The sequence below is a fragment of the Glycine max genome, chromosome 16 (genome assembly GCF_000004515.6).
Source record: "Glycine max cultivar Williams 82 chromosome 16, Glycine_max_v4.0, whole genome shotgun sequence".
Taxonomy (NCBI): domain Eukaryota; kingdom Viridiplantae; phylum Streptophyta; class Magnoliopsida; order Fabales; family Fabaceae; genus Glycine; species Glycine max.
This window is the reverse complement of record NC_038252.2, coordinates 6,963,164-7,079,760: the sequence shown is the minus strand read 5'-3', so window position 1 is coordinate 7,079,760 and position 116,597 is coordinate 6,963,164. Positions and strand designations below refer to the sequence as shown.

The 116,597-nt window shown below is 33.2% G+C and overlaps 7 protein-coding genes across 16 annotated transcripts in view; 6 read left to right on the top strand and 1 right to left on the bottom strand.

The window, feature by feature from the left end:
• The first annotated feature begins 2,542 nt into the window (after window positions 1–2,542).
• LOC100798058 (uncharacterized) lies at window positions 2,543–9,210 on the top strand. Of its 2 annotated transcripts, XM_003548516.4 has the most exons (12): window positions 2,544–2,779; window positions 3,524–3,617; window positions 4,018–4,487; window positions 4,697–4,793; window positions 4,995–5,108; window positions 5,183–5,467; window positions 6,336–6,454; window positions 6,542–7,066; window positions 7,344–7,452; window positions 7,550–8,133; window positions 8,484–8,651; window positions 8,739–9,210. In XM_003548516.4, exons 3-12 carry the CDS (start codon window positions 4,027–4,029, stop codon window positions 8,932–8,934), a joined length of 2,658 nt encoding a protein of 885 aa, XP_003548564.1. In that variant the 5' UTR covers window positions 2,544–2,779; window positions 3,524–3,617; window positions 4,018–4,026; the 3' UTR covers window positions 8,935–9,210. The 2 variants fall into 2 exon arrangements, with proteins under 2 accessions (XP_014624683.1, XP_003548564.1); XM_014769197.2 differs by lacking the exon at window positions 3,524–3,617 and having other exon boundaries at window positions 2,543–2,779.
• Window positions 9,211–15,497: 6,287 nt separating this feature from the next.
• Window positions 15,498–40,965, top strand: LOC100797529 (ABC transporter B family member 26, chloroplastic). Of its 5 annotated transcripts, none has more exons than XM_003548515.5 (18): window positions 15,502–16,002; window positions 17,143–17,270; window positions 17,666–17,708; window positions 19,448–19,492; window positions 19,629–19,751; window positions 19,846–19,949; window positions 21,591–21,645; window positions 21,729–21,799; window positions 22,830–22,932; window positions 23,986–24,196; window positions 24,281–24,354; window positions 38,142–38,198; window positions 38,276–38,350; window positions 39,356–39,430; window positions 39,505–39,786; window positions 39,916–39,977; window positions 40,058–40,118; window positions 40,610–40,965. In XM_003548515.5, exons 1-18 carry the CDS (start codon window positions 15,628–15,630, stop codon window positions 40,688–40,690), a joined length of 2,025 nt encoding a protein of 674 aa, XP_003548563.1. In that variant the 5' UTR covers window positions 15,502–15,627; the 3' UTR covers window positions 40,691–40,965. The 5 variants fall into 5 exon arrangements, with proteins under 5 accessions (XP_006599092.1, XP_003548563.1, XP_040866190.1 ...); XM_041010256.1 differs by having other exon boundaries at window positions 15,883–16,048; XM_014768942.3 differs by lacking the exons at window positions 15,502–16,002; window positions 19,448–19,492 and adding an exon at window positions 19,401–19,447 and having other exon boundaries at window positions 17,141–17,270.
• Window positions 40,966–55,244: 14,279 nt separating this feature from the next.
• Window positions 55,245–59,435, top strand: LOC100813165 (glycine-rich RNA-binding protein 3, mitochondrial). Of its 2 annotated transcripts, none has more exons than XM_003547668.4 (6): window positions 55,245–55,492; window positions 55,613–55,653; window positions 55,760–55,923; window positions 56,041–56,146; window positions 56,840–57,009; window positions 58,608–59,435. In XM_003547668.4, the coding sequence occupies exons 1-6, from the start codon at window positions 55,368–55,370 to the stop codon at window positions 59,118–59,120; spliced, it is 1,119 nt and encodes a 372-aa protein (XP_003547716.1). In that variant the 5' UTR covers window positions 55,245–55,367; the 3' UTR covers window positions 59,121–59,435. The 2 variants fall into 2 exon arrangements, with proteins under 2 accessions (XP_003547716.1, XP_014624578.1); XM_014769092.2 differs by having other exon boundaries at window positions 55,351–55,492; window positions 55,574–55,653.
• Window positions 59,436–71,394: 11,959 nt separating this feature from the next.
• On the top strand, window positions 71,395–76,611 carry LOC100812628 (uncharacterized). Of its 2 annotated transcripts, none has more exons than XM_003547667.4 (3): window positions 71,395–71,557; window positions 71,634–71,762; window positions 76,375–76,611. In XM_003547667.4, the coding sequence occupies exons 1-3, from the start codon at window positions 71,519–71,521 to the stop codon at window positions 76,552–76,554; spliced, it is 348 nt and encodes a 115-aa protein (XP_003547715.1). In that variant the 5' UTR covers window positions 71,395–71,518; the 3' UTR covers window positions 76,555–76,611. The 2 variants fall into 2 exon arrangements, with proteins under 2 accessions (XP_003547715.1, XP_006599090.1); XM_006599027.3 differs by having other exon boundaries at window positions 71,397–71,557; window positions 71,631–71,762.
• An 18,484-nt stretch (window positions 76,612–95,095) lies between these two features.
• Window positions 95,096–99,302, top strand: LOC100812077 (protein kinase PVPK-1). Of its 3 annotated transcripts, XM_006599026.4 has the most exons (4): window positions 95,114–95,606; window positions 95,727–95,942; window positions 96,310–97,385; window positions 98,274–99,302. In XM_006599026.4, exons 3-4 carry the CDS (start codon window positions 96,328–96,330, stop codon window positions 99,109–99,111), a joined length of 1,896 nt encoding a protein of 631 aa, XP_006599089.1. In that variant the 5' UTR covers window positions 95,114–95,606; window positions 95,727–95,942; window positions 96,310–96,327; the 3' UTR covers window positions 99,112–99,302. The 3 variants fall into 3 exon arrangements, with proteins under 3 accessions (XP_003547714.1, XP_006599089.1, XP_040866189.1); XM_003547666.5 differs by lacking the exon at window positions 95,727–95,942 and having other exon boundaries at window positions 95,096–95,606; XM_041010255.1 differs by having other exon boundaries at window positions 95,727–97,385.
• A 6,061-nt stretch (window positions 99,303–105,363) lies between these two features.
• Window positions 105,364–111,606, top strand: LOC100811548 (altered inheritance of mitochondria protein 32). Its single transcript, XM_014768955.2, has 5 exons — window positions 105,364–105,757; window positions 105,885–105,970; window positions 107,408–107,713; window positions 107,802–107,885; window positions 111,011–111,606. The coding sequence occupies exons 1-5, from the start codon at window positions 105,524–105,526 to the stop codon at window positions 111,363–111,365; spliced, it is 1,065 nt and encodes a 354-aa protein (XP_014624441.1). The 5' UTR covers window positions 105,364–105,523; the 3' UTR covers window positions 111,366–111,606.
• A 3,138-nt stretch (window positions 111,607–114,744) lies between these two features.
• Window positions 114,745–116,597, bottom strand: part of LOC100811007 (U-box domain-containing protein 39) — a 2,167-nt gene continuing 314 nt past the window's right edge. Inside the window, exon 2 of the mRNA XM_003547664.5 lies at window positions 114,745–115,847. Coding sequence (XP_003547712.1) covers window positions 115,064–115,847 — 784 coding nt within the window. The 3' untranslated portion in view covers window positions 114,745–115,063. The remainder of the gene's footprint in view (window positions 115,848–116,597) is intronic.

The window sequence follows — 116,597 nt, the reverse complement described above, 5'->3', positions numbered from 1 at the left end:
TTTTTAATGATTAATAATTTTTATTTAATTTATAATAATTTAATATCTTTAATAATCATAATTTTTTAATTAATAATCTATCAGGAGATTAAAGTTATAAATTTATAAAATTAGAAGGACTAAATGTTATAATTAAAAATTAAGAACAAAATTATGGATTTAGAAAATTAAAAGGAATAAAATTATAATTTATCCGAAGTGTTAAATATTTAAAAATTATAAAAATATATGCATATAATAGGGGAAAACATGTGTTGTCTTTGGGAAAGTAGTAACAGCGTCGCATAAGAGCCGCTACGGCAGGTATACCTTCCGTCTCAAGAAAATTGACATGTGACGTTAGTGTTGTTTTCGGACTCTTCTCAGTCATGTTCAGTTTGTCTGCTTCGTCTTTCACTTCTATTTTTAGTTAAACCAGTTATTCCTGCACGTCATTTAAAAAAACTAATCGGGTAATCCGTATGATGGACGAACCATTCTTAAATTATTGACTATTTTAATTAAATTTTTGAATTATTTTTAGCTTATCCTAACTACAATATTCATTATGAGAATATTTTGCTTCTTAAAAAAATAATTAATGAAAATTCCAATAATCAAAATTAACAAAATGTTATAATATAAATATGTAGTGAGGTTTTATATCGAAAAGAAAAAGTTGAGTAACATGAGTATAAGATTTATAAATATGACTTTTAAGGTTTTGAGTTAAAACGTGATATTATATTTATTTATGTAATTGTTTATGATTTATTGATGTAAATCTGTATCGTGTTTAACCCCTTAAATTTCACGATATAAACATATAAATGAATGATTTTTAATTTATTAATAGTTATTTTAATTAATAGAAAAAATGTGTATTCATCTTATAGTAGTAGTTACAAATGAAAAAGATACATGTTATTGCTAAACATTTTGTGGTTGATGTCAACTAATTAGATTTATATATTTTATAGATATATTTATCAATAAGTTGGATCTTTGAAGAATGAAAATGTTAATAACTTGTTAAATATAAAAAAACATTTGTCATTAATTTTAATTCTTATGTTCATGCAAACATCAATTTTGTGACATTTTCATCTATGTATATCATATAAATGAGTTTTCTAACATTAATAGATAAAAAATAATGATAATATAAATTTATCTCATTTTTTATATTTTTTGAGATTAAATTTTATTTTTTCATGAGACAGATTTATCAATAGACAAGAATAAAAATAATTATTTATTTATTTTTAATTTAGGATAAGAAAGTGGAGAAAAAAGGATTATTGATACTAATCACTTTTTGGTATGAAAATGCAATCCTTGAAAGCACCGCCACAACAGTGGATTCCAAGAGCATCAATCAATAATAATATTTAAAATCCTATTTTTATCATTGTTTAATAGTGTAAAATAGTTTTATAATATTATTTAATTATAAATTATTGTTTAAATTATTTTAAAATAACTATATTAAAAATTAATATATTTATCATACTTAATATATAAATCATAATTGAACGTGTAAATTTTTTTACATTATTAATATATAATTTTTTTCTCATTCTATATTGTGGGTTACAAGAATGATAATATGCTTTTTGTTCATGCATTTGGCTTGTGTTTCAGCTACCGAATATGGAAACATTAGATAAATATTTTATTGCTTTTCGAATAGTCATTACTCTCTTCGATGCTTTTTAATTGTTGGATTATTTTTATAAAAAAATTATTCTTATTTATTTGTTGTTTATAAAGTTCAATATAACATTAATTACTTTTTCATCAATTATACTCTTATTTTTTATCTTTAATTAATCTATACATACATTTATTTGGAATGAAAATAGAAAGAATATGACTAACTAATATGTTTAGGACATTGATTAAAGTAAGAAACTTAAAGAAAAAATATTTAAAGTGGAGGACATATCAGAGCATAACAACAATAATGAGCAATACAATTTTATGCATTCAAATAAAAATCTTTTTCATTTTAGTTTCGTAATTAATTTCTCACTGATTATCATTTGTCAAAGAGAAAAATGATGAAATAAGAAATTCAACGATTATTTTATTAGAATAATTTTTTTTAATTATTCTACCATTTAAAAGAACTACAAAGATAAACATAAATTGAGATATTTCATTCGTTGGTAATAATAGGTGAAGAGGGGTACATTTAAATAGTCCTACGAATGTCAATCAACTGATAATGACTAGTGTCAATATCATATTATTCTAAAACAAGTAAAATAAAACTATAATTATAAATACATATTTAACTCCAACCAATAAAATTCTTAAACTATTTTATTTTCTTTCTTTTGGGTCTTATTTGGTCCATCCTATCACTCTTGTAGTTATGTTCTTTGTGATTGCTTTTTGGCACTTGATTTGAATGTAATAGAACCATGTTTAGGTAAAATTTTAATACCTTCAATTGAAAAAAAAGAAGGAAAAAATGATGAGAAAGGTTTAGAGAGCAATGGGATAGAATACAGAGAATAGGGTTTATATACACACTCCCCTTTTATAATATATAAGAATATTTTGGTCACAGGGAATATTTATGGTAGTACAAGAAAACGGGAGTGTAATTAGAAAGAAGGGGAGTGGAAATAGCATTTTCCATAATGCGATTTAATTTAATCTCTCCCGCTTAGTGAGTGCTATCTATCATCTGCCTAAACCCCGCCGCCGCCTCTTTCTGGTCTCCTCAGTGAAAGCGTAATAGATTGCGACGGATTCCAATCCAAAGCTTTGCTCTGCAACAAATTTCAGTGTAAAACTTTCTCTCACATCTCGGCAATAACATCACTTACTCAATCTCCGTCTATTTATAATTATTATTATTGGGAAAAATGTGTTTGTATCCTCCATACTTTCCCTTTCGGCGAGTGAATGTACTCTCTAACTATAACTTCCACCAAACCTTCCTTCTCTCCCTCTATTCAATTCCCTCTTTGCTTTCAAATTTTAAATCTACACGATTTTAGGGGAACTCAACTCTCGCTTCGTTGTTCCAGAATCTCTTCTTCTGCTTTTGATTTGAACTTGTGGTGGTAGTTAGCTATGAAGCACACACCGGACACAACACCGACACAGACCCTTTGACACGACTAATGTCTAGACAGGGGGACACCGCATGCACACCGAAAGAGAGATTCTAATTAAATGAAATATGGATAATATAATAAAATATCTAAATCAATCATATATTTATTTTTTTAAAATCGGCCTTCTATGTTTTTTCATGTGTATTAGATGTGTGTGAAGGTGACAGCTTAAGTTTTCTAGCCAACCAAAAGTAATTTTTGAATCGGATAACTAATAAGAAGTGTCGAACAAGTGTTTAAGTGGGTCAGTGTTGGAAACGACAACACTTCGAAAGAGAGGTGTTTGTGCTTCAAGTTATTTTTAGAGGTTATTGGGATTTGGGATTTTAGTAACTTGATCTTTTTTAATCCCAATAGTTGTAGTTGAATACATTGGTTAAACTATTGTATTCCATGATATGTCTTTGCAGTTCCCACTTTTGCATCTAGGTGATAAAGAATTTGTTCATTTGAGTTGTACAGCTCTACCAGTACCAACACCATTAGGCTCTACTAACCTGGCAGGTATGCTTTTGTTCTTTTCATTATTGTTGTTGGAGACAAGTGACTTGGTTATCTCTATTCTCTGGTTAGTTAGGCAATGTGGGAATCTGTGAGTTAGGGATTGAGAAATTTTCTATGATAAATACACATGTCAAATTCACTAGTTTTGGTTTGCCTGGTATGTTTCCTAAAGACAAATGATACTATTAAACCAAACAGATAGGAGCCTTGCTTAAGTATATTTCGCTTACAACATCTCTATATGCCCTGCTTAGTTCCTTTTGGACTATGGTGGTGTAAATTCAATTCTGATTGGACCGTCCAATTAGGCCAAGGGTTTTATTTATGCTTTACAGCATAATTTGTATCTGTACAATGTGAAGTTGTAAACTAATGGTTTTGTTTTTTTTTTTTTGCTTAGTTTTTTACCATGGTTACTGAGGGAACCAAAAAACCTCAAGTTTCAGTACCACCACCACCACCACCTCGAAAAATCAATGTGCAGAAATATGCTGAATCACGTGCTCTCGAGCTCCAGAGTCTTCAACATATCATAGAAAATAGAGTAAACAGTGATTATAGGTCTCAAAGGAACAAGAGAAGAAGGACAACTGCGTTTAATAACCAAATTGCAAGAAAGGGGTGCAGAAGAAAGAGGCAGAAACTGGGAATAATTGATAAAGCCCTTGCTGAATCAGGTTTGGAGGAGGATCAACTAAAGAAGCTTTCTCGGCGTGTTCGTCGGAGATATGAACTAAAGAAAAACCCAGAGAATGGTTTTTGCACTTCTGGGGATGGAACCAAGAGGCTGAGAACTCATGTTTGGCATGCAAAGCGGTTTGCTATGACCAAGCTTTGGGGTTACCACCTTCCTTTGTGTCTTCAAGGAAGGTAGGTCTTTTTGAGTTAAATTAAAGCTTGTGAAAGAGTCTATGGGGGAACTTGAGACTAAATTAATTTCATGGTGTAGGGTTGTTTGATACTTTGATTTTGTTGGAATGTGTTTGAATTGGATTATGGAAACTTGATGCAACAAGCTTGTGAGTGTTTTAACATTCCCTTGGAAACACTAACAAGAGATTGTGCATGTGCTTATGCAGGGGTAAAGGTTCGAGGGCGCTCCTGAAAAGGCTCAAACAAGGGGTGCTTGTACATGATGCAAGCTATTATACTGCTGTCCAATTGGAGGGTCCAGAGGTAGTTTATTTTAGTTTTAATTTTAGCTTTAGCTTTTATGTTGGAATTTTCTTCTTTTTCATTGTTATACATCTGAGTCTAAAAGACACACTAAACTGTTGTTCTGATTCAAACATATCAAATAACTATTGTGGGCTCTCAGCCCGAAAAAGTAATGGTTTAATTTTCTTGGTTTTATTTAAGGCTGATTCTTGTATACAGGATTCATTAATGTCAGTATTAAGAATGGTGCTGGAACCCTATCTGGCAACAGCAACACATCCTGGAAATCATGATGACTCTGTTCTTTCCAGTGTAACCTATGGAAGTGCAATGGTAGGTGACCTGTTGCTGACTCCAGTAACTGCCTGGTTGGTTTGGTTAAACTAAATTAATTTTTTTCTTGACAGCTGCATCAATATGGAACACCAGATTCTCAGCCAATTGCTCCTGTAACCTACATGTGGCAACCAAGTTCCCAACAAAATATGAGTACTGAGCTAGATGGAAGAAATGATTATACTTCTTTTCGACAGTATGATATTGGTAATGATTTAAACAAACATGGTGTGGAATTATGTGAAAAATCAGGCAAAACGAAGCACGGTTCTTCATTAAGACGCCTATGGGTGTGGATACATGCTTCTGCCTTTGAAGAAGGATATGATAATCTAAAAATTGCCTGCCAGAAAGAGGTTCACTTTCTTTAGCTTCTTCTATGGACCTTCCAATTGTATTTTTTTTCATTGTCTGGGTTATAAAGCCAAAATCAGAGTCTGAAATTTTAGATAGAAAGGACTGAGAAATCATTTGTGTCAATAACGGAAGTACAAACAAGAGGATTCTCCTTCCAAATGAAGCTAATTTTCTTTTCCTAAATGCTAAGTGACAATGCAGAACGAGTGATCTTATACTTCCTTTCTACTATTTAAGCTAGACACCAAACTAATTCAGTAACTAATTACTGTTAAACCAACCCTAACTAATTCTATATCTACTCTAACTACTTTGGCTTATTTTCCTTTATTTTTTTGCTGTGGCCTTCATGATTCTATCAATATGTGTACTTGATAAACATAAAAACAGGGAGAAATTTGTGAACCCAATTCTCCTATAGGTTTATGTTACAAATAATCTCATACTGTGGCATTCTCTTCCATTGTCCATTTGAAAGGATTTCATGTCAGTGGCACATTTCATTACAACAATGAGCATGGGTGGGTGGTGGGACCTAATATGGATTTATATCTAAGCTGACAGTGTAAAGATTCAGATGATCATAGGTCCTTCTGTCTCACTAGCTTGTCCTTTTTTCTTTAACGATGTAACTTAATATGAAAAGTTTTTTGTCTGAAATCTCAATTAGTATTAATCCTGCTAGAAAACTGCTTAAATGTTAAAGTTGAGAAAATGTTATTATTCAGATAAAAATTCTTGTCAGTGAATCATCACTAATTTGGTTGGTGTTGCTTGGCCAAGGTTTTAATTTCCCTGCCAAAGTTGAAGAATAGAACTGTAAACTATATATAAACTCACTCACAATATATGCTTTGTTTTATTCAGATGGAGAAGGGGGGCATCTCAATTAATTGCTTTTCCCTTGAGGGTCAACTTGCAAAATTAGAATTAATTGGATTAGGGACATTTCAACTTCTTCAAAAAGTATTGCATGCTGTTGGAAGGTTTGTTATTTAAATTAGACAAAACATTTCCCCCTTTTTTTTGAATTAATGATCTGAAATGGCTTATTTTTCTTCTTGGCATTATAGTATTTCAGAGAATTATTGGCAATTAAAGAAACATGTCCCTATTGAAGAAGAGTCTGTTTCTCAGAACCAAAATTCATCCATACTGAAAAGTGAGGATTATTTTTCTTCTTGTGCTATGTTATCTCTTAATGTCAAGGATCCTCGAGAATTGCCATGGAAGAAGACTGTTGTTCCACTGGAGTCCCTTTCAACTAAGACTCCAAGTGATGCACAAGAAACTAAATACAAAGAGCTTGCTGAATTGGGAGGAATATTGGAAGAGAATAAAGATTTATCTTCATTATCAAGGTCAAAACTTGAAGACAGCCAGTTTGATATTGACGATCTATGGTATGCTACCACCAGAGGGTTGAGGCCCCCAGTGGAAGACAATGTCCTTTCCAAGGAGAAATACCATGAACGTATGGTTAATTTCTTCCTTGATGATATAGATTCTGGAGAGATCAACTCTTCAACTAAGGTGCAGTGCTCGAGATCTTGCCCTATTCTTCTTTTAAAAAATGATATGAAGGAATTGATTATAGGGTAACTTCTTTAATCTATTTTTCCTTTTAATTTGTTTGAAATGACTGAGGTTGTTTATGAACTCTATCTAGTACTATTGCTTAGCTTGTATTCTTGAAAACAAATGATAGGTATTTGTGATCACCTGCTTAAGATATACAAGAACAATAATAATCATAATTTTTGTTTTAATTCCCTGCTGAGATTGAGCATGATTCCTTGCAATACATGAAGTATTTATGTCAAAATCCTCCTTATTATGTACTATGTGATAAATTCTTCTGAGATTGTCTTCTAGATGGTCTGTTATACTTCCCTTAAGTTGGGTCAAAGCCTTCTGGATTCCGCTCATCTCTAATGGGGCACATGCAATAGGTTTGCAAGAGAAGAACTGGATTTCATGTGAAGTAAGTATTTGCATCCTATACTGCATGAAAATGCATTTTTTTTGCTACTTATGTAACTAATGAATCTTGCACAAAAACCTTTTTTCTGTTTATCCAGATGGGGCTACCATTTTTCCCTTCAGATTTCCCAGATTGTAAGGCATACTCTTGCTTAATGGAAGCCAAAGCTGCTGCATTTAATAAAAAAGCAGAACTCTGTCCTCTTGTGACAAGGCATTTAAGAGTTCCCATACTGCCTCCATGGGGTATTGTTCGCATTACTTTTGACAAAGTGATTAATGCAATGGAGACTCCTGATCTTTCAACTAGGGAAGATTTGATCAATGCTAATTCATTACCAAACCCTTGCCATGGAAACTTTGAAATTTCAAAATCTGACTCTGGGAGTAATTCGTTTGATGGAACTGTAGTGAGGACAGGTTGTATGCTGACTACTTTCCTCAACGAAACCAAAACTTGTCAATTGTTATTGTTTCCTTATGCAGCAGATGGAAAGGCTAGAATATCTAAGTTTATTAATGGTGAACTAAAGCTTGATCCAAGACATAGAAGCTCTGACATTTATGACCATAAGCAATGTTTTGTAAGAGTTCATCTGAATCCATTCAAGGAAGGATGTTTTGAAGAGGGTGCAGTTATTTGTGCACCATATCCTTCTGATATATCTTTATGGACTTCAAGGTAATTAACATTGAAATTACAAATTCCTTTTCTTATTACTAATAATTTCCTCTCTTGGTTGGATATGGTCCATTATTCTCATAAATTTTGTTTTTGATTTGGATTTTGGCTAACACCTATGTTTTGTCGGGGTACATGGTAATAGAATATGATGTGTAACTATTTTTTGTGTAAAAGTTATTCTTTTATGAATTTCTTAATTAAATGTAGGCTAGAATGTGGGGAAGGATAGCAGCTAGCAAAGCAGCATAGATTCTTCTACTGTTGCTTGGAGTAGATACTAAATTTAAAAGCTATAATGCAGAATAATATCAATATCTTAGATATAATTATATATGTTGTCATTGCAGTTGTGAGAAAAGAGAAGAGGGACTTCAAATGTCTCAATCTGCTATGCGGTTATACTTCAAAGAACATTCCTCTGGTAAATGGGGAATGCAGATACCAGATGATTCAATTGCTAGAATGTCTCACCGGTGGCCTATTGGCTTTGTCACAACAGCTTCTGTTCAAGGAAGGTTGTGAAATCTTATCCATTTTTTACTTTAATATATAATATAAATGTCTCATTGTGGAGAATCTTACTCAGTGCAATGACATTGCAGCAAAAGTCTAGTAGCAGAGGGCTTTTGCGAGGCTGTTTTACTATCTAATTTGAGAGAAGAACAGTGGAAGGAGATGCCTATGAAGAAGAGGAGGGAAATATACGTACTTGTCAGGAATTTAAGATCTACAGCATATAGACTTGCTCTTGCCTCTATTGTTCTTGAATATCAGGAAAATGACATTGAGTTCTTGTAAAGTGGTTTTATGCTGGACCAAACTATGCAAGTTGCTACAGAGTCATATAGGCAAAATTTCCTACAAGAAAAAAAAGGAAAGCAACAGGAAAGAAGAAAATACCTTACTCATTTATGTATAACAACTCAACATTTAGCCCTTTAACTTATTCGTTAATTTTAGTAAATGCTACTGATGTTATGTCGTTATGTTTGTTTTGTTGCTCTAATGCTTGATGACATGTAAATTTTGAGAGGCTCATGGCTGTTGTTTAATTTGAATGGGTTCTTTTGGGAAGCGTCTGTAAATTTGTCTGTTGGTAAAAAATAATGCTAAACTAAACACTAAGGTATGAATGCTGATGTTAGCACCATTGAGGCTTGCATAAAACCAACAAGGTTGAATTATTATGAATGTTTTCTTGCCCACCAAATGCTTGCAGATTGCTCACATGTTGATTGCATCTGTAATTGCTCTTAATCTAGTTGAGTTGACTCTTTTACTTGTGATAAATTCGATGTTGATTAATAATTACATTATTTTTCATGGAATTATTATGTTTCCTACATTGAAGCAAAAGAATTTACAAACTCAATGTTGGTCAGATATCACCTTAAAATGTGGGAGATCCTCTTCAAAGGGTGCTTTTACTAAAATTAAGTAAATCGCTTGGTCAAAATAGATGCGCCTTTCGAAGTATTTTAGGGATGCGAAATAACGTTCTGGGATATAAGCCATTCACTTTTTAAAACAAAAGGTAGAGTCACAAAAATAGCATAAGCTTTAGATTATTGATTACACAAAAGAGGGCATAATATATAAAGAGTATTGAGTTTGAAAAGGACAGATACATTCGAGTGAAAATACAACTCAAAGTACACGCAATGAAAATTGACGACTGAATATATAAGCAAAATGTCTGAAACCTAAGCCTACCCATACATATACATAAAACAGAAATACCTAATCTCAGAGCAGTCACCACTAACCCAAACCTATGACAAGGAACTACATAAAAATTATAGTCATAAAGTCACTCATAGGGAAGTCCCATCAGTAGGATCCCTATGAGGAATTATCAGATCCCTCTACCAACTCCATGTCCCCCTCCATGTCCTCCTCCGACTCAGAATCCTCCTCTAACCCCGCTAGTGATAATGCCTCCACTCTAGTCTTGGCCCCAGTCAAAGACAATGCTCGAGGTCAGGGCTAGAAGGATGAGTTCGTACTGCTAACACCATAGCTAACAGAGAGTCAAAGACTAACACAATACACTCATAGTCATCAAAACACTTTGTTGGTCCATCGGAAGAAAATGATTATGACAAGGACAAAGACGATGAAGATGAATGAGGACCACTCCTCCCACACCTGGTGGAGCGAAACCCGTCAATCAACCACCATCTTGCAAGCTCTAACAAATTCTAGCATGACATCCCGACACAACTTTTTCAAATTACATCTCAACATCCCACCGCGTATTTGGGTTTGCTTGCTCGTCTCTTAAGCACCCTATTTTTACTAGAATAAAATCCTAGTCACACAGGTACTCGTGTTCGAATCCTTGTGAACTAACACACAAACGATGCATGTCTTTTGAGATGTATCATGCCTACTAGAACAAAGTTCTAGCTAGTAGGGGTGTTCAAATTCAAACAATCCAAAATAAAATCTAATAACCGCTATAAAAAAAAATCAAAAAACCGATCGATTCTTTTTGGATTTGTTTGGATGATTTTTTTCTCAAACCAATAAGTTTGGTTCAGTTTGTGGTTTATATTTTTAAAACTGAATCAAACCACAACACTTATACTAACATTTATATTACTTAAGTGTTATTCGTTTTATATGTATATCACTTGAGTTTCACAATGTTTTGTAATGTTATGTACATGAATTTATACAAATATTTTCTTTTTCAGACAACTTTTTAAAGATTTGTTGATTTAAAATTGATGAAAATTTGACATATTTTTATTGTAGAATTAATAAGTTTAGTAGATTGTTATTAATAACTTTTTTTGTAATGTAATTTAATTTAAAAGTTGAAAATAAAGTATATAAATTTTAATGAATTAATATTTTAATAAAAATCACAAAAATCGGACCGAATCAAACCACAAAATATTGGTTTGGTTCAAATTTTATTTTACATGAACATCAAACCCCATATGTTAAAAAGTTAGGATCTAGTGATTTTTTGATGAAAAATCGAACTAAACTAAGCCGCAAACACTTCTAAACACCAGGACTCGTGTCTAAGTCTTTGTAACTATCACACAACAAAGTCTAACACACAAAATAATCACAGTCCCCAATTGTAAATCAACCAAGTTACACACAAAAATCACTAGCAATTCAGTACTTGAGATCACACCTCTCGGTCTCCAAGTAAAACAACACATACCATAGTTATAACTGTCCGAGATTCAGATTCTCCAGGTCTTTCATACTGATCAAAACATACACAACAAACATATCAACAAGCAAATCAAACATGCCAACACTTAGTAAAAAAAATAGGCAATTTAACATATCAATATAACAAGCATAAAAAACCTAACCCTAGAAAACATGGTAGATTCAAGGCTCAGTGAATTTTAGCAAATGATTTTATCCAGAGAATTTTTTTTTTACAGAGACTTGAAGATAATTCTCTAAGCTTTCTAACAAAGTAAACCAATTGAATAGCAAAAATCTACACAAAAATCCTAGAAATTTCACAAGGCAGCAAGACAAAGTGCATTCCAATTTTGACATAGTTCAAAGATTTGTAAATTTCTTCCTCTTCTGAAAACCAATTTGAGTTCTACTTTTTACAGTTTAAATCTAACAAAAACCTCTTTTCCACAAGGTAAAAATTGTACAAAAATTCATTCTATGTCATTCCCAATAAATTTTTCATCCAAACATTTTTCCAGACTTCACAAAGTCCTCCTAGCAACCACTTTGTATTGCCTTAGCCTTTAAAATTTGAAGTTGACATATATAAATTTTCTAACACACATGGTTGAAAAGAATTTTCTCTTTAGTTTAATAAACTACAAACATAATTTCAAATTGATAACCGTTGAGACTAAAAATTAAAAAAATCACACACTGTCATACCTAACTTACAAAATAAGGCAATCACCTTACATGTAAAAAATGAGTCTCAATTCGACCTCATCTCTCAATGGATCCAACATAAAAGTTGTTGAAAATTCTGCCTAGTTTAGAACAAGACCCATTTCATGAAAAACCAATAGGTAGATTTTAATATACGATTGGATTATTGAGACCGGTCCAAAAAACTAAATCTTTTGGGTAACCTCACCTTTCTCATGGAAAAAAAATCACACCCTGTCATACCTAACTTACAAAATAAGGCAATCACCTTACATGTAAAAAATGAGTCTCAATTCGACCTCATCTCTCAATGGATCCAACATAAAAGTTGTTGAAAATTCTGCCTAGTTTAGAACAAGACCCATTTCATGAAAAACCAATTGGTAGATTTTAATATAGGATTGGATTATTGAGACTGGTCCAAAAAATTAAATCTTTTGGGTAACCTCACCTTTCTCATGGCCCAAATTTTTGGAATAACTTAGAATTGAAGTAATTTAATCAACTGTCAAACAAAACAGTTAAATCACACTTGAAAACAAATTATGTAAGAATAACTCTACAAGATACTCACAAACAATTATTCTAATAGAATTAAATATCTACGCACACAATAAATAAATTATCATTGTGATTTTTAATCAAATCACACTCTACAAACAATTCAATCACAAACAAATTTAATCACAACTCATTTCTAAAGAAATTAATCTGGGGAAATATAACTCTGATATTGTAAACTCTTCAACTTAACCATTATTAAAATGAGAGTTATCATCAATGTTAATGGGATAAATATAACAGTGACTTATCATCAATGTTAATGTAAAATATTTTTGTTGTAGATGCATCACACGCTTTCATATATTGTTGATCTAATTAATCATGGTGGTCTAGTGGTAAGTTGATCCACTAAATAATTTTCAATTCTTATGTGTGCCATTTTTGTAATTGTAACACCCTAAGGGTATTATCGTAACTAAGCTTAAGATTTTTTAAGACGTAAAAATGAAAAGCATTCATATGATGTCATCATGCAAAAGCTAACGAGTAAACTTATAAAATTACAACTTGATTCCATCTATTATACAAAATACAACTCATCTCATATGCATGATACAACATAAAAGGAAATACATAGAGATATAAAACAACATCTTCCAAGACAAGATTCCATGCTCCAATGACACATATTGTCACTTGTTTTCTTGAAAAAGAAGGGAACTTAAAAGGGGTGAGACATAATGTTTCAGTGAGTGCTCTAGGAACTCTAAGTTTGGGTTAGACTTCTCTACTAGAACAACCCAATCATTTGTTTCTCATGGTTTTATCCCCTCTAGGTCTCTATCAAACTCTATCATTTATATAGTAGGGTTTACATCCATTGATCATAAACACTTTCCTATGACTTAACCCTTGTAATCGCTTACTACACTAGTTTATCTTCTCTAATATCTTAAGATTCATTCTTTAAACAATAAGTTACTTAATTTTATAACTCTCTCTTGTGGTAACTCTACTTTTCTTACACAAGTTTTACTCCCAAACAATCACCATACATCAATCTATGGTTAAAGGAAATATTCATTCTAGCATATAGTCACATAGTGTCATTCTAGATACATCTCACCATGCCCTTAAAGAGCCACATCCCATCCCATTAGAAGTCACCACAACAGTTTAACATATAGATACATATATATTATTACAACTATGAATAGAATCATTCACATATAACATAAGTACAAACACATGACATCCATTTCATAAACTCACAAGTTAAACAATTCACAAAAATGCACATATGCAATGTGATGTTGCCTTCTCTTTTCTCATATGCATGTGGTACCAGAAAGAGATTTGCGAAAGAAACTTAGGAGGACATGTAGTAACGAACCCACATAATTTCATTACTACACTCTCACTTAGACAGGACTATCAACAACACATCAGTTTTACCGAGTCTTGCCAGGATACTCCAACACATGGTATCAACATGAGCCATACGAAGATTCCAAACTGGATACCCCCTAAGGACAAAGTCATACTTTAACTTATTCATCCCCTCCCCGGTAAGCTCAGCCACATCATCCGTCTTAAAAACTTATGCACTTTTATGATGCATGTCCCAAATATTCATACATAAGTGGTTCCATTCAACCTCACATCAAATATAGTAGCCCATTTTTGCCCCACATAGGTTTGGTAACTCACGGTCAAAATACCATTAAGGTTCATTCTCGCCTCACATAGGCTATGCCACCCATCTCAATGACATCTAACCATAATTGATCATAACATGGTGGTCCCTACTCCACATGAACTCGGGCCGCATATAAATCTTTTCAAAACATTATCATGACATCACTTGATTCACCGTTTACAAATGAATATCATACATTACAATTCACACTTTAGTGATAAAGCAAAACATTCAATGATTTCAAAACACTTATAAATCACCATTCAAGTTATAGTATCAACACATGTGTTCAATATCATAATTCAATCAAGTCATGTACATCTTAACTCAATGCCACACATCAATTATATAATCTACCTAGCTTGTGTTATGATTGGTACAACATCCTTTAAGTTTTGAGTATTACTTCTATCATTTTTTGTTGTCAGTTTATGACCTCTCTGAGGTGTAACCACTATATTTATATTTTCACTAATCCCATCAAGTTTCACTTTATCTTTTTTTAAAGCTAAGATAATTATCTATAATTTCCATGTTTATCTCAAAAGCTAGTTCAAACCTCTACTATGCCTAAAATTAGGAAGAACATGAACTGATTGCACAATCCTGACAGTTAAGCCTAATTCGGTCATATTCATAGCTTGTTTTTCACATTAAGTACACGTTTCTGGTTACTCTATTCACATCTTTTGATTTTCATTTCATTCTCCTAAATTAAGATTATCTAGTTCATAAGATAAGATAAGTTACTTACAGGGGGAAACGCTCACTAGAAAAGCATAAAGACGAACTTCGACTAACCTGCATGAACTTGGTGGCGTTGTCCACCACAATTTGCACAACTCTTACTAGGGCTAAAACATAGGTGTGATATAAAACACGAACCCAAGCTGCCTATATTTTCTAAGTTAGGATTTTCATCATAGAACTAACACTAGACTAACAGTTCTTCAAGCATTCTAACTATAAGAACATAATCTAACATTCCTCTAAAACCAAATATAATAACTACAATACTAACATGATTGTATAACACACTAAACATAGATAATAATAATAATATAACACTTACACCAATAATGCCATCACAAATAACAATAATAACGACAAGGACAATAATAAAAATACACATGACATACTCATAGAAACATATAAAAAATCATTTTTTTTAATTTAGGATAATTTTAATTATTAAGATGAAAATGAAATAGTTTTAAAAAGAGATGTCTCTGTATTAAAGAGACATTTAGCTCATTTGGATCTAAAAAATAAAGAGTAATTAAATCAAGCTTAAAAATGGTAGAAGTAATGAGATCATGGCTTATATAACCAAAAAAAAAAAAAAAAAGACGATGGCTTACACTTCATAGAATTGATAGCTTGTGAAGACAACACAAGCAACAATGATGTCCCCTGATCCAAATTTCCTTCATTCCACCCTTGGCTTATCCCAGATTCCCAGATGGAACATCTTCTTCCCCTGCAACTCCACCAAATCCCAAACCCACCATTTTTCCTCCCTCACCCATTCGGGTCGCTCCGAAATCTTCCGGGTTTCCGGCCCGGAAACCCGGTCCCAAGTCGGGTTTCCGTTCGCAAAACGGGTTGGGTCTTCGACATCCATTCTCCCCAGCGGAAGCTGGTGGGCCTTGCCGGAGCTCCGGGAAGACGGCGCGGAGCCGACGGCGGCGATGCTCGCTCTCCGGCGAATGTGGGAGTTGGTCGCCGATGAGAGACTGGTCGCGTTTGTGGCGGCTGGGTCCCTTGTAATCGCTGCTGTGAGTGTGAATTGCAACAGTTACTAATTACCATTCTCAAACAAAGGAAGGTTCTTTTTTTTTTTTGTTAATGCATGCTTAGGGTAACACATTCAACACAAGAGGCGTTTATTGAGCACAATTTAGTCACGAAAGAAGTTGCTTAGAGCATCTCTAATGCAGGTGCTTCATGAGTGGCTTAACGAAAATTTACCATTGGAGTAAATGACTTGACAGTGAATTCCTTATATAAGCAACCTGCAACCGTTGCTTAATTCATTCTTACCAATTAAAGAATCATTTTCAATCACAGAATTTAATGTGGCTCAAGTTAAGCATTCACTCTAGTAACTTTAACATTGAAGTAAATTTTTTAGTAAAGTTTCTAAATCTATGTGGCATTTTAGGGCTCACAAATTTTAGATAACAACTCATTTAAGCAATCATACATTGTAGATGCTCTTATGTTGCTTTGGTTCTAACAAGTTGATAACTTTGGTGGCATGCTGAACTTCTTAACCAGTTAATTAATTTTATGGAACTAAAGCAATACGAGCAATATCTTTCAGATGCCGGATTATGTATTTATTTGGGGTTTGTTTCTTCTCGTGAAGTCTGGTTGGTGAAATTTGGAACACACTAGTTACTCTGGACACCAAGTTTGTGAAATGTTATATATTCATTTCTTGAGTTTAATCTTTCATGCGCTGTCAACTAATTAAAAATCATCCTGGACATGCCTTTTAAAATAATTATTATGTAACTTTTTAATTGTTATGTAACTTTTTTATTGCAAAGAAAATCTAAGACTTAATTTCAAGGAAGATCCTAGAAACAGCCTCCCGGACCTAAGATCTTAGTGCACTCTGTTGCCTCTTCTTTTAAGATCTAAGATCTCCTGTGAAGGGTGAGGATAGGCTATAGTTCATGCAAAGTGGCCTCGATTATATGTGATATCTGGATCAAGCAAGCTGTCCGCTTTCCCCAGAAAGACTTATGGTTCTTGTACTAAGTTTTATTTTATTAAGTGATGGTAAAGGCACTACGGTCCTAAAATAACTAGTGCCACTTGATATTTGTGCAGCACTGTAGCTTTATAATTTAATTATAATGTTTTTCCCCTATCTATGTTAATTCTAAATATTTATTCTGCTGCTGCAGCTTTCAGAAATCACCATGCCGAGTATATTGGCTGCATCAATATTTTCGGCACAGAGTGGTGAGACTGTGGCATTCTCTAGGAATGCACTGTTTTTGCTTGTTCTGTGTTTAACTTCAGGGATATGCAGGTGATTCTTACAGAGCTTTATTTCTGTGTAACCAATTTTTTTAGTCACTCTTCCCTATATCTCTACAATGATTAGTAAAATGGTTACCCAAGTTACTGCTGGTCCAACTTAATGCACCCTAAAATAATCAGGGAGCTTGTCCTCAATAACCAGGACCACTTCATATTGTAAAAATAGGAGGCTACTGATCCCTGAACTCTGAAAACACATGACCTAATTGTTAAAACCTTTTGTGAAGTGCTCAATGCATTATTGTATGTGTTAATTCTGCTACTATTCAAACAAGGAACACTTTGACTCACTTTATTGCCTTGTCTTGATATGAGCTATTTGTCATATGTCTTAATATATAAGATTGAGTAGGTCATGATTTTGTTCTCCCATTTGAGTTTCAGTGGTCTGCGAAGCGGCTGCTTTGGAATTTTGAATGTAACCTTGGTAAGTGTTTATTGATCTCAGTCCTTTCTCAATTAGCTTTTTGGATGGATCAAATTTCATATGTAGAACTTTTTTCTTCATTTGTCCATCCTGCTCCTGACTGTACTATTGCTATGAATCATTGTGAATTTTGTGCCTGATGATACAGTCAGTGGAGCTCATCTAGGGAAATTCTTAGGCCAATGTTTGACAGTAGATAAGAGTTTGTTTAATAAAGAAGTATTGGAAAAGATACATGCAACTTCAGGCATTCTTGTTCTTGCTATTTGTGGGTTTACATGATATTAATGCTTGTTGGCCAAGTATATAAATGGAAATTCTTTTGAGCTTTTAGTGTTGGTCTAGTAATAGGCATCTAGTTTCCTTATCTTTTGAGCTTTTAGTGTTCTATCTTGGCTAATGGCTACTTAGAAAAATAAACATAAAAGAAGCTCTTATCTCCTAAATATTCCTTATAACCAGTGATATTCTGGAAATTCTGGGAAAGTTAAAACAGCCAGAAAGAAGAAAAAGGAAGGCCTTAGGAATAGGAACAGCCAACCCTAGCCTCAGGAACGGCCAACCCAATGAAATCACTTTGTATAGTATTTTTCCCCCTCCTCTTCACCACTACTCTGTGATCCTTTTATGCTCCACACCCATTCGGTTAGGATTCCCTATTTCCACTTTCTTCCAGCTCAGCATTCTCATCATTCTCCTCACCATTCCCTGTCTGGACCATGACTAAACTAACTCCTCTTTTGGTCCATTATCCATCACCTGAGCCTCTTGTTGCAATGTTGCCTCCTTCTAGAATAAACATAAGATATGGGCCTTATACATTCATTCATTACATTTTTTGCATGGTTATACTTTTGGGTAAGGATGTTGTTGCATTGGTCTTTTCACCAATGTCCTAGGTATGAAAATGGTGTAAAAGGAACTTCAAAGTTTAGCTAGCAAAGGAAATTATGGAAGACCTAAAGGAAATAAAAGGCTTAATTGATAAAATTAACTTTTAAGTTGGGTTCAGTCTTGAAGGTTAAGGGAGAGTTATTTTGAACTTATTTTTAGTTTAGAATCTTCCCTTTTGTGCAGAAGTTATGGAGGTTTACAGTAAGGGCGTTTTTGTTTTTTTTTGTGGTGGCTTGCTTTTAATGTTAACTTTATGGATTGGGACTCTTTTAGGTTTCTTGTGTGGGTTTTCCCAGTTTATTCTCTCTCAGCTTTGTGGGTTCCGTTGAAGCACTTCTTATCCTTTCTTGTACTTTTTCCCTTCAATTGTAATAAATTTATTTTTATCCGTAAAAAATGATGCTACAATAATTTTTTGGTTTTGTCTTAAGGAAAATTTTCAAGCTAGGAAATGCCATGATGAATGTTGGACCCAGACAAAATACTTAATAATGAATGGTTAAACTGCTTGTTAACACAATTAACAACTTTTTTATTATTCATTCCTCTCTTGTTCCAACATTTCCACCAAGACATCCAACTTGGGAATTTTCCTTTGCCATTTTAATAAAGAAATTCAATTTCAGTAGTCATTATTTCTTTACTACAATTTCAATTTTCTACATTGACTGAATCATTTATTCCATGCATATAACTGCTTGGGATTGCCTTCTTCTCTTTGTTCTTATGGCTATTGTAGAACATTTCCCCCCTCTCCAATGTTATGCTTTTTTCTTTAATGTACTGTTGATGTCCAAGATTCGGAGCACACATCAGCATCCAATGTTCCATGCATCATTTTTCAGGTAAAGCGTCTACGAGAAAACTTATATACAGCAATTCTTTTTCAGGTATGCATTTTACAAAGTGGAAATATACAGTGCTAATGGGTGTTCTTTAGATTTTTTTTCTTTTTGATTTTTCGTTTCTTTCTTTTCTTCTGGTTGACCAATGGCTTATGCTTGTATTATCTGTAATGTGATGTAGGACATCTCCTATTTTGATAAAGAAAGAGTTGGTGACTTGACAAGCAGACTTGCAGCAGATTGTCAACGACTATCCCATGTTATAGGAAATGATCTTCAGCTGATATTACGCAACTCTTGTCAGGTCTTAGTTCATACATTACATATTAATCTGTTATTTTAATTTGATGACTTTATCTTTCCCTCTGGTTTTATCTATTCTTTTATTTTATATCTAGGGAACTGGAGCAATAATTAATTTGATGGCTTTATCTTGGCCTCTGGCATTATCTGCCTTGGTGATTTGTTCTATTTTATCTGCAATTTTCCTGGTTTATGGCCAGTAAGCATCGGTTACATCTTCCCCTTTATGTTAAACATGTAGCTTTACTTCATTATTATTGTCTTTGGGTTCTCTTTGGTTTTGTATTTTTTTATAAGGTCTCTTTTGATTATATTTATTTTTACAGAGATACATATACATCATGTAGAGTAATTATACTATTTAAATATATTCTGATCCATGCTTGATTTGATTATGGTTTCCTTCCCTATGATTGGCATCCTAGTTTTTATTTTTTATTTTAAAGGGTTACATTGTATATCCTTTCTTATTATTTTCTGAATTTATATAAATTTAGAAGTACAATTTTATTGCATAATCTTCTAGTATAGTGAAGTTATGCCAGTAAATTGCTGCTGACATACACATTATCATGTTTCTCTCAGTTGTTTTTACTCTTCTAGTTCTATTTTGTCTTAATTTTGTATAGGATAGTTTGGCTAACGAACATTATGTAATTTTAGGGCCCATTTGGGGTTGTTTTTAATTTTAAGTTTCAAAATTATTAAAAATAACAACCAGTTTTTAGTTTTAGTTTTAGTTTTATTTTTTTAAACTAGTTTTAAAAATATGATTAGTTTCAAATAAACTCCTTTTGAAAGTTTCATATTATATTCAAATTATTTTAAGAGTGCTTTTGTGTGTGGTGACGATAATGATGATGGTGGTGATGTCAACAATTGCAGCGGTGGTCATGGTGGCGGTGGTGGTGGTATTGGTGGAGGTGACATTGGTGGTAGTGGCAATACATATAGTGGTGGCAGTGATAATGTGGTGGTGGCAGTCAATAGTGACGATGTTGGTGATTGTGGTGGTGACGTTGGTGGTAGCAATGTCGGTGGTGTTGGTGGCGATGGTGGTGGCAGTGACAGTGGTGGTAGAGGTGTTGGTGATGGCAGCAAGTGGTGACAATGTGGTGGTGGTGACAGAGGTGGTTTGTTGGTAGTGATAGTGGTGACAATGATGGTGGTAGTGAGATTGATGGTGGTGGTTGTGGTAGCAATTCCGGTGGTGATGGTGATGTCAGTGGCAGATGGTGGCAGTGATGGTGGTGGCACCAGGCAGTGGAGGTGGTGGTGATGTCGGTGGCGGTGGTGATAGCGGTGCTGGTGGTGACAGCAAGCTATGCCGGTGACAATGATGGTGATGGTGGAAATGACGGAGGTGGTATTGGTGACGGCGGCAGTGGTGATGGTGGTGGTGGCGGTAGTGGCGACGACAGCAAAAAAATGTCATTGTCAAATTTTGGAAATATGTAAATTTTTTTAAAACTAAAAATCAAATTCACAAAATATTTTTTCTTATTTTTGAAAACAAGTGTAAAAATGTTTCGAAAATGATTTAAAAACCATTTCAGCTCCATTTTTTGCCAAACATGTTTTGTTTTAAAAATTGCATTTAAAACCCAAAAACCAAAAACTTACAACCACAGCAAACGGGCCCTTAAGTTTTTCTATAAATCATCTTATATAAGATGAAGGGTTCTTTGGGGTATTTAAAGAGGAAATATATGTTCTAAGGTGATAATGCATGTGCTTAAATGTTTACAGGTTTAAATTAACCATACATATTAGGCCTCTGATTTTATTTACACCTTTGCAGTGCTGATGGTCTGAAGCATGTATTTTGTTGTTTTAATAGGTATCAAAGAAAGGCAGCAAAGTTAATCCAAGATTTCACAGCTTGTGCCAATGACGTATACACATTATACTGGTAGATATTGTTTCTGAAATAGTGAGCAGAATCTTATTTTAATTATTAATACTTTTTCTATTGCAGGTTGCTCAGGAGACACTTTCTTCAATAAGAATTGTCCGAGCTTATGGAACAGGGAAAAAAGAATTTGGAAGGTGCTTTATTTTGTTTTTGCTGGTACTGAATTTTCTTGCTGAAAATTTTTATTTTCACTTGATTGTTACTGTTTGAATATCTCATAATATCAATATTATAAATTTTAGAATATTTGAGTATCTAGAAATTATCTCTCAAGATTAGTTTCCCTAATTCCTTCATTTTTATGTTTTCTAATAATTTATGATTTGTTTTTGTATTTAGTTTCTATTGTTGTTAATATAAACAGGGAGTGCTTTAGATTTCATCATATTACATATATAACATAATGTAATACATCGCACTACACAAGTGAATACTTCAGAGTCTCCTTATTCTATTCTTTCCCTCTATGCCGAAAACTTCCTAATTATAACAGTTACTCAAGTAGCATGATAAAATGCCCTCTTAATATCAATTCATCATTCATCACCATCCTGAAGCTTTTAATTGGTATTAGATAGGAACCTAACCATTTATGCCAAGTTCAAGGCTCGTACAGTCTTACCCTCTTCATTTAATGTTCTCTTGAACCACAATTAAACAAACTAGACCAGTGTGCCTGCTCTGCACGGGCAGCAGAAACAAAACAGTGGCCCGTGTTTTAAAACTGCAAAAGAAAAAAGGTTAGATTGCACGTGTAGCTTTGTTTGGCGGCTGGACAGTTTTATAAATACTATTGATTACAGGTCAGAACTGCACGAAAGCCATACTGATTCAATTGCAATTGCTATAAAGGATTTGCCTTAATAAGAATTGATACGAGAATTCTTTCCATGTTCTTAGGCTATTCATTCTCATATCAAGAATGATGAACTCTTTTAGGTAGCACAATATAATAGTGTTAAATTACTAACCATGAGATATCTTGAAAGCTTGATAGGAAATGGAATCATGTATGCATCCTGTGTGTTATTGTTAGAGTATATATTTGCTCTAATAGTTATACTATTCTAGATTGTCTACACAAGTATATCAAACATTTTTGTAAATGGTTGTACGTGTTCCAATAATACTGATATCCATAATAACCATTATATATTTATTCAGGTACAAGCAATTGCTACAGAGCTTAGCATTTATAAACGTTCGAGAGAGTGTGGCTTCTGGGTTCTGGAACCTGATCTTTAACACCTTATACCGTTCAACTCAGGTTTTGTTTATTTAACCTTGTAAAAAGATACAAAACCAATAATTGCATGCTGCAATTCCTTCATGCTACATATTTAAAAAGAAATAAGGAAATATGGGTATACCATATTTGACATATGAATGCAACTATTAAATAACCAGTTGACCAACCCCACCACTATCCCCTTGTATTAAATACATCCCTGAAATCAATGCAATAAGCAACCTACAGAATTACCAAACAAAACCATTAACACCTATGCACAATATTTTCGATCAAAGATCCACCTTGGAACCCTCCAGAAGCCTGCAAAACGCAGCGGTAGACTCTCCCACAAATCACCCTCGAAATCAAGCCACTCGAGATACTGTCCACCCCTGATGCCTGCAGAAAAGTTAGAGACCCACTGCACAAAAGACACCAAAATCCTTCTCAAATTCTTTAATCCAGGACCAAGAGTGTAACGTCCTCATTAATATCTCCATCATTTTGTAATTCATTCCAAATATTTAAACTTAGAAACTTGTGGTATGAAATCATATCCCATTTTGTAATTCATTCCAAATATTTAAACTTAGAAACTTGTGGTATGATCTCTTATTCCTTTTGTCTCTTGTTAAAATTGCAATGCATATATTCTGTCTTACTTTTATTTAAGTGAAATCCTTTTGCTTCCAAAGTTCTAGATTAATGTTAATTGCTTCCATATTGATTCTTCAATCAGATCTATATCTGCAAAAAACATGAAATTAGGGATAATCTTTTGTATGTCCTTGGTAAGCACGTCCAAGACTTAGATTATATTAGTAAGGACTTAAGGTTGAGTCTTGATGTAATCCTATCGCTGTAGGAAAGTCCTTAGTCTTGTCTCATGGAGTTCTCACACTAGTAATTATCCTTCCATACATGTCTTGTATAGACCAAATATAAGCCACGGACACCTTTTTTCTCGAAAGTCTTCCATATTATTACTCGAACACTTTTTTAAATATTTTTATACTTTTCCCATTTTTCAAGGGATATTATATAATAGAAAAATGTCAAATTAATTATTTTTTAAATTACTACTTGCAGATATTTGCAGTGGTGTTAGTAGGTATGTCTGTTCTCAGATGTCACGTAACTGTGGAACAACTTACCAAGTATGTACTATACTGCGAGTGGTTGATTTATGCTACTTGGAGGGTGACAAACAGCTTAACATCATTACTGCAGTCCATTGGAGCATCTGAACAAATTTTCCAACTGATGAATCTTTTGCCCAGTGACCAATTCTTAGCCAAAGGCAAGTAACTGTTTATCTACTGCTCCCCTTACTCCTCAAGTATGGAGTTATCTACTTTTTGATTGGATTTCTCACCAAATACAGGAGTGAAGTTGGAGAGGTTAGTGGGGCATATTCAGTTTGCAAATGTATCATTTCATTATCCTGCAAGGAGTATGGTATGTATTTGTTTATGTTATATTGAGTGTCTGTTGCTCTATTTGTTATAAGAAACATGTTTAGGTTACTCATTTCAGCTTGAAAATCAAAATGCATATTATTTGCAGTTTCTAGGGCATCTGAACTTTAATTGCAAGCTAGTTTTATGTGGATTTAATTACTTTCTGAAGCAATGAATAAAAAAAATAATCACTGCCATTTGACTATTTAAATGCTACATATGGTGATTATTGTCAGCTTATTGTGATGCTTTGCCTTTTGTATGCCATTCATTTAGTTGCCTTGAGCTTGAGCACCATCCAAATGATTCCATTACGAGTTCACTACTAATGACTGGCATGCTTTCTACCGTAAGCACCTGTCAATGGGACTCACATCCAGTGCCAATCGTCCACTCCAAATTCCTGCAAGAAAACAGTCCTTATTTCATTTGTTGATATTTCATGTAGTGCATGACACCTGCCAATAGTATGGCCTACTTTGAGACAATGGCTGCTCCTAGAATTTGGGCTTAGGGTCTAACTCAACCTCACAAAACTGGTATGTAAGGTGAGAACTGCCAAAGCTTTATAAGATCTATTTTAGCCATTTCTCTAGTCGATGTGGAACTAAATCACCACCCTGGTACATGGTTTGCCTGGTTTGAGGGACTCGCCATGGTCATCTCTTTGAGAGACCAACGTGGAGGAATCAACTGGGGAAAGACCCATGTGACCAGGCAAAGTTAATAGTGGGTACTGTGCTAGAGCCCAAAATCTGATCCCGAACTATGTAATACTCAACAGGTAACCCATACAACATAAAGAATTTCTGTCACCATTCCAATTCCTCGACAGGGATGTTGGCAAGGGGCAAGAGTTCATTGAAGTCATGAAGAACACCACTCACTTTTCCCAAACCATCATGGAGAACATCCAGCCTGCATGGTGTAATGACATTCATGTGGCTTTGCAGACTTGCACATCTCATGAGAACAAAAAGTCTGCATTATAGAGGGATGAATAGTGGATAGGATTGACACTACAAGGCTGCGTTTGAATCTTACTCTGCTCAGAACAGTCATCTTCCATATATTCCTCCTTCATGCTAAGATGGTCAACATGATCTTTTGGCCCTTAAGCAATAGTTTGTTGTTGGAGGCCCAAGAATCATAATTCTCCCTTCCAACTTGTCAATAGAGAGCATCACAGTGACGACATGGAAATGGGAGGGATAGAACTTGCCATGGGTCAGCACAGAAGAGAGAAAATCTATAAATGGTACCAAAAATGCCAAACAGTGAGGTACAGAACTGCAAATGGACAAAGTGAGCATAGATTGGGCATGAAAATACTGGGACAAGTTGAGTGGCGGTGACAGTGGCCAGAACTGGCTGCTCATGTGCCACACCATATGCAAAGGAGTGGTACAAGGAGAGAAAAATGCAAGACACGTGTGCAAAGGAGTGGTACAAGGAGAGAAAAATGTGACACTGTTTTCTGCGCGACCCATCCTCCAACAACCTCCCCATCATGCTTTTTCTTCTTCGGCGAACCTGTTTTGGTTTCGTTTGTTTCGGTACGCATTTGTTTGGCACTGTTTGGTTGCTTTGGCTATTGTATCTACACACCCAGTATCCAAACAGCTGTGGACACCTTTTCCGGTGTGACCCACCGTCCGGCTACTGTGCCATCCTCCTCCTCTTCCTTCAGCGACCCTATTTTGCTGTTGTTTGGTTCTGTTTTGCTGCTGTTTGGCTGACCCCCAGTCCAGCGACCGCACCATCGTGCTTCATCTCTTTCCAGCGACCTTTTTAAGCTTTTTCGGGATGCCCATTCTGCAGAGCTGAGGAGGAGAGCGCAGGTCATCTATTCTTTCAGTGCAGCAAGATAATTCCAGTATGGTGGGAGTCCTTGTCTTGGGTGAACTTGTCGGGTGTCTTTCCAAATCATCCAAGGCAACACTTTCTCCAACACATATATGGAGTGACAGAGGGAATGAGGTCTAGTAGATGGAAATGGTGGTGGTTGGCACTGACATGGACCATTTGGAAGCACAGAAATGATATTATCTTCTCAAATGGTACATTCAATGCCAACAGAATCCTAGATGATGCAGTTTTCTTATTATGGACGTGGCTCACAAATTTGGAGAAGGATTTCAACACTCACTACAATTACTGGTCTTCTAACATTAGAGCAGGGTTTCTCAATAGAGCAGGATAGAACATTAGAGCAAATGTCTGTAATAACCTAAATTATACCTCAGATTCTGGTTCAATGAAAACCATATGTCTTGGGACCAAATCTGGATTGTAATATGTATTTCCAGTACCTCTGGTACTCAATTAATATATGATATTATGTTTGCTGATAAAAAAAAAATGCCATCTTTGGCTCCTGGAATCATAGGATGAACATTTTCTGGTCTAACAAGAAGATGCTGTGGTGAATTCTGTGATTCAGTTGCAGGTGATTAAGGGTGATCATCAGACTGAACAGTACCAGAATTTGCAGTAGCAGTAGAAGCTACTGTATCAGTAATAGGAGACTGCAAGATCAGGAGTAGACACTATGTTATGAGCAGAGGGCTGTGGGACAGAAATACCTGAACTATGAGACTCAATAGAGGATGGTGAAACATGACTTTGAGGCTGAGCAGAATTAAAAGGTGTAGATTCAGGGCCTATTTGGGTAAGCTTCTCTAGAAGTATTTCTAGGAGAAGAAAATAAGAAGAAAAAAAAGGAAATGAGATTCTCCATAAGCTAAAATGAACTCTCCATTAGCAAACTATTAGCTAATTTTTAGATGTCCTCTCATCTTTTAGAGAATTTATATGACAAAGCTTCTACAAATTAGCTAATGAGGAGCTAATGGAAAACTCATTTTAGCTTATGGAGAAGCTCATTTTCGTTCTCTTTTTTTTTTCTCTTAGAAGTGCTTTTAGAAAGAGGGCGAGCCCTGGTGCAGCGGTAAAGTTGTGCCTTGGTGACTTGTTGGTCATGGGTTCGAATCCGGAAACAGCCTCTTTGCATATGCAAGGGTAAGGCTGCGTACAATATCCCTCCCCCATACCTTCACATAACGAAGAGCCTCTGGGCAATGGGGTACGAAGTTTTTTTAGAAGTGCTTTTAGAAAAATGTATCCAAACAGGCCTTTAATAACATGTAAGTTATTGGAAAAAGATGCAGTAGAAATAGGATTAGAGGTAGAACAAAGTTTAGGATAAGGAAAATGAGTTCCTTAAAAATGACATCTTTTGAATAAAAATTCTACCAGAAGAAGACATGCACTTATAGCCTTTGTGACTGGGTGAGTATCCCAAAAACACACATTCAGTGGATCTGAATTCAAGTTTGTGAGAGTGATAAGCATGCAAAAAGTGACAACAAGAACATCCAAACACTTTTAAGAACTGATAATGAGGATCAGTTTGAAAAAGAACATGGTAAGGGGTATCAAACTTTAGAGGAGCTGAGGGCAATCTGTTTATAAGATACACTCCTGTTAGGAAGGCATGATCCCAAAAAGATAGAGGAAGGGAAGCATGACTAAGAAGGGACAGACCTAACTCAACTATGTGACGATGTTTTCTTTCCACAACACCATTTTGATGGTGTGTGTGGACAAGACAGTCTGTGAATGATACCCAACTAAGACAAAAATGAAGAAAAAGTGAGAAATTCACCTCCCCAATCTGTTTGGACAGCTTTAATCCGTTTGTCAAATTGCAATTCAACAAGTGACTTCAATTGTTTAAAAACAGTCAAAAAATCAGATTTGTTCTTTAGAAAATATATCCAAGTAAATCTTGAATAGGCATCAACAAAAGACATATAATAACGAAAGAGACAATGAGAAAACCAAACAGGCCCATAAGTAAGAGAGAGTGATGAGAGAGAGTGAGAGAGAGCCTGAGAGAGCGATAGCTCCAGCGAGGGATGAGGACCAAGAGTGGACTACGGTGAGGCGAGGGAGAGGTAAACAGAGGGTGGGAGTGAGATCGAGAGAGGATCCCGAAACGCACTACACTAGCGAAAGGCATGGACAAACTCGAAGGTACCAAAAGGCAAATTGGAGGGAAAAAGCAAACGTTACTACTTTCTACTTCACAAGGTTCCTTGACTACATAACAGAGAAGGATTTATGGGTTCAGTTCAAGAGATGGGGGGATGTAAGGGAGGTCTTTATACCCAATCACCGGAATAAGGATGGCAGAAGATACGGCTTCGTTAGATTCACAGGCGTAGCTGATGAACGAAAACTTGAGAGACAGCTTGATAACATTGTGCTGGGGGGACTTAAGTTGTACGTCAACATTCCTAGGTACGGGAGACGAAACAAGAGGATCGAAGAGCAGATAGACAAAAACGGTATCACGCAGGAAGGGCATAGCATAACAGAGAACAAAGGGCGCCTTGCAGGAACTCGATACAGGAACCCCTCTATGACCTACGCCAAGGTGCTGTCTGCCAACAATTGCGATGCAGAACTACGCAGGAAATACCAACACCCACACCCTAGAGCCATGGAGTCCCACTCATCTATCCATCTCGATGTATCACAAGGGGAAAAGGAAAAATACACTGATACATGGGTAGGCCGTTTAAAAAACTTGGGAAGCTTCGAGACAATTGAAGATGATCTCCCATGGGAGTTAGGCATGAACGTCGTGCTGAAATACATAGGCGACGACATGGTACTCCTTCTCGGACTTTCGGACTCAGAGGTAGAGGAGATTTCAGCAACTGAACTCCAACACGGCACAACTCCCTTCTCCGTGCTTCAAAAATGGAACCCGACGATGAGGCCGGGGCACAGAATCGTATGGGTCCAATGTTGGGGTGTTCCCCTTGAAGTTTGGGACATTGGGCATCTTCGAAAACTGGTGGCGGCTGTCGGAGACCTAATTGAGGTTGATGATGATGTAGAAGAGCTAAGAAGAATGGATAGGGCGCGTATTCTGATCAAAACTCCACGGAAACCTTTTCTCCAGCATTCTGTGGTAGCCCACATCGGAGGCGAAACTCACCTGGTGCATATTGTAGAAGAAGGATGGAGTGGTAAAGGGACACGCTCCCCCAGCCGCAGATGTGCCATTGACTCGTCGGAAGAGATAGACTCTGACGACGAGGTCAGCGAAGCTTGGCGCGAGGCGGTGGACCTATCTGCATGTCCCCAACTCACGCTGAATGACTTCGACGGAGGACGGCCCGTCGACAACGAAGACGACCAGCCCTACCTGCTTCCCGACGGTCCACGCCATGCGGTTTACCCAGTGGGTATTACCCATGACAGTCGGGTTCTCCTACCCAACCTCGATACCCGCACGATGCCGCAAAAGGAAACTGAAAAGCAGCAGCACCCCGTGGTCCAGTCTGAAATTAACCCAAAGGTGAATATTGGGGAAGTCAACACATGCAAGTCATCAAAATGGAAAGAAATGGGCAGCAGTGCATGCTTGGCAGGTTCAGCAAGCATAGAGAAGGAAGGTGCCGTTGCTCAAAAGGGAGAAACTCCCGATATCCTCAACGGGGTAGTTATACCCCCAATTGGGCCTAACATGCTTGAACATGGCCCAACGACGGACCTGGGCTCACCTAATCACACCCCACCCTTTCCCCTTCACACCTCAACCTTTCCTATTCACACCCTGCACACCCCACCCTTCCCGCCCCACACCCAACACACCTCTCCCATCCCTATACACACCCCTATCTCAACACCTACGTCTCCACACACACCCAACTTCAGCCCACCTTCCCATGTAACCCCCATAATGCCCTCAGTGTCCCACAAAAGACCTAATGACTGCCATGCCCCTGGGCCTGAACAACATAACCAATCTGGCCCTTCTAACCATATCCTACCTAATAGCTCTATACAATACCCTGGTAGCCCACCCCATCTTTTAGCAGAAAAAGAAAAGGGATGGAAAGTATATGTCAGGTCTAGGGGGTGCAACAAGAAGAGGGCCTGCAGTGTTAAAAAGCATATCACACAGGACGTTGAGAATCCCTGCAACTTATCGGGGGAAATGCAGGCAGCAAAGGATCTGGGACACCCACACATGGTTATAAACAACACTAACCAGGGTATGGAGAAGATTTCTGGGTTACCTACACCAGGGGAAGAAAAACATGCAGACCACACCCATGAGGCTTCATCCCAATGGGAGCTTGCAAAAATCCTGGGAGTGCACTGCGACTCAGATCAGGACACAATTATCAACAAAATTTCAGTCATGGAGGCTAGAGATAGGAAACAGGCTGAGAGAATGGGAGAACTAAACCGTCAACCATGAATGTTCTATCCTACAATGTTAGAGGGCTCGGGAGAGGGGTTAAATGGGCGGCGATTAGAAGGCTGGTCAACAAATTCCATGTAGATGTATTATGCATTCAAGAAACAAAGAAGGATCAAATCGATGATCGCTTGTGTAAGGCACTGTGGGGAGCCTCGGATGTTAGTTGGGATTTTCAGCCAGCAGTAAACACAGCTGGTGGGTTATTATGTTTGTGGAATGATCATTCTTTCAGAGTTGATAGCAGGGCAAGAGGTAGAGGCTACATCATGCTGAAGGGAGAGTGGATCCTGGAAAATCAGAAAATAACGATTGTAAATGTTTATTCCCCCTGTGACATCACTAATAAAAGGGAGCTATGGGAAACTTTGAGGCAGCTGAGGCAACATGATCCTGAGGGCCTTTGGTGTTTCCTAGGAGATTTTAACAACATCAGACATCGGTCCGAGAGAGAGGGGGTGGCCCACAGGGGCATGGAAGCACTCACTATCAGTGAATTCAATCAGTGGCTAGCTGACATGGAAGTGGAGGAAATTCCTAGTGTGGGAAAAAGATTCACATGGTTCAAACCCAATGGGACCGCAATGAGTAAGCTAGATAGATTTTTTGTTTCTCATGAATGGCTGAACAAGTGGCCAAGCTGCACCCAATTCACCTTGGATAGGAACTTCTCGGACCATTGTCCCATCCTGATGAGGGTTAAAAACACAGATTGGGGGCCAAAACCATTTAGAGTATTTGATTGTTGGCTTAAAGATAGATCCTTCGACCGGACTGTTTCAGAGTGCTGGACAAACACTCAACCAACAGGCTGGGGTGGGTATGCACTTAAGGTAAAAATTAAAAAGCTAAAAGAGGTTTTGAAGGTGTGGAATAGAGAGCAGTTTGGCGATACTCTTAAAAAGCTTCAGAGGTTAGAGGCTGATCTAAATACCCTGGAGGATGTAAGCACAATTAGACAGCTTACCCCTTCTGAACTGGTGGCCCGAAGAAAACTGCAAGAGGACCTTTGGCTGGCAGCTCAATCTCATGAATCTCTGATGAGACAAAAGGCAAGAGTAAAATGGGTCAAAGAGGGTGACTGCAATTCGCGATTTTTCCATCTGCTGATGAATTCTAAACGTAGACATAATGACATCAAAGGAGTCTACATTGGTGACTCATGGGTTGAGGACCCAACAAGGGTGAAACAGGAGGTATGCAGATTTTTTGCCCACAGATTTAAAGAAGTTGACCAGTGCAAACCAGTTTTGAGGGGAGTCCGTTTTGGTAGCCTAGAGATGCATCAAAACGATATGTTGGTGGGCCAATTTCTAGAGGAGGAAATAAGGACAGCAGTGTGGGATTGTGGCAGTGATAAAAGCCCAGGCCCGGATGGGCTGAACTTTAAATTCATCAAGCATTTTTGGGAGCTTATCAAGCCTGACATCAACAGATTCATAGCAGAATTTCACGCAAACGGGATATTCCCAAGGGGAGGAAATGCATCCTTTATTGCTTTGATCCCAAAGAAGAACAATCCACAAAACCTTAATGAGTACATGCCAATATCACTGATTGGATGTATTTATAAAATAGTGGCTAAGCTATTGGCTAATAGGTTAAAGAAGGTGCTGCCACATATCATTGATGAACGACAATCAGCATTTATAAGCGGAAGGCAACTGCTCCATAGCGTGTTGATAGCCAATGAGGCAGTGGATGAAGCAAAGAGATGTAAAAAACCTTGTTTGGTGTTCAAAGTGGATTATGAAAGAGCCTATGACTCCATTTCATGGGAGTTCTTGTCATACATGATGAAGAGGCTTGGTTTTTGCCACAAGTGGATCTCTTGGATTGAGGGCTGCCTCAAATCTGCTTCAATTTCTGTCTTAGTAAATGGCAGCCCCACTAATGAGTTCAGCCCTCAAAGAGGCCTTAGACAAGGTGATCCTTTAGCCCCCCTTCTCTTCAATATCGCTGCAGAAGGTTTAACAGGCCTTATGAGGGAAGCCTTGAATAAGAACCTCTTCAATAGCTTTCTAGTGGGAAAAATCAAAGAACCTGTTAACATTCTGCAGTACGCCGACGATACCATCTTCTTTGGTGAAGCTACTATGAAGAACGTGAAGACAATCAAGGCCATAATGAGAAGTTTCGAACTTGCATCTGGCCTAAAGATAAACTTTGCTAAAAGTAGCTTCGGGTCAATTGGGAAATCTACTCAATGGGTGAAGGAGGCAGCTGATTTCCTACACTGCAGTACCTTGTCTATGCCTTTCCTATATTTGGGAATCCCCATTGGGGCTAACATGAGAAGTAGTGTTTTTTGGGATCCTATAATTGGAAAATGTGAGAGAAGGCTAGCCACTTGGAAACATAAACACGTATCCTTCAGGGGGAGAGTGACCCTTATTAATGCTGTCCTTACATCTATTCCTATCTACTTTTTTTCCTTTTTCAGGGTTCCATCAAAAATTATAGCCAAATTGAAAAGCATTCAGCGAAGATTTCTATGGGGAGGGGGAACGGAGCATAGGAAGATCGCTTGGGTAAACTGGAAAACAGTTTGCATGCCTAAACTCAAAGGTGGACTTGGCGTTAAAGACCTTAGAACCTTTAATTCAGCACTGATGGGTAAGTGGAGATGGGACATGCTCCACAGACAAATGGAACCTTGGGCCAGAATATTGAATTCTAAGTATGGTGGCTGGAGGGTGCTGGAGGAAAGGATCAAAGGCTGCAACGATTCGACTTGGTGGAAGGACCTTGTGACAGTTCAGCATTTACAGCAGCATGCTCCTCTCAAAAGACAAACTGAATGGAGAGTGGGTAGGGGCGACAAATTCAGATTTTGGGAGGATTGCTGGATCAACAACGGATTATCTCTAAGAGACAAATTTCCGAGGCTGTACCAGATTTCCTGCCATCAAAAGCAAACTATACAGCAGTTGCGAACATACACAAACAATGGGTGGGAATGGCAGCTCAACTGGAGGAGAAACCTTTTTGATTCTGAAATGACAATGGCGGACACCTTTCTCGGGGACATATCACAGCAGCAACTCCATCCAGAACGGGAGGATACTTGGGTCTGGAAATTGGAACCTGCAGGCCACTACTCAACAAAAAGTGGATATGAATTGCTATGGGGGGAATTGATGGAAGAAAGACAGGAACATGATTTTGGGGAAATATGGAAACTCAAAATACCCTTAAAGACAGCAGTTTTCACTTGGAGGCTAATTCGGGATAGATTACCAACCAAGACAAACCTTCGAAGGAGACAAATAGAAGTAGATGACATGCTGTGCCCTTTTTGCAGAATTAAGGAAGAGGGGGCGGATCACTTGTTTTTCAATTGTATCAAAACCCTCCCCTTATGGTGGGAATCGATGTCATGGGTCAATCTCACCAGTGCATTACCACAAAATCCTAGGGACCATTTCTTACAACATGGAACTGAGCTAGCAGAGGGAGTTAAGTCTAAAAGATGGAAATGCTGGTGGATTGCCTTAACCTGGACAATATGGCAGCATAGAAATAAGGTGGTGTTCCAAAATGCAACATTTCACGGTTCTAAGCTACTGGACGATGCTCTACTCCTACTATGGTCATGGATCAGAGCAATGGACAAGGATTTCACTCTTCACTTTAACCAATGGTCCTCTAATTTGAAGGAAGGGTTATGTAATTAGGGGGGCAGGTGTGGGTGAATTCTTGTAACACTTCATTGTGTCTCCAGCTCTTTCCCAATATTCTGGAAAAGCAGGATTCACATTTATTCCTATGTACTTTCAGTACCACTGGTACTAGCCTATAAATATATTAAATATTTTTTGCTGAGCAAAAAAAAAAAAAAAAGAGACAATGAGAATTCATAGGAGCAGGACCCCACAAATCACTGTATATTAATTCCAAAGGAGAACTATACACAGTTTGAGAAAGCTTAGAAGGAAAACGATGAATCTTGCCCATACAACAAGTAGAAAAGATTTCAGATCTATGCAAAAGCAAAATAAAAGAGATAGGGAAGAAGAGTGCATCGATATTTTTATATTAGTTCACCCCAACCTTGGGTTACATTCAGTCATGTCCCTTCAACATGAGATTTTCACTAACACAACTAGTTCACAATTGGACCAGCAACCACTAGATTTCATAACCTTGCCAGTTCCCCCATTGAACTTCAAACCTAGTCTCTGCTAGACCAGCTAAACCACAAGATTTCACTCTTGTCAAACATTTTTGGACTTTATAGAAATTGGGTCTGTGATTCTACTGCACATAGAACGGATCTTCTCCTCACAAGAGGGATTCCACTCAGGAATATAATCTCACAGTTCTAACTAGGATTATTACAAGTTATTGAACACAATACAAAAGTGGGTCACTCTCACAGAGAGGGTTGAAGCTAGAACACAAATTTCTCACAAAGAATTTGTTCAAGATGTTGCAGATTTGGAATGCTTCAACTTAGTTTTTCATTGCCTTCAAAAATGTCTCATAAAGCAACCAAACAGACCGTTGGAGTGGGCTCCACACAGCTGATGCACTTTTGGAGCAAGCAGGTTCACTTTCCAGCTGTCATGATGTGATAGCTAACCAAACCATTCTGAGGAACCTTTTTGAGGTTCCCATTCTGAGGAACCTTTCTGAGGGACATTCAGAAGAACCATCAGAATAGCCATTCTTATGTTTGCTGAAACTAAATCCATTCTTTATTGAATTCCTTTGATGAAGTTCAGATTGATATTTCATTCTGATGTAGTGCAGCTTCATCATTTCTTAACACTTCTTCTCAGCTTCATGCATTCTGAATTCTAACTACTTCAGAAAGACTTTAGCAGAAGTTTGTTGCTGGTGTGTTCCTGTTCTGTCCATGGTTAGACTGAATTGCTTTCTTCAGTCCTTCAATCTAATGCTTATCATCAGTGCTTCTCATGGACAACTTCATCTTTCAATTTGATGCAGTCAGTTCTTCCTTTCTGTAGTGCCCATAGTGATTGTGGCAAAGTGAAGAATTGTTCAGACTTTAGTCTATTCTAATGTTCAAAAACTCAGAGTCTTGGTCTTCATCATTCTGATGTAGACTTTGCATAGCTTCATTCTGAACCATGATGTTCTTCATATAGCCTTTGATGAATCTTCAATGTAAAGCCTTGTTGTTCAATATTTCGCCAAGAACTCTCAAAGGGTAGCAAACTTCATCTTTCTAATGAGCTTCAAGAATTCTTCTGAGTTCTCAACTCTGACAGCAGTTCTCTGAACCTTTCTGAGTACCTTAGAATGAAAGAACACTTCTGCTTCTTAAAGGAATAAGCACTGAAACACTTAAGGAGAAAGTTAACCATCACTTATTTCCATCATCCTTTAATTTGCACTGCTAATGATTTGCCATAGTTAAAATTAGGGATGTGGATTCAACACAATCATCAAAGGAAACCGTGTTTATACAATAAGGACCAGTAGTTGGACAAGAAATAGCTGAGCATAATTGAAGATTAGGGAACTGATATAAGCCAGCAGATCAAACATCTCCTTGGAGAAGGATTTTATGGGAATCCTAAGATTTAACAAAGCAATGATTAGCATGGAATTCAAAGAAAACATGGTTATCTTTGGCAAATTTGCTCACATTAATTAGGTTCTTAGTGATTTGTAGAACAAGAAGCATGATTTTAAGAACAAGTTTTATATCAGGACTAAAAGGAGAAATAAAATTGGAATAACCAGAGGCTGAAATATTCAAACCTTGTCCATTACCAATGAAGATCTGGTCTGGACCTCAAAAGGTGAGTTTTGCTGAATATTCTGAGAATTATTGGTCACATGGAATGATGCTCCAGAGTCTGGAAACCAAGTAAATGATGCAGTGGAGTCAGAATTTGCCACTATGACTTGTGGAGGCCTAGAACCAGAGTTCTGAGATTGCCACTGAGGAGGTGCAGAGTTTTGGTTCTGATTCTGATTTTACTGTGAGTTCTAATTGGAAGCAGAGGAATTGAATCTATTGGAAGCTTGATACTGAGGATTGAATTTATTGTAGCAAGTAAGAGCCGTGTGGTTTCACTTAACACTGACCTGAGCTTCGACCACCATGGCCACCACCACAGTTGAAAACCTCTTTCTCCGTGGCCATTACGGCCACCAGTGCCTCTAGAATCTGAGGAATACTGATTTGTATACACAACATTAGTGTCTGAGTATGAATTCAAGCTATCATTTTCAGTAGAATGCGAAGAACTTGCTTGAGTAAGATTCACAGTAGGCGCGAAAGAATTACTCGAAGAATCAAGCTTGTTGTATTTTCTAAGTCTTAGTTCTTGTGGAAGGATAAAACCTTCAGCTTCTTCAGTTGTGATGTGCGGAAGATGGCTCTCAATGAAAGCAATTATAGAATCGAAATCCCTAGGAAGACCTTCAAGAATCGAATCCATGTGTTCGCGATGGTAGCTGCATTGCCAATTAAAGCAAGTGCATTGATAAGCACTTTGATGCAAGAAAGAAAATCCGTAACCGGATGATTGTCAAGTGTAGTGTGACGGAGCTCCGATCGAAGCTGTCACGCTTTCGTGCGAGTTTGGTGATGAAAATAAGCGTGAATCTTATCCCATACCTGATACGAATGAGTCGATCCAAGAACTCGAGCAAGCATCGAGCTCGAAAGCATGGATTGAAGCCAAACAAGCATAGATCTTGCTTTTGCCACATCAAAAACAGAGGATTAACGCGATCAAGATCGTGATCTTCATCAGAGAGATATCACGGAGGGATTTGAGTATTTGCAAAGAAACGATTGAGTCCAAGCGCAGTGATGTCTGGCTCGATTTGCTGTCACCACAGCAAAAAGTTCTTATCATCTTTTCTGTTGAAAAATGTGTCATAGGGAACGACAAAGTATGAATGTCTTGATTCATCGGAACAGAATTGACCGGAATCGCACCGGAGTTGGTTGGAATTGCACCACTGAAGTTGTTTGGAATCACACCACCGGAGTTTGTTGGAGTCGTGCCGCAAAAATTAGTTGGAACCGCACCGGTGTTAACCAGAATTGCACCGGAGTTTGTGGAAGCCATGAAAGGGATCAGAGAGCTCTGAATATCATGTAGAAAAGATAAAAGAGAGAAAAAGGTTCTATGTATTGATTTAGAAAGATATTGCAAAACCACTGTAATCTCTTACAAGAGCAGTACTTATACCGCAGAGATTCAGTTGTAACTGAAAGTGCAGCTATCATCTAACCAATGACAACTGTCAACTAAGTACAGTTTATAAAGCTAACCCGAGTTATTTACTCATACACTTACAATACTCAGTTCATTTGATTTTGGCTAGCAGTCTCTGCATCATATGCACTGGACTTGTCACAACAGTTTTTTTTAATCCAGTTACTGAATTTGTAATTTGTAATATTCAATAAATTTCTTACCTTGCATCCCTTCTACTACTCAATCCTGAGACATGGGTGTATTTGTAGCTGATTAATTGTTAAATTTCATTTGTTTCGTACATTTGATCAGATGCCAGTTCTAGAATGCTTGAAATTCTCCATAGAAGCAAATCAAGTCATTGCCATTGTAAGATTTCTCTTCATTCCTACTGATTTAATGTTGGTGATGCTCAAAGATTAACTGGACATCTCTACCTTGCCAAGGTTGGTCTGAGTGGTAGTGGAAAGAGCACATTACTTAACCTTCTACTTCGTCTCTATGAGCCTAGTAGTGGTCAGGTAAACAATTTATATCTTTTAAACCTGGTAAATAGGAGATTTAATTCATATAAAGAAAGAGTTGCATGCTCATCATCCACTACTCGATTAGTTGTTTGTTTTAATCATGTTTACGATGCTTCCACACCTATAAATGTTTATGCACATTTATGTTGTAACAAAGAGCAAAATATGCTACAACTACACAAACTCTTTCCTAACTTCTTGGCACAAGTTATCAGCTTCTTGTATTCTGATTACTAAAAGCAAGTCCAGTGAAGTCATGATCTCGTTAAATGATTGCTCCTGAATTGAAAACCTTTGTTTTTAATATTCTGCACCATTGAGATAGTGACTCCTACGGACTAAAATGGCACATTTCCAAACGTATGAGCTCATTTAGCTATATAATTAATTACCGGAAGTTATGATAATAGATTCAAAAAAGATGTGCATTCTATGTTATGTTTACCGTGTCTAAAGCTCACAATTTTGACAAATAGACTGACTCAGATGGTTGAACTTGAATGTGACATATTTCACTTGTTATTTATTGTTGATATTTCATTTTTTCTTGCCATATTCCATCTCTCTACATATGTGAGTGAGAAACATGAGACATTATTTTTCTTTAAATTCTTAGAAAGGAGGAGTGAAAATACAAGTTGAAGTCCATAGTAGATCCTCCTAAAGAGGGAAATAATAATAATGAAACAGAAACAAATAGGCTATGTAATACTGCTATGTAACCAATTTTGTTGTGGCATAAACTAGAATTTCTCTTGAAACAACTGCAAGTAAACAGGCAAAGAGATTATCTCAGAACAAGTATAACTTTTAAAAATACAAGTTTTCCTCTCCCACTAAATAAATCAGAAAAGTGCATGATTTTTACATTGCCATAAGACCTTCGCCTCTTGATCTTGACCTATTACTGATTTCAAATGTGATGTCACTATCAATAATGTTTATATACATAAACACTTAATCATTTCTTATGTAATCTACATCTACATTTTTATACAGATATATATCGATGGGTTTCCTCTTAACGAATTGGATATCAGGTGGCTGCGGGAGCACATTGGATATGTTGCACAGGTTAGACAACTAAACTGTAGCTCGTACGTAATTAAGACTTGGAAATTCATTTTCTAAAATTATGTTTCAAACAGGAACCCCATCTCTTTCACATGGACATCAAGTCAAACATAAAGTATGGTTGCCCCACGAACATAAAACAAGCAGATATTGAACGAGCAGCGAAAAAGGCCAATGCCCATGACTTTATTTCTTCACTTCCTAATGGATATGAAACCCTTGTTGATGACAATGCACTTAGTGGTGGACAAAAGCAGCGAATTGCTATCGCCAGAGCCATTCTTAGGGACCCTGTTATTATGATACTTGATGAAGCAACCAGTGCTCTAGATTCCGAGAGTGAGCATTATATCAAGGTATATTTCTCAAATTCTAGTTTTTGAAAGTTATATCTAATTTCCATTTTTTGGTCAATCTAACTTCCATATTTATCTAAGAAAATACGTGCCTGCAGCTGTTTACGTGTTATGTAATTCTTATTTCAGGAGGTGCTGTATGCATTAAAAGATGAATCTAAAACGAGAACCATCATTATCATAGCACATAGGTGCATAAGCATCTTTTTTTTTTTTTTTTTTCTCTTTTATATATAAGATTAGTTGCACTATAATCACTGAATTTTCACAGGCTTTCTACTATAAAAGCTGCCGATAAGATCTTTGTTATGGATGATGGTCGCATCATTGAGGTGATTTCTAATTGAACTTAGTTATTATACCTTATAATTTAGTCCAAAAATTGTCATTTTATCGTCAATACATGGAAAACAGTAATTGAATTATATGGGTGGGGAAGCTCCATGTCCAAAAGTAAATGACATGGTTAATGCCAATTTGGCACCGTTCATTCAGTTCTTGGAGTGAGCAATTGCAAAATTGATTTTGAATGAAATTTGATTGTGTAAAATTAATTTTGAATAAAATTGGTTTTGGAGTGAAGTGATATGTTTGGATGTTTTTATTTGAAAAGCAAGTTAGTAGTAAAATTTTGTATAACTTTTTTTTTTCTAACACAAGCTAGCTTCAACTCAATAAATTTTGGACTCAATCAAATATCTTAATGAGATCAAACATGTCAATATCTTAATGAGACCAAACATGTGAACATTTCAATATGCAAATAAATGGCTTAACGCCAATGCACAACCAATTTATTTTTATTTATTTTCTTTTTTTGCAGATGGGAGATCATGAAGAGCTTATGCGCAACGATGGACTTTATGCAAAATTAACTAAAATTCAAGCAGATATTTTGACTTGATAAAGAGGACTTTGCAATTTAAAGTTAACGAGTGGAAGACTGGAAGCCAAATGTTGAAGCAGAAGTGCTAGGAATACTCTATTTCTCTTATTGTTGAAATTTATTTAATGACTATCTTTTTTTATTTTGTAGTTTTTAATTAATTTTAACCAATAAAAGAGTGTGTGTTTAAAGGATTGTGATTGAGTCTATTTCTAGCACTCTTTGTGTCGAAGAAAACACAAACACTTAACTTCTACAAGTAGACGTGGTAATGAGATTCGCACTTGTGGACACCTGCCTGAATTCACCCCGACTTTAACAGGAAAAAATTGAGTTGATTGGGTTTGGGTTTTTTCCAGTTCTTAAATTCGTGGGCGGGGATGGTTTTAGTAATGCTGATATCTGCCCCACTCTTGTCCCTATTAAATCACAAAACTATCCTTTATATATATATATATATATATATATATATATTGTAAGTGTATATATGTTATTGTTGTCCAAAATTGTATTTATGTTATAATTGTTGTTTATATATGAATTTTTACAGGATATTTTATGTGTATTTTAGGGGTGGGAAAAATCGACCCCCGTCGGGTACAGGGTCAGGGGGCAAATTTCTAGTCCCGTCAGTTTTCAGGGGTGGGAGCGAGGGTGGTTATGAGATTCGGGGGCGGGGTAAGCAAAAATTGTCCCCGACCATCCTCGTTGCCATGCCTATCTACAAAAAAAATGGAAAACCTTTGATTTTTTGGAAGTAGATGTGAAAGTGGAAGCGGTATGTTATGATATGCTCTTGAGCTAATAGTCACTAGATTTGGTCTAGTGGAGGTCCAGGAGGAAGAGGAAAGAGAAAGTTATAAGTTTTAGGTTTAAACATTATTGATGTTTATTGTAAAATCAAAATTAGTTACTTTCCATCTATCTCAAGTTCACAAAAACCACCGCACATGGCCTTAATCAAAGTGTGTGTTATTAATGCTAGGGTACAATGTTTGAAGAGAGTACAAATTTCAAGGGAACCTAATAAAATCATTCCTAACTTGCAAAAAGGTGAGGGATGGGAGAGAAATAAGTTTTAATTATTTTTTTTTAAAAATAAAATGTGAAATTACCTTCTCATTCCCCAACACAGGTACACATGTATATATATGAAATATCTTATACGAAAATGAGAATTAAATTTGGACTACATAATCATATATATATATATATATGAAAAATGATCAAATTATATCGGTATAATTTAAACAATTATTATACTGGTATAACTTAAGCAATTATTATACCATTTTATAATTTGATATAAAATGTGATTTTTATCGATTCAATCATTGAATTATATCTACATATTACCAAGATTATTTGTGTGAAATTTGGTCAAAATTGAACAAAAATAGACCAAATTTCACACAAATAAGATGATAATCAAACGATCCATATTTTAATATATTTTAAAAAGTTTATATTCCATCAATTTTAATTTGTATGCATGAGATAGTAAATAATTTTAGATTAATATAAAATTTTGTATATATGATCTAAGTGAAAGGAACTTTTAATTCAATGGTGGATTTATGAAAACTATCTAATTGAAAGTTATTGAATGATATAATAGTTGATCAAAGTTATATCAGTGTAATTTGATTCTTCCTCATAAACTTTTGTTTGACTGGTTAATGTCCCTCAACTTTTTTCCATTAAGGTCTTTAGTCTATAAACTTTTGAAAAATAATCAAATTTTAGTCCTTGAAATCATATTAAATAAATAAAAATTGAAATTTCTAAAAGTTTAGGCACCTTGACCAGTCAAAGAAAAGTTTAGAGATTAAAAACTTTAATGAAAAAATGTTAAGGAACCTTAACCAGACAAACAGAAGTTTAGGAACTAAAAATTTAATTAACCCTAGTTTTAATTTGTAACTAATCTTAACTATTAAATTTTAAGGAAATAAGTGGTGAGGATGAAGAAAAACTTGACTCCTCCTCAAATTGAATTTCAAAAAAATTCTTAAAAAAAATATCAATAGTTTATAATATTCTTATCTCACAATAAATAGAGTAGTGAAGATGAGACTTGAGTTTTACATGAAAAAATATTATCATTAATTTTACATAGTAGTTTATGTGATTTTAATAAAAATACAAATGATTAGTTTTTTATGAATTATATATATGGTTAGCTATTAAGTAAAATTAATATTGCTTCCAAACTTCAATTTAAAGTAAAATGAAAAAAATCAAGTATAGTTCAGTTAATTGAACAAGATGTGTAAATAATATAAACTCTCTGGTGTCATATTCAATTCCTACAAATCTAAAAAATATCTTGTTTTTGGTTAAAATATTAAATTTACATAATTTTTTTAATAATATAAACACATTCAAATATAAATTGTTGAAAAAGTATCTTGTTTTTGGTTAAAATATTAAATTTACATCAAACTTTTTTTTAGAATATAAACACTCAAATAGAAATTATTTTCCTTAAGAACCAACTTTAACCAAAATCAACTTTTATTCAAAATCAATTTCATACTCACCCCCCAAATACCTTAAATTGTGTCTCTTTCCTTTAAAAACTATTTTCACTAACATGTTGACAATTTTTTTTTCTTGTTCCGGAAAACATTTTTTAGAAATAGAAATTATATTATAAAATAGTTTTGGGAAACAACAAAAAACACAATGGCTAAGCAACTCTGTCCACCTTGACCTAGAGGCAAGGGAACTGTAGTTATTCTCTCTTACACTGAACATTATTTGAGGGCATATCAATCAAAGCAGCAGCTTAGCACTCCTAACATTTTGCCACATAATACAACAGGGGCAACTTAGAATCTCATAATTATGCATTGGGAGTCTCATGAAAAGTATACATTTGACAATTACATGTTATACCGCTCAAGTCATATATGATGTTTCCAAATAGAATAAAAAAAACACCTTCCAGGTGTGGTGAGAACAAAATATGCAACTGGCTTTGATCTAAAGAACTCAACATCATCACACCTGTATACATGTTTGACTCAAAAAATTTACACTTCCAACTGGCTTTGATCTGGAACCTTGATTTCCCGGACCTATAAATTGAATGACAAGCATCAATTTCACATACGATAATTGAATCAACAGCCTAAAGAGCATAATCAGAATGAGCATAAGTACATAGGAGATAATCTAAATGCCTTGGACAGCAAATTAAACAACATACTCTCAGCAAATGCAAATATCACAATATAATCCATTCTCAAAGGGACTGAAGTTATATACTATTAAACCTGCTTCCTCCAATTTTTTTATCACATCTTGCATAGCATATATTGTCATCTTCTTCACCTGTTTCAAAAGCAGCAATCAAGGTGAACAGTTACATAAAATCACAGCACAAAACTGTTGACAAGACAATAAATACTATAATACAACTGTGTGCAGATTGCAAGTTCGCCTCTTACTGCATTTCAATAAAGCAGAAACCACACCCCATCATAGGATGAGGAAAATAGATCACAATTTGGACTCTTCTAACCACATGCCTTAAGCTAAGGTGTAAATACCCATCTCCGCTCCCCAAAATAGTCCTTCAAGACCAATATGAAAGACCAACTAGGCACCAAAAGTAGACTGTACCAAAAAGAAAATACTTATATTTTTTAAGGATCAAAATGGGTTCTATAAAACCAGTTATTAGAGCTTTGCAGGGAAATTAGTTAGCCAGTGGTAAAAAAGTTTTAAGTGGGCAGAAGAAAGTTTATACATTTGCATTGACCATGCATTTGAGTTCTTCTGACTTTAACCACCTGCCCATTAATGAAATGTCTTTCCCCAGTAGAATCCGTGTCAAATTCAGTGCTTTGAAAGAAAACTATAAACTAGGCAGGGAGGACAGAACCGTTCAAAATGGGAAAAGGTTATAAATCAAGGCTTCAAAAATCTAAACCAGGACTTAACCTGGATAAAAATAAATTCAGTTAATATTAAAGCCTTTTGAATTACATAAATACTAATTATACTAGCAAAATGAAAATTGAAGTTCCAAAGCCATTCTTAAAGTTTTCAGAGTTTTTATTTTTTTGAATAAACAACCAGATAAAAGAATATAATGTTAAGAAGCTATGAATTATATTAAAAAATATTTATAGTCATTTGTATGCCTTTTCTCTTAATTATAGTCCTTTATCTCCCACCTATTCTCTTTTGTCTCTTCTTTGGTTTCTGTGTCTATCTTAAGTCTAATGGTGAAGCCATGACTGATCCACGCTAGCAACAGACAATGATGGAGGAAATGGATGCTTTAGACGCCAGCGCCAACGATTCTTGGGAACTTGTCCCTTTATCTACTAGCTAGACCACTGTGGGCTTTCATTGGATCTATACAGTGAAGATCAGACCAGATGACAGTATTGATCGCTATAAGGTTTGCTAGGTGGCCAAAGGATATACTCAGAATTTTGGTCTTGACAACGGGGACACCTTTTCCCAAATGGCCAAAATTTCATTTGTGCATCTCTTTCTTGTTATAGCGGCCATTCAACATTGGCCTCACCAGCTCAACATAAAAATGCCTTCTTGCATGGTGAGTTGCAAGAAGTTTATATGAATTAGCCTTTCGGCCTTACAGTTTCAGGTGACTCTTGGTTGGTCTGTGGACTCCGTCATTCTCTTTATGGTTTGAAGTAGTCTCCTCGTGCATGGTTTGGTAGTTTTAGCTCTGCCCTACTCCAGTTTGGAATGAACTATTGCGAGGTTGATCACTCAGTGTTTTTTCATCCATTCTTCATCTAGTCGTTGCATCTAACTTGTTGTCTAATAGTTAGTCTGTTAGTTAGGACGACTGTGTTACAGCTATCACTAACTAACTCAGGTTAGTTGACAATTACAGTTGTGTAACTGCTACATGTATTAAACTGTAATCAATTTTCAGTTGGACTAAATTTCCTCAATATAAAATCTCTTACAATTTCTTTCTTCTCTATAGATCTTTCAAAACCAAATTATTAGTTAACCAATGAGTTAGAGTATAGATCTTTCTCCTACAAAATAAGTCCAGGTCCATGCTATACTCTCGCCACCCCTTGGTAGAATACTAGAATCATTGCAGATAAAACCAGAAGGTACCAAACAATACGACATGGTGGTGGGAGATTAACACGGTGGAAAATCAAGGGGTGTGCAAACTGCAAACAATTTGTGCTATAACTACCCAATCTTCAGGTAATTCAGGACTTTCATATGTTTGAATTGAGTTGAGTTAATGTTATACTTAGATGAGGGGTTAAAGAGTCTCCAGGACGTGCAGGCTGTAAGGTGGAAATTCCAAGGAAAGAAGGTAGTAAGTGCTAAATGGGTGTTCAGAAACAAGCTGGATGAGACAGTTAAGGTTGTGAGAAACATGACAAAGTTAGTTGTTAAAGGTTACTCATAATAGGAAGATATAGATTATACAAAAACTTATGCTCCTTTTCCTCATATGGAGGCAATTTGTATTTTAGTGTCATTGGTTGCTCACACTAAAAGGAGACTATATCAAATAGACGTAAAAAATGCATTCTTTAATAAACTAATACAAAAGGAAGTCTATGTAGAACAACCTCCTGGGTTTGAGAGTAACACTTTTCCATACCATGTAATTAAACTCAATAAAGCTCTGTATGTGCTAAAGCAAGCTCCTTAAGCTTGGTAGAAACGTCTTAGTTCATTTCTTTTGAAAAATGATTTTGAAAGAGGAAAAGTGAATACAACTCTGTTTCACAAAAACTACGGCTCCTAATTTATATTATTAGAAATCTATGTGGGCGACTTCATATTTGGTGCTACTAATGAACCTTTATGTGAGGATTTCTCTAAGTTAATGCAGGCTAAATTTGAAATGAGCATGATGGGAGAACTAAAGTTCTTCTTAGGACTACAGATCAAACAAACCAGCAATTCATCAAACGAAATATGTCAAAGAACTTCTTAAGAAGTTCAAATTGGAAGATGCAAAAGAGATGAAAAATCCCACGCATCCAACAACATCACTTGGACTGGATGAGGAATCCAACAAAGTGGAGAACTCCCAATAAAGAGCAATCATTGGCTCACTACTATATCTAATTTCATCTAGGCCTGATATATTGTTTAGTGTTAGATTATTGTTGACTCGTTGGCAAGTGTACCAAATTGTCACAAGTAGTAAAGTGCTCGGAAGTTCGAGTGTCGAATCCACAGGGACTTTGTTTGTACTTAGACTAATACAAACTCAATTTACAAGCAAGAGATAATAAATTTAAAATAAAAAATAAAAAAAGATAGAAGATAAGAAAAAATAAAATTAGAAGATAAAAGAAAAGATAAAAGAATTAAAGATAAAATTAAAAGATAAAGAAAAAGGTAGAAGATTAGAAAAGTGAAAGATAAGAAAGATAAAAGATTTAGATAAAAAAAAAAGAAGATAAATTCAAGATAAGATAATGTTGGGAACTGATTTGCCTAGCCTGCCTAGGATGTATGAGTTTATGCTTTTTTCTTTACCAATTCAGGTGATTTTATCCCACCCACATATATTCATTTACTTGCCCCTGATGCCTCACGATGACAAGCCTATTTTACCTATCTATCTCCCAAATGCTTTTGCAAAGACTCAATAGATAAAATGCATGAAGTTCTAATTCTAGATGTTTGCTTTGACGCATGGGCATAATGCAATTGCTCTATGCCTAGCAACGATTTTATTATGATATCTTTTCTTCTTGTTCTATTAGAAATTATCCTCTCCCGAGCGTCTAACCCCTAAAACTAATGCATACATATCTTCTTTAAATCTTATTTAGAAAGTTACCCTCTCCCGAGCATCTAACCCCTAACAGAATATAAAGATGAGTATGCAAGATAAAAACAGAAAAGGAAATAGAAAAGAAAAACCTGGTATTGCATTGATAAATAGTGAAGAGTACATAATATTGGCTTCTAGGCCTCTCAGACCCTAGCTAAGGGTTTAACCACTCATGACCATTGAGGGCTTTACAATGAGAGGGGAGTGAAAGAAAGGAAGGGAGTGAATGAAACCCCTAGGAGAGGGGTTCTGTCGTGGTGTCCCCTTATAGTTGTTGAAGTGGGCTTTGGGCCTTCGTAGGCGCGCTCAGCGCGTGTAGATTGCGCGCTTAGCGCGCATGTTGCAGGCTTAGCGCGCTTTTGTTGGATTGCAGGCTTAGCACGCGCTTCTGTTGGATCACGGGCTTAGCGCGTGACGCGTGCGTATTGGGCTGGACCTGCTTCAGATTTTCTTCTTTTCTTCAATTTTTCTGGCCTTTTTGCTTGTTACACCTCCAGGTTTTATATTTGCAGCCAAAATTCAACAAAACATCAATTCTTTAATATTTAAGCGCAAATAACTGCTAAATAATTATTTTTAAAGACAATTTTGTCTTATTTTCTATTATCAAAATACAATTATTTAGCAGTTATCAATTAAGTGCCAGATTCCAACAAGATCCAAGGGAAGGGAAGTTCACTTAACTACTGTTAAAAAACCTTTAGATGTCTAATTGAAACCCCTAATCTTGGTCTTTACTTTAAGCACATAAAAGAATTTAGGTTGATTAGTTAATGTGATGCTAACTATGCTGGTGACAAAATTGAAAGAAGAAACACTAGTGGAAGTTGCTATCTCATTAGTGGTAATCTAGTCACATGGATTAGCAAGAAGCAAGGATCAGTAGCATCATCCATTACAGAAGCAAAATATATATCAACAATGAGTTGTTGTACTCAACTGATCTGGATCAAGAATCAACCAACTAGAAGACTACAATATTATTGAAGGCAACATTCCAATCTTTTGTGACAACAAGGATGCAATAAGTATCTCTAAAAATCCTACCTTACACTTTCGAGCTAAGCACATAGAAGTTAAATATCACTTTCTTAGAGATCATGTTCAGAAAGGATAATGGAACTATAGTTTGTACCTACTGGTGATCAGCTTGTTGACATTTTTACAAATCTCTTTACTGAAGAAAGACCAATTCTGTTAAAGAATCAATCAACTCAGAATGGACTATGTAAAGGAATGATTAATATCTAAATGCTTGTACATTAATATTTTGCATCCAATGGACACATCGTTCAATGGTCATACATCATTACATGCATGGCTGGGATGCCCACTAATGGACGAGGCATAAAAGCAAACACAACACTTAGTAAACGTTGCGTTTTAACTTGTGACTAAGTTGTCATTAAGTAGCGGGCCTATTAATTACCTTTCAAAAGCCTAGACAAACCACCCACATTCCATCTATAACACCTACAATCTTTCATCAAGAAACAACCATCATCATTGTCATACCCTAATTTCTTATAGGGACTACCGTTCGTTAATCTTTTGATCCTTGCTAGTCGACTTATGGCGTTGAACACCATTTACAGTGTGAAACATATGATCATTCAGTATTTTGATCAAGAATGCGAAAAATACCAAAAAAAAGGGACAAAAGGGTCTTTTCCTTGGTTTTCCTGGACCCTAGCTCGCCCAAGCTAGCCTCTGGTTCGCCTGGGCCACCAAATAGCTTCATGGTGAAGAAACCAACTCACCTAGGTGAGCTCCAGCTTTCTTGGGCGAGCTCATTGCTTCAACACTAAGTTTCCAAGGGTCAGAAGTGGCCATTTGCCTATAAATAGGTGTCCTAGGGGTGCTTTAAAGGGTTCCTAGGGTCAGAAGTGGAGAGAATTGAGAAAGAAGAGGAAGTGAAGCCGAGGCGCGATCGAATTATGACAGCTTATTTCCTACGCCGTTTTCTTGTTCGGTGTTCTTCATGCGATCATCGGTTAGTATGGTTCTTAAGATTTGAATGTGATCTATGTACCCTTAGAGGTTTCCCTTGTTATTATGTGCACATCCATCTTCTCCATCTATCATCGGTGATCTCATTTTTCTTTGTAAAGTTCAATCTTAACCGATCACTAGTGTTATAAAGTTGTCTTTAAAGAGATTGAAAGTTAATAAACAAAACCAAGGTAAAATCAATTCATAACTAACTTCTTTTTATCAAATATCACTTGAGATCGTTTCAAGGTCCAACGCCTTAAACGACTTTTTGTTCGCAATTAATATGAATCTTTCAATAACATAAAAAATCAATTTAACACACAAACATTCAGACTTAAAGAACTACGTATGTCTGAATTTCTTATTGCACCTGAGGCTACGTAGGTGTAAGGGCAACACCCTTGTCAACCCAAAAAAATAAAGAAACATAAAAAGGGAAAATAAATAATATTGAAGTCACGTTTTGCACACTCGATTAAAGGTTGTCATCCCTTGTGACGGGTGCGTGGGATGCTAGTACCTTCCTCTTTTTGATTTTTTCTAACGTTTTTGTTAACTCGTTGGCAAGTGTACCAAATCGTTACAAGTAGTAAAGTTCTCGGAAGTTCGAGTGTCGAATCCACAGGGACTTTGTTTGTACTTAGATTAATGCAAACCCAATTTAAAAGCAAAAGATAAGAATTTAAAATAAAAGATAAAGAAAGATAAGAGATAAGGTAAAAAAGAGATAAGATATTTAAAGATAAAATTATAAGATAAAAGAAAAGATAAGATATTAAAAGATAAAATTTGAAGATAAAAGAAAAAGATAAAAGATTGAAAGATCAAAATAGAAGATGCAATATTTAAATTGAGATATGATAAAGATAAGAATAATTACTTCTAAGAAACCCAACAGTAAAATAAGGAATAACCACTTCTAAGAAAAGAAATTTCAAACAATAAAATAAGGAATAGAATCTATATAGTAAAATTGCTAAAGCCTAACAAGTCTAATCAGCTTAGATATATGGATTCAGGATTTGGCTGTTATCAATACCAGCGAACTAATTCTGCCTCACATCTATCCATCTACTTGCCCCTGATGCCTCACGATGACAAGCCTACCTTAATTACCTATCTTCCAAATTCCCTTTACGAAGACTCAATAACTAAGATGCCTTAAGATTACATTCTAGATGTTTGCTAAAGCATGAGCATTGAGGCATTAAGTCATGCTAACCCAATGATTTCTTTCTTTAATTGTTCTATTAAGCGTTACCCTCTCCCGAGTGGCCTAAAGACTAACAGAAAACAAAGTTCGAGATGTAGAATAAGCAAGAAAGAAGAGTAGATAAAAGAAACGGGAAGAAAAACCCTCTAAAAGATAACCCGATAATTTCCTCCTTTTAGTGTTCTCTTAAGTGTTACCCTCTCCCGAGTGGTCTAACCCTTAAAACAGATTCAAGTATTCATTCCTTACCCCTAATTAGGCTTTACTCTCTTCCGAGTGGACTAAACCCTAACAGAAAGCAAGCTCAGAGATACAGGATGTAAAAAGAAAGAACGGTAAATAAATAAAAAATCTGGAGGGAATTCCTCTTGTTATTGATAACTCTTGAAATGCTCCATACATCATTGGCTTTTTAGGCCTGCCAGGCCCTAGCTAGGGGGATTAGCCACTCATGGTCATGAGGGCTTTACAATGAGAGAAGGGGTGAAAGAAAGAAAGGGAGTAAATGAAACCCCTAGGAGAGGGGGGTCTGTGGTGGTCTACTCTGTCCCTTGGACTGGCTCTCTATTTATAGCTGCTGAAGTGGGCTTTGGGCCTTCGTAGGCGCGCTTAGCACGACACCCCGCGCTTAGCGCGTGTACTTCCTAGCCCGCTTAGCCCGTGACGCGCGCTGAGCGCGCATATTGGGTTGGGCCTTCTTCAAATTTTCTTCTTTTCTTCAATTTTTCTGCCATTTTTGCTTGTTACACCTCCAATTTTTATATATGCACCCAACAATTCAATTTAATTAATTTTCTAACTTTTAATCACAAATAACTGCTAAATAATTAATTTCTGGCCAATATTTGACTAATTTTCTACTATCAAAATACAATTATTTAGCAGTTATCAGTTTTTCTTAAATAAACGTTGGTGGTGACTCCCACCCATTTTCTTTTTAGAAGACGCACCTTTACATTTTGCCTCGCCCTCCCGTTGAAGGGTAGGTTGCGACAATCATCAATCTTTCAAATCCTTTTTATCTTTTTCAAGAAACAACATCCAGAAAACCTAAAATACCATGTCAAGCCTCAATGACAACAATGCTCCAGTAATGACCATCATCACAACTGATGCCACCACTTTCCACACAGAAGGAGAACCCATCATTCACATAAAGCACTTCTTTGACATTGAAGTATTAAAAGGGTTAGGACTCGACACACAAGAGACCCTGCTCTACTGTGGTATCCATGGCTACTTCAACGTTCCACAACTAATATACTCAGAACTTGTCAGAATGTCCTGGAGGAGCGCTCGATTCAAGGATTGAAAGACCATTGTTTCCAGTGTTCTTGGAAAAAGGTAGTACTTTCCATGGACTCTATCGCACAAGTCACATGGTGCATTAGAGAAGGAAGCACATACTGAAAAGATTGACAGAAGACATATGAGAGTCATGTCCCAAAAGTTCTATACGGGAACCACCTCAAGGAAATTGATGGAAAGAAGAAAGTACAATACAACCTTATGTGCGACATGGCTAAGGTCTGGTCCACATCATCTAGAAAAGCTTCATGCACAAGGTTGGGTGAAAGGACTCAGTTTCTTACCTTCACAAATTCGTGTTCTTCCATCTAATGAACGAGATCCCTTTCACATTAAATTCAAAATTATTAGGATTATGCCTTTTAATTCATTATTGAAATAATAGTTTTAATATAATTGTGTTTTGATTAAATTACAATGACTCCCTTTGAGATTTGTCTAAATTACACCTCCCACTTCTTCATTTTGGATCCTTATAATAAACTCCTCAAGTTTTGCTTGTTTGTTGCATTGACCACCCTTAGACATTTTGGATGTCAGGAACTTTACCATAGAAAGGTCAATACTTGGCACATGAGTTTTAACAAAATTTTTTTACCGAAATGCCCTCATCTCCTTCTTTTAACAATGCACTGATTCCATGGGAAAAGGAAAAACCTTGGCACAAAATGAGGATTATTTCCAGTAAATTTCAAGAACACCAAAAATCCTATCAATCTCAAATTTGTCTACTAGTGTTTTTGCTTTTAGACTTGCATATACTACCATTATATTATAATGCATCATTTTTGGTTAATTCATTCATACCAGCCATCCAATGCATCATTTTGGTTAATTCAATCATCATAAAAAATAGTACTTGATTTATTTCTTAGCTTAATTCCTCGAATGAACATTTTAACATTGTCACATTTTTTTTTTGCCTTCGATCAAGAATTATCATCTCATGATGACAATACAAATTTTCTAGAATTAAAACTCTTAAGCACAAATTAACATAGAATCACATGGATCAAACTAAGAATTTCCAAAATTATATATGAACAATTGATAACAACTATGAACAAATGAATGCAACTTTATCAAAACAACATAGAAAGAAAACCCAGAAACATGAGGGTACAAAAAAAACCCATTTACAACACATGTGCCCTTAAACACCAACCTAGAGTACAACAAAACAACAATATGTAACACCCATTTTCCTATCACATAATAATCCATCAAGAAAGCAAACCCACCAAACAAAAAAACAAAACAAAACTTTCACAAAGCAATTATTTTCCCACGTGTTCACCAACAACGATCAAAATATAGGGCTCTGAAGGTGTTCACGATTAAGACCTAGAAGGCACAACCTCAACCATTGACGAGTACATGAGTGAAGGTATATTAGTCTGGCACGAACAACGACATTAGCGGTGTAGGTCTTGGAACCTGAAGCAACGTCGCACAATGACAAAATCCATGGCAGCAATGTTGTTAGTGATGTTGTCAATGGAGTTGAAGCGATAAGTGTGGTGGCATGAGTTGAAACTAGATCTGAGTGATGACGTGTTTTAGATATGAGCTTTTGATATCTAGTTTCAAATTTGAGTGTAGCGGCGTTGAATCCAGAAGAAGGTTAAATTGTTGAAGGAAATGTTGGATTTTGGTGGTTGGTTGTTCACTTCTCTGACTGTCGATGGGGAGAAAATGACAGAGGTTGGGCAGTGAGGGTAACCCAGGAGGCCAGGAGGTGGATGCAGTTTGTAGAGTGTAAGGGTTGGGGTTATAGAATGAAGAAAAGGAAAGTGAAATGAGGGAGGGTATTGAGGGAAGTTTCTCTGACAGGGAATAAAGAAAAAGGGTAAAAAGGGGAACTTGATTTAGTTTATTCTTGTTTATGTTTTTATAAACGAAAACTTAACATCATATCTAACAAGGAGCTAAAAGTAATGCTGAAAAAAAAATAGGGGTACTAGGTGTGAAATAAAGGAAAACCTTAGGGGGTGTCTATATATTTTACTTATGTATTTTTTATATGAATTTGCAAATGAATAAAGATAATATTCAAAACCACTTTTTTACACATCATTATTCATTTTTAAATTTATTATCTTATTATTTATGTAAATTATTGAAGGTTTTCTTTTATATGAGCAAATTTAATTTTTCTTCTATACATTGATACACACACCCACACCTACACCCACACACAAGAACAAATGATGAATTTTGACCACAATGTAATGTTCTAGCTTAATCTTAGGTCTTAGGTTCGAGTCCACACACACACAAAATATTAAATTAGCAGCATCAAATGTATATTACTAATATTCTTTTCAAAAAATTTAATTAATTACATAAATGATGAATTTTGACAACAATGAAATGTTCTAGCTTAATCAAGTCTTAGGTTCGAGTCCAAGGTATGCAAGCTATGTTACTTGGAAGGAGAATTTTCTTGTTTATAGTGATCCTATCCAACTCGAACATGAGGATACATGTGATTTAGATAAAAAATGATGATTTTTTTTATTATATAAACTATATATATATACTAGTTTAAATTGATGTATAATATACTGATAAAAAAATTAATGTATATAATGACTAAATGCACTCAAAAGATCAAATAGTGACAATATTTAATTAATAGAATTAATGATTTCAATGAGAATATGATATCTCTTAGGTATAAATAAATTATTGTATTGGCATGAGAAAATATGAACAAAATCAACATAGGAATAAAAACAACTTATAAAAGAAAAAAATCATGAGTAGTTTAATTTAATAATTCAATAAATGATGTGAGCAAAAAATTAATGTGTTTTGTATTTAATAATTAATTTATATATAATAATAAATTTAATTATATGATTTGGATTGAGTCGGATTGAAAAAAAATCATTATCTAATTGTATATGATTCGAATTTTAATTGAATTGAATTCAATCCAAACATTTTAAAAATCAAATTTAATATAATTGGGTCAAATTGAATCAATAATTGACTCAAACTTGTAAACATTCTTAGAGATGCAAATCTTCTTAAGAAAAAACGGCAACTCATAATGTTTTTACTTATCATGAGATACATGAACTCTAGAAAAAAGAATGATGAATTTTGATTATATAAATTGAATAAATTAAATATATGCTAGTTTAAATTGATGAATAATATATTGATAAAAAAATTGATGCATATATAACAACTTTTTATTTTAACATGTAAGAACCTAAAACCCAAAGTAAAATAAAAATCTAGGGTTACATACATTACATTCATTACTAACCTGTCCGCGTTCTCTCTCTCTCTCTCTCTCTGTTGCAAAATCCGTTCCCCTATCTTTCTGCGTTTCGAGTTGTTGCTAAAGAGTGATGGACTCACCGCCCAGTAATCACCACGCCGTCGACGGAGACGCCAACGACCTCGTTAGACCCTTTTCCCACCGCGACGACGACGGCAAACCCCAACCCCTCACCGGCGACGGCGCCAGTCCCGGGTCGGTAACTAACTTCGTATAAAACATTCAACTTTATCTTCTTTTTTTCTTTTTCTTAATTGTATTCTCGAAATTTCTTAGATTTGGTTCTGTCTAATTACACGGACCCGTTGACTGCAGAAAGATATTCATAGGGGGTTTAGCGAGAGAAACGACGATTGGTGAGTGTTTTCTATTTGTTTTGCGTTGGTTTCTTTTCTTTCAGGGTTTACCAATGAGCAAGCATTCGTGTAATTAACTGTTTTTTTTAAAAAAAAAATTGTGCAGCGCAATTCATCAAGCACTTTGGTAAATACGGTGAGATAACGGATTCCGTTATCATGAAGGACCGGAAGACCGGGCAGCCTCGCGGTTTCGGCTTCATAACTTACGCCGATCCCTCTGTGGTTGATACAGTGATTGAGGACACTCACATTATCAATGGCAAGCAGGTAATAATTGACACTTGCTTTTGAATTTTGAACCTTTTTGAGTATTGTTGATTGTTAAAGGAAGGAATAGAACAAAGAAGAAATGGAAGCTGATGCAGTGAATGGTTTTGTTTGTAGGTGGAGATTAAGCGGACGATACCAAGGGGGGCTGTTGGCTCGAACTCAAAGGACTTCCGAACGAAGAAGATTTTTGTGGGTGGAATTCCTTCTACTGTGACCGAAGGTAGTGTTTCAATTGAGCTAATTTTTCACCTGTTGAAAATAGTGAGGTGTTGATGTTGTAGACGCCTTAGTGTTACAAATTTGAATATTTGAGGATTTAACATGAACAATAGGCATATATAATAATGTGTTCATGCTGAGGAGTTGTGCTATTGTATAATTCTTTATGCATCACTAAACGAATGCCTAGAAACCATGTCTACTCTAGTGCGTTGAAATTCTTCCAGAATGTAATCAATGTATCTAAGTTTCAAATTCTGAAGTTTTTTTTATTGTATGTGTATTGCTTTTAGAGTTGAGAGCTGTTGGAGGTTTTGTTCTTACATTGTACACAAAAGGAAATCCTTTGAGGTTTCAGTGCATTTTTGCTGGAGACTACAATTAGTATAAATATCTCTTATGTTCAAGCTTTCTTTGGTGATGCACATTCCACATCATTCAATATTAGGGTGGAAAATTTTGTGTTGAAATTTCTCCAAATTCCAAAGACACACATTTGCACGAATTTTTATGTTATGTCATGTGTGAACAGGTTGTGTTAAGTTAATTAACCTTGCTGGAATGATGGACTTACATGGCTGATTTCTAGAAAAGCAACTATTGACTTGGAAAGTAACTAGCTAACCATAAAAGAGATGCAGAAACTAGATCCTTTGCGGATTTTATTATTTTAATTAGAGATTCGCTTGTGCAGATGAATTTAGGGACTTCTTTACACGCTATGGAGAAGTCAAAGATCACCAAATAATGCGGGACCACTCTACTAATCGTTCACGTGGATTTGGCTTTATCACATATGACTCCGAAGAAGCTGTTGATGATCTCTTATCTGTGGGGAACAAAATTGAGTTTGCTGGAGCTCAGGTGAGTCATTTATTTATCCTAAAATAAATTACATCTCTAGCAGATAAAGGATTAGGGTAGAGGAGAACAAATAGGATTTGATGTTATAACTAATTTCCTAATCTTGGGGGTTTAAGTTCAGGTTAAAAGGGAAAGATAACAGTTGGAGTGATTTATTGTTTTATGGACACCCTGAATTTCCTTAAAATTTGTGCTTGCTTTAGCTTATGAATCATCATTAACTTAAGCTATGTAACTGTTACAAGTCAAATTGTTGTGATATCTGATTTTTCTATTGAAATCAATCCGCTGGCTGTAATGTTTTGGCGGTGACTATTGCCTTAGTATAGCGATTAGCGTGGGCTGGGCAATAACTTTAATGGACAAGTCCATGGATGATGACTTATTTGCCTTGTTCTTATTTATATAAAACTAAAACACTATAACTTCAATTATCAACTACCATTACAGTTGTAGATTTCTTTTTTAGAAATCAAAATCTCAAACATAACACCCCAAAAAAACCCTAATGTCTCCATCTCCAATCTCTATTCAGGATTTCACTACTACGGCACTATACTAAATTGCGCTGCTATGGAAGCCAGGGAGTAAGAGGGCGAGCCCTGGTGCAGCGGTAAAGTTGTGCCTTGGTGACTTGTTGGTCATGGGTTCGAATCCGGAAACAGCCTCTTTGCATATGCAAGGGTAAGGATGCGTACAACATCCCTCCCCCATACCTTCGCATAGCGAAGAGCCTCTGGGCAATGGGGTACGAAGTTTTTATGGAAGCCAGGGAGTGGGCAGGGGAATTTAGTGTAGTGCCGTAGTAGTGAAATCCTGAATAGAGATTGGAGATGGAGACATTAGGGTTTTTTTGGGGTGTTATGTTTAAGATTTTGATTTCTAAAAAAGAAATCTACAACTGTAATGGTAGTTGATAATTGATAATTCCTATCTAGGAAACTTGTATTTGACTTTTGTTAGTTCTTACTTGTATGTTTTGTTCAAGACACTTGTTACTTTTTATTGTTAATTTATGAATGTGATTAATTGAGTAACTTTTATCATTTTTTAGAATGTATATAAACTAGATAAAATTTCAAAATAGCTGCTATCCTTTTATAGTGTTTTGGGGGCTGGCTGCAATACGCCGATATTCGAAATTTGAAACATTGCGTAGGAGTTAGGTGTTTACTGTAATTTGTTTCTTACAAGTTATGTAGTAAACTACTTTAGAAAGAAGGGTATGAGGGCATTGTGTGTTTGTGTTGATTTTTCCAGACATGACACCCTTTTTGCTTCAGTTAATTCAATTACTCCTGTAGCTTGATCTTAGAACATCTAGGAGGTTCTTGACACTCATATCTTCATCATACAAGTTACAACATCAAGGAGGCATTTTTTAGGTCTTACTATTTGATCTACCATTGTGGATGATATAAAGTATATGCTCGTTATGAATCATAAATTCACAATCATTTTTACATTAAACATAAATATATTTCCAATCTTCTATCATGTGGAAGATCAAGACAATTGAATTGTTTCACTTTTATTTATTTATTTATTTTCATTAAATGACTTATCATTTAAAGAGCATGGTTATCTTTCCTTTGTAGGTGGAAATCAAGAAGGCAGAACCCAAGAAGCCAAATCCACCAGCTCCGTCATCCAAGCGCTATAATGACTCCCGGTCTTCATATGGTGGTGGATATGGAGATGCTTATGACGGATTTGGTGGTAATTTTGGTATGGGTGGCTATAGGTCAGGTGGTGCCTATGGTGGTAGGGGAAGTGCTTATGGTGGCTTTGGAAGTGAATTTGGTGGTTATGGAGGATATGCTGGTGCCATGGGGCCATATAGAGGTGATCCTTCACTTGGGTATGCTGGTCGATATGGTGGAGGCTATGGCAGAGGCTATGATCTTGGTGGGTATGGTGGACCTAGTGAGGGTTATGGGGCATATGGTGGTGGTGGGGGTGGTGGTTCTTCTGGTAGCGCCTACGGAAGCAGCAGCTATGATGCCAGCTTAGGGGGCGGATATGGGGCCGCTGCTGGAGGCTCCTTTTATGGGACTAGAGGGGGATACGGTGGTGCAGGAACTGGTCGATATCATCCTTATGGAAGATAGAAGTGCGTCATCGAAGACCGTTTGTAGTTTGTTGTGTTTGGTTATTCAGTTCTTCAGGCTACATATTTCATTTTCTAAAAAAAATTGTCAATGATATTGTTAAGTCCCATTAGAGTTATTAGCAGCACCCTCTCGCCAGCTATAGAAGACCGAACAATTTTTTAGCTCGGCCCACTGTTGAAGTCTGATTATGGGATTGAAGTATGAGCTGCAAATTGTGCAGATGGTTGTATTCTTAGTTTTGTTAATGGCTACATTTGTCACTACTGCTCTTTATGTTTATTTAATTTTGATACACTTCAGACTTTTTAGATAGAAATTGGTTTATGCGTCTTTTTGGCTTCACTTCCTCTGTTTTTGTAGAACGTGTATTTTTACACCTTGCCTAGTTGATTCTTCCTTAAAACACCTCTTTAGTATGGACTGAATGAATTCAATTTCCTCTTCCATAGCAACCTCTATCCAGGTTTACTAAACGGCAGAAAAATAGAAATGAATTCAATTCATAACTAGTCACGAAAAATATCAAGTAACACAAGACAAGCTACTTTTTTTTTTTTATCTAACTCTATCTAATACTAAAACTAAAAGGGTATAAGTTATTAATTAAACAATTCACGACCTTTTAAATTTATGTTTTTGAGATAATTAGTTTATAAGAGCATGTGACTTTATTATTAAGAGTTAAAAAGAAAAATGAATAAAAAATTCTTGTAATATGAAATAAATAAATTTCAAAACAAATCAAGAGAGATTTAAATATTATTTATGTTTCAAGGCCTAAAGATCCTGTGCCAAAATATGTTCTAAAAAAAATGCCAAAATATGTTTTAAAAAAATGGCTATATACGGTACAAAATTTTACATCATGATCCAATCACAATTCATTATGTATGATAAGTTTATTGACTTTTATGATAATTACTTTTAAAGTGTAATATAATTGAACTCTGAAAAAACAAAAAACACTTCTGATATAATTGATGGCTCCCTACGTTTCCATTGCTATCCTTAGCAATTGCCAGAAAGAACCATATGCATCATTATACTTCTTGAAACAGATTGGAACACTCTACAATATGACGAGCAAGATTGAGAGATGAAGGTAAATTTGGAGCCTCTCCCACAGTCATGTTAAAATAGAAAGCAACCAATTTATCAACACACTAACCAGAAATTAAAAAGAGTTGGACAAAGGTAGAGTACTAGTTAAAAGAAATCAAATACAAAATATTTGCACCAAAAGAATCACCTAACGAAATGCTACGGGTTAAGAGAACCACTGAATTTGTTGGTTTCAGTATATTAATCTAACATGATTTTGAGCAAGCAAGCTGGCCTGTTTCAGTATTTGCAGATATTGGCCATCATGTTTCTGAATTTTAAGCACTGCAGAAACTTTGAAAAACCACTTAGGGAAAACAATAATCACATTCAAGGTTTGTGAAGATCATTAATCCTTCATTTTCATTAGGATCAAAGGAAAATCATCAAGGTTGAAAGCAGTAGACATTTCTGCTGCATACACTTCCTTGTCTTTGATTTTCGTATTCAGACTAATTGATTTTCCCTTGAACTTTGATCTTTCAGTATTGTGCAGTATTAGTGGACTGAAAATAGGTAATTTCACCGGTGCAAAGTGAGTCTATATCCAATTTACAATCAACATATTTAAGCTCAAGACATTTTGGTTAGGATAGATAAAAGATTCACTTTGGATTGTAAGAAACGGTCAATGGTTCTTTGGACTGAGTAATATAGAATTTAATTTGTTTCCCATTTTTAGTTAATTTAGCTGTCTCCACTCTCCAATAATTACTAAGTTCCCAGAATTAAAGTATGTGAAAAGGGCATTCAATTGAAATAATACAAAAATGACCCAAAAAGGTTTTGTAATTTTGAGCATCTTCCAATAACATGTCTTCAAAATGAAACTTCAAGAAAATGCTTAACTTTAAAAATAAAATACTTCGTGTTCGATCTTCTATGATTGTCTCATTCTACCAATTTAGTCATCCCCTCATCCACTTGTCATCATTATCTACCGGTATAATTTAAACAATTATTACATCATTAAATAACTTTTAATTAAATAATATTTTATTAAAATTATTGATTGGATTGAAAGTTATTTTCACATAGATTATATATACAAAATTTCATGTTGATTCAAAATTATTTGTTACCTTATTTATATAAATTAAAATCGACGTAATATAAATATTTTAAAATATACTAAAATATGGATAGCTCAATTTTGATAAAATTTAACATAAACAATCTTAATAATATATAGATATAATATAACAGTTGGATCGATAAAAATAATATTTTATATCAAGTTATTAAATAGGTGTAATAGTTGTTTAAATTTTACCGGTCCCTCCGTATATTATTTACTTTGTTGTTAATACATCATTTATCAAATATATTGAATATAACAGCATTCACTAGACACAATAGCATTTCAACCACACATGAGCAATTACAACCAAAGTCTTAATTATTTCTCAACCAAAAGGAGATCTGAAACTCTGATAATGCCAATAATAGTAGAAGAAATCAGGAAACAACTCATAGCATCCATTACAATTTTTTTTAGTCTGTAACAATATTTCTATCTCTCTACATAGAAAACAAAAGTTCCTATTGCTATCATAGAGAAGAGAAGAGACATAGAGGAGAAGAAGAAAGAGGACTAGGGTTCCATAAAGTCTTATTTCTTGCTCTTCCAAGAGATAAGAGACTCTCCTAGGAAAATGCAAAAACTTGTGATAGACTTACAATTAGTGGCGTCACCATCCCAATCTACATCAAAATAAGCACACAACTCCAAGGAAGATGAGGGAAAGAGAAGACTCTGGAATTGAGTGCCTCGAAGATATCTAAGAATGCGAAGAACAACTTCCTAATGCACTGTAGTAGGAGAAACAACAAACTAACTTGCAACATGCACGACATAAGTAATATCAAGTCTAGTAATAGTGAGATACACCAAATTGCCAACCATAGTACGATACAAAGTGGGATCAGATAAAGGGACACCATCAGAGGAGACATATTTTACATTGAGCTTAAGAGGGGTGTTTGTTGTTCGAGTATCAGAAAGACAGACCTGTTCAAGAATGTTGGCAATATACTTAGATTGAGAGAAAAGATAACCTCTAGGAGAATAGACAACTTCAATCCCCCTGAAATAATTAAGGGAACCTAAATGCTTCATCTCAAACTGTCTTGCTAAGTGCAATTTTAAGTATGCAATCCCATCCACATCATCCCTTGTGATAATCATGTCGTCAACATAAAGGAGAGTATAGTACGACCATGAGGAATGGCCTTTAGAAACAAGGCAGAATTATAATCACTAGAACAAAAGCTAAGAGATGCAATGACAATGGACAACATTTCAAACCAAGCCGTGAGTGGTGAGTTTTTGAAATTGGGTCCACGATGATAATGAGTTTGACAATGCTAGGGTGGGGGGTTGATGATTTTGATTTGTTGTGTACCAATTTTATTTTTTTTTTGTTTCTATAGATTATTACCTTCCTCCGTGAGTTTTCAGTTGTTTTTGACTTCTTGTGCTAGAAAACAAATCACACAGGAAGGGGATAAGGATATTTTCGAGATAAAAAGTCATTAAAACAACGTGTGCCAATCACATGCACAATCTCTTAATGGTGTTAGGGGCTCAAGGGTTGCTACTATAATTGGAATGCAAAAGTTAGGGGGTTTTATGTAGGGTGAAAAGAAAGAGGAGCTGCATGTGTAATCTATACTATTAGTGTATTCTAATTAAATTCTAAAATAGTTTAAACATTGATCATTTTATGAATTCCTTTTTATACAAAACTAAGTTAACTTTTAATATAAATTTGTAAAAAGTAATCACAGTTGAATCGTTTGAATACTATTCGAATTTGATTATTGATAAAAATAATTTTTTATAAGACTTTATTTGTCTTTTAGCCAAATTTTAAATTAGTCAACATTAATTTTTCCGGATGAACAAGAGGGTTAACTGGTTAAGACAAAAAAAATTATAAAAAATATAAATTGGAAATTATTATATAAAAATGATATACTTCATCCATATGCCTTTTACTCATAAATGAAGTATAACATATATTAACTAAAAAAATAAAAATTAAGCTTCACCTTTTTGTTTCATTTATTCGTTTATTTATGTCTACAACTTAAAGACGGGCAATATTACACCTTCAGCTTCTTGATTTATTCTTTTCCTAATATTGCAAACCAAAATTATGCTTAAGAATTCAAAATAATACAAAATTAATAACAAGTGTATTTTTCATAAATTAAAATAGGTATAGTATTATATATTGAGTTCAAGAAAATTGTTAGATAGTTAAAAAAAATTTGACTCCAAGTCACCACAAAATCAAGTAATAGTAGTGGATTACATTTGACTCAAAATTAAAAAATAAATAAGTTATCTCAAAATAAATAGCTGTGATCATTCGTCAACATTTTTTTATAAATTCATTTCCTATTATATAACTGTTTTGTAGATTTAAATTCTAAGTGTTTGTGAGCCTATGTATGGGATGATGTGGTGTAAAAAGAATTAATATTGAACATATATATATTATGACTTACTAGTTTAAAACATTTATTTTGCTGTTATTTATAAGAAATAAGTTATAATATAAAATACTATAATTTGTTTGTTAAAAAAAAAACAACGAAGGTAGTATAAATAACTATCATGGATCAGGAGTTAACTTTTTTAATAATATTTATAATTTAGAGATCATTTTTCATAATCAATTAAAGCACAAACTAAACAGTTGAAATACATAAAAAATAGAATATTTCTTTTTTATTAGTATAAATATTTAATGTTGATTATCTATGTTAGATTTATTATTAGTATAGATATTTAATATTGATCATCTATGTTAAATCAGATAATTCCAATAAATTAATTTCTCTCTTGCCTGATTCTTTCTCTCATCTAATAGCTTTTTTTATGTGTTCTCATCTAGTAGCTTTAAAAAATCATTCTGTTAATCTAAAATGAATATCTACAATTCTTTTTTATTCAGCAAAAAGAATTATAGACATTCATTTAAAAATTTTAAACATTTTTTATTCCATCTAATTAAATAGAATACATATTTCCATAAAAAAAAATATTTTAGTATTTACAATGGACAAGATGAATATCTTTATGTAACAAAAATTTATAATAAATAAATATATTTTCTTATGTAAAGTATATTATATTAAAATTCATAATAAATAAATATTTTTAAACATATAAATTATATTTTAAATTTGTTATAAATAATTTATATTTACAATGTTATTTGTAACTATTAATAATTTTTTAAAATATATTAAAATTCAATTTAAAAATAAAGATGAAAAAAACATATCAAAAGAGATAAAAGATTAAGAAAATCAAGTATACAATTACAAATAAAGATAAAAAGAGAAAAACTTGAGACGAAGGAAAAATAATTTTTTGGGGCTGACAGCTACGTCAAATTAAATTTGAAATTAAAATTATGAAAAAAAATTAAAAGGAATAAAAATTAAAAACAAAATTAAATATTCAATGTGTGATATTACCTTCCACTTTGTATATGTGAGGGCAATCTTCATGTTGGTTGTTTACCTTTAGAGACTTAAGTATCATATGATGAATCTGGCGATTGAGATTTTGGTTTGCTTGTAACTCTATTATATCCATATCCAAAAGAAGTTTCATTTGTTTCGGATAGCTGAACCAAACCAAAAGTAACATAATTCCATGTAGGCATCAATGATATATACAAAAGTGAATGACTAATACAGGATCATGGATAGTCAGATCTGAGTTTATAGATATGCATGTGATTAAAAAAAATACTACATTGAGCTCAGACAGATGGCAAGATCTGAATTCATTTACAGTTGCTGCAATTTGCAGTGTAGGAAGTTTAGACTGGAGAGAAATGCATAGTTAACGAAGATTATCCATCTCCATTGATCATGCTATATCATTCAGTAAAAGGCTTAATCAACTAGCAAAATCATATGATAAGAACCCTTTGTTTGTTCTCATTCTGATAAGGCTAAATCAGGTTATTTTATGTCAGTTTTTCCCACTTTTAAATTCTAAGAAACATTAAGTGTCTTCAATGAGATGTATGACCAATTTTACCATGCCATAATGAGAAAAAATATACTCATACTATTTCTTAAAAAAATTAACCAGAAACTAAGTAAATCATTTATACAATGAAGAGAAAATAACAAAATGTTCAAGTAATGTGACATAAAGATTCAACCACAACAAGAAACAAACATAAATCTTGAATAGGCATGTTAAACAAACCCATATTCATGGGTATCACCCCACCCTGCCTCGAGTTTAATGGAGAATTCTTACTTTTATCGAGAATAGATACGGGAATGAATAATACCTGATTTTTAGAAACATGTACAAGGACATGAATAGGTATGTACATATCCGTCATGTCCCTGTACCTGTCTTCTCATACTCGATATGTGTAATAATTAAATAATCTCTATTTTATGTAACATATATTACTTAATTAATCTTTTGTTATTGTTTGTCTTTGTAATTCAAGTGCATAATCATGTTATTGTGGGATTTTTATTACAAAAATTACTAGGTCATGATTGATTTGTACATTCATTTGGTGATAAAACTAGAACTTTGGGAACGGATATGCATATGGTAGAGTGATGGAGCATTTTTTCTTGGATATATATGATGACACTATTTTATAGAAAATTAAATATTTCTTTTTTTTCTTTTTAAAATTAAATTTTTATGTTTTATTTTATTTTTTAAAATTATAGGACATATACAAGTAGAGGACGAGTATACCCGATATGTGCGGGGACGAGGAACTAAAAATCATACCTGTCACGGATGGGGATGGGTTTTGGGAAGCAGGGATGCGGACAGGGAACCACATACCCATCCTCATCTCGTCCTGCTACCATGTCTAGTCCTGAAGATTCAAAAGTTCAAGTAATGTGACGGCCCTGGAAAGGGAATCCTGGTTAGGAAGAGTGAAAAATTGAGTCTTAAAGCCTATACAGATACAACTTATGCAAGCTCTCTGGTTGATAGGACTTAGGAGATCAACATCCATGCATCGTACTTTCCTAGGAGGAGAAACTTGGTCACATGAAAGAGTAAGAAACAAAATCAGAATTCAGGTCTATTGCTCCAGGATTATGTGGACTTCTATGGCTAAAGATTATTCTAGATGACTTGAAGGTTGAACTGGAAGGTCCCATGAAGCTCCATTGTGACAAGAAGTCAACAATCAATATTGCTCATGATCCTATACAACATTAAAGACAAAACATAATGAAATTGATAGACACATTATCAAGGAAAAATTGGAAGAAGGCATGGTTTGTATGACTTATATTCCATCCAGATAGCAATTAGTTGATATGTTGACTAAGGGACTCAGAAGCTCCAAATTTCATGATCTAGTAACAAACTGAGAATGAAAGACATGTATTCCTCAGCTTCAGGGCATGTTGAGCCATAAATATTATTTACTATATGCAAATAGTATAGTATGTTGAAATACTAGTGTAATTCCTCTTTGGAGTAGATATGGAAATCATTTTATTATCACATATTTCTAGATTTCTTTACAAAAAGTAAAGATAACTTCTATTTGCCTACAGAACAACAACAGTTGATAATAATGCCATGTCATTCTTAATGATAATAGCAACAAGGTCAACTTGACACCAAATATGATAAGCCACTAAGCCGACACATACAACAGGCACCAAAATTATAGGCCCATATCAATAGAGGAGCCCAAGCCATCAGAAAGACCCAAAAGAGTGTTGAAGATCTCTGGTCACCTTAAGAGTGCGTTTGGATAGATAATTCTAATTGAGGAAAGTAATTTATCAGATAATTTAAATTTCTGTAATTTAGAATTCATTGTTTGGATGTTTTTTATGAAAAATTTAAAATTTTAGAATTTTAAAACAGAATTTTAAACAACTAAAAATCTGAAATTTCAATTTCCTTCTAAAAGGTGAGAAATTGAAATTCTCTTCCTACAGTCTTCTTCAAGAAACACCGTCTGAACTCCTAAAATATCGATCGAGTGTGAGCATAGAGGAATATGTATAACTAGCACACCAACCATATTTTCTCTTTTTTTTTCATCCTCATAATTTTAATTTTTTTTATCCAAACACAAAATTTTGAAAATAAAAGAATTTCAATTAAAGTATTTGAAATTCTTAGAATTTAAAATTTTTCAGAATTTTAAATTTCTCCATCCAAACACACTCTAAAGGATTTCCAACATTAATATTTGGCTTAATGTCACTTTTGTCTACTGTGTTTTACCGTTATTTTATTTTAGTGCATTAAATTTTAAAAATTTTATTTTGATCTTTTGTGTCTTCAAAATATATTATTTTGATATATATTTTTTTCAATTTTTCATTTGAAACATTAAATCTTTTATTAATATTTAAATTTTAAAATAATTAATTTATCATAATAACAACTAAAAACTATCACAATATTTAAAGTAACTATCTTATAATAAATATAATTATTTAAACATTGTGGCGGTTTTCCACAAATCTTTTATTACATTTTTAAAAATGATTTTCCATCCTTAAGATTCAATCTTCATTCCTTAAATCAAGAGATGCAGTTTACAAATAGCCAAGTTAAAACACAATGAATTTCATAAGCATAAAGCAAGTTGCATATGAACACCATTTTTTATAGGCAAAAAATATTATATCAAGGGTACAAAGTGATGTAATCCTACCCTGCAAGAGCATTGGATAGAAGACTCCAAGAAGATTGGGCCAGCAAGAGAAGACCTTAGGGTTCTTATGAGCCTTATGGTAGATTTCGGGCCCATGGACTAAGTATGAGCCCGCTTATCTTTGTACATATTAGATTAAGGTTTCATTATTTTTTGATCTTGTATTTAGGGCTCCATAATATAAGTAAGGTACCCTAGAAATGTAAGATTTTTCAGCCTTTATATATTAGGACACCTAAACTAGTTTTTGTATTAGGGATAGTTTTGTAATTTCACATGCATTAAGTGATTGGACTTGATCCTACATAAATTCCTACATTTTCTAGGGTACCTTACCTATATTATGGAGCCCTAAATACAAGGCCAAAAAATAATGAAACCTTAATTTAATATGTACAAAGATAAACGAGTTCATACTTAGCACATGGGTTCGAAATCTACCCTAAGGCTCATGAGAACCTTAGGGCCTTCTCTTATATCTCTAGCCCAATTTTTTTAGAGTCTTCTATCCAATGCTCTTACGGGATAGGATTACATCACAAAGAGTACCATGATTATTTACAAAGATAACTATGGTATATGTGTGCCCGGTATATGTGTGCCCACCACTCAGTGATGTAATAACAACACTACCCCAAGTGGACGAAACAAAAAATAAATCACAATGTGCAAAATTATAGCTCCTCAAGAGAATTGATGAATGCATCAAAGGTTTTCAATTCATGTTAAGAATTGTTGGCTAATGCATTACTAGCATATTTTATTGTCTTTTGAATTGGGATCTTTTCATTGCTAAACTAGTGGCTAACATCGTTTTTTTGTTAAAGGAAGAGTAATATTGCATTTATTTTTCCTCTTTCACAGGTATTCCCACAACATTTCCATGAGACCAGCCCTCTTGGGTACATATAGTCCAAGAAATAGACTGAAAATTCATAAGTTAGTAAATAAGAATCATTATGTAAGACATACCATGAATATGGGAGGCATATTTGGGTTGATCTTTCTGCGCCCATTTGCCATAGTATCTACTGAAACTTTAGGCCTTTCAACCATGACCAATAAACCAACGATTATAAGAACAAAACATATTTTATATGCCTCTTAAGAAATTAGCAAGCAGATGTGTAGTTTGGTTGATATAACCAGGAACGGAGCCAAGCTTGAACAACAGGGTGGCGAACAACAAAAAATAAAGTTTATCCATATATGTGTGTGGGCACCAAATTTTGTTAATTAAAAATATTCAAATATTTTATATAAAAAATTTCTTGACAAATGAAATTCCTCACCGACATATAAAATTGTTTTTTCTTTTTATTGTTGGTGATGTATTTGAGGCATTCCGTGGAGTTTATCCAATAAATTTATCACTATATCATTATAAGCTAAGAAACTCAATAGTTTCAAAAAATATTTATCATTGTTTGATGTCTTAGTGTGTGTTTGGTTGAGCAATGTGGTGATCGCACATTATTTTTTTTCTTCCACTGTGTCAGCAAAACAACTCTTTGTTGCTTCTGATTTTTCAATTATTTATTGTGGTTTTAAGAGCCAAAATCGATTATTATTGCACTTACTTAGATTTATAGTGACCACTAAAAGAACATTTTTGAAATGCAAGTTACCTAGTTGCAACATATGATGGATTCAAAAGATTTACACATGCTCTCTCAATATTTATGTGAGTTCAAGTGATCGATTGTTTTTCTTAATTTTTATATGAAATATATGATTGTTATTTTGACAGCACCCCAATGGAATTGTAGGTTCACCAGCAATCATGGAGCTACCTCCCTTTTTGGTACATGTCAACCAGCTAAAATGCTACAAACTTCTTATTGGTGATGAAACATCCGATTTTTTTTATTCTTAGTATGAAACATCCAATTAGTTATTGCTTGAAAAAGTATATATATGACTGTACAAAACTTTTAAAAATAGTTGATGTCCCCAAAAAATAAAAATAAGAAAAAGAGCAACATCTGACCAACTCTAAATTGATAAGTAGAAACGTCACAACCTAAAATAACTCAGTTGAATTTGCCACACTCTAGAAAAAAAGAAATTGAGAGTAATAAGAAATCGGATAATTCGCCACTAAACATACTCTGATAAAAATTGGAAACAATTGCAATAAGCAAAATTATGTTGCTGGTTGTGGAGGTTTATTGCGATATGAGTTTAGAAATTGGCAGGGTGGTTTCAGCAAAAAGCTAGGCAGTTGTTTAGCTTTAATTGGTGAGTTGTTGGGGGGTCTATGAGGGTCTCAAGCTAGCTTTATCTAAAGGGTGGCATGGGATTGAAGTACAGGTGGATTCTAAAGTTGTTACTACTTACTAGCATTAATTGTGGTAAGGTTGGGGCAGCTTCTGGTTTGAGGCTTATTACTGCTATAAGGAATTTAATTATTCAACATGACAATATAAGCATCTCTCACATTTATAGAGAAGCTAATCATTGTGTGGATGTGCTTGCTCATCAAGCCTGCAGAATGGTGGAGGATCTTAGCAGAGGCCAGCCTCTCTTAGGCTACTGCTTCTTGCTCATAGTTTGGGAGTTTGCTACTCCCAGGATTATCTGTGTAGTCTCCTTTTTTGGCTTAGGCCTCGCCTAACAAAAAAAAACAAATAAGTAGGTTATTTTACATGAGTGAGATTCTATATATACATTTTAAATTATATATTGCCTTAAAATAAACATTAAAAATAAAATGATACTCTAAAAATTTAGCCACCATATTTTTAAAATTTAGTAATTATTTTTTTTACGCAAGTCAGAATAATACATTTTAATTAATAACATGACATGATTAGTATTTAATTAATAATACATTTTAATTTTGTCATTTGATTTATAGGATTAGTATTTGATTTTTGGTCAAGGAATACTTATTAGAAAAGAAAACTAATTTCAATTGGTTTAAACATATTTTTAATTCTTACAAGTGTTTTTTGTATTTCTTCCTTACAGAATTTTTTTTTTATTTTTACTCCTTCTAAATTACATTTGTTTTATTATTAGACCTTAAAACCCTTTATATAACACTTTGACAAATCAAAAAGAAGTTATCTAAATTTCCTTAAAAACTAAAAATAAAGAGAGAATATTAGTTATTTTTGGTCCGATACTATCTTTATAATTGGTTTGATCTTATTAAAAATTATTAATTTTAAAATATTTTAATTCTAATTTAATATAAATTAGGAGAGAGAAATATTAATTAAAACTAAATTTATCAAAATTAATGATTTTTAATAAATTATAACCGATGAAATAGAAAGTATTCGAAAAAGAAAAAAGTATCAAAGAAAATATCAGTATAATTTTACTCATTTCTCTTTACAAGAACTAAAAACAAAAGATAAATTTACAAAGAACAAAAAATAAATAAATTTAAATTGTATGAACTAAATATTTTATTTAAGTCATTTTAATAAGAGAAAATGGAATAAAAAATTGCTTTGAGAAGTTTGACAGTATTACCCTGTGACTCGTGTCCCACCACAAAAAAAATCCGGAGTTTTTTCTGGCTTTGCTGTTGCCATTTTGCGTGACGAGAATTGAAGAGAAGAGAAGCTAATTGTAATGGCGTCGTGGAACATGGGTCTCGCTTCATGCCAGAAGGTACCGCACTCACCCACTTTTCTATCTTTTCCATGATTCTTCATTAGTTAATCTCGTTTTCGCTCTCTTTTAGCAGACGATGTCGTTTGAGGTTTCGTGCAGTAGGAAGAGAGACAGAGACAGAGAACGAGGTAGCATCCTTCCCTACAAAGTGGTCGAGATTACTCCTCCACCCAAGTCTCTTGGCGTTCGTTGCTTACCCCCCGTAAGTGCCATTCGTTGATTTTTTGTTTTTCTGTTTTTAAAATCAATTCCAAAGCTTCATTGTTGGTAGTTTAAATTAGAACCCCTGCTTGCGAATTGTATCTACCTAATTAGTAATGGTTGTTATGTTTGGATGGGTGAGAAGGCACGGCTTAGGCAAAGAGTAATCTTTTCATTTAGAGTTTATTTAATTTAACACATTACACATGCAATTGTCAACCAATAAGAAATCATTCTTGTCCTTGATACAACTTTTGAAGTAGTTATTATAAATGTCTATAAACTTACATAAAAGTTTTGTGATCGAATGAAAATGGAAAAATAGGTTAAATTAATTTTCTAGTTCTCTAATTTGTTTTTTAGATTTAATTTGTTTTTGGTGAAGTCACCTTTTTTTAGTCCTCTAGTTTTTTTTTTTTGGTTCAATTTGATTCTATGATTTTTTTTAAATGGATTCAATTTGGTTCTTGAGTCTATGTTATAAGAAATCATTCTTTGGTTTAAAAACTGTCACTAAATGATTTTAAATCGTCACAAAATGCATATTTCTCAAAAAAAAAAATTGATTTTAAAAATTAGAGAATCAAATTGAACAAAAAAAAACTAGAGGACTAAATTGAATAGGTTTTAAAAATTAGAGGATCAAATTGAACACAAAAAAAAATTAGAGGATCAAATGGAATTGGTTTTAAAAATTAGAGGATCAAATTGAAAAAAAAAAAACTAAAGGACCAAATGGAATTGGTTTTAATAATTAGAAGACTAAATTGAACCAAAAGAAAATTAGATGACCAAATTGAACCTAAATAATAAATTAGATGACCAAAATATTAATTTAACCATAAAAATATTGTATATTGTGAGTGCATATGTTATTTATTTAATGAAATATGACAATATAACCTTCTAGAGATAGTGTCATTACACATATAATTAAGTAAATGATTAATATAAGAGAGTAATTTCTATGCATTGTCAGAAGTAAAATTTTATACTATCAATCAATCAAAAATCATTATTGATATCACTTTTAAAGTAATTATTGGAAAATTCAACGAGCTTACTATACATGACAATTTGTGATTTGATTACAATGTAAAAACTCTTTACACCAACAATGCACATAGGCTATTTATAATGTGATAACTAATATTATAATTTATAACAAACGTCTAACTATGGAGTAGTGGTTGATGTTATTTGAGTTAATTACAAAGTCACGTGTATAATCAAGTCTCAGGGAATATTTTGTAAAACCAGTTCAATTCATTAACCAAAAAATGGTTTGTGCTGGTTTAACCTGGTTTTAGACCGGTTAAATTGCACATCTAATCCAATAACCCACTCGAACTAGTTACCTGATTGACTGGGTCACCTATTTACTGATTAAGCTGTTGGGATCAAGCCAAGTTTTATAACTATGTTAATCCCATCGTCTTTTATTTATTATTATTAATATATCATAAATTTATTAATTTAAAAATATAAAAGGACAGTCCTTTTTTGTTGACCCCTCTTAGCATTCCCTAACATGACTGGTGAGTTGATAAGGCCACCTTTACTTATATAGGCCTTGTTGTAACAATGGTATAATTCCAGCATCCAAGCAAATTCTGGATTCTTTCTATGCTCTTTGAATCAGTATATTTCTGAAGTTCGCTTGTGTAAAAATAAAAATCTCAATTAACTAGCCTTCATTTTACATATTCCGTGACTGAAACAGGGTATATAGCTGAAATTTTTGGGACTTGAAATTGGAGGAATATTTTCAAATGAATATGTTTTAAGATTCTATGCCATTTGAGGAAAAATATAGGAAGAACTCAAAAATATTGTTATAAGGTTTTTGTAATGTTGTGACAAACTGGATGGTACTAATGATCAAGGTCTGAAGCTGGTTTATTGCGGTTTTCACCAGGCTAATAATGATCCTATTCTCAACATTCTTCTGTTGAGAAATGAGACATTTGTTTGGTATGGAGGGAAAAGAGCCGTTTTCAGATTCTGCTATCGAGAATATTTGAGTATTTTCGGCTTCTCAAGATCAAGTTTTTAGAAGTGTTTATATCATGACAATAACAAGGAATGGAATCACTATGGGACTTGAAACTTTGGATAAATTTTTGTAATAACCATAGACCCAACACTCTTTTGTCTCGAGTCTTTAAATTGAACAAGAGTCTTATCTATAGTATGACTATGATAAAATTATAGGATATTAGGATTAGATAGAGAAGGAGAGAAACAGAGAAGATCCCAGAATATTATGGTATCCAGTTCAAAATATATGATAGTATAGCCATCAGTATAAAGTTCTTTGGTGCTAGAGTTATCTCCCAAGACTTTTTGTCCATTTGATATGAAGGAAAATCTATGAAGGTGATGGCTCAACAATTGTTGGGCTTACTGGGCCTGTAGTTAGGAGCTAACTAATCAAGAAATAGAAGTGATAAGGGTAGGATGGGAATTGGAGGGAGAGGTAGGACTTAACAGAAATGACATGTGACAAGTGATGGGTGGAGAGAGATGGAAACAATTTTATATAGTGGGAAGATGGAGGAGTCAAGTATCAAGGAATTTGTTAGAAGGAATATTTGGTGGGGTTGAGTGAAGAAGTTGCTTCTTCCTCAGAAAAGGTTTCTATAATTTCTGTTATTTGTTTGTTTTCTATTGTTCATCTTGTAACAGGGGTCTATACCTTTGATTTTGTTCTAATCCAGTGTCAATATTACTTCAGTTTTACCATTCCTATTTTGGTTCCTATCGGCAGGAAGCCGAAAGAGAATGAAATTGTCAAAGGGGAGTAGATATTTTACTCTACATAATTTTAATGTACCCAGAATCTGAGATATGCGCAAGAGAGATCGTGTAAACCCATGCAACTGTAAGGTATTACAGAATGAAACTTGGAAAGTTCATCAGAACAGTATGATGACATTTAGATGACATGACATGAACGAATACAGTTCCAAACTAGTAGCTGGTTTGCATAGCACAATGGCAAAAGGAAAAATAATGTGGCATAGCTGGTTTCTGAAGACATCTAAACAGCTTTATATGTTATCATTAAAGTTTTAACTAATTAGACTGAGTCAATTTAGATAAACTTCTCAGCAAGCGCTTAAAAAAAGAAAAATAAAGTAAAATGAATCAAACATCTCACACTAGTTAACATTTACATATACACTAACTTTTTCAGAAGTTCCCTCATTTAAGTTTTCCCTAAGTACCAATGAACTTGACAAAACCTGGCATTCTTGTCTTGGAAAAATCTTAATAATATGTTTTGATATAATTGAAAAGCTATCATAAGTTAGAAGCTAATTTAAATCGGGCCTATGTTGCATCAGTTGGCACGATTGTTGACTGGTATCACATTTAAGGATTCCTATTCTTAGTCATGAAGATTGAGATTTAGACAAATCGCAATTGGAAGATTAACAAGCTATACTCCCTTCCCGTACTGAAATAATTTGAACTATGTAAGCACTACTTAGTGACAAAACCCACGAATTAAGAGGATAAACGATCAATACATTTTACTTCTTATGGTGACCATTGGCCTACTTATTGGATCGGCATTTGCATCTCTCAATCTCAAAGGAATTATTATTTCTACATTCAAGAATACGTGTGAAAGGCTACTTTAAGAGCAACATTGCCATTCTAAAATAGAGAGCTTTAGTGCAAGTTTCCCTACCCTTTCTAACACAATTTTGTATCCAAATAAACATCATTGTGATGGGAACTATTCATTGAAGTGTGAAAACCACCATTAACGTGTTTGGCTTCTTTGGTCAGCCCTTGTCCTGCTCATTGGATCAGAGTTTGCTTCTCTCTCAATGGAGGGGGACTGACTTTTGGTGCTTTGGAGGACATATGTCCCTATGAAAGGATAATTTAGAAGGAATATAATTGCAAACTATAAAGTCTTCACTTGCTATTCTAAAATTAACCTTGGCAGATTGGAAGAATAAAGTTGTGTATCATATAGGTCTAGTATATGTATATCTCAGGCTATATGAAAACATGTGGATGGCAGATGCCATCATTTCTATGAGTCAGTCAGGCATAAAATTGAAGACAAGGCACATGTTGGAGCTCTAAACACATAAAGTAAAAAGATGAAGAAATTGTAGTGTATTAATTTTTAGATGTATGAGGATTGTAGTTGTAGTTGTGGTTGCTTATTTAGATCTATTGCTTCTCAATTTTTTAATGGCAAAGCATTATGTGAGATGGCTGATGGGTCCATATGAGATGAGGAATTGAAGCAAGCTGTATGGTTAACTAGCTGTGTTTGTTTGTAGCCTTTATGGTTCTGTTTCTGAAATCAGAAAAAATAGTAGTAGATTCTGAAAGCAGAACTCCCTATGCCCCGGTTAACAAAACCTTTCTTTTTCATAGTTTAACAAAACATTATTGATCACATGTCGCGTTGTCAATTTTTGCCCAATTGATTCAATTATGCATACCATGATCCAACTTAACTTTTTCCTTTCTTTTCTTTTTGGGTGATAAGATCCAACATAACTTTGTGAGAATGGAAAAAGAAACGTGACACATTCATTTGGAGCATTTGCATAATATTATTTATTTTTTTTCCAAAGCAGAACTTGCAGTGTGGGGAGAGTGTAACAATAGAAGGACAAGCTTATACTATTTCGGCTGTAACACATCGCTATCAGCTTCGGAAGGGAAAATACGAACCCAGCGAGAAGAGACTTGATGTCTTGTCCACGGGAAGATACTTAGTAAATTTATATTTGGAAAATTTATTAGAACAATCTTGATTAGTACATCTATCTAGTAACGTTCTATTTTGGTTTCAATATGTAATGGCTTAGTTATGTGTTTCTTCTTTAACTCCTTTCATAAACAATGGCAAATTAAAAATAAAAATAAAAACAATTATTTTTTAATCAAAAAGGTATGGGGGGAAATAGCTAGTACAAGTGTACAATAGGGCAGAAAAGTGAGATTTCACAAATGCTGAAAACCATGTTCATGTCTCTAAAAGGTTGAGTTATTATGAATCTCTTTTTTCTTGTTCCTTCAACTAAATGAAGTGTTGTATCTGGCTAACTAAAACTTCTTGGTTCAGCAAGATTCGATTATTTGTTATATTTTTTGGGGGGTCCATGGCAAAATCAAGATATGGGCATTCATTTCATAATGCAGTACGTTCCCAGCCTAAAGCCTGCACGTGGGGCCACTACAAGTTCGCACGTGCAACCCTGTTAATAATGCCTGAGTCTTTTTATCATGTAGGGTCCGAAACATTCATGTATTAAGTAGTGCTACAACAATTTTGTGAGATATACGAGTGGTTATACTTGGTAACCCTTTTATTTATTTATTTGTTTTTTTTTTTCCTTTGACCAACAGCTGTGGTGCCTAACACACACCCCTCTTTGATTCATACTCTTGTCGTCTATTTTTGCAATAATTAATTAATTGACACCAGATTCATCTGTCCTTTGGACAGATAAGATTGCACAGTGAACTTCATCCTATTATTTGGTTGAATTGGTTGGTTACATCCAAGTGTTGGAATACTCCTAAGGAAAAGTTAAGAATTCTTATAAAATTTATGTATTGTTGTAGCATTTAATATGAAAATACCGGTATTAAGTTTATTTTAGCAAAGATTATATATATTTTTATAGGAAATAATATTGTTCGAATTGAGTAAGATTATTATGGATGATAAAAAAATTTAAATATTTAACTCAGTTGAATACTTAAAGTTCAAATTCAAAACCTCTTATTAAGATTAAATAGCTCTACATTAGTTTATTTATACCCTAGATGATATATTGGTATTAAGTTTATAAAAAGCTTACATTATAATTTTAATTCTCCTTTAATTGCTAATGTATAATTTTAGTCTCTATATTTTTTTGCAATTTTAGTGCTTACATTTAACAAAATTAGTAATTTTGGTTCAATTCTCAATTTTGTATATATTTATTTTTTATTTTAATTAATTAAATTATTTCTTGATAGTATCTTGGATGAATATGTTGTGTCCAATGTTCAATTAGATCAAAATAAAGAAATAAAATCTATCAAAATTGGAAATGAACCAAAATTATAGATTTTCTCAAATGTGGGGACTAAATTCGAAAAAGAAAAATAGAAAGACCAAAATTTCAATTTGGTCCAATAAAAATTATGGATAAATTTTTTTATAAGTTTTATTTATTTATTTATTTAATTTAATAAATCTTTTATTAAATTAGGTGTGTCATGCATAAAATTTTACATCATAAAATGTTAGTGTATTAAAAAAAATAAGTACTTAAGTATACTTTAATGTGTCATATCTCTGTTTTAGCTAAGTTAAATAAATAAAAGTGTTTCTAAGGAGCAAAAGCATGTTATTTCTGTTTGTTATTTATGACCATGTTTTCAAATAAAAATGAATTTAAAAGCATAAAATTATATCTTATTTTCTCCATTCTAAATCTATTTAGAAATCTTAAATTCACTGCTTTTTTGTTCTCTTTGTGAATAATAATATTCCTTGAATTTAGGATAACATAGTACAAAATACAACTTTCTGCTTGTTTGAAAGAAAATTAAATTTTCCAAATAAATGAAGCACTTATGAAAATCAAAATTGAACTATACCAAATGTATGACTCTTAAGACCACCACTACATTGAATGAAGTAAAAGCGACATTAAGTATCCGCCTTCTCGTGAAAAGTCACTTTTTTCATGAATGAAGGGTTCTTCCATCTCTTGTCAAGGGAGGCTTGGGAAGTGGTGGAGCATCCATTCCATCCAAACCCAAAGCAAGAGAAGAATGGAAGTGTGTGGGAGCGTGATCACTTGTGTGAGAATCTCTTATAGTGAGTGTGTTATCTTCTCTTGTAACTTTTGAGTGGGAGTCTCGAGTTTGTAGAATGATACACAATTTCAGGTGGGTTACAATTTTTTTTAATCATGTTTGATATAGTGAAATATTTTAAGGATGGTTTTATGGACATATGTACTAGGTGTCAAACCACGTTAATTATTTGTGTGTTCCTTCTAAAATATTTTTTTGGCATGTGGGTGATTCCATTGATGTATGTTATTTTCCTAAAAAATGGTATCAAAGTTATTGTAAGGAACACACAAGTTTGAGATTTGGTTGTTTGATGGGAAAACAAATTCCATGATTTGGTAGTGTACCCTTCAAGACCTTTTGGTCCAATAAGGTATTGGTCAGGCTTTGGAAGATGAAAAACCAACTTCCATGAATGAAACGAAATGGAGTAAGATCCAAAAGAAGGTTGTGAGCATGATTCGGATAGTTCTTGCTCCCAAGAAAAAGTACAATGTGTTGAAGGAGACAACACCGAAGGATCTATGGGAGAAGCTTGAAAGCATATATAAATCCAAGTCGCTAACAATCGTCTATGTTTGAAGATGGTGTCGTATCAACTCACAATGGAGATGGGAGGAAATCTCCATGACCATATTAATAAATTAAACTAGCTTGTGTGTCAATTGTTATATGTAGTTGTTTTTATAAATCTCAGGGGGGTTGGTGTTAAAGCCAAGAGTGGTATAGAAAATATTAGTTGTAGTCATAAGTGTAAGGAAAACTAGACATAATTTAGGTTAAGTGAATCAATATAATATTTTATTTATCCCTCACATTTATATCTTTGAAGAAACCTTTTTCAAGCTCATTTTATAAAATTTGTGCTCTTGAGAAAAGACCTTTTGAACAAAAAGTTTTAAAGTTTACAAACACACTATTCAACCCTTTTTTCTAGTGTGTTCCTTTTATTTCTTCCTCACCTTTCATGCCATAGCTATTTATGACTTTGATATGGATTTCACATTTATGTAAGTTGTTTAGGAGAGTTCAACACATGGCACGTATGTTTTTCTTCTGCACATTTCACATTTATTAAATGTTAATGTACTTATCCTAAACAACAAGTATGGGTACATTAGTAAACCCTATAAACATTTGCTAGCATACACACTTATTTTTTTAGTATGAGTGTGTTAACAAATTACACATCCTAAACAACAATTAACACATGTTGAGTCAATAATTACCCCAGAACCTTAGCCCCCAAGTCAATATTGCTTTGTAGAAGAATGTTGTCTTTACAAAAAATGAAGATTTATCCTAGATTAGTGTTTATCCTAAAAAAGGTGTATGTACATTAACAACCTCATATATATAGGGCGAATCATATGATAATGAACATCTTATGTGAGAATAGTCAATCTCAACTGTTATATTAAAATGAAATGTCAAGATTAAAATATTTTAAATTTAAATTAAAAAAATTTAACCATAAAATCTCAAAGAGATTTACCAAACAGAAAATCAAATATCTTAAAGATTTATTTTATGTCCTTTTTAAAAAAATTAATTTATGTCAAGATCGTCACCGTTACCACCACCACCACCACCAACATGATCAATCCCGCCACCAATATGTCATGTTGATGGCGATGATAATGGTCATGGCAGCAATTGCAATGGTGGTGGTGGTGGTTGTGGTAACGATCATGACAGTTGTGACGAAAACAATCATGATGGTGGTGGGGTCATGTTGGTGATAAGTTTAGGATATTTTAGGATGACATAAATTAAATCTTTAAGATTTTTTTTTATTAAATTAAAATTTAATTTAAATTTAAAATATTAAAAATAATAGACGGTCAAGACTAAAATATTCATATTAAAATTAAAATCAAAATCTAATATAACCATCAAATCTCTAAAAGATTTACCAAACTAAAATTAAAGATATAAAAGATATCAATTGTTACATCCTAAAATATCTCAATTATTATTAACTCATCACCATCATTATGACTGCCACCACCGTTGGCGGTGGTGGTGGCGACAACGATGGCAATGATGGGCATGACGACAAAGGTGGTGTTGATAATAGTGATCATGGTGGTACCTACAGCGGTGGGATGATTTTTTGTGGTGATGCCGTGAAGGTTTAATTGAGTTCTTCTATGAAGTGATAATTGATGGGGTGATTTTTATAGATTTGATTTTTGTTTGTTGAATCTTTTAGAGATTTGATGGTTATATTATATTTTAATTTGAATTTATAAATATTTAATCTTAATCGTATTTTTTAATCTTGATTTGATGGTTGTTATTAGTTGTTCTCTTATTCTCATATAAGATAGTGTTCTCTCTTTATATATATGTTAACGGTATGAGTGGGTTAACAAGCTACACCATTGGTTCATAAGAGTGAGATCCATTCTCTAAAAATTGTGAAGTTCAGGAGCATCAAAGGCTCCATCATTTTGAAATATCAAAGATCACACTAGAAAGGGATTGAATAGTGTGTTAGAAAAATATGATAACTTTTTCGTAAATGAATGATTTTCACAAACATGTTAAACAAAGATACTAATTGTATGATCAAGTGAGTGAAAAACAGTTTTAGTAAAAACAAATGACTATCATCCAATGTTGGATAAAATAGAGTTTTCACAAAGGTTTTCAAATAGAAACTAGTGTAACCAAGTGTGTCAAAGCAAGCTTAAGAGAATACTAATCAAATAGCTTAAGAGAGAAGTAGAAACAATTTGTTTATGCTAGTTCACTCAAATAGAGTTATGTTTAGTTCTCATTCACAAACTTGTAAAGGGTTTCACTAATAAAAACTTGATTACAAACAAGTATTATTTCCTATCACTCATGGTTACAACAATATTCTCTAGGCCACTTCCGGCACATCCTTAAACTCCCCCTGAATCTAAGACATTCAAGTATTATTTAACACTAAGTCACTTTTGGCTTTCACAAACAAACAATGTTTGAATGAATACATAGATTCAAATCACTCAATGAATGGATAAACATTTAAGTTCAAATACAATGAATAACTTTGCTAGGCAAAGGATGAACTAATTCAACATTGTTTTGTATCATCCATTGACTTGACAAATTTTTCTTCGAATTGCTCTTGCTCATTTTTCTCTTGTTATTTTCATTAACTTGTTAACAAAGTTGGTAGTTGCCTTTTATAGACTGCTGAGAAGCAATCTGCTACGGGATTTGTGCTTGCCTTGATATAATCGTTGTCTCAGAATTGGAGGCAGTGCAACGTGTCACAGTCTTGTTGGAGAGAGAAGGAACAAAGTACAAATAACAACATGTGTTCCTTTTCTTTAGCGAAAATGACCCTTGTAGAATATTCTCTTGAATTCTTATATTTCCTTCTATTTTATCCTTTCATACTTGAAATTCAAATGTTAGCAATTCAAAATAAGAGAGACAAAAATGAAATTGTGAAAGTTGTGTTTGTACACTTCCCTTTGTAGCTAACATGAATTTCAGTACAATGTTGGACGTCACTTATACTTTGTATAAAATAGATTGTGTAAGCGATTAAGTCCATTGGCCGCAGATAAAACAACATGGTGTATAGACATTGGTTTTCATAGCAAGTGGATCTAGTTCATAATAGTGCATTTGACGTTGGATATTACTCTTTAATAAAAATAATTTTCGTTTTTGAATGGATGTGCACTAATAAGAGCTATATAATAAGAAATAATACCAAGTGTGCTCATATGTAGATAGTCATGTAGACTTAAAGATAACTCATTAGTCCATCAATAATTTATAATCATCAAAATCATGGGTAAGAATGGATCGTCCAGTTGTGATAATGGATCGTCTAGTCTAACACATCCCATATGTGTAAACAAAAAATGTTGTTGTGGCCTGGAAGCTTCCCCCAACTGGTTGGTGCAAGCTCAAATGTGATGGATCCTTCAATGTTAATTCTGGAGATGCTTTTGTGGGAGGGGTGTCAAGGATAAGTATGGAATGTTTCGATTTGGCTTTGCTTGCTTCTTAGGAAATTGCTCCATCCTCCAAGCTGAGCTTGCAACTATTTTTAGAGGGCTTCAAGTAGCAATCATTAGAGGTTATGATAAGATTATTGTGGAATCTAATTCTAAGGATGCTTTTAAAATGCTCCAGAAATGGGTGTCAGTCAGATCACCTCTTGGCCCACCTAATTGGTTTTATTTGGAGTTTGGCTTCCTCTTCAATGCAATTCCAATGGCAGCAAATCTTTAGACAAGCCAACATGGTTAATTGTTGATGTCTTCACATATTTATCTAACAATTTAGATTTGGGTTGTAATATCTTTGAAATGCCTCCTGAGTTTGTTTCATCTTTGCTAAAGGCTGATTGTTCAATCGCTTCTGTTGTTGCATAGTTGTTTGTGTTTTTCAGCCCTTTGGGCCTTCCATGTATAAAAAAAAAACTACACCATTGATGTATTTTAAGACAATATCTATTTATAGCTTGCTAACACATTCACACTAAAAAAACAAGTATTTGTCCATTAGCAAACCCTACTAGTATTTTCTAATGTACACATTTTTTTTTAGTATGAATGCCTTAGCAAGCTATATCATTAGTGTATTTTAAGATAATCTCTAATTATAACTTGCTAACACATTTATACTAAAAACCAAGTGTGTGTGTGTGTGTACATTAACAAACCTCATACATACATACATACATACATACATATATGCATACATACATATATTTATTAGAATCAAATAAAACTTAAATTTTTCATTTGAACATTACTTATTATTTTTATCATATTTCTAAATTAAAATATTACTTATCCTACTTAGAACTAAATCTAATATTAACATTAAAAATTCTCTTAATATCAAATTACATTTTTTCCAATTTCTTTTATCATCAGTTGTGGGCCTCTCCTCCACATAGATGCTTAATGTTTTGCGGACAAGTTCTAAGATGGGAAACTTCACCAAATTTGTCACAGTGAGAAACAAGTGGGAAACAAATATGATGCATTAGATATGTACTATTTACAATCAATGGCTAGGAAAAATGGAGACTATAAGTATACATGCACTCAGATACAATGTGTTAGATATGTACTCTTTACAAAAAAAAATATTGTTTTTCCTTTTCTCTCTTTCCAATTATTCTCCCCGTTTCCAATGGCAAGGCCACTATGTCGCCACTTCTATCTGCGAAGAACCAACAAATGCAAATTCCAATCCACAACATTCAGGTTGTCTCAAATCCAAAAAGAAAAACATATGATTCAGACCAAAGATTTGTTTCAAATCTCCCTCGACCTCGTATAACATCGTCGCACAATGCTACACAAATCTACGCTTGAGCAATCTCGTGGTGGCCGCCAATGGTGATGTCGTGGTGGTGTTGATGCGCTTGTTCATACCACCGTTGCGGGTTCGATTAGGCGATGAAGGTTCCACGGAAGAGTGTGACACACGGTAACATCGTGGAGGAAGGAGTGTGACAGCTCTCCAACAACAACGACGATGAAGGCATGATCGGGGAAGGAGAGACGGTAGCGAAGGGAATGACTAAAAAAGAGGAAAATATTGCAATGGTGGTGGTGGCAATGAGGGAAGGGAGCGACAAAGAGGGAAAATGGTTCGGGTCAAGAGGAGAAGTGGTTGTTGGGGTCTAGTGAAGGGGAGACGATTTTTTTAATATTCGAGTGCATGTATCCCATTGTAGTCTTTCCTTATCTTAGTGTTAACCGTGAAATTTGTGCTTGTTTTTATTAACAAACATAATACTATAGGTATATTCGAGAAAGGAGACAGTTCTTCCTTTGGAGGTCTTTTATCCTCCTGGTAGGCCTGTTTAACTTCTATCAATATCAAACATCAATCATTGGAACAAATTATAAACAAAAGAGGAATGAGTTTTGATAATATTAACTCCAATGATAATCTTAATATTATTTTGATAATAGTTCTAATAGAAATTTTGATAGTAATTCGATAATAATAAGAACCAGGGATTGGAATAATAAAAGTTTTGAGAAGAAATATAGATTAGAAAAAGTAAAATTTGGAGAGTAAATGAAGATTGAAAAAAGTAAAAGGGTTTAGAGGAAAATAAAAAATTAAAATTGAAATGTTGGTTGAAAACATTGTCTTAACCCGTCAATCCGTAAATGTCGCATGGACTTATGCGTGTCACATGGACTTAAGAGGATATAAGGATGTTACATGTTCTAACCCTTATTACAATAGTACAAATTAGTATTTATAAATAATAATTTCTAACTACTCATAACTTCCAAGTAACTTCCGGTTGTCATCTTTACCATCGATGGTTTTTGTCTTGGATCTTCACCTTTGATAACTTGTATCTTCAATCTTCATCGTTGATATCTTTTAGTGTTTTAATGTTTTTTAAATCTTCATTTCTTCCATCAATATACAATTAGCCAAAAAACTATATTTTAACACTTAGTCAAAATAGTTTATTAAGACATCATTTTTCAATACTTCGTCCAACATCATTTTTCAATAATAAAAAAATGTCAATGTTAACACTAAGCCATTGATTTAGAGAGTTGATATTTAACATAACATATTTTGTTCCCCATCATGGGGGATTTGGTAAAGTTTCCGCCTTTGAAATCGTTATGTTTAGATAACGAAGACGACGACTGTGTAGTTTGTTTTTTTGTTGTTTATTATTCTACCGTAAATAAATAAAACACCTTGTTGTCATGTATCCCTATTCTAATTTTCTTGAAATAGAATCACGGAATGAAAAATGTTACAGTAATAAATACTCTCAGATATATTCTTTGAGCAATCTTTTGAATCTTTATTATTAATTGCAATTGAATAAAATTGTAAAATGTTAGTATAATTTTTTTCATTATCTAATGAGTTTCATCGTAAATTTATAATTTTTAATAAATTTTAATTTATATTAAAAATATGTCAAGAAAATGTGTGTTTTTTTTTCTTACGGTAAAATGTGTGGTGTGTGCTTGTTTTATTTTATCAATTGTTATTTTTTTCGGTGGTGATCCATTATTCATTTTGATTTTTGTGGCACTCAGTCTCAGAGCGTATAATTAATCGTGGACCACCAAGGACAACCGTCCCGTGCTTGGGAGTCTGATGCACGTGCATGCATGTGAAGGTTTCTTATTTAGATGATAAGATTTATATTTTTTATCTAATATAATTTATTTTATCTCCAATAATTAATTAAGATTTAAATTCTGAATTTTTTTAAGAAATATAAATCAATATCACTTATGATTCGTGGTTGATCACGCCAGCATTATTAATTACTACTTAATTTATCAATTTATCGACCATGTGATTGTCATTTGATAATAGATATATTTTTTTATTATTATTTGACAAAATAATGTTTGTTCCTTAATCCAACAAAACAATTGCGACTACATGAATAAATAATCAAGAAAATATATTAAGAAATGATCCTATGTTTAACAAAATTACTTAAAAAGTTAGTTGAAAGTTAGAAGAAAACTAACTAAAAATCGAAAAAATTAATTAGTTATTTTTAACCATTGAAAGTTGAAAAGTTGGCGTATTAAATTAGAAGTACTCGATCAAATTAATTATTGTTGAAGTAGCTGAAAAATATAAAATGATAAAAAAATAATAAAATTATAATTTATTTTTTTTAAAAAAAGTAACAAGAAAAATAAATAAATATATTGAGGATAAAAGTAAAAAAAAATATAAAAAAAACTAAAAGATAGAATTAGCATTTTAAAAAATGTTATTTCTTGTTGTGTTTCAAAAAATGATACTTCTAATAGCATTTCAAAAAATAAAAAACTAAAACTTTATTTAAAAAAACTTGTTTATTGAACAATTAATTGAGTTTTTTAACTAATAAAAAAATTAAAAACTAACTAAAATAATTTTGTTTGTTCGTGTAACTTTAAAAAAATAGATAAAAATGTTCTCTAAAAATAAAATAGTTCTCCTCAACATGCTGGATTGTTTGTACAGTTAAATTGTATTGCGTGTACAAGTTATCAATGCCCTTTTAAAATTCTTCAACACAGTTTTATAATTATGTAATAAGCAATTAACACTAATATATATAAATTTAGGTTTGATGCAAAATAACTGTAAAAGAAGATAGTTATATTTCAAGACTTCCTTAAAAAAAACTAATTTTAAGACCAAAATTTTTCCATATTTATAGGACTATCAAACATATTAAATTTTAAAAAATCCCAAACATTATATGAAAATTAAATCAAGTACTTATTAAAATAAAAGATAATAGATATGTATAATCAATATGATAATAACTTATTAAAATGAGTTTTAAGTATGAGTATATTTGGATCGATGATTAGTCTAGTAGTTAACCTAAAAGATTGAAGGTTGTCGGAATACTTTAGGATCCCAAATGGGAGTTAAAAGTCCTAATTATGATGATTGAATAAAAAATGTAGATTTTTTGAGACTTTTAGGTTTCATTCATGGGTAAATAATTATCTTGGTCCCTAAATGTATAATTTGATTACAATTTTGTCTATGAAAGAAAGAAAATTCTGATTTAGTCCTTAGATGTGTAAAAAATGTTATAATTATGTCCTATTGTATAATTTAATGATAAATTGCTTCCCAAATTTTAAAAATTTAATGTCAATTTGATTCTATAACAATACAATTTAATGACAAAATAGTCTAACAAATTAAAATTTAACAACATGACATAATTGTCACACCTTTTACACATTTAAGAACTAAATTAAAAAAATTTGTTCTTTCATAAATTAAATTATTACTGATTTACATATTTAATTATTGACCAAAATAATCACTTTCCCTTTGGTTTATTGATAATTAAGGATGTTTTGACTCTTTGATGACTAATTTTGGTGATGGTGGCCAATGAAAGTATGAAGAATGAATGACTGTAAAATCTGACAATTTCATGGTTTGGCTGTACTGTCCAATCAAAACCGTTGGTGACGCAGCTAGATCACCGCTGGTGGTGCTACGAGCTAAATGGATTCGAACAAATAATCAAATATAAAGTGAGAATTCGAGTTAAGGTAAAGGTATAAAGTGAAAATTTAAGCCTAACCTTATTTTGATCTCGCTCCACTCCAATTTTTACGAGCACAAATTGGGCAGGTTTGTGATGAGTTGAGATAGCATATTGGCCAATTTTTATCTTTTTTATAATTAATAAAATAATAAATGGTCAATTCAATATTATATATATTAAAATATTTAAGTTATATATATATATATATATATATATATATATATATATATATAGTTTAGTTTATAATAATTAAAAAATATTTTATTAGCATTTTTTTTTACTACAACAAGCTTATATCATTTCATTAATAAGAAAAACATCAATAGTTCAATACAATGATGAGAAACATCAAAACATTATGGATTAGCATAGAACCTAGACGACGTCTTTGCAAGGACATGAACCATTTGGTTCGCCAAAATTCACATTTGAGTTACTAGTTAAACGAAGGTTATTATTACAAAAGTGAAACCAATTTCGAATCCATATATATTGGAGCACGACTGAAGCAAGTCACAAACATGTTTGCAATCAGTCTCGAAGGTGACGTTGTTGTCGCCCAACTCAATCGTCCTTTAAATTTCCTCTGCAGCAGGGATGTTTCCAGCTTTGAAAGAAGTTCTAGCACATACAAAGTGACCTCCAGAATCACAAATGGTAGCTCTCATGGATGCATCTACATTACACTTCAGAGCACCCTTAGTTGTTTTTTTTGGGTCATAGTATTGGTACGAAATAATTCTGTTAGAAGTGATAATTAATCTTCTCTGAACACCATAAACACACAATATATTTTTCTTCCAACAGAATTTACTTCATATTCAAGAATCAATCACGATTCAAATCATAGATCACTTGATTAAGGAACACAAATCAGTATCAGTTATATCAATTATTGGTGAGTTGTTTGTACCCTTGATTTAATCCATCTCAAAACTCGGTAGGGCATGCTCAGATGCAGTCAAGGATTGCTGCTATATTTTCCCAAACCTTTTCATTATGTATGAACCATATATAGACACCAAAGGGCAAGAATTAAGCTGAGTTGCTAGTTGTCATCTAATTTTTTTAGAGAAGAAAAAAATACAATCATTGATACTTTCATAAATATTCCATACATTCAGAGCTTTGGGACAGCTGAGAAATATGTGCCAGGCGGACTCCAAGTCAATTCCACACATAGAACAGGTAATAGGACATTGAACTCCCTTATAAGTGTGTTCTCGTTAGAAACAAAAATTAATTTATTAAATTATAAGATTTCGGTCAAATTTAATATCAAAATAATTAAAAAGTATAAAATAACATTTAAAAAATATAATAATAAATTTGAATAAATATTTTAAAAATAAAAAATTTAAAGTTACTAAAATAATGTTAGAAGTTACTTAAAACAATTATTTAACAATCAATCATACTAATTTTTCAACTAATAAAAAAACTATAAACTAAAACAATTTTTCCCACTATAACTAAATGCCAAAGAAAGATGATGGTTTTGTGTGGAACATCCAGAGACATATAAGATTTCATTGCGTGATAGTAGGGCGACTTGAGTGAGTATCTTCCATTCCCAGTGAAAGTCCAGATTAGCCTATGTTCATCGCCAACAACACTACATTTTATTAGCTGGTCACATAAAAGTAATTTACTTTAATAATTTTTAATTTTTTTATATTTTAAAAAAGTGAATGGAGTATGACCCAATCAAGAACTAAGCTAAATTAGTCTGATGATCAACTAAAAAATGACGGTTCAATAGATGGCTCACAAATACTTAGCTCGATTCTCTTCTTCTCATTCTTTCCCTAAAAATTCGTGATTTGTCAATGAAAAAACATTTCTCTTGCCCATTTGTTCAATAATTAAGTTTTCATAGTTTTTTTATTGGAAATATTAAAAAGATAAAAACAGGGCAACGAAGGTGTGCTTTGGCGCATCACAGGATTTTGATGACAATGGGACAACAGAGGAGGCAATTATTTTAACTTTTTTGGTGTAGTTTGAGTAGCTTCGATCATGTGATATAAATAAAACTTTTTGAAGCTCTTTCTTTTTCTTAAGATTGAATGTGTTTAACTGTTTAAGAATACACTTCATAATAAATTAGAATATCAATCCTATATATATATATATATATATAAAGAATATCAATCAACTTAATTTTGTAAATTTGAATGTTCCTAAGAAGATATAAATAAAAATTACTTCGGGAAAGAGTGGGTTGCTCATAGTAGTTATACTTAACTTGAGCAAAAGTATCTCCCATAAAAAATGCTTATTGCCAATAAATAAAATTTCAAAGGTAAAAATACTTTCAAAGAAAATTCTTAAAAGATTCATATTTAATACGGTCTTCAAAATTCTTTATTTGTTTTCTAGTAAAAAAACCGTGACACAAAAAGCAAGAAATCTTCTTTCATTTCAATGTGAGCTGAATTCCGAAACTATGCTTATTAACAACGAATTAAAAGAAATATATTTGATAAAACTAACTAAAAAATAATTAGAAGCTAAAAATTAAAAATTGTTAAGTTAGCTTACCAAGTGTTGGATAAAACTATCATGTTCAAATAACTGAAAAATATAAAATAATAAAAAAGAATATATTTATATGATATTTTTATATAAATTCCAACTTTATTTTATAGATAAAAATATCTTTTGTGATGTTATAATTTTAATTTTTTTAATTAGTTTTAAATTCTTGTAAATTTTCTTTATAGATAAATTATTTTCATTATATTTTTAGTTTTAATTATTATATTTTTCATATTAAGTATTCTACTATTAATCTCATATTATTTCTTAAAATATTTTTAATCAAGTTTAAAATAAAGTAAAAAAATACACTTAAATAATCATTATATTTTTATTATGTTAATAACCATAAAAAATAATCTAATATAAAATTATTTTAAAAAATAGAATATGAGAGATTCATTATTTAATGCAAAAAGGAATACAATAAAAAATAAACAATTAATTGATTAAAAATAAAAAATAGTTTTACCGAGAGTGAGCAAGAAGTTGGAGAAAAAAAATAGTGATGAGAACGGTGATACCTTAGACGTATACGAATGAGTAGTGAAAATAAATAAACAATAAAATAATGTTTGATCTAATAGTAAGATTATATAAAAAAAATCTAACAATAAGAAAATTTAATAAATAAGAATAATAAATAAATAAAATATAAAAAAATTAAAAGTTAATATTTAAAAAAATATTATTTCAATTAAAATTTTAAAAATACTAAAAGAAATATTTATCAAACAATTAAATAAATTTTTTAGTTAATAAAAAAATTAAAAACTAACTAAAATAACTTGTGGAACAAAATCAATATTAATGATTTGAGTATATGTTTAGGATAATTTTTTTGTTGAAGGCTAATAAGGTGAGATATTGATATTTATATTATGATCATTTTCAACAAATATTTTTCTATATACATTTTTTATTACTCATGTTTAAGAAATAAGATAAAAATAATATACATAAATTATCTTTGTTTTTTCACCAACTAATACTTTTAGTTTTTCTCTAACTTTCACTTTATATCACATTATATTATATCTATATTTTTTTAGGTGTTGGATAACATAAGGTATTTATTAATATGAATGCATTAAGTTATATTATTGATATATTTTAAGAGAATTTCTAATTATAATTTGTTGATGGACCTGTACTAAAAATATTAAATAAGTATGTTTATATTATATATATATATATATATATATATATATATAATCATATTTGAAAATGTTTTTGTAGAGAACGGAATAAATATTAGATGGAAACAATCATTAATATCTGAATGATTTTGGATGAGTTTTTTCAAACTTGCTTCTGTGTACAATATTATTAATATTCCCTCTCAAATGGTGTATCAACTAATTTTACCCATTCTTAAGTACTAGTAGTCACTTAATCGGGATAATGTTCTCAACTCTTTAATTAGGAATCACAATTAAATTTAGACTCAATAAATATTTATAAAACTAAAGTAAAAAAATATTTATAATTTTTTTCATAATAAATAAGGTATTTATCTCTTAAATAAGTTTGAAATTTTGATATAAGTAATTATTTGAAAATATGACTACAAATATGAATATTATATTATTCAACTCTATTAAAAACCTCATAGTATATTTATTACTAAAATTTGACAAGTTTTTAAATATTTTAATTAAGTTAAATTGTATTTGTAATGTTTTAAAGAGTTTAATATCTATGTACTTGTAATCATAAATTATTTTTTAAATTATTTTAAGATAATTATTTTAAAAGTCAATAAATTTATCATACATAATAAATTATAAATTATGATTGGATGACTGTGTAAAATTTTTTATATTGTCATTACATAACTTTTTTTCTATTTTAAATAATAATTACATTGTTTTTCAATTAAATTATATATTTTAATTTTATTTAATTTAATTTTATTGATTTTTCATAATTAATATTATTATTATAATAAGTAATAACATTCTTGTTATTAGTTTGTCAAACAAATACATATTAGAAAACCATTTCTAAATTAACTAAAATGTTGATTATGAGTCTAAAATCCAAGTCCTTTTTTTTACAGTCGAAATCCAATTAGCTAACATATACAAATATGAATGTTGTAATTTTTATCCATATAAATATAGATTTAGATGGAATATTATTTTAAAACAGGAGTATATAATAATGAATATTATAAGGCATTATATAAAACTCTCTATTATTATCCATACTTTTAATCCATCATTGAAAAACTGATCCATTTCTTAAAAAAACTTTTATTTATCCTTACATTATAAATTTGAATTCTCATTTCCAAATAAAAATATTTTTAGAAACTACTTTTAAATGAGATTGTTAAGGTAATTTTGATTGAGAGAACTTTTAGATTTTATTCTTAAAAAAATATATTTTAATGAGTTATTTTGACTTTTATTGAGTTAATGTTTCATCTTAATCTTAAATATTGAAGAATTTATTTTTAATTTTTTATACTTATTAAATATATTTCTTAATTTTAATTTTAAATTTAATTTGGTTTAAATAGCCAATTCTTTTTCTCAAACTACTATCCTTTTTTTTTTTTTATCTTATTTGTAAATTTGATTTTCTTAACTACCTCTACCTATATGTTTGTTTGAGTGTATCATTCATCTTTATTTCTAAATCGAAATACAAATTTTGGAAAGAATTTTCAATAATTAAAAATAATATTGTTTCACAATGTAAATTTTTTTTATCCAAATCAAAAATATAATTTATATATGTTAAAAATATTTATTTAATAATAATCTTAATTTTAATATTTATTTATTATAATTTTTATTAAATAAAAGAAGAATGTTAGACACACTATGAGTCCATGACACATTTTTTCCAATACTTTCTCTACTATTGAATTATATTTATTTGAAATTACCAATTTTTATGGATCATATTTGTAAATAAAAAATTGTTAAATAAAAATTTAAATTTACCTAAAAGAGTGATTTTTAATAAATTTTAACCAACTAACAATAAAAGAGTGTTAGAAATAAACACTTTACTGTTTTAACCTAATAGTGATTTCTAACACTTTCTTTAATGCTATAAATACTTACAAATTTATCCTTAAACTTTATTTTGTTTGCAAATAAACACCATAAACTTTAATTTTATTTCAATTTATCCTTAAAATTTACCATTTTTGCACATAAACATCTTAATTTGCCCATTTTAAACTTTATCCATTTTTGAAAGCAGTCATATATAAAATTCGGGCCCAAATTACTTATAAAGAAGAAAACTCAATCATTTTTCTATTAATTTTAAGTCCCAATCCTTTATTAGTTTTATTTTTATAGATAATTTTCCAAACATTAACATGTAATAAAATTTTGAATTAAAAAATCAAATAAAAGACTTTTTAATTGCTTTTATTATTTTCTTTTTTATAATTCATTATTATTATATTTTAATATATAATAAAAGAAGAAAATATTAATGAATGAATATCATATAAGGTAAATAATTTAATTCTAATTTGATAGAAATAACCATTTGTAAAAAATGATAAATTTTATGAATCAATTAAAATGCATTTTTTCTGAGTAATTAGAGTGCATTTATGATATTTGTAGATAAAATATAAGGATCAATTGGGACAACAATAAAATATAAGGTGCCTATTTATAAAAGAGATAAGGTTTAATAAGGTTGAGTACTTTTTTTCCCATAAAAAAATAATAAACGAGGTTTTTAGTTTTGTTCATTACTTGAAAAAAATTGTTTGATTATTTAATAAACGAGGTTTTTTTTTGTTGTAATTTTTAACATTTTTTTAGATGTGTATTTTAAACATTAATTTTTACTTTCTAGTTCCTTATATTTATTTCTTTTTTATCCTTATATATTTATTAGATTTCTTATTTAATTTTTTCTATTTAAGGTTTTAATATTTTTATCTTCTTTTATAGTTTTGATTTTTTTTTCATTTTTAGTTACTTCTACATATAATTTTACCAAATAATTATAATTAAATAAGATGATTTTTGACTTTTAATTGTTTTCTCACTTAATTTTATCAAATATAACAAAATTTGTGGAAGGATTTAGACCCATCATTTCACAAATAAATAAAACAATTAAATCGTCCGACCCAATTTCTCCTCCCCGCCTCCAAGATCAAAAAGGGGATTTTATTTATTTATTAAGTAAATATATATTTTGGTACTAAAATTTGAGATATTTAATATTTCCTTAGTCAATAATGTGCATGGATTTTTTTAAAAACATACTATGAGTCAAATATCAAAATATTATTCAGTAAAATATGAATGACAACAAATTTAATTTGTTTCACTAAAACTTTTAATATAATACTTGAATTGATAATTTTTTATATTTATAAAAATATTAAAATTAATTTTATCAAATTTTATAATTAATATGAATTGATTATAACAGTTCGTACCACTTTACAGAACACTCAAACAAGAAAAAGCATGAAAAACATATACAGCAAACAAGAAAAAAAAACAACCTCAAAAAGTTGACAGCAACCGAAACACAGTATAAAAAAGGTTTATAAATATTATTTTATTTAGTTTTGATTCTTTATTCTTGATTAATTTTAATTTTTTAAAATAATTTTTATTTCCATCTAATTGTAATAATAGTAATATAATATAATACATTTTAGTCATATCAAAATAATTATTCTTTTTGATTAAATACATGATACATTATAATAACTAAGTACAGACACAAATCATTCTGAAAATCTTTAAATTGTACAGAAATTAAAACTAATATTATTTTTTAAACAGCCAAGATCACATTAAATCAAAATATTTATGAAAATTAAGAGCATATTTTGCTAATAAAAAAATTTGGGAAGGATGACACTACCCCGTGCCTAGCCCCAACTCATTTCCCCTTTCAGAATATGCACTAAAAAAGAAGCATTAAAACTTTGGGAATACGAGAACAAGAAACTAGGTGAGGTTGGGTTTCTTTTAGAGGGAACACATAACCATTAAGATAAGGAACTGCACTTTATTATTATTTATTTATTTGGTTTAGCTTTGCTTGTGAAGTTGGCTTCGTTTTCTGCAATTCCCACTCCACAAAGCCACACCCTTCATCACCCCCCAGAAACTAACACAAAAGCAAAAAAAGAAAAAAAAAAGGAGAAAAATTATAACAACACATTATTTTTATTAATATTGTTGTAATTATTGTTACAGTTTTCATTTGTCTTGTCCCTTTATTTTTCGATTGGATCTGAGGCTCTTCAGAGTTGCAGAAAGGCACACCAAAGTTGCTTCACTTTCTTGGAGTGTGGTTTCTCCTTGCTCCAAGCAACCACACACACACACACTCAACTTGTGGAATCCATAGCCATGGAAGAAGGTTTCTCGCTCTGCAATTTCATTGCCATTTTTATGCTTTGATCAGGTATGCATGTTCTTTTTTTTTTTTGTTTGTTTATTTTATTTATTTATTTATTTCTTTGCTCTACACTTACCCTTTTGCTGCCTTTCTTTATGGGGTGGCTTTTAATTACTGTTCCTGTAGTGTAATCAAAGAAAAAGCTGAAGGGTGGCTTCTAAAGAATAAAAAAACAAAACTTCAACTTGGTTGCTGTTACAAGCTGATGCATTTTTGGAATCAAAAGCATAGGGGGTGTTGGTTTTGTCAAGTTATGGTTTTGTTTAGTGGTGTTAATTAGAAGGGAACTGAATTTCCTGGTGAATCTGTGAAAGACTGAAACTTTGATATCTGAAAGCCTTTGTGAGTTTCCTTGATGTTTTTCTTTCATTTGGGTTAAAAGACTGACTTTGATTTTTTGATGCTTTGGGTTTGAGTTCATCGTTTTCTTTCTAATTGTTTCTGTTCAGTTGGGTGGTTTTCTGGTGATTGTATCTAAGATAGGTCTCTTGCAAAGTTTTTTAAGTTTTTTCTTTATTCTGGCTGTTTGAATTTCATTATGGATCATTTTAATTTTATTATTTCAACCTGTATAATTTTGTTGTTATTTTATTTTATTTTTTGTAGTAAGAAAAATTGTAGAAGGGGATTTTGTAAGTGGTTGTTTTGTTTCTGTGCCTTTTGAATGAGTGCATCTCAGTAATTCAGTGTGTTGATTTGGATTTTGCAGCTCATCAAGGATTTCTTAATGGGGTCTCCTGTTAATGAAGTTGATTCTTTATCAGAGGTTCAGAATTTAGTTTCTGTGGTAGATCATGATCCTCCTTCGACATCTGGGATTCTCCGGTCTTCTCGGCCTCCATTAAGAGCACCAAGGAATTATGGGGCTTCCTCCAGTCAAAAGCATTCCTATCAGGAGGCTGACAATGTGGAACACGACAGAATGCCTAATATGGAGAATCAGTATTACGACGCTAACAGCAAGTCTGACAATGCAAGCCTCAATAAAGCTGTTGAAAGTTGTTTAGGAAAGAATATCTCCTCTATGGAAACAAAACTAAGCATCAAGCAACCATTAGATGCTTCCAAGAATTGTGACTCTGGTGGCGTGTTAGAATCTGACAATTGCAAATTAGGTTCATCAAAAGGAGTTGTTGATCCAACAAAGAGTTACTGTCAATCGGAGATTACTTTTTGTCCAAGTCCTCAGAATAGTTTCTATTCAGAAGCCAAGGAAAGTTTTGTCAATACTGGAGCCAGTGAATGTGTGAGTGTTGATAAGTCAGTTGAAAGTGGAGAAGTTACTAATTCCTGTGAATTTAATGAGAGCAGAAAGACCAGCATCTGTAGAGGGAGTACTGGAAGTGACGTTAGCGACGAGAGCAGCACTAGTAGTTTGAGCAGTACTTTGTATAAACCCCACAAGGCAAACGATATAAGATGGGAAGCGATTCAAGCCATCCGAGTCCGTGATGGGGTGTTGGAAATGAGACATTTCAGGTTGTTGAAGAAATTGGGATGTGGAGACATAGGAAGTGTATATCTAGCTGAGTTAAGTGGCACAAGGACTTGTTTTGCCATGAAAGTAATGAACAAAACCGAGCTGGCAAGTCGTAAGAAGCTTGTTAGGTCTCAGACAGAGAGAGAGATACTGCAGTCTTTAGATCATCCATTTCTACCCACTTTATATACACACTTTGAGACTGAGACATTCTCCTGCTTGGTGATGGAGTTTTGCCCTGGTGGGGACTTGCATGCACTAAGGCAAAGACAACCTGGGAAGTACTTTTCTGAGATTGCTGCCAGGTTAGCTATTAAATTTTTCCTTGTTCCTCCTCAATTTTATCTTCATACATGTAGAACATGCATGGACATTAGATAATTCTATATTCCTTGGATTCATGGACTCGGGTGTTCTGTGGAACCGGAAGGGAAACTGTATTATTTAAGGAAAGCTCTTTTTTTTTTCTGAGGATAAGGGAACCTGGCTGAGGTTTTCATTATATAAATGAAAATCTGGGCTGTCACATTGCACATCCTATCCATTGTGCCTCAAGACCATGATAAATTTGATGTTTTGTCATATGCCACTAATAGTCATTTGTCTATGATTTTCCAATCTCTGGCTCCCAGAAAATCCATATATAGCAAAACATAGACCAAGAATTCTAAGTAGCCAAGATATTCTTTTCTACTCCCTTTATTGTCTGAAAACCCTCTAGATTTTTCAACTACCTTTACGGATGTCTGCCAAATTTCATAAAACTATGATTGCTCGATTGCTCTACCTTTTTCTTTTTCTGTCTGCAAGTTTACTTTAGTTCATTACTTCCACCTTTTCCCACAATCACTACATTCTCAGTGAATTTTTTACACTTTGTTAGTTATATAGTGATCTTAGTCATCTTACAAATCTCCATTTTCTTGCCACTTCTCACTTCAACTCCTGTGAATGCGATGTGACTTGGCTCCCTTTCACGCACACTTTTTTAATGGCTTTTCTAAATGTTAACATGTTTTTCAATGTTATAAATATCAGTATTTGCATTTTTTTTATGCGAGTAACTAAGTCAACTGTTTAGGAGAACTGGTCTTATAAACTGTTCTTCTGTTTTTTTTGGGTCGAATGTTTTGAGAAGCGTTAAAGACAGTATAACTTAGTATGTTGCCATTTCATTAATCTGCACTATGCAGGTTTTATGTGGCAGAAGTTCTCCTTGCTTTGGAATACTTGCACATGCTTGGGGTGATCTACAGAGACCTTAAGCCGGAAAATGTGTTGGTGAGAGAAGATGGTCATATAATGCTATCAGATTTTGATCTCTCTCTAAGGTGTGCTGTCAGTCCAACTCTTGTGAAGTCATCAAACTCTAGCTTGGAGACAAAAAGCTCAGGATACTGCATTCAGCCTGCTTGCATTGAACCAACTTGTGTAATACAGCCAGCCTGCATTCAACCTTCGTGTTTCACACCGCGCTTTTTCTCCAGCAAATCCAAGAAAGAAAAAAAGTCAAAACCAAAGAATGATTTGCAGAATCAGGTGACCCCTCTCCCCGAGCTTATTGCTGAGCCCACGAATGCTCGTTCAATGTCCTTCGTGGGGACACACGAGTACCTGGCACCCGAAATCATCAAAGGCGAAGGGCATGGCAGTGCTGTAGACTGGTGGACATTTGGGATATTCCTATACGAGCTCTTGTTCGGCAGAACACCGTTCAAAGGTTCGGCTAACCGAGCAACGCTATTCAATGTTGTTGGCCAGCCCTTGAAATTTCCTGAATCCCCTACAGTCAGCTTTGCTGCCAGGGACTTGATCCGGGGCTTACTCGTGAAAGAGCCTCAGAATCGCCTCGCATATAGACGTGGGGCAACGGAAATAAAGCAACATCCATTCTTTCATAATGTTAACTGGGCACTGATCCGATGTGCAAATCCTCCAGAAGTTCCAAGACTGGCCATGAAGGCACTTGCAGCTGAAAAGGTGCCTGGTGTGAAGCCTTCTGGTAACTATTTAGATATTGATTTCTTTTGATCTTAATGTCTGTTTTCTCCTTTGAACTAATTTCCCATCTTTTATTTGTGTTGTTTGTCCATGATGGTTCTTTCTTTTGTATAAAATGATGCTACTCTTTCGTCTGCATTGATCAATGCTTGTAATTGTCCATGATAAACTGCTGTAAGAAACTCCAAAATGCATTAAATTGAGGAACAAAGTTTCTGGCCTCTTTTTTACTTCTATCACTTTAACAATTTTCGTTAAGCCCATTTCTCCAAAGTGAAAACACACACAAACACAAAAGGTGTCTCAAAATGAAAATGACATATAATCATATGAGAGAGAGTAGACACATGAATTATCTTATTTTCTTTAAAATTGAAAACTAAAATCGATTCCAGTGTTATAAATTTGAATACTTATTTTGGCTTTCTTTCAATTAATTTATGTTTTATACTCTCTCTCTCTCTCTCTCTCTCTCTATATATATATATATATATCTATATATATATATATATATATATATATATATATATATATATATATATATATATATTGCATAGTGATTTTGACACATTATAAAAGCGAGATAATTTTACAAATTTTCATATTTAAATTATTGTTATTATGAGTATGTTATTATTTTTAAATTTAAATCAAATTAAATGTTATTTTTATATGAATTTGATATTTTGATTTATTAAAAGAATATATTAATGCGATTTTAATTTATATAATTAAATAATTGTATACAAAAATATACTTAATTACTGTTTTAGTCCTTTAATTTGATTCTTGTTTTTTTAGTTCCTTAAATTTTAATTTATTTTTTAGTCCTTTAATTTGTTTCTTGTTTTTTTAGTTCCTTAAATTTTAATTTAGTTTTTAGTCCTTAATTTTTTAAAATTTTTCTTTTTAGTCATTCCCATGATAAATTGGCAATTTGTGACAATTTGTGGTAATTTTTAACTATCAGAATTTGATTTTTAATGAATTTATTATATGGGAGACTAAAAAGTACAGTTTTCAAAATTCAGGAAAAATAACAAATTTAAATGCCTGGGACTAAAAACAATAAAACACCAAATTAAAGGATTAAAACATATTTTTAAGCCTATAAAAATATTTACTCCCTACATTTGCAAGGATTAAAATGCTAGGTTATAATATAGAGATGGATTAATGGATTTATAGTAATCAGTGTTGATATCAGTTTACAAGTACACTTCTGAACCAAACCCACCATTTTAGTCAAAGAGAAGTTGCTGATATCAGTGATTAAATGGGCCACGGAATTTCTCCCAAGAATGTGGTGATACTTGCACGGTAAGTGTGTTTAAGATTCACAAGGTACGTGCCATATAGTATACGGACTAATTCATGTGCAGTACTTAAATATGAGAAAGTGATATATATATAATGTCTAAGATATGTTTCAATATTTTTTGTGTACCAAGGGAAGGGTTTGATCTTATGATTTTGACTTCACGAGTATGAGCCCAGTGGTAGCCCTCCACGAGAATCACTTTTCTTTAAACGTACGAAGTGAATAAGAGTGAATCTTCAAGAAATTCCAGAAAAAAAATTTAATATCTATCATTTTTTATGGGTAAATATTAATTTATTAGTTTTTGGAAGAAATGTTACGAAGAGTGGATATTCCGGAGAAAGATTTAACATCCACATAAAAACTAGTACAAAGAAATTCTTACTATACCAAAAATTATTAGCAGAAATAGTTGCGAAATTTGATACAAAAGAGTGCAACATATTTTGGAACATTTTATTAATTAATTTTAATTTTGATCTAGTTTATGTGCAAAATTATCAATTTATATCATTCACAATCCCAATATTAAAAAAGGCTCAATTATAAGAATAATTAATCTAACAAGTCAAACTTTTTAGGACAACATATAAAAATTCCTCTTCAAATATGTCATGTGCAGAAAACCTCACTTTAAACTCATAATTACGCCAATAATGTAATTTATTGAGCTCACCTAACACCCTATGGGCTCTATGCACATGCATAAAGGTGTTATTGATGAGCTTTAAAACAAATGAAGTTCTTAGTTAATTAAAGGAGTTATTCGCATTTAGTCCAACTTTCTAGACTAATAGTAACAATAACGCTTCAAAGATTATCTGTTAAATTGTTTATACGGAAGCATGAACATGAAATTGAAGGGTTGAAAGCAATGGCAAGGACCAAAGAGGGTCATGTGATTGTGAAGGAGCAACGGAATGAATGAAATGCATCAAGAAATAATAAGGGGGAGCCCAGAGCCACCGTTGATTTTAAGCAGACAAGAAAGAAAAAGAAAAGGCCCACTAAGAAATGAGAATATCCGGAAACGCATGGACCCATGTAAACTTGTAAGAGCATGCGTCATGAATCATATGCCTTGTCCCGGCGATAAGGACGCACATTCAATGCCTTGCCCTACGTAAAAAAGGTCGATCTAGATGCACGAATGTATTATTTATTTATTTCTTAATTTATGATGAATAAACAAATTGAATGACCCAAACCTAAAGGGTTGGTCGTATGGTGTCCCATCTATTAAGTTTACATGAGTAAAAATAATTTATTTAATGTGAGAGAATTCATGTTTAATTCTTAAATTGAATTTTTTTCTTAAACCAACAATTATAAATGATAAATATGTTTAGTTTTTAACCCATTGAGTTGACACATACCAATGGTCTCAAATCGAGTACCAAAAGTTTGGATGATCCCAAAAATGTTTAGGTAATAATGTGTTTAAATCACTTTATTTTTTTAATTATTTTACATAAGAAAATCCTTAATTACACAATTATTACCATAGGATAATATTTTTTTGACAGATTTATTCTTATTAAATAAGCTAAAACTTTGCTATATACTTATTTAGGTAAGATCATAATTCTTCCTGACTCAAATATAATCAAAATTAGGAAATTTTTATGTCAATTAAGAAAATTAGTTAATAAAAAAAATAAAAATCTCAACCATCAATTTTAAATCTGTTGAGTCATAATACGAATCTAAAATCTTAATAATTTTGATTAGATACAAATAATTATAAAATTTGAAAGTTACATCTTATATGCCATCAAATCATACAATGTACCTGTGTTTGATAAATTAGACAAAATAGAAGATGCAAAGATTTGATAAATATTTAAGATTGAATTAATGATTTGTATTTGAGATTTGTTTTGCAGAGAATGTTCGAATATTTTCTTATGATCTATCGTTGGACATGCATGTCCACTCGCATGTATGACTTAGAGACACTGCAAATGCATTTAGGCACACATTTGCCAAACCAAAATAAAACTCACACACTAAGTTAAAAACTCATGATAAGTATACAAAACAAAATTCATCATCTAACCTGTGCACAACATGTCATTGTCCTAGTCTGCGTTTAATATGTCTCAATGTAATTATTCATATAAATTGTAGAAGAAAGTAAATAGACCAGGGTCAATTAAGTTCAATAGCTAAGACATAAATCTTTTAAGTCTATAAAAGAGCTGAAGCAAATTCATCTTGTGCAAGCTACATAGCAACGTTAAAGATAGCGTATATGTACAAGCCAATTTAGCTCTATCTCTTGTTATGGTTTAGAATGCTTAACTTCACTCAAGCTTATACAAGGCTTAGACTTAGGAAGGACTAAATCAGGAAACTTCCAAGGTGTAGGAAAATAAGGAGTATAGTTACAAACAATAACTCCACTTGACATATCTCAAATTGATACAAACAATAGCTATACAAAACCTACCATGTACCTTCAATCCATCTAAACCAAAATCACCGTTAAATTCATTAAAAATTATAGGAAAATTGAAAAGGGATGAAACCAAATTCATTTGAAAGATAAGACATAATTCTAGAAGATCACAAATGGTTTAATCTAGTTCATTCTAGATTAGTACCAGTTTTTAACAACCAATTTATAAATCTTTTGAGTACTACGTACTTAGCTCCAATTCTCCTCATGTCACCCAGTATTTGAAAAACACGGTTTCATACCATTACTATACACTTAAGTAAGTAGATGAAAATAGGATTCTTGGACTCCAATTCACTACACACCTTCCATCCAACAGATTCATATCATACTCCACACTTAACTCATAGTAATTGCCTAGGCTCACATTTTCACTATCAACCATGTAACTATTTGTTGAACCACTATATTCAAAATTCATTTAAGCAAATCATCGGTTCAATAACCAGTGGTTACAACATGAGATGAGATTAAAGAAGGAATAGTTTCAGATATCACACCTGCCACATGTACAACACAATCCCAACATACATGCACATAACCAAGTTATATATTCCCTTCAAAATCAACAGTCTAATTAACAATGCACTAATCAACTAGTCACTTAAAAAAAATATAAGCAAACAAGTGGTATATTTGCTCCAGGTCATGTTTTCACACTGAGAGTTAATAGAGTGGTTGCGACTTTTAAACATCTATGAATTTAACAATCACTACAATTAACTTATCACGTAGTTTCTTGACCTTTGGTTTGTGGCTTGTAGAGTACCTCATAGCTACGTAGCCATCAGAGGATCTATTTTAAATCCCCCAAGGCATCCCTAACACACGGATAACAACAAAACATAGTCGCATCTCAATTCAAAGAATCAATCATATCATAACACATGCATAAACAAGCACAATACACAATCAAGTGATAGGAGCTATAAGTTGTCGGAAGCAAGGTGCTTCTGATCACTCTAATTACCTATACAGCGTAGGTTATCTCACACACCCCTTACCTCAAATGGTGAGGGGTCCACTGACTGTTATACGAAGTCCCTTCGAGTTCCTTGTGCGTTTTGCTCTCCAAACTTGCGAGCAACGTAAGTTTAATTTCACTCAGGTGTCCGACCAACGCATATGACCCCTTTTGGTTACTAGACTGTGAGAAAACCACTCTTATGCGATTCCAAGCTTCGATGGCCAACAACGACATTTTGATGAACCAAGGAAGTCTCGGTCTAGAGAAAGAGAAAGGGGAAACTTGCATGCATGAGGATGTCTAAAATAGGATTCAAGAGAGGCGAGGTTGGAGTCACTTACTAAAAAATAAGTTTTTAATATCTATTATTAAGAACAACGTCGTTTATTATTATTATCATGTTGAAACTAGCGACTTAAAATAAATTGAGGAAAATGTGGTTAATGATGAGGGAGATGAAGGGGTGAGAGACGTTGAGGGAAGAGGAAAGTGAAGTGCGGTGTGTTGGCTTTGGGAGAGAGGCTGTGTGGGTTTTGTGATTCGGAGGCATGGGGTGAAGCTTTTAGGTGTGCCGTCCATACTAGCAAATGAAAGAAAATTGCTTCCTTGTTGGATAGGTGGTGTGACCGTGTAGAGCAAGGAGAGTAATTAAGAATTAAAAGTGTAAGTGTACTTTAAGTTTAGTGAGAAAATGAGTAAAACATAGGTTAAGAAAATCAATAGTAATTATTAATTTAAAGTATCATTCTCTTAATGTAGTAAAATAGTTATAATTCTATTATTTAATTTAAGCTATTCAAAGATAAATAAAATTATAAATCATTGTTATGAAACAGTTGATATAATAATTATTACCTTATTACAACAATCTTTTAAATATATACCTGAGGAGCAAGAATACTTGGTGATAGAAGCTTGGTAAGATCCCTGGTTTTGATGATAATATAGGGGTCCCTAGTCTTCCTGGTGGTTGAAACAGTCATGGAACCCTCAACCTGTGCATTGTCACAATCGAAGGCGAATTTAGGGTTTTGGATTGAAACTAGAGGAGGAAAAAGAGAATGAGTAACAGAGTAAGGTAGTTACGAGGTTGAGTTCGCAAGCAACAACGAATTCCTTGAGAGTGGAGAAGGAGCTCACTTCGAGCATGCACCAGTAGTCCCATGGTTTCTTCATAAGTGAAGTAAAACTATAAAAAGTAAATTAGTGACTTTTTTTTTAAAAAATTCATCTTAACTATCAATTAATTTTAATTAAATGGTTATTATTTATTTAGATTGAGATTTTGTAATTTTTTTATAAATTAAGGAAATCCATTTCCATGGTTCGAATTAAAAGCTCCCCAACGCTGACTAATTCAATCAAGCTGCCTCATTAGTCTAATGATATAATAATTAATGTAGCATAACTTCAATCACTCCTTATAACTAATATAATAATAATAATAATAATAATATAAAAGTAAAAAATTAAGTCAACTACTTTTTGATTTTGAGAGATTAATAATTAATGTAACAAGAAACAGAACATGTCACGTTCAATATCACGCAAGTCTAAACACTAGGCGCATTGCGCACCCTCTCCGCTCCCATAATATCTGACGAATCACCGCCAAAAGGTGTGTTAAGTGTGAATCCCTTTCCCTCTCTACTCTTCACTTTCCATTTCCATTTTTTTCTGGTTTTCTTTCTCCATGGCCTCCGCCGCCGCCGTCGCCGCCGAAGACGACGCTGTCAACGGCTTCACTCGGTCGGAGATGTACTCGGAAAACCTCGCCGGCACTGTCGACGCCTACGACCGACACGTGTTCCTCTGCTACAAGAGCTACGTGTCCTGGCCGGCACGCATCGAGGCATCCGACGCCGATCCCTTCCCCAAGCGCGTCGCCGCCACCTTCAAAGCCCGCAAGAACGACTTGCCCCTCAAGGTTCCTTCCTTCCTTCGTTTTTTTTCCCATGAATGAATAGAATAGAATAGAGTTGAAAAAATGTTTCTATGTTTGGTTACGATTTTTCGCTACGATCTGAGGTTGACTTGGGTGTTTGATTTTGCAGACGAAAATCACGGTGTGCGAGGCGCGCGAGGAGGCTGGCTTCGCCGACGGTGACGTGTTGATTTTCCCCGACATGATCAAATACAGGTGAATTGGAGAATCTACTATTAGGGTTCGGTTATTATATATTGAACTGAAGCTGAACTTCGAATTTTTGTGTGGGTTATAGGGTTTAGTTTCGTGTGTTAGGTGAAGCTTAAGTTGAATTTAGCTGAACTTTAAGCTCGTGAGAGTTAAGTTGTCCGTCTCTTAAGTATGTTGCATGCAACGCAAGGAAGATTTTCTGAATTTAGAAACTTTGTGAATTGTATGTGGAACGTTAGAATTGTGTGGATTTTCGTGTTTGTGATCTAGTCAAAGGCAGTGGTGGAGCTAGGTCAACATGTTTCGGTTTGCAAATGGTTCAAAACGTTTAATATTATTCGTAGTTGTCAATAGTGCTAAGTGCCAACTACTAGTGCTATTGAGGAATTGCTGAGTGCTAGGAGCTTGTTACAAAAATTGAGTAGTGTTGCTGTTTGAAGTAACAACTAAAAACTACCATGGCTGCAATTGTGGGTAAAATCATGGTTGGATCAGGTTCTATTGGAGTGGGTAGTAGAAAACCTATTTTAACTATGAAGTGATGAAACAGTGTCCTTTAGGGCTCTTTTTTTTTTGGGGGGGGGGGGGGGGGGCAATTCTAGATTTTGCCCCTTTTGAATCACAATTGAAACCATATTTTTACTTTTTCAGTCAGTTGTGTGCATTCTGTTTATGGAGTAGCACCCATTGTTCTCCTTTTTGATGAATACCCAACCTACTCCAGCATCATTTACCAGAGTTTTCTGGCCAGTTGTGATAGTTTTTTATCATCCCCAACCTCTATTCTCCATAGTTTCTGGCCATCCCTGACCTCTGTGGCCATTTTAAGGCAAACTTGTCCCTGTTTCTGGCCACAACTGTGACCTTGTTCTGTTCTATCCCTTCTTTGTTCAATTGTTCTGTGTTTTAAGCCCACTAAAACAGGTCTTTTATCTCAAGGTTTGGTGCTCTCTTCTAAATTTTATACTTTATTTATTTATTTTTATCTCTAATTGGTAAGAATAGGGACCACTGGCCATCCCACTTCTATTTCAGTGTCTGGCGCTCTGCACTGCTATCTGGGACTAACAACTACAATATTAATATAATTAGTGTACTGTAGCTTTAATAACAAGTGTAGGAAAATATTTTGGCTACAGGGTGTATCCTAATGTAGTTTCACCGTGTGCTAATGATTTCCTTTGCTAGCATAAGGGAGTGTTAAGGTTTTATGCAACTTGAAGGGATTTGCAATGGTGTATCTCTGCAGGGGGATTTCTCCCCATTTTTCCTTTGTGCATAGGTGGAAATTCTGTACTTGCTTAAACAGGTAGTTAGTTGAAGTGACGAGATAATAAATTTGGTCTTTATTGATGAATGAGGGTTTTCTGGGTTTTATTTTATGTGTTTAGGTTTTTCTGTTGTTTTTTAGGCCCTTTTCTTTTGTTGTTTAATTTGAAGGGGTTTGGAGGAATCAAATGTTGATGGCTTTTTTGAAGATGTTTTGGTGAATGGTAAACCATGGACTGCTGGAGTCCCGGAGGTGTTTAGTGGTTCACATGTGTATGTATGTGCTCATGGAAGTCGTGACGTGAGATGTGGTGTTTGTGGGCCAGTTCTCATCAAGAAGCTGCATGAGGAAATTGAGCTTCGAGGTTTGAAGGATCAGATATCTGTTACTGCTTGTTCTCATATTGGTGGGCATAAGTATGCTGGGAATGTAATCATATACAGCCCAAGAGCAGATGGAAAAATTATGGGTCACTGGTAAGATATCTGTGTGGCAAAGTTGAATCCTCTCATTTTTAAAGATTTAAGTACTAAGTTAATTGTAGCGCATAATAATTATTTACAGGTATGGCTATGTTACTCCTAATGATGTTCCTGATTTGTTGGACCAACATATTGCAAAGGGAGAGGTCATCCAACGACTTTTGAGGTTGGTATTTTTGTGGTTATGAATTTTGTGTCTTTTAATCAAATGTTAATTTGAAGGATATATTGTTTCTTATGACAACAATAAACATTTATAATGCGTTTCTTAAAATTTTTGAAGTATTCTACTGTTAGCTGCTGAACTATGTTGTAGATCGATCAAAAGAATCACTGTTTCGTTACACACACGTGTTCATGCATGAACAATTGATTTGAGGAGTGTCCAGGTAGTTAGTTAGAGACTGTGATGGGATTTTGCTATTGATATTTTGAGAATGTGAGTTTGGGCCTAACTCAATCCAAAAGCTAGCTCAAAGGGTGAGGGTTGCCCCCCACTTATATGCTCTATATTGACCTTATCTCTAGCCAATATAGAATTTGGATTTTTTCCAAGACACCCCCTCATGCCCAACACTTTTGGGCTTGGTGCTTGGATGCATGGTGGGTGACCCATTTAATGGATCTAGGATAGACTCTGATACCATCTTAGAATGTGGGTTTGGACCTAATTCAACTCCAAAAGCTAGCTCAAAGAGTGAGAGTTGTCCCCCACTTATATATTCTATATTGGCCTTATCTCTATCTAATATGGGACTTGGATTTTTTTCCAATAGATATTAATAACGTGAATGAAAGGAATACAAGTATGGCCTAAGCCCCAACTCTGAGAGCCCTCTATCTCAACTCCCACTCTAAATCAAATATTCCACACGTACATTATTCTCATTCTCTTCTATTTAGCAGATTCCCCTTTCTCTCTCTGTAACTACTTTCTCTTTTTATAACCATCTTCCCCTTAACTTCTAATTTCTGCCAACAGGCATGTTGGGCTTAAAAGTTTTGGGTCTCCGGGTATAAAATTGGAAAGGCCTACCTATTGTTGATTGCCGGATCCTGTCAGACTGCCTCACACTTATCACCAATTTTTGCTGTTGCCTTTGGATGATTATCAAATTTTGACTAGGTGTACATATTTGTTTCTCTTCTCATCTATCCATTATCCTGGTATAAACAAGTTCTATTGCTGAAATACTTGAGCTCATGCATCTCTAGTTTGATTGTGACCATTTTTTAATGTGAAATTATTGCTTCATGGATTTTCTTTTTCGTAAGATGAAATACAGCAATCATATGCCCCTGCATGTTATGGATATCATGTCCATCTATTCATTCTTATGGTTGTATTGACATCTGCTGTTTATTGTTGTCATACACACCTGTTACTGAATGGAGTACAGAGAAGGTGTTATCATGTAATGCCATGGTTTTTGGTGTTGTGCTGATGGAACCAATTGGGACCTTTCCTCTTGTTTACTGCGAATAATATTGGCATGTTACTCTCAGGGGGCGTTTGATTCATGGGTAGAATATTTTTTGTCTTGGGAATACAGGAGGGTGAAAAAATAATCCCGCGTTTGTTGTGAAGTAATAAAATAATCGTGGGTATATTTTTTACCTTGGTAAACAATAATCTCGCCTTCAGCCAATATTTAATCCCAATGGAGGAGGTAGAAAATATTTATTCCCATGGGACAAAAATCCCCATTGTGACTAAAAATACACATGTACCCTCTTCCTAGTCATTATCGTGCTCCCCTCTTAATGATCCCTTTATTTACTTTATCTAATTTTTGTCATTCTCAAATTTTTTGTCATGTGCCAATTTTTATTTACAGCCAATTTTCGTTCATTTTATTTTTGGCAGCGTATAAAATGGTCATGCTTGCAGTTGCAGCTAAGATATACCATAACCATATATTGCTACTTATTGAGTTAGTGTTTACTTCTTTGTTATGTGTTGGGTTGGGTTTGAGTGAAATTCCATTAATTATCATATTGACGTGTTGTGGTGGTGGACGTCTTGGCTGGGTAACAACACTTCGTTGGTTTTGGCTGTATCACTAACTATGTGATGAGATCATGATCAATTGTTCTTTGCATGCCTAATGTGGTGCGGATAGGTATATTTATATTTGGGTCATACTCTAATGAATTGTTAAAGGAGTAATGAGAGGGGTTTTGTCATAAGAACGTCGGATATACAACATTTTGAGAACAATTTGCTTGCCATTTGTTGGTCTTATAATAAAGTTGTTTGTTTTATGAAAAAAAATAGCATTATTGTAATAAGAATATTTTAGTAATTATAATATATATTCCTAGGAAAAAATAATTAACCAAACATGTCTTAATTATTCCTGGGAATATAAAAAATATTCCCAACTAATTTTATAGTTAACCAAACACATTTTTTATTAAATACCCGGGATAACATTCTCATATTTTATTCCAAGGAATAATATTTCTAGGACTAAAAAAGTTATCCGGGAAACAAATGTCCCCTAAGAAAAAGTTATGGCCAACATTTGATAAAGGTTCAAGAATTATGCATTATTAGTTCTCATGCTTGATATATATATATATATATATATATATATATATATATATATATATATATATATATATATATATTAATACAAGCCTACAATTCACATCTTTGTTATCCTTGTCTTCAAGTAAATTGGCATCTTCTCGAGTATATTTTTTAATATAATAAAAGCTGCAGTTGGATATCTTCTCATGAACTATAGTATATGCTGCTGAGTTACATTTCGGCCCTGCTATTAAGCTTATATAGGCGTCTATATCAGAATAATGCAGGTTCATTCTTTCATTTGTCATGTGCCTTCATTCTCGTCCATCTATCATAATGTTGCCTTATGTTTCGCTTCCTTTTGTAATGGTTCTGTCTGATGGATTTCGTTCCCTTTGTTATCTGCCCTTGCTTTACAATTCAAAGTAATCAAAGGAGAAAAATGTTTGGTTGTTTTATTAAGCAATATATCATCTTTGATACTGTTCAGTTGCTTCATGTGATCATTGCTTGTAATTTTTTTTCTTAAAGTAGGACATGTCAATAAACATTCAATGATAAATTGATGCTATATAAATCTCACGAGGTACATCCAAAAATCACAACATACCAGTAAGCTAAAACACGGGCCAGTTTGTGTTAGGATTGACAATCCTCCAAGATCAACATCAACTCTGGAAATTCTGTATTAACGATTAACATTTTCTTCCCTTATAATGGAGGGTTATTAGGTAAACTTAATCAAAATGTTACAGGGGCCAAATGGGGCCATCTGTTGCAGATGGCAAGGAAGCAGATGACCAGAAAGTTGCTAATGGGGAGGAGACTGGCAAGGTCAAGAAAAACAATCACGTTGAAAGCGACAATCTGAGCAGCAAAGAAAACGTGGGTGGTTGTTGCCAGGGTGTTAATGGAGTTTCTTGTTGCAGAAGTGCAAGTCTTGAGCAAAACAAGGAGATTGAAGAAACACCTGAAACACATAAGAAGGGGAGCAAAATCTGTTCGAATTGGCCTCAACTGCAGCAGCGTGATATTCGCACAGCTGTTGGTGTGCTTGGAGCTGTAGCAGTTGTTGTTGTGGCTTACAAACTGTACAGAAGGGCAGCGTAGGTTACTCTCTAAACCATGTTTTTTAGGTTGCTTGGAAGTTTATTACCCAATATTTTTTTTTGTCGAGGTTCAATAAATTTAAGAAACAATCACGAAAACTACTATTACCAAGTCATACATAGACACTTCCGCATGTTGCATGGAAGGATAGTTAAAGTCTAGCAACAGATGTAGTGATGAAAACTTTATCATCTTTTTTGAAGCTCACAGAATTATGATTATGCTGCTGAATGTTTAATTATGTTGTGTCTCTTTACTTACGTCACTGGTATTATATTAAGTATTTAATTTCAATGCATTGTCATGTAAAGAATTTTGTGAAACTAATTAGATAAAATTCTAAATATCACTTTTAAAAATACCTATTATAAAATTTAATGATTTTATATTACATGACTATCCAAGATTGATTGACAGGAATCGTAAGTATATTCTTATTATATTCTACTAATTAAAAGTTTGCTTAGATGGAAGCTCAAGCTACTATTATTTTGTAATTATTTTAATGTTATGTATACGACTTTTCTATGTTATGCATAGTTAAGGAGTGAAAAATACCGAATCTTAAAAAACATTAATGGTTTCGTCTATGAATTTCTCTTTTGGACTAAACAATATAGTTTTTTTTTGGATTAAAGAATTATATTTTTCTAACAAAATGCTTTATTTTTTATTCATTAACATAGAAAAATTCATTTATTTCATGAATTTTATTTAATAACAAAAATTAAATTGAAAAAGAATGAAATATATTATCCCCATTTCGTGTAGAGACATGTACTGATTGCAAAGATATATTGACTCATTAGTTTAGATTTTGAAAGTAATTAAGAGATGTTTGGTTTGAGTGTTTTCTGTTTTTGTTTTTACTGAAAACAGAAAATGGTGATGAAAATATGTTTGGTTGAATTTTTGAAAACATGTTCAGTAAAAATGAAAACAAAAAAACAACTAGAAAATGAAAACAATAAAATTTCGTTTTCAGTGTTTTGAGTTGAAAACAAGAATCTCATTTTAGGTAAAATGAAAATACGATATTTTCAAAATTTTAATCTTTTAAAAATAAAAATAATTTTTAAAAAATGAAAACAGAAAATAAAAATGCAAATTAAACACATACTTATATATTGGAATCTATAAAGTGAGAACTTATAGTCATAGAAATACATGTTTTCTAATAATCACAAACTTTTAATTTTATCCAAATTCACAATTCTCATTGTTTCACTATGTATGTCCCGTTATACATATTGTTTAATTAGTTCACATTTGTTGAGACATTCAGTTAGATCAATTCAAAGATGGATAGATTTGTTAGGTTTAGTGATAGTCATCACAATTTATACAGCAACATAACATAGTGCACCATTTTTGTCAACACATATCTTCCTTTTTGTTAATGATTTATTTATTTGAATTGTGAGAAATTTGTGCAATGTCAAAAAAGAAAAGGGTATCACGCATTGCATATATTTGCTCTATGTTTAGATAGCAATAGACATTTACCAATATGATTTAGAAATAAATATACTTTTATAAGGATGGCGATATAAGCTTTCATGGGAATGAAGATAGTTAATTTTTAAATATTAAAAAGCCTTGATACACGCATACGAAATTTAAAGGAAATCTTCTATACAACTAACAATATTTTCTAAAATTTACCATCTAGTATAGTGACTTGTGAGTCGTATGATTTCTACTTATGATATGAATATTGGTAATATTTAAAAGAATAAAAATAATATTTAAAATGATCGAACTATTGATTTTAACGACAATAAATTAATAAGTAAACCCTTTGACTTTTAACTGTACAGAAAGGAAATTGATGTATCAGAAAACCATTAAGTCTAAGATGTCGGCCTACAATAAGTTTTGTCCTACAAAGTGCTTTGTCCTACCACAAACATCGACCTAGGATGATCAAAAGTTTTTAATGCATAGAGATGTCATTCATTAATTGGTTCAAAAAGAGACAAAATGTTTAAAATATCAAGCCAGAAGCAGTTTTGAGCACCTCGATTGATAAATAAGAGCTATAAGACTTAACACATGGCATACTTTCAAGGATATCAATGCATCAATACAGAAAATGGAATACTCTACTTACTGCGTGTAGCCATTGCATAAAAAAGTATTTTTTTTTTCAGTTTGAACTTCATGTTCAAGCACAACAAAGTTTATTCAGTTTGTGTAATTGTTGTTAGTTAGCTTCGTTAGTTAGTAGTGGTTAGCTTGTTGAATTCATGTGTCAAATGAGCCTTGTGAACTAGAGGTATAAATAGGACTCTTAAATATTTTGTAAGAAATTTTTGATAAATTGATCGAAGATTAGCTTGTACTAATTGAGAAAGAATTAGTTTCTCTTTGGTTATTGTGTAAAATCTCAGATTTTTATTGTGTAGAATCTTACATTCTTATCAAAAAATTCTTATTTTTGTGTGAGAAATCCTCTTCAACTTATTAATAAATTGTGTTGTTGTTCTTCTCATTTCTTATCTCAATCTGTTTTTTCTTTTCTTCTCTTACATTTTCTTGAAATTTTCATCTATGAAATTTTATAACTAGTGCTGAATTTTGATATTCAAATGGGGTTTCATCATTAGAGAACAAAGGGAAAGTGGAATGGGTAATAAGGGGCATAAAGAAAAGGACCAATGGGAAATATTAAGTTGAGTTTACTTTACTCAACTAGTAAATAGAGTGTGAATTGATATATTAGTCTATAATTTACTAGAATGAAGTAATTAAAAAGAATAATTCTCAATTGGCTGACATTTTTTTGTTTTCTCAAGTGTGTATTATATATTTTTAAGGTATTAAATACATTTATTTTTTATTTATAAAATTATAAAAAAATTATTATAAGAAATTTGGTATTAAAATATACATTTTTTCATTTGCAAATATTTTGCTGGAGTTTCTCTCTAATGTCTAGGCACACATGTGACACGTTACTATGCTTGGATTTGAATTCATTCTCATTCTTAAATAATAAGATGTGGTCTTATAGAAAAGATAAAAATAGCATGTTTAATTTATTTTATAAGGACTTCATAATTGTTATAGGGTCCATAAATTACAAAAAAGTTTAGTGTGCTTTTTTCTCCTCACCAACAAATTTGTATTAAGTAAAAAGGCAATTCTGATCTGTTGTTATGCTTTATATGATCCAATATATTGTCATTCGGTTTTGGCAAGCGACAAGTGGTGTGAAAAGTATTGTGTGGCTTACTTAGAAAAACAATAAACACCACGCCAAGTATTCGCTGGCAAATTTTTTTATCGTTTTTCACTCTTAAAGGGTCCTGTCTTTCAATGTAGCATTAATAGTTGTAAAGGTGGAGGAACATAATAATCATTAACTAACGTAACCGATCAAGAAATCTAACTCAGTTTGATTGATTGAATAAAATATGAATAATATAAACCCTGTCATAATGTGTTCAATTCCTATAAATAAATAGAAAACTAACTTCACCAACATTAAACTATCTTCATACGAGATCTCTAACCAATCTTATGTACAGAGAATGTTGTCAATTCTACAGCACTAGCTCGCCCAAATGACTGATATTTCTTTGTAGTGAAGTCCTAAACAAAATAGTCACATAATTGATATAAAAATGTTAAGAGAAAAATGTGATGTGTTACATAGGAGCTTAAACCTAAGGTCTTGTTGTCAACATGAAAGATTATGTACTAAGTTTTGCAATCATTTCCTCTACCAATCTCAAAGTAGTCTCAGCCAATTCCTCCCCTTCAGCATCATCAATTTCTTCCATGATCCGTTCCACAACCTCATAGTTAATTTGTTTATTACTAGTTGAACTATAATTGGAGCAATCCCTCAGTAGCAGCAATAATTTCTTGGCCAAATTTTTGGCTCTCCAAGTTCCATCCACACTTAACTGAAGCAACCCTGGCATCACTCCCTCTCTCAATATCATTCCTCTAAATTTTTCTCTTGAGCTTTGGCAAAAAAGGAGGAGTGTCCCCACAGCATGCTCTTTGCTTTGAAGTGACCCATCTTCAATAGTCTCTACTAAGGTTCTAACTGCTCCCCCAATACTAGCAGCCTCACACAGTGCACTCTTTGATGAAGTCACAATGTGTTCTAGCAACCCAATTGCTTTCTCAACCAACGTGGATGATTTTTCTGATGTGTGGATAAGTTCAAGCAAGGAAATTATGACCCCAGAAGAGACAACAAAAGGTGTAATAATCTCCTGGCATGTTGAGAGGTTGTGGAGAGTGGCTAGTGTGTCAAGTTGGAACTGAGTGCTACTACTTGTGCTGTTGAGAAATTGAGCTAAGAGTTGGATGGCCCCAGAGGAAGCAATTGCTACCTTGTTTGAGTTGCAAGAGGAGATGGTTAGCAATGTAGCTATTGTCAATTCCGCCACCGTTTGGCTTTGGCAATGGAAGAGACTCAGCAACACTGGCAATGCTCCTGACTTGATGATCCTTGACTTGTTTCTGTACGTGAAATATTATGTGGACAAGTTTTTGTGTGAGATTTCAGCAACCTTTGAAGGAAACTTTCTTTGGGAATATGTGAAGTTGAAGGGATTTATATTCTCCCTTGTGTTTTTGTACATTACTTTATGGTAAAGTATCATGATGATAGAATGTACTACTAACAAATGGCAAGCATTGGACATATCCCTTGGTTCCATTAACAGAAAAACAATCATGGGAAGCTTAAAAAAAGGTTCAAACTTCATAATAACAATACCAGAAATACTAGCATGATACCTTCTAACACATTCTTTTAATTATATATTTTTTAACTGGTTAAAATTTATTAAAAATAAATTTTTTTAAGTCTCACATCTTAATTCGTGAATCTCAATCAGTATTTTATAATTTTTAATAAATTTTAACTCACAAGAACAGATGTATTAGAAAAAAGTGTATTATATTATTAACACTTTTTCTTACTCAAAAACAATGTTTGAATGGGTGATATACTATTTCAAAAAAAGTAAATTTCGATAATCAAATTCTTCTATTCTCTAAGCTCCTCTTAATCAAGTTTTTGGGTATAGACATACTATACCAAATGAACAAACAATCTAACAAAACTGAAGTGAAGAGAAATGAATGTTCAGGACTTTACATTTGATGTTATATTGGGGTACAATGAATAAAAAAGGTCTAACTTAATTGGTTGAGCAGAATGTTTGAGTGCTGTAAATCTCTTAGTGCTGTATTCAATTCTTACGG

Bases quoted from the DNA above. Each gene is read 5' to 3' on its own strand.
- LOC100798058 (XM_014769197.2), top strand. From the start codon at position 4,027: ATGGTTACTGAGGGAACCAAAAAACCTCAAGTTTCAGTACCACCACCA. The intron at 5,109-5,182 runs GTAGGTGACCTG...TTTTCTTGACAG, and splicing joins TAACCTATGGAAGTGCAATG to CTGCATCAATATGGAACACC. The intron at 7,453-7,549 runs GTAAGTATTTGC...CTGTTTATCCAG, and splicing joins AGAACTGGATTTCATGTGAA to ATGGGGCTACCATTTTTCCC.
- LOC100797529 (XM_003548515.5), top strand. From the start codon at position 15,628: ATGATGTCCCCTGATCCAAATTTCCTTCATTCCACCCTTGGCTTATCC. The intron at 19,493-19,628 runs GTATGCATTTTA...AATGTGATGTAG, and splicing joins ATACAGCAATTCTTTTTCAG to GACATCTCCTATTTTGATAA. The intron at 38,351-39,355 runs GTAAACAATTTA...ATTTTTATACAG, and splicing joins ATGAGCCTAGTAGTGGTCAG to ATATATATCGATGGGTTTCC.
- LOC100813165 (XM_003547668.4), top strand. From the start codon at position 55,368: ATGGACTCACCGCCCAGTAATCACCACGCCGTCGACGGAGACGCCAAC. The intron at 55,654-55,759 runs GTGAGTGTTTTC...AAAATTGTGCAG, and splicing joins AGCGAGAGAAACGACGATTG to CGCAATTCATCAAGCACTTT. The intron at 55,924-56,040 runs GTAATAATTGAC...TTTTGTTTGTAG, and splicing joins ACATTATCAATGGCAAGCAG to GTGGAGATTAAGCGGACGAT.
- LOC100812628 (XM_006599027.3), top strand. From the start codon at position 71,519: ATGGCGTCGTGGAACATGGGTCTCGCTTCATGCCAGAAG. The intron at 71,558-71,630 runs GTACCGCACTCA...GCTCTCTTTTAG, and splicing joins GTCTCGCTTCATGCCAGAAG to CAGACGATGTCGTTTGAGGT. The intron at 71,763-76,374 runs GTAAGTGCCATT...TTTCCAAAGCAG, and splicing joins GCGTTCGTTGCTTACCCCCC to AACTTGCAGTGTGGGGAGAG.
- LOC100812077 (XM_003547666.5), top strand. From the start codon at position 96,328: ATGGGGTCTCCTGTTAATGAAGTTGATTCTTTATCAGAGGTTCAGAAT. The intron at 97,386-98,273 runs GTTAGCTATTAA...TGCACTATGCAG, and splicing joins TTTTCTGAGATTGCTGCCAG to GTTTTATGTGGCAGAAGTTC.
- LOC100811548 (XM_014768955.2), top strand. From the start codon at position 105,524: ATGGCCTCCGCCGCCGCCGTCGCCGCCGAAGACGACGCTGTCAACGGC. The intron at 105,971-107,407 runs GTGAATTGGAGA...TTTAATTTGAAG, and splicing joins CCCGACATGATCAAATACAG to GGGTTTGGAGGAATCAAATG. The intron at 107,714-107,801 runs GTAAGATATCTG...AATTATTTACAG, and splicing joins GGAAAAATTATGGGTCACTG to GTATGGCTATGTTACTCCTA.